We start from the raw sequence: 110,515 nt of genomic DNA on the forward strand, positions 1-110,515 counted from the left end.
GTTTTGCTGCTGCTTTTCTGGGCCTGGAGCCAAAATACAACTGCGGCCTAGATGTTATCTCTAGGGAGGTGACCTTCTGTATCTTCCTGTAAGTTTGTTCAGTTGTTTGTCTCAGTTTCCCCACTCGATTCACCAAGGAATTTTTGTAGCTTCTAACTGTACTGCCTCACAGGGAGCCCAGTATATCAAAGGAGTGAGTGCCAAGATAGGCGAGGGACAAGGTGAGGTGGGGAAAATAAAATTGGGGGGCAGCGGCAGGGTGGGGCAGCGTCCCCAGCTGGAGGCCTCAGGGACAGCACAAGTAGAGGGCATCAGGGAAGTGAGAATGACAGAGGATTGGGAGAATGAGGCGTCACCATTCTGGGAGGTCCCAAGACCCACAGAAAATTCTAGGGAGTGGACATGAGCTAGGGCTGAGGCCCAGGTTTGAGGAGGTTCCCCTGAGAGGCTCTGGTGGGAAATGCTATGTCTTATGGGTGCTGGCATCCCCCAGGGTGAGGCAGGGCCTAGAAAAGGAGGTGAACTGCAACCAGGGGCCAAGAGCCTCGGGGATGCCACCCAGGGATGTCACAGGCTGGGCGAGCAAAGGGATGGTTCAAGAGCTACAAGGCCTAGACCCAAGAAAGGGGGTGTGCCCAAGGTATGTGTAAGAACCAGCGCACCCAGCCAACAGAGCAGCTTGTGGCTTGAACCTTCTCACCTTTCAGTTCTACCTGGCACAGAGGCCTTGCCACCCTCACATCTTGCTCCCCTAACTCCCATCTCTGGGCCAGCGCTTCCATCTCTGTGAGATGAGGACAATTAAGGCTTCATAATGGGGAAAGAGTTAGCCAAGGGCCTGAACAAACTGGAGCATGACTTCGGTATTGCCATGCTTTGTAATTTTTTCATCTAGTGGGTCATGCAGGTGACTGAGGAGAGGAAGCAGGCAGAGTGGGGGCAACTGTGATTCCTGAGTGGCTGGATGCCCTCGGCTACTCCTGGAGTTGGGGAAGAAGGAGGTTACTCCTGGGCAGGGAGGGGGCTCTGAGGCAGAGAAAAAAACAAAAAACAAAAAACAAACCAGAGATGAGAAAAGGGTAATGACAGAGAGACAGACACACAGTGGCAGGGACATAGACCTAGTACACACACACACACACACACACACACACACACACACACACACACACGGATCTGACAGAGAGACAGACAGGCTGCCTGAGCCAGAGACAGGGAGACAGAGCAGGCTGGCTGGGTGCCCACAGCTCATCCCAGAAGTTACTGGGCTAGACCCAATGGTACACAATGGATGGCTGCTCTGGAAAGGCACAGGCCGCCAGGCCAGGCTGCTGGGCCATCTCTTCCACTTCCACAGTCCGCTGCAGAAAGCTCAGCCAGGTAAACCTGTTTGCCCAAAGCAGACTAAGGAATGCCCCCTGAGGACTTCCTCAAGGGAAGCAGGAGGCCTGAGGAGGGGGCTGCTTTGTAGGCATGGGCTCTTGCCTCTCACGAGCTGTGAGGGTTGGTAGCCACTGAGTTCCCTGCGATCTTCATTCCTACCTGTCAGGTGAGAACCACCACCCAACCTTCAGTGATCCTGACACTTTCACCTGCTCCTCATAGACAGGAACCTGGATGGCCGGGGGCATTGAGGACGTTTTTTAGGTCCAAAAAGAATTCGGAGGTAACAGATACCTTTTGTTCCCAGCAGCCTTTGGGGATTGTTCTAAAAATCAGGCCAAGCAGATTGGGCTGAGGGTGATGAGTGCTAAGGGCAGTTCCGATCCCAGCTCCCAGGGCTGCACGATTGATGATGATCCCACCAACTGAGGGTTCCTGCTCACCGACCCTCACACCCAAACCCCAGCACTGGCCCTTATACTGGGTGGTAAGCCGGTCACAACAAGGAAGAAAGGATACATTTCATTCCTCTGTTCTAACCATTCAAGGGATCTGCTCCAGATGGTAGCTCTCCAAAAGTGGACTGGAAGAGACCTTCCTGATCACCACGGCCACCTGCACACCAGCCTCATCCTGCCTCTCCGCCACTCACTTGTCCTTTCATTCATTTCAATTTGGAGTGCCTACAAGATCATAAAGTCTAGTAGGTGAGACAAGTAATATGTGATGATAGGGTGAGCCCAAGATGCTGGGAGAGGACATAGAGGGGTCCCATCACCCTATTCTGGCCTATCCAAATCTGTGGCCTTCAACTCCAGATTAGCTTAAATGTTTCCTCTTCCAGAAAGCTTCCCAGAACATCTACTGGGAGCGTTTTTTCTGTCTCTAAGCCTCATACCTTGGAATCTTATATAAGAGCTAGGAATGTACATGAATTATATCCCTATAGATTGTCTCCTCTTTGGAGCAGAGCCCAGGTCCCATTCATATTTGCATCCCATCAAGCCCAGCACAGTAGGAGAGCATCAGAGTTCAATGGACACATATTAGTTGTGTGTCTTTGAACTTCAAGGGAGTTTGACAGATGCATAACAGTTGTGTTTTTAAGCCTCAGTCTTTTCCGTTGTAAAGTGGGGATAATAATTTTCAATTCCCAGTAGGACCAGAGGGAGCAAATGAGATATTGCACTCGAAGTTCCCTGGCAAGCTGGAGGCTGTACAGCTTTGCTCAACTGTGGGCAGTTGCTAATAATATAGCAATCTCGAGATTGGAGCTGGACAGAGAGAGGCAGAGAGCAGGCGCCCCTCTGTCTGCAGTTTCTCCTCCTGCCTGACGGTGGTGGAGGGGCTCTCTGAGTCTGAAACAACCCAAATGTGTGCAGCCAGAAGTGAGTGCAGTGCAGTGAGAAGAGAAGCCAGTAAGAGCCCAAATCTCCAGGTTCCAAGTTTGCCTCTAACTCAGGGTAGGTGACCTTGGGCAGGTCAGCTCCTTCTCTGAGCATCAGTTTCTCTGTCTGCCAACTAGGAACAATAATCTCTGGCTGGCTGGCATCGAGATGAGGTGAGGCCCTAGTGAGAGCTGGAATACATAGGAACCGCCCCCCCCCCACCGCCCCCTTTCATGTCCAAATACTATGCAGTTGTGGGGTCACAGTGAGGTCTGCACCAACCTCTTCACAGACATTACCCCTTCCCCTCCACACCCTGACTGCGTCAGCAAGTAGCCCCTCTCCCTGGGAGACTGGGCATAATTTCTGGCCCAGAATGGTACTCAAATATTTATTGAATAAGAGAATAAATGAACAAATAAATAAATGGGGTCCCAGGGAGGGAGTGTCACTCTAAGTCTCCGGAAGCATTCCAGCCATCTTCTGTTCACTGTCTCTGCCACTTCCCCAGAATCCAAACCATCATTCTCTCTCCCTGCATTGTGGCAGGGGTCTCCAAACTGGTTTCCCTGCTCCCATCTGATTCTCCCAATAATACCTATCCCTTCTCCACAGGATTCCCAGAGTGATCTCTTAAAAATGCAGATATCATTATGCTTCTTCTGGGCTTAAGACCCTCTGTTAGCTTCCTAGTGCCCTCAGGACAATGTCAGTAATCTTTAATAAGCCTATAAGGCTCCCCTCTCTCCCCAATCCATCTTCTCCCTTGAGCCTCTGTTACAACTGATTCTTATTCGATTCCTCCAGTAAGGACAAGTTCCCTTTCCTCTCCTTAAGTTATTTTCTTCCAAAGGCTTTCCACGGACCCTCCCCAGACTGAGTCAGAGCGCCCTGCAGCCTGCCCCTGATCCGGCACTCTGTTCTTTGCCATCCCAACTTTCACCAGATTCTGATGTAACCATTGGTCTGCCTCCTACTAGATTATAAATTCTAGAAGAGCAGAGACCTGGTTTGCCCTGATGGGCCCTTTCCCCTGCCTGGCACAAGAAGGGGCTCAAATACTTGCTGAGTAGCTGAGTAAGCTGAAAAGAATAAAGACTGAAAGTAGTCTTTGAGAGTAAAATAAACTCCAGCCGACCAAGACACCTCAGGAGCAGAGGTGGGAGGGTGGGGTGCAGTGAGTGTACAGAAAGGGCCAGGGCCAGGGCCAGGGCCAGAGCCGGGGTGGGTGCGTCAGGCCTTGCCTATGAGTTTGAGACGCAAACTACTGAGATCCAGAGACCACCCTCCCCACCTTGACTACATCTCAAAGTCCCCCAGGGCCAACTCTAGAGACCACAGGGGCCACATTCTCAGTGTGACCCCACACCCCATGACTTTGCTGGGGTACCTATACGCAGCTGGTTGTTAAACTCTCAGTCTAGTGTGCATGTCAGTAACTGTCCCAGCCTGTCCCTTTCTAATTCCACTTTTATTGAAAACTGCAGTTTTAATAGGCCTCTCTCTAGATTAATTTTCCTCTCTGAAACCAAGAGTAAAGATCCCAGCGAGGCCCGAATGGAGAGGCCAAACGCTCTTTTCCAACTGTGAGTGGCCGCTTAGACGGGAAAAGATCCCCTTCACCCCTAGCTCTCGGAGGCCCTTCCCAACCCTCCCCTGTCATCCCGGTGTAGGCCTCACCAGGGCTCGGTGCCCAGGGGCGGGCCAGCCCCGCCCCACCCCTCCCCGCCCTCCCCCCTCCCCGCCCAGCGCCTAGTGGAGGAACCCTGGACTCTCCCAAAAGATCCCAGGGGCGCGCCAGGAGGGGCTGGTTCCAGGGGAGGAGAAGGCGGTTCCTATGCCTTCCGTCTCAGGCTCTCCAATCCAGAGGCTGACGCGGAGCCAGGGGTGGGGCTTCGATTTTCAGCGGAGCTGGCTTCCTACTTGCCCTCCTCTGCCATGGCCGCTCTTCCTCTCCCAGCACCGAGGCCGTGACTCAGCAGGAAGGCGCGACCCAACTGGGCCGGAAGGGCGGTCCGCATCGCATCTTCCCTCCCGGTCCACGCCGCTGGCCACTGAGCCAGCGGAGCTGGAGGGAGGTTTTGTAGGTTGAGGAGGGAGTTCCTAGACCTGGTACCCGAGCTTTCTCTGTGACCCCAAAAAACTGAAGATTCTCTGCCCTTGGTTTCCCTTCTGTACCCTGGAGATAATGACAAACACCTCCCAGGTGGTCAAAAAGTGTGGGGCTTTTTGGAGTTCGTCCGTTCAGGGTGTAAATCCCACCCCGTAGTTAGCTAGCTGTGGGGTCCTGGCCAATCCTTCAATCCTCATGTGTAAAATCAGAGAAGGTTATTTTTTAGCTACACCTCAGGTTGTGACAGTGTATACACTTGGGGAGGGAAAATAAAAGGACTTAAGTTTCCAGGTTGGCTGCGTAATTCTAATTACAATGGCTAGCTTTGACTAGCAAAACAAAAAAGACAATTTTGGAAAGCTAGTCTTGGAGGCTAAGCTATAGACAAGATATCTGGACAGTTCTGCATAAGAAATGAGCAAGAACCCAACTGAAAAATGGGCACAGTACGTGAATAGACATTTCTCCAAAGAAGGTATACAAATACACAATAAGCACTAGAAAAGATAACACACTCATCAGGGAAACCCAAACAGGGAGATAACACTAACTTGAGCCACCAGAATCAGGGAATAGTAAGAATTAGCAAGGATGTGGAGAATTGGAGCCCTTGTGCTTTGTAGGTGGGATTGTAAAATGGTGTAACCACCGTGGCAAACACTTTGGCAGTTCCTCAAAATGTTAAACATAGAATTACCATATAGCCCTGCAATTCCACTCTTAGGTGGTATATATCCAAGAGAATTTTAAACAGGTTCTCAAACAGATACCTGTACAGGAATATTCACAGCACTATTATTCATAGTAGCCAAAAGGTGGAAACAGCCCGTGTCCATCAACGGATAACTGGATAAACATAATTTGGTAAGTCCATACAAAGAAATATTATTTCACCATTAAAAGTAATGAAGTACTGATACCTGCCACAATCCAAATGAACCTTGAAAATATTATGCTAATAAAAAAATGCCAGGCACAAAAGGCTGCATATTGCATGATTCTGTGTCCAAGAATTGCCTAGAACAGGCAAATCCATAAACAGAAAGTAGATTAGTCCTTGCCAGGGGCTTGGGGGAGTGGGAGTGGAGAATGACTGCTAATGGATGTGAGAGTTTTTTTTCTGGTGGGGGTGATGAAATGTTCTGGAATTAAGATGGTGGTAGTTGCACAACACTGCAAATTTACAAAAAACTACTGAATTGTATCCTTTAAAAGAGTGAACTTTGCCCTGGCTGGGGTAGCTCAGTGGATTGAGTGTGGGCTGCAAACCAAAGGGTCACAGGTTTGATTCTCAGTCAGGGCACATGCCTGGGTTGTAGGTCAGTTCCCCAGTAGGGGGTGTACAAGAGGCAACCACACATGGATGTTTCTCTCCCTCTCTTTCTTCCTCCCTTCCCCTCTCTCTAAAAATAAATAAATAAAATCTTTAAAAAAAGAGTGAACTTTAACAATAGAACTGTACCCCTGAAACCTATATAATTTTATTTACCAATGTCACCCTGAAAAACTCAATAAAATTTTTAAAAGAATTATAAAAAGGAGTGAACTTTATAGTATGTGAATTAGATTCAATAAAGCTGTTAGTTTTAAAAAAAGCAATGAACACAATTGTGGGAGTTGGATGGCTTGCAAACAGGGGATGAGAAGAAGGATGTGGTAGGAGGGAGGGAGGGAGGGTCCCAGCACTGGGGTAGACCACTAGGGTTAGAACAGAGAAAAATCAATGAAAATTATCTGGGAGTGTGTGTGTGTGTGAATACACAAGGGCTTATTAGAAATAGGGTATCTAGCTCTGGTCAGTGTGGCTTAGTTGGCACATCATCCCATAGCCTAAAGGTTGCTGGTTCGATTCCTGGGCAGGGCACATGGCTGGGTTGTGAGTTCAATCCCTGGTCTGGGGAGCATAGGGGAGGTAACTAATTGATGCTTCTCTCTTGAATTGATGTTTCTCAAGAAAACAAACAATGAAAAAATGTCCTCAGGTGAGGATAATTTTAAAAAACAAAAATAAAAACAGGGTATCTAGCCCTGGCTGGTGTGGTTCAGTGGACTGAGCACTGGCTTGTGAACCAGAGGGTCACCAGTTCGATACCCAGTCAGGGCACATACCTGAGTTGCCGGTCAGGCCCCCAGTAGGGGATGCGTAAGAGGCAACCACACATTGATGTTTCTTTCTCTTTCTTTCTCCCTCCCTTCCTCTCTCTCTAAAAATAAATAAATAAATCTTACACACACACACAAAACAGGGTATCTAATTTTAAAATTTCAGTTGCATGTTGGGCCCTTGCTCCAAATCATCTGACATCTGGGGCATATCTATCATTCATTTTCCAATGGATTCTCATCACCCTTTCATAAAACTCCTTCCATGGCGCAGAAAGCCCTGAGTGGTCTGGTGCTTCCCAGCTTTTCTGACTCATTTCAGCATGACCCTCTTTGCTCCACACACAATGCCCTTCTCACTGGTCCTTTTGCAGGTCAGGCTAACCCCCACTGAAGGACCTGGAATGGCCAAAAGTTCATGGCCAGGTCCCTCCCACTATTGAGGCCTGGCTCAAACCTCACCTACTCAGAGGCCTTGCCTGACCACCCAATTCCTACCACAATACCCTGCTTTATGTTTTTTATAGAACTAATCAGTAGGTCCAATTCTCTTGGCTATTGATTTAATGCCTTATCATCAATCTTCTCTTGAAGGTAATCTCTGTGCTGTGCAAACTGAAACCTGGTCTACATCTCTTCTTGCTCTACAGCCCCAGAGCCCAGCATGGCACTTGGCCTACCACACAGGTGCTCCACAACTGTCTGCTTATGTCCTACTTGACAAATATTACCTGAGCACCTACTGTGTGTGAGATCCTGTGTACAAAGTTGGGCACAACAAACCCAGACCCAGCCCTCCAAGGCCCCCTGGGTTAGTGGAGGGTGCAGCCAAGTTAGCAGTCTCCTGAGACTCGGGTGAGTAGGGTCACTGGGGTGATACAGGGTGCAGTGTGGGTTCCCAGTGAGTGGTCTTAGTGGAGGCCTCTGGAAAAAATGAAAGCCAAGACATGAGGCTAAATAAGAGTTGACTGAGGGGAAGGAGGAGAGAGGGTGACGCCTATTCCAGGCAGAGAGAACAGCATGTGCAGAGGCTTGGTGGGAAGACAGCCCAGACATTAGAGGAATTGAAAGTAGTTCAACCTGGCTAGATCCTGGCAGCGGGAGTGGGGAGGGATGATGCCGAAAACACAGGCAGAGCCAGACTGTGCAGGACCTTGTAAACTGAGCTAAGGAGTTGAGGAAGAGCACCAGGGGACCATAAAAGGGGTTTGAGCAGGCGAATGGCACCATCAGATTTGTAAACATTAGCTCACTGTGGTATGAGGAATGGGCTGGGAGACAGGAAGACGACAGCGAAGAAGACAGGAAGGGGTTTGAGCAGGGGAGTGGCACCCTCAAACTGGTAAACACGAAACAACTCTCGTGATATGGGGAATGGGTTACAAGACAGGCAGGAAGACAGTGAAGAAGCTGTGGTAGTGCTGCCGGTGAAAATAGGGTCCTTTCACGGACTCACAAGAAGAGCACTCTGGGGACCCACACAGGGGAGGATGTGGTAAGATTTACCGTGGTTGAAATGCAAGGCTGCCCCAAGTTCCCAATGTCTCATAGCTGTCTGTCCCACCGTGAAAAAAGTCCAACCTTGTCTTTATCAAGCCCAGTACAAAGACCAGTGTCCAAAAATTCTGTGCCATTTGTTCAATCCATATTGTCCCTGTCCGGCTAGCATAGTCTGTTCTCCTGGCTGCCCTCCGTCGCTGAACCCACGCTTGTGCTCGGAGTCCAAAACGTGGGGATGGAGAGATGTGCATAGATTCCAGCAGGATTTGGGAAATACAGTCAATAGGTTTTAACAGTCAATTATGTTTTGCGTGGGTTGTTGGGGTTAATACCCAGGTTTCTAGATTAAGCTAACGGTGGGTAGTGATACTTACTAAACAGGGAAATCCAGATGTAGGTGTGGGTGACAAAATTCTGAGTGGGACAGGCTGAGTTTCAGGAGTTTACAGGGTATGCAAGTCATTGTTGGATTATTCCATGAGTTTCTTGAGGGGAAAAGCCCTGTCTTATTTTGCTGTGTGCTCCCAGTCCCACTAAGCCCTTGCACACAGAACACCAAAAGTGCTGAATAAAACCGTGACCAGAACCAGCCTGAGTAACTGGCTGGAGAACAGGTTTCAGGTAACCCCGGAAGGAGGTCTCAGTCAGCACGGGCTAGGTAGGTTAGGCTGCTCTGACGGACAACCCCCACTCTCGGTGGTTTACAACGGCAAAGATTTATTTCTCACTCACTCTCTATGTCCATCTTGAGTCAATGAAGACTTTGCCCCAGGTGGCACTCACTTAGGGGCACAGGTTGATGGAGCCTCCATCACCTGGAAGGTCACTGGTCACCCTGAGGACAGGAAACTTGGCAACTGTGTTTGGGTTCTTGAAGGCTTCTGCCTGGGGAGACACTTCCACTCACATTTCACTGGCCAAAGCATGTCATAGGGCCACACCTCACTTCAAGAGGACAGGAGGATGCAAAGCTACCATGTGCCAGGAAGGGGGAGAACCAGATACGTTCATGACCAATATTAGCGGGCATCAGGAATCTGAGGTTCTAGTCCTGGGTCCACTATACAAACCTGGACAAGTCATTTCTCCTCTCTGAGCCTCAGTTTTCCCTGTCAGTAAAAAGGGATGATACTACTTCCCTCACAGAGCTACTATGAGAGTCAAGTGAGAGATCATCAAGAAAAGCACTTGGTTTAGATGGGAAAGGGGAGCCAAGGGGTGGGAAGCTGTGACATTTCCGACAAAGGAGAGGCATGTTCAGACGTGGGTTTGGCTGGAGTGGCTATGACCACAAGCTAAGCAGCATCTGGGTATGCTGGGTTCAGATGCGGGTGCTGTGGGTGCCCAGAGCATCCCTGTCTGACTCCCTGAATTCTTAAGCATTTTCATTCCTTTTTTCCCTTCAGCCCTCATCTCTCCAATGACATGGTGGGTCTCAGGGAGCTCCCTAACAAATGGAGACAAAGCCATTACTGCCAAGAGCAGATGGAATTTGGAGCTGAAGTGTCTGCCTCCCTCTTGGCTGGGAGCCAGAACCCAGGTTTAGAGCCTGTGGGAGGCAAAAGAATGGCCCCTCAAAGATGTCCACATTCTGATCTCTGGAGCTCCTAAATGGGTTACTTTGCATGGCTAAAGGAATTATGCAGATGTAATTTAATTAAAGACCTTGAGATGGAGAGATTATCCTGGATTATCCAGGTGGGTCTAACATAATCACAAGAAAATGAGGATGGAAAAGGGAGGCAGAAGAATCAGGAGAGGAGGTTGAGAGGGTAGAAGCAGCAGTCAGAATGACGTAATTGCTGGCTGGAAAGAAGTCATGAGCAGGCATGGAATGCAGGCTGCTTCTAGAAGCTGGAAAAGGTAAGGAAACAGATTCTTCCCTAGAGCCTCCAGAAAGAACACTACTCTGCAGACATCTTGAACTTAGCCTATTTCAGACTGGTGAACTCAGGAACTGTGAGATAATCAATTTGTGTTGTTTTTAGCCACTAAGTTTGTGGTCCTTTGGTACAGCAGCCATAGGAAACCAATGCAGAGCCTGCAGGCTGGACCTGGAGGGCAGAGGCTTGACATTACTAGCAAGACCTCAGGGCTGAGAGAAGCTCTGGCGGCATCCCCCACTTCTCTCTGCCCCTGGAACTGCAAGTAAGGTGCCCCAAAAGCAGCCTCTGAGGAAGCCCCAATGCTGTTTTACTCTCCCTTACCTGCCTTCCTGACTGCCTCCTCTCACTTTTTTCTGTTCTAGTAACTCTATCACCTTGCTATGTGGCCTTGAGCAGACCCCTTCCTTTTGCAGGACCTAGATTTTTCTATATGTAAAAGGAAAACAGGGATGCACTAGGAAACCCTCTAGAGCCTTTCCAGGCCTGACACTGTGAGTCAGCATTTCCAGGATGTGATGGGCCTTCAGAGAACTCTCTGACGTTGTTGTTGAACCGCCCTCCAACCTCAAGGCTTCAGAGAGTCCTCACCAGAGTCTCTCCTGCTGCCACAAACAATGCACTTGTGTCCAAACACTGACCTCAGTTAAAAGACGGGGGGACAATGTTTTATTGACTTGGCACCTATGAACGGGTGGCTATAGGCCTCCACGGTTCTTTGCTTTTACAAGTGGAGGCTCTGTGGTGGAAGCAGCAAAAGTCAGAGATGCTGGTTCCAGCTGCAGGGAGGGGCCACTGTCCCGCTTTGGCCCCTCCAGTCCCCTTGTCCAGCCGAGCACCATCTGAGTCCGGGCCCTTACAGAGCAGGCTAGGGCAACGACCCAGGTTCCTCTACAGCCCCAGGCAGGCTAAGGTAAAAGCTGCAGGCCTCTCCTGCTTTCCGTCTTGGGATTCCCTGCCTTCGGGATCCCAAGATGGGTGGGGGAAGGGAGGTACCCCATTTCAGAGAGGCCGTGAACCTCATGGAGTGGGTTCCAGGAAGGCAGGATCAGGGGTGTTATAACTGGAGCCCCACCAAAGAAGAGAGTTAGAAGTCATTCCCTACCCCCAATTTTCTGTTTTGGCTGAGCAGAACATGGGAGCTTTCATTGAACTGGGCCCACAACAGTTGATAGCAGGTGAGGTCACATAATAAGCTCATGGGATAGAGCTCGGCAGCCCCGTGCAGGACCACACCTTCAGGGCAGGCTCTTACCCAGGCAAGGGGAGGGAAGGGCTGAGTGAACTGCAGTTGACACAAGAGGAAGGCTTCCTGGAGGCAGAGGGGCAGGCCACAGTAGGTTTCCAGAAAAAATGGTCTGCAGAGTGGGCTGGGTCACAATGGCCGGCACAGGACACTGGCATCCTCACTGTGGTCACAGTTGTGGGCATCCCAGCGGATATGAGAGCAGAGCAGAAGGGCACTCTCATCTCCACGGCACTTGACATTGTCCAGGAGGATAGGGCCTCGGCCTGGGCCAAAGTGGGCCTCTCCAAGAGCTGCCAGAGCCTGGCCACAGCCCAGCTGGTGGCACAGGACACCAGCTGCCCGCAGGTCCCAAGCATCATCACAAACAGTGCCCCACCGCTGTCCTAGGAAGAGCTCTACACGCCCCTCACATCGGTGGGCTCCATTGGCCAGACGTAGGTGCCCTGTAGGGGGACAAGGCTGAGATTTGGAAGGTGCTGGCCTGTGCCAGGCCACTCCTAAGCAAGGCCAGAGGAGGGGTAGAGGAAGCAAAGGGTATTGGTCTGAGACACAGCACTTCCCTGGCAGCCATCAGACCAGGGCAGACAAATGAGATTTAAATAGGGTGCACATCAGTCCAGACTCAGTCTCCACATGTAAGGATATGTATAAGCCTTTGCAGGGTGCTCTGAGCATGTTAGGTTCCATGTCTGCTCTCTCCTTAGTCCTCCCAGTACCTCAGCCCTAGGGCTACTCTCTGGAGACTGTGATTGTATCCTCTGAAGTCATCATTGCCTCCTCTCACTCCCTGGCTCCCCCAGCTAAAGAGTGAATTCTTTCATTTCTCTCCTTAGGAAAGAAATCCCTCATTTCTTTCCTAAGGGAAGCCTGATTTAGGGATAAAGGACTTCACAGGGCCCTCATTTTGATCCCATTTCTAGAAATTTCTAGATTCCTCTAGCTTAAAACCCACCTCCCTCTTTCTGGACATCATCTCTCTATTAATGAGACTTGGGACTAGCACAAAAGGACAAATGTTCCAGGACATGGTACAAATCTGCTGAGCTATATAAACCCAGGCTGTGACTTCCCCTGATTCTGGTTCTTACTATCCTGATGCCTTCACCTCCCTCTTAGGGGTTGTGGGCACCTACCGTCCCTGGGCCGAGGAGTGGGAACTCGGGTGGTCTCAGAACCATCCTGCTGGACTTGTAGACCTAGCTCCTCTGGGCCTGGATCAGCAAAGACAGAAAAAGAGGCGGCTGTAACATTGAGGAACATGTTTCGTGAGGCCAGGTCACCACCTGCCCTTGCAAGGGAAGCCTGATTTATGGATAAAGGACTTCACAGGGCCCTAAAGGATAACTGCTCCTTGGATCAGAAATGGTGATTGTGTTTCTTTCACCAAGGACCAAAGCAGAATCCTTTGTAGCCTACCCTTTGTGGCCAAGGCTACTAGGCCTGGGGCACCAAACCAGGGTGAAGATATCAATTCCTACATCAAGCATTTTAAAATGTATAACACTCTACAAACACTCCTTTCCATTTATTTTTCCTACAGTTCCCAAAAGCTGATCAACTGTCCGTTTATTAGAGCTTTTCGGGTCCTTAACTCAGCAGAGCAATAGCACCCCGGCCCCGCCCTTTATATATAGACTTTCAGAATTTATCCCTGGTCTCTGGTCTCTCAAATCATGCCCCGCCCTTCACTGCTGCAGGACGCACAACCTCCCCAGACCGGGTTCCACACCCTCAAACCGAGGGCGCTCCCTTCCTGCCCCGCCCATGCCGCGCCACGGCCGAGAGAGTTGAGGAACGGCTCCGCCTCTCTGCGGAGAGCGCATCCTCTCCGGTCCCGCCCACGTGGCAGAACCGCAGAGACCTCACGCGCAGCCCCTCCCATTACTCGACAGGTCCCACCCCGCCCATGCCGCAGTGCGTGCCTACGTGCAGCCTCGCTTATTTCTCAGATCCTGCTTTGCCCCGCCCAGAGCTTCGTAAGCAGCCTCACACGCCCACGCTGCAGCTGCAGCGGGTGCTTGCGTGCCGCCCCGCCCTTGCTGCGCTTCCTGGCCCGCTCGGTAGTTCGCCCCGTGCGTGGTCCCGCGGCGCCCTCACCTGAGCAGAGCGCTCCCGCATCCTCGTGGTGGCCACAGTTGTGCTGACCCCAACCCAGGTGGAAGCAGTCGCTCAGGCGGGCTTCCGTGCCCGTGCAGCCCACGTTGTCCAGCAGCACTGGGCCGCGGCCGTAGCCGAAGTGTCCGAGGCCCGTGGCGCCCAGCGCAGGACCGCATCCCGCTTCGCGGCAGGCCACGCGCGCATCCGCGAAATCCCAGTCATCATCGCACACGGTGCCCCAGCCCCCGGCGTACATAACCTCCACACGGCCGCGGCAAGGCCCGGGGCCGCCCACCAGCCGCAGCTGCCCGCCTGCAGGGCGCACAGGCCCGCGGACAGAGGGGCTGAGCTGGAGCCACCTGCTCCGGGGTGGTACCCCAGCCCCCTTCTTTCCCACCCACCATGGAATCCCTGCTCTGCCACTTACTTTTCTTCCCCGCGGCCCAGGAGGCAGTGGTGAACAGTGCTGTCTCTCTGGAAGGGAGGGCACCAAGTCTTGTAGCTGCGGAGACCGGGCGTCTAGATAGAGTATTTGAAGGGGAGGCCTCCTGGCCTACAGCAGGCACCAGGTCTCCTACTGAGATCTCCCAACTGTACCACACATGTACCCCATACTCGGGGCCTCAACTCTGGAGTCACCATGTTGATTGGTGGGTCCTCAGTCAGGAAATTTGCCTGGAATGAACCAAACCCTACTTCCAGGCATTGTCCTAATTTCAACCCTGATGATAGTTTCAGCCCTAATTTTAAAATATATTTCTTCATTCTGCCTTTATCTGAACCCTCGCACAATGCCTCTCAATTCCCAACCTCGGCACTAACCCAAATTTTACTTGAGAGCTTTGAAGAAACCTCTTACCACCTTTTCCCACCTTACTGAACTTTTCAAAGGTCTGGATTTCACCCTTGCTCTATCTGCTCCTCTGCTCTCTCACCCATCTCTACCATCCAGCCAAGAGCTCTGGCCTTCTAGTCAGGGTCCCCTTCCTATGGATCCAAATAGCCTTCTCAATCCCCAGCCCTTCCCACCTTGCCTCTACCATTCTAGCCTGAAGGCTAGCAGGCTGGGGCTGGGCTCCTTACCCTCTGGCTCTGTGCGCCAGGCCCAGTCCTCTCTTGTGGCTGAGGGTGGCAGTGCTGTGATAGTTGGGGGGCCTAAAACTAGAAGAGAAGAGAAGGGAGCCGGGTCAGAAGCCAAGGTTCTGGTTTCTGGTCAGCCTTGGGCTGTCAGGAAGACGGAGGGGTTTCTCTGAAGAAGACAACAGATTTCACTTCTAGAGCTGGGAGCTTAGCCCCAGCTGAGGTCCAGGAGGTCTGCCCCACTTTGACAGTGGTTGTAATTCACATGTTGTGAATTACAGGTGTTCACATCACAGTTTATACAGAACTTTCAAAGACATGCTTTCCTTTCTCTCCCATGTTCTCAGAAATCCCATGTGTGTCCAGAATAGGATGATAAGTCTTATCCACAGGGGAGGGCCAACCACAGTCCTGAAAGTCTTGCAGAACAAGACTTATTATCCCCATCCTACAGATAAAATAGGACTAGAGAGGGCGGGGGCACGCCTGAGACCATGCAGCAAGGTCAGCTGTGACTCTGACAGGGCTCACTGCGTGGCCATGGGTATGGCTCTGCCTCACTGAGCCCCAACTTGATCGTCTATAACCTGGAAATGATGGCCCCTGGTTTGCTGTGAGGCATGGGTAAGCATTTTATATCTTGTAGAGTGGAATCCACCTGTGAAGTGCCATTATTGGCCCTACTATTCGTATTTGCTCAGAAAACCTCTCAAAATGGGCAGAGGCAAGGTGGGGGAAAATAAAGAGCATCAGGAGTAAAGAGGGCTGTGCTAGCTACTTCTAGAGACATACTTGGGCTACAATGGAGTATTTCTGAGGTGATTTTAGAGTTCTATTACTCTGAAATATTCCATGAAGAGTACTTAAAACATGCTCGAGAACTCCATGCCTGCGAGAACGCAGGCATTCTTGGGGTACTGCTGTAATTCTGGAGTATTAGTAGAGCAATATTGTAGTATTATACAGCTGTGGAGCTCACCACAAAGAGCACTGGGGTTTTCTGAGGCACTTCTAGAGCAGTACTGAGACACTAAAAGTAATTTCGGGGCCTTCCTGGATTACTCCGGGAAACACCCAGGCAACCACCAATGCCCTCCCCACCCCAGCCCCACACAGGCTCCGCCTCCATCAGAACACAGCTTGGTCCCTCCCACCGGCCCCGCCCCGATTCCGGAGCCCGCACCTGCGCAAAGCACTCCAGCGTCCTCGTGGTGGCCACAGTTGTGCACACCCCAGCCCAGGCTCAGGCAGGCGGCCAGGCGGGGCTCGCCGCCTTCACAGTGCACGTTGTCTAGCATGATGTGTCCCGTGCCATAGCCGAAGAAGGCGTTAGTGGTGGCGGCCAGCGCCTCCCCGCAGCCCAACTGACGGCAGACCACGGTAGCATCTGGCAGTCCCCAGTCATCGTCGCACACGGTGCCCCACAGGCCGCTATGCAGGATCTCCACTCGGCCCTGACACGGGCCCGCGCCCCCAACCAGGCGCACACTGCCCTCACCTGGTGAGGGCGGGACAGGGGAGGGGGCAAGGAGCAAATCCCACTGGGCTCTGCCTTCCATCCTCTCCTAATCCAATGCATTTCTATAATGCCCTAGGCCCACCCCTGGCCCACTCCATACCCACATACCCACAGTGCTTGGTGCCCCAGGACCTAAAACCCTGGAGGAGCTCCTAACTAACCCCCAAGGCACTGTCTCCTCACATTCCTGATTTGGGTGGTTTGTGGGACTAGAGGACAGATTGGCTTTGACTGTCACTTCCTGCCTAAAAGCAACCCTCCCTGCCCTTGTCCACACTCTCCTAAGCGACCAGGTTGTGCTGCTTCCTCATTTAAGAATGTAGTGAAAGCTGCTCACCTTCCCAGGTGAAGAACCAAGGACTCTTCCAGCAAGCCCTGCCTGATCTGTGATGGATTGGACCCTCTTCCTCTTCTGGACTTCCTGGCCTGTTTATCTGTTCCTTTTGGGGTCACTTCTCATTTTCTTGTTCTACATTATTATCAGCATTGCTGTGCATATCTGACTTTCCCATCAGATTAAGATCCAGTGCTCACCTCTCTCACTTTCTCCAACCTGGTGCTGACTGTTTTTAATCATTCCACAGGAATGAATCCTCTTTCCCTATCCAGGTGAGCTGCTTGAGGAGGTACAAGGGGCATGGTGGGGAGGGGTGATGACCAAACTCAACCATCAGTAATCCCTCTCTTTCTGTCTTAGGGCAGATATCAGAGATTATTCTCTGGGTCCCTCTCCTGAGACCCAGGTGGGCACGGACATTGCCCTTACTTACCATTCCCATTCCTGGGAGTTGTAGGGGGCACCGTAGTGGTTAACACTTTCTTTGTTGGGCGCTGCGAGGGCAAGAACTCTGGAAAGGAAGGGAGGACAACAAATGGACCTTTCTGGTTTTCATCTTTGCACTCACAAGTATATGAGTGACAGGGCCTGGACCCCTAAGGTACCTGTGCCCAGGGTCTCTGGCCACACATAGGGTCAAAGCCAGGGGTACAAGAGGTGAAAGGGCCCTCTGCATCCAGAAAGCAGTAGTTCTAGAGGAGCTCTTTTAGTTCTTAAAGCAGCATTACATCGCTAGAGAAAGGTGAATTTTCAGGTCCCACCCCTGCAGATCTGCAGAATCAGAAACTCTGGGACAGGGCCACCATCAGAGCCATCTGGGGGATTTTCTTGAAAATTAAAACCACTGCTCTCAAGATCAAAGATTTCCTCTCCTCTCAGAGATTTCTGCTGCAACTCTATGCCAAGTGGACCTACAGCTAGTGTTGACCCCGATCATTTGGTTTTAAAAATGAGAAGGGGGCTTTGCTGGAACAGCCAGAACCCAACATGGAAGGAGTGATGCTGGGTTTTGACCAAGGTCACATAATGAGCCAGAAGCACCACTGGGGCCCAGTGCTTCTGATAGCCAGCCTGGGGCTCCTCCCCAGCACCATGCAATGCAGCCACTGGCTTGGCCTTCTACATGGAACAGTGTTACTGCTGGGAAGTCCCTTCGTTTATCTGGCCTTCAGCCCTGCTGCCTGACAGAGTCTGTCTGCCCTCCTAGGTCACAGGGGTCTGCTCACCATTGCACAGGACAGCCACATCCTCGTAGTGAAAGCAGTTGTGGACTCCCCAGCCTCGGCTGCCACACTCGCTCAGAGCAGCTTCCTGTCCCCTGCAGTCCACATTGTCCAGCAGGATGGGGCCTCGGCCCTGGCCAAAGGCAAGGGGCCGCGGCACAGGCAGCGCCAGGCCGCAGCCCAGCTGACGACATACCACATTGGCGTCTACCACGTCCCAATCGTCGTCACAGACGCTGCCCCAGGAGCCACCATGCAGGACCTCCAGGCGACCCCGGCAGCGGCTTGGACCCCCCACCAGCCTCAGTTCTGTGGAGAGGGTTGAGCTGGCACCAGGGGGGTCCCTGGGTCCAACCTCCAGGATGCCCATCTTTCCATGAAGTTATGGGAGGCTTGGGAACTGTCCCTCCTAGGTCTAATTTCTCCCTTCCTATGAAATGGGGAGACTGGCGCAATCCCTTTGGGGCATCTAAAATAATGGAGGTCTTCTTTCTGAGCACCTGAGTACCTGGGGTCAGGACAGGGGTGGGGGAAGAAGGAGCAGGGGCACCTACCTGGAAAGGGCAGTGGGGTGGGCTGTAGGGCACTGGCTGAAACAGAGTGAGGAGAGCATTGGCCCCTCTCCCCCCTCCCTTTGCTGCCTGGCGCTGGGGACACAGCCTCCCCTCCCACCAAGGTCCTAACCGTCACTCCCTCCTCTTCACTACCCCCGCTTTCCCAGTCTCCTCAGTCCCCTGAAGGTCCCAGTTAGTCTCCTTGCTTCACCCCTCTCCTATTGGTCCACAGGCCACCCCAGAGAGATCTGCCTAAGACAGAGTCTACCCCACTCCACTGCTAAATTTCTCAAAGACTCCCCACTTCTTATAGGAGTCCCAGCCCTTGAGCTTTCTCTACAAAGCCTTCTAGTATCTCCTGACCAGCTTCCCTTACTTCTTAATATACCATCAATCTTGTCTGCTGGACTTTACCATGCAGTCTCCTCTGCTTGCACAGTTCTGGCCAATCCTGCTCATCGCAGCCCGTTAGAGCCTTCAAGACCCTACGTGGAGCCCCCTCCTCCATAAAACCTTCCTGGGGAGCTCAGCTGAAAGTGCTCTCTGCTCCCTCTGAATCCTGGGCACCATACACATGCCTTTCAGGGCCGTCTGCCTGGAGACGTGGCCATGCCTACCTCACCTCGGTGTCTCCCAGAGCCCTCTGCCCAGGGCCTGTTACTCAGCAGGTGCTCAGTAGCTCTGCCTTAAGTGTGCAAACTAGTTTTGGGATTCATAATGATTTCCCAAAAGCTTTACCTAGATAAGTCCTTCTGCTTAGCTCTTATGTATGTACATGCCAGGCACTGTGCTCACTGCTTTATGTGGCCTGGTTCACTTAATCCAGGGGTGTCAAATTCATGTTCACTGGGGGCCACATCAACCTCATGGTTGCCTTCAAAGGGCCGAATGTAATTTTAAAACTGTATAAATGTAACTACTCCTTAACAATTAAGTGAGAGCTCGGCACTGCCACCGGCTAGAAACAAGGTACCAGGCCGGATAAAACAAGGTGGAAGGCCAGATTTGGCCCATGGGCCTTGTGTTTGCCACCTGTCACTTAACTGTTAGAACAACTTATAAGATAGGTAGGATTTTGCAGATGGGGAAACTTCAGGTTTAGTGAGGTTAGGCAACTTGCTCAAGGTCACACAACAAAGGGTAGAACTGGTATTCCAACTGAAATAGCCACACTCTTCTTCACCATACAATTCTGAGTATACATTGCCTGGGAGGTGGGGAGGAAACAAGGACACCGGCCCAGCACAGACAATGAAAACTCCATGATAGCCCACTTGTGCAGAGTATTGTGTAGACACTTTCACGTATATCATCTTAGAGAATCTCACAACAATTCTCTGAGACATGTACTAAGGAACCCATTTTACAGATGAAGAAACTGAGACTTGGTTTCTTCTTTTTTAAGTTAGGATAGTCCCTAGGTCATTTGATTCCATCTATTCTATTAGCTGCCTTTCCAACAGCCATAGGTGAGCCCACCTCCTTTCCCTCCTTCTCTGTTTCCAATGTCCCTTAACTGCCTGAACTCTGTGTACACTGATCCCTCATATCTAGCACTGAGCGCTCCATTTCCTCAGCTCAGATGCTTAGCTATCATCAACCCTGGACAAATGTCAGAGCTGGAAAAAATGTTGGAAACCACCTCACTTAGAAACCACCTCCCACCGTAATTTTAGAGCTGGGAAAGTAGAGCCAGAAAGGGAAATGGTTGGGGGTTAGGGGACTGGCACTCACCCAGTGGCAAGAGGAGAAGGAAGGATAGGGCTGGGGGGATGGGTGCAAGGGCCACACTCCTGTCTCCAGGCCTCCACCCCCTGCTCGGATCTGATTGGGGACCAATTCGAATTTCCACTTCCTGGTGCGTCCAGCCAGTCAGTGGCCTTTCTGATGGTTCCATCATGGAGCTGGGGGAGAAGTCACAGCAGAAACATCTGGAATGAAAAACCCAAGTCACTTCTTGCAGCTGGAAGGGCCCAGTGAGAGCTTCAGTTGGCAAAGTGACATTTCCACTTGGGTTTGGCATTCTGAGTGGAGGCAGCAGGAGCAACAGCTGGGAGATGAGAAGGAAGGGAGCGCAGATGGAAGCTAATGAGGAGTTCGGTCAGGCTGGAGCAGAGAGCCTGTGAGGGCGGATGGTGGGAGATGAGGTCGGAGAGTTGTCTGGGCCCAAACCCAGACAGGCCACGCAGCTGGGCCCAGCACTGAGTTTATCGTCTGGGAAAGCACATCCCAGAGAGTGGTGTTGGTGCCCCTGGTGCAACCCACATACATTTAGGGGGTGAAAGATGAATATTTATTGTTTTATTTTCATTGCTTTTTTTTCAATGCCTCCTATTTATGGCAAAGAATTCTGGTTTTCCATTTATTAGAAACAATATAAAGTTACTCTTTAAAGTGAATTTAAATCAGAAGAAATGAGTCAATTAAAGAAAAAACATCAAGGAAATATAGTTCCTGTGACTCACAAATATGCAAAGATGGTGAAGGTCTGGGAGAGTAAATGCCATTTGGGATGCTCTGCCTTTTGGGGATGGGAAGCCCTTGAGGATCTTGTTGTTAAATTTTGGACTGAGATATACAAATAAAAAAGTACTTAAATCTTAAGTGTAGAACTCAGTGCATATTCACACTGTGTTACCAGCACACAGAAGCATGCCCATGCCCCCTGCCCTCACAGACTAAATGGGGCAGGGGGCTTTGCTGGCATAGGGGGTGGTTCTGTTCGGGATATATTGAGATTGCAGGGACATGGTGCTCCTTGCAGCGCTCCCCACCCCATCTCTCCCTGGCTGTGCCTCAGCCCTGGCATACAAAGAGTCTGGTTGGGGAGAGGATGAAAACCTATCTGGATGTGGGCATGGGGTTTTCAATACCCCATTCATGGGGCCCAGGACAGCCCCCAGTGGAATAATCAGCTTTTGTCTTCCCTTTGCTGGGCCTGGAGACAGCTGGGAGATGGGAGTTGAGAGATGTGAGGGGGGGGAGCCAGGGTCCAATCTTTGCTGAGGGGGTCCCTAGTGATCTGGGCCTGCCCCCACTTCTCCTGGGCCACCAAAACTCTCAGGCTGCTGGGACACTGGCCTACAGGTCAGGTCAGCCCTTACTATGTGAGTATGGGGACACCAGCTTCCAGGGAACGTGGCTGGGAATCTTCAAGTCTCCCCACTGTATCTCCTGTCACCCCAGCCCAGGGGTGAGGGATAAGACCCTTGGTCCTGGTTCCTACTGACTTCAAGTCCCAGCTGACCCAAGAGACCCCAGTGTGCCTCTTGGAGCCTGCCTGCCTCCAGCTCCAAACTTGGTTCCAAGCCTGCTCCTGCTCCACTCCCTGGGAAAATTGGTCAAAGCAAGGCTTAACTGTTCCTTGCCCTCTTTGAACTTGGCTTTCAAAAACACTCCTACTCCCTCCCTGCCCTTCATTAGTGTGCCTTTTGCCCTGAACTGTCCCTTTTAGTGGGGACGGCGGGGGGGGGGGGAGGAGGCAGCAGAACACAATGGTTAGAAGCATCAGCTCCACCAACCACTAGCTGTGTAACTTACCTTGCTGCGTTAGCCTTCCCGTCCTCATCTGCAAATGGGGTTAGTGATACACTTACCTCTAACAGTTGTTGCTAGGTTAAATAAGCTAAAGTTTATAAAAAGGTTAGCCTAGTTTAGCCTACTGCCCCACTGTTAGTGTGGTAGCTATTATTACTGTCACTATCTCCCCATCTAGATTGCTTGATGGCAGGGACTGGATTTTAGTCGATAGTACCACCTGGCCTGGGTGGGTACTCAGGAAATGTTTACTGAATGACTAGATGAAGTTTAGTGCTGCAGAATCGTGGAACGAAGAGGTCCAAAGGGGCCTGGGAGATCGTCAAAGACAACCTCACATCTGACCAGTGGAAAACATAGCACACACATACACACACACCAGCAAAAGTGAAGGATTCATACCTGGGGGAATGTTCTGGGCTCTTTCTGTCCCTTCTTCAACAGTCAATCCAAGGTCAAATCACTTTTTCTGCCCCCAGAAGTTTAGGAGGGGGTAGGATCTCCCAAATGCAAATCAACACAGATCTTCCTTTTTTTCTTTCCAAAGCTGGAAGGTGAGCAGAAGCAAAATCTCTGTCCATGGAGCTGGCTGGTGGCCCCAGCCTGTCCCCACCCGACCTTAGGGGCAGAGGGATGCACAGGGAGAGTGGAGGCAGGCTGCACAGTCTGGAGCAGCCCCAGAGAAAGGGCACCCAGGCAGAGGAGGAGCTATAAGGGTAGGGGGGCCAGTTTGGACTCTCAGGGCCAAGCAGCCCCTCCTCCCCCTTCCTCCCCGCCATTCCAGGACTCAGGTTTCAGAAAGGCCTGGATAGGTCTCCACCCCTCTGCAGGGCAGCCAAGCATCCCTGATCTCCTGTGATGGCCCCAATTCAACCCCTTAGTCCTGTTGCCTGAGGAGTCCCTTTGACCATGCCCTGACCCACGTCCCACCAGGGGTTTGGAAATGTGGTCACAGGAGCCAGAGTGGTGGGCTTCGCATGTAGTTGGGGCCTCTGATTTTGCTGATGATTTTGCCTTATCGTGGCTCCTCTTGAGTCCTGGTACCTTTTGGACTTTGGTGGTTATAGGTGACAGGAAGTGGCATGAGACTTATTCTATAGTTTATAGCTTCAATAAAATTCTGTGCTGGAATTCTGCACCTTCCGGCTGGAACCACAGAGCCAGAGACCCCGTAGGGTGGTTCTCAAACCTGACCATGCATCCCATCACCCCCAGGGACACTTTAAAAAATATATATAGGTTATTGTCCCCACCACTACTGCCCCAGAGATTCTGATCCAGCAGTTCAGGGATGGGTTCCCCCTCAAAGTGCGTTTCTGAAAAGCCTCTGATGCTCAGACATGTTTGGGGGCCAGGGGTCTAGCTGAAGCTGTTTATGGTGCAGGTGGGAAGACCGAGACCAAGAGTGGAGAATGGAGACACAGCCATGCACCTCGTGGGACTTAGTTTCCTGTCTCTCACACCTCATCTTGCTTCCTGCTTTTTGGAAAGAGAAAACTCTGATGGGAGGTCTGCCATCATCCCGCCCCCCTCCCTCTTTTCCCCCTGCCTCTCCTTTCCTCCTCTGGCCTGAGGATCCACTCCCCCTCAGTCCAGACCCCATCTCCTTCTGCCTTCTCGGGGACCTCCCTCTCTCCATCTGGGTGCCTTTTCACTTCCCTAGTCAGCGGCTCTTTCCCAACTGGCCTCTTGGCTTTGAGCTTCTAAGCATACTCTGCTCTCTATCATTAAAAGTGACTAATGGAAAACCCTTTCACCCTGTGTCAGTTGGGTCTTCAGGGTAGAAATGGCCAGGTGCTGGTATCCCTGTCATGCTCTGTCACTGGCTGGGAGATGTCTGAGGAGGGTGTGGCCTTGGCCAAATGCCGCAGTACGTCAGAGGGTGCTAGACTGGAGGCTGTCAGCTGACTGAATTCCACAGAGTTCATCAACGAGTTCTTCCTCCAGGGCAGGTCTGTGCAGCGAACCTGCAAGGCCACCCCTGGACTCCACACCCCCTCCTCCTGTGAGCACCCACCTCTCTCCTCCCCATCACAGCCAAACTTCTCCGAAGAGCTCTCTGCACCTGCACCTCTGTTTCCTTACCTCCCACTCACTGCTCAGCGTGCTCCGGTCTGCCTTCTGTCCTCACCACTCAATGGAGGCAGCTCTTCCTGAGGTCACCAGTGACCTTCTTGTCACAAGGTTCAAGGAACTATTTTCATTCCTTGTTTCAGTTGGAATATGAGCTCTGATACGGTAACAGAGAGAACTTGTAGTCATCAGTTTTTGGCTGTGATACCTGCAAAACAAACAACCTCTAAATTGCAGGGGGTTAAAGCAGTGATTTTTTTTCAGCTGGTGTGCCACAAGAATTTTTAAAACATGCAATTTCTGACTAGTCAGGGGAACTGGCCTCTTTTCCTTAGATTGTCAGACTAAAAAATGACAACATCCAACACAACAATGGTTGTGTCCAGTGTGAATAAATCAGAATTATATCTATTTTTCGTCAGATTGGCAAAAAATATATTTTGGGGGTGCCACAGAATTTTAGTAACTACTTTGTGTGTGCTGTGAGATGACAAAAGTTGAAAATCACTGGCTGAAAGCAGCAATCACTTTCCTCTCATGGTTCTGCATGTTGGTTGTGATGACTCTGTCTCGGGCTGTGAGTTGGGTTCGGGTCCGCTCCATTAGCCCCTCATTCTAGGGCCCAGGAAAGGAACAGTGGTCGCTGAGGGCATGCTCTTCCTGCGGAGGAGGCAGGAACCCAGAGACCAAGCCAGGTCGCGCAAGCACACCTCAGCCTCTGCTTTGGCATGATACACATCTCTTCTGCCCTTGTTTCATTGTGTGAAGCAAGTCCCATGGCCAAGCCTGTGTTCTGTCAGTGGGGCAGGGGAAATACACCCCTTCCATAAAGGGGAGGAGGAGAGAAAATGAGTATTTGCTGAAAATTGGTATAACCTGACAGAAAATAAAGGCCTAAACGATACCCAAATTTATTTTTCTCTCTTACTTACAAATCCTGGTAGGAGATGTAGACCTCATGATTGTGAAGGATCCAAATTCCTTCTCTCTTGTTGCTCCATTCTTTTTTTTTTTTTTTTTAGATTTTATTTATTTTTAGAGAGGGAGGGGAAGGAGATAGAGAGAGAGAGAAACATCAATGTGTGGTTGTTGGGGGTCATGGCCTGCAACCCAGGCATGTACTCTGACTGGGAATTGAACCTGCAACACTTTGGTTCACAGTCTGCTCTCAATCCACTGAGCTATGCCAGCCAGGGTTGCTCTGCCATTCTTAACACAGGGCTTCCTTCGATGGTCCAAGTGGGCTGCTCAGGCCTCTGCCGTCAAGTTTGATTTTAGCCACTGCATCAGTCAGATGGGGCTGCCCCATCAAAATACCATAGGCTGTGTAGCTTAGACAACAAAAAGTCATTTTCTCACAGCTCTGGAAGCTTTACAATCCAACATGAAGGTTCTGGAAGTGTTTGGTTCCTGGTGAGGACCCTCTTCCTGGCTTATAGTCAGCCACCTCCTCACTGTGTCCTCGCATGGGGATGAGGAGGATACTCTTTGGTGTCTCTTCTTGTTTTTTAAAAAAATTTATTGATTGATTTTAGAGAGAGACAGAGGAATATTGATCTGTTTAACTTTGCATAGTTTTCAAGATTCATCCATGCTATAGCATGCATCAGCACTTTGTTCCTTTTTATAGCTCAGTAACATTCCACTGCATGTATACCACATGTATGAGTTAATATACTCCTATCGAGAATATATAAAGAACTCTCAAAAGTCAACATTAAAAAAGCAAACACTCCAGTTAGGCAACAGCCAAGCCATAAAAAGAGATTTCACCAAAGGCTGTATACAGATGGCAAATGAACACATGAAAAGATATTCAACAGCACTCTGGCCACTAGGGAGATGTAATTTAAGACCTCAATGAGATAACACCACACACCTATCAGAATGGTTAAAATAAAAATAGTGAAAGTACCAAATGCTAACAAGAATGTGGAAAATACTGGATACATTGCTTGAGGGAATGTAAAAATAGTTCAGTCACTCTGGGAAACAGTTGGGCAGTTTTTAGAAAAACTAAACATACACTTATACAACCCAGCAGATGTACTCCTGGGCATTTGTTTCAGAGAGAGAGAGGATAACTTGTGTCCACACAAAAACCTGTATAAGAATGTCGTAGCAGCTTTATGTGTAATAGTCAAAACCTGAAAACCAGCCCTGGCTGGTGTGATTCAGTGGAATGAGCATAGGCCTGCAAACCAAAGAGTTGCTGGTTCAATTCCCAGTCAGGACACATGCCTGGGTTGTGGGCCAGGTCCCCAGTAGGGGGCGCGTGAGAGGCAACCACACATTGATGTTTCTCTCCCTCTCTTTCTCCCTGTCTTTCCCTCTGTCTAAAATAAATAAATAAAATCTAAAAAAAAAAAGACCAAAACCCTGAAAACCACCTAAATACCCTACAACAGGTACATAATTACAAACTATGGTATGGCCAGTCCATGGAATAATTCTCAACAATACAAAGGAACAAACTATCGGTATAGGCAACACCTTGGATGGCTCTCAAAGTCATTACGCTGTGTAAAACAAGCTGCTTAAAAGATTCCACACTGTATGATTCTATTTATACCATATTTTCAAAATGACAGAATTATAGATATGGAAAACAGTCACGTCCAGGGTTTGGGACTGGGGAGGAGAGGCTGTAACTGTTAAGGGTTATCACAAGAGAGAGCCTCATGATGCCAGAATGGTTCCGTATCCTGATTGCCATGATGGTTACAGGAATCCACATGTATGATAACATTACAGAACCACACACACACACATTGTATACACATCCCACTGCCGGGTCTGATATTGTACTGTCATTATGTGAGATGTAACCATCCACTGGGGGACTCCAGATGGAGGGTGCATGGGACTTCCCTGTATATTTCTTTGCAACTTCCTGCAAACCTATAATCATTTCAAAATAAAACTATTTTTTTTAAAAAACCTGAGCTTATTTACAAGAACAAAACAGATTAATCGTTAAAAATATAAGCAAAAAATGTTTGCGTTTCTCTAAATCATCTGCGGAGTGAAAAAATTGATTCAGACAAGTGGTTCTTCCTAGTATGAGAAACTGCAGGTGCCCAGCGGTCAGTTCACCACTTTACCTTCTCAAAGGTGCTTTGGAAGCACCTGGGCTGGGTTGGCGTGTAAGCAAATCTGCCGTGCAGTGTGTGAGGGGATTTCACTGGGCCTCCACATTCCGGGATGCCTTTCCCAAGTGGGGTGCCTCTCCTACTCTTCAGCTTCCTGGGAGGGCAGAGACACTCAAATGCTTTGATGATTCCGTTTAGGTCATTTATGAAAAGCCCTCCTAATGCACTTCTTTTTTTGTGATTAACATGTAGAAAATTATTGATAAAAAGGCAGAGTTTTCGTGAATATACATAAGGGAGGTGTCAAGAGGGAGTGAGGATAAGTGGAAGCAAAGTTTCTTGATCTGTGATCTTGGGAAACCTAATTTTTTAAAATATAGTTTATTGATTATGCTATTACAGTTGTCCCATTTTTTTCCTCCCTTTTATTCCCCTCCACCTTGCACCACCCTCCCACCAGCATTTCCTCACCTTAGTTCATGTCCATGGGTCCTACATATAAGTTCTTTGGCTTCTACATTTCCCATACTATTCTTACCCTCCCCCTGTCTATTTGTACCCACCATTTATGCTACTTGTTCTCTGTACCTTCCCCCCATTCCCCCTGCTCACTGATAACCCTCCATGTGATCTCCATTTCTGTGATTCTGTTCCTGTTTTAGTTGTTTGCTTTGTTTTTGTTTTTCTGTTTTTTTTTTAGGTTTGGTTGTTGATAGTTGTGAGTTTGCTGTCATTTTACTCTTCATAGTTTTGATCATCTTTTTCTTAGATAAGTCCCTTTAACATTTCATATAATAATAAGGGTTTAGTGATGATGAACTCCTTTAACTTTGCCTTATCTGGGAAAAACTTTATCTTATCTCCCATTCTAAATGATAGCTTTGTTGGATAAAGTAATCTTGGATGAAGGTTCTTGCCTTTCGTGTTTTGAATACTTCTTTCCAGCCTCTTCTTGCCTGCAAAGAGAAACCTGTCTTATTTGTGGTGCCGTCTGCTTCTGGGGTCTGTGATTTTGCCCTGGAAAACTTTAGTTTAAGGTCACCTGTTGGGACTTCCTCCCAGTTGTCTTGAATGTGACCGTGATTTGGGTCTATTTTGGCATGGCTTGCATGAACCTAGCTGGATTTTTCTTCCATTTTGATGGTAGTGAGGTGGTCAGCAGCACTTCATAAGGTCCTTCCCATTCAGGTGACAGTGCATGTTTTCTTCTAGAGACCTTGACGTTCACCTGGTCTCCTGGTTAAAAGGGATGGCAAGGCTTGTCCATCTATGGGGCTGCCTCTTTCACCTTTCTTTATGACGGCTCAGTCAGATGTCCCCAGATCCCTTCGTCTGCCCCAGTCCTCGAGGGAAAGCAGTTTTCCCAGGCAGGAAAAGCAGTTTCTCAGCTAGCCAGTGAAGGCCTTTACCAGCTGTGAAGATCCTGCTCACAGCGCCAAAGCTAGGGAGGGGCCCTAATTCACTTCTAACAGCTCTCCCCATTCTCCGGAAATTTGTTGCGTTAAATCTGACCAGAGTGCGCCAATCACCATTCTTTCTAGGTGTGCCTCTCTAGGCAAGATGGCCAAGTGGAATCCAGTGAAGCTCCTGGTTGTGAAAGGCATTTGTGCTGCCACAAAATGCAGTTTCCACAGAAAAAACAAAAGTGAAATCCAGAGGATAGAAGAGATGTGCCAAATATTTCCCCTTAGAGTCATTCAAGCTTCATCCTTTGATCTTTCCACAGGCAACTGTAGGGAGCATATTTGGTGAAGCACTGGGGTTGAAGGAAAGTTTTGTATGACCAGAACCAGGGGACCATTATATTTGTCCAGCACCTTCGTTCAAAAGCAGCCTAAGGCCTAAGAGCTGCCAAAGCAGAAGCATCCCGAGGAAAAGTACTTTTGTATTGGGCAACCAATGGCCAGAGGAACCTTCTGGAAGCAGCTGCCACATTCTGAGAATCAAGCAGACCCCCTGGACCAGAAACTGCATTCATTTTTTAAAACAATACATTTTTTAAAGAATTTGTTTATTTATTTTTAGAGAGGGAGGGGAGGGAGAAAGAGAGAGAGAAACATCAATATGTGGTTGCTGGGGGCTGTGGCCTGCAACCCAGGCATGTGCCCTGACTGGGAATCAAACCTGCAATGCTTTGGTTCACAGCCCGTGCTCAATCCACTGAGCTACGCCAGCCAGGGCTAAAATAATATTTTTTAAATTTAAAATTTAATTTTTAATTGTAAAATACATATAAAATTTACCATCTTAATCATTTTTCAGTGTATAGTTGTGGTGTTAAACAGTCACATTCTTGTGCAATCTATCTCCAGAACGTTTTCATCTTGCAGAACCAAAACTCTACACCCATTCCTCCTGCAACCACCAACCTGCCCCGTCTCTATGAATCTGACCACTCCAGGTGCCTCGTGGTGGAATCACACAGTATTTGTCTGCTGTCACTGGCTTTTCTCACTTAGCCTAATGTCTTCGAGGTTTATCCATAGTGTAGCATGTGTCAGAATTTCTTTCCTTTTAAAAGCTGAATAATATTCCATTGTACATATATACCACATTTATATATCCATTGAAGTCATTTTTTATTCTTCTTTTTCTTACATTCATCAGCAAATTTTTAGCCCTACCTTCAAAATATACCCAGAGCCGCCCTGACTGGTGTGGCTCAGTAGGTAGAGCATTGTCCCACAAAGCAAGAGGGCACTGGTTCGATTCCCAGTCTGGGCCCACACGTGGGTTGCAGGCCTGGTCCGAAGCTGGGGTGCGTGGGAGAGCCAACCGACTGATGTTTCTCTCACATGTCGATATTCTTTCCCTCTCTCTCTCCCTCCCTCCCCTTCTCTCTAAAAATAAAAAATAAATAAAATCTTAAAAAAGAAATATCCCCAGAGCCAAGCTCTTTTTACCTCCTCCATGTCATTACAATATAGTAACTTATTTCTCACCTTGGGTGATTTTGCCCCCTCAGGCCCATTTGGCAACTTCTAAAACCACTTTTAGTTGACATAGCTAGGGAAGGTAGATAATTTACTTTCACAACCGAGTAAATGCTACTGAACATCCAACAATGCACAGGACAGGCCTCCATGACGAAGAATTATCTGGCCTAAAACATTAATAGCGCCGAGGTCGAGAACCTGCTCTAATGTGGGCCACTCCCATGTTGTGCCTGGATTTCTAAGGTGGCCTAATTGAGCTGGCTTCCATGCTTGCCCCTTGAAATACATGCTCTGCACAGGGACCAGGTGTCCTTTGGAAAGGCAGATCACATCCTCTGACCCTCCTGCTCTCATCCTTGAGTGGCTTCTCATTAGAATGAGATCTAGAGGCCCACAAGATCCTTCATGAATTGGTCCCTGGCCACCTCCCTAAGCTCATCTCCCACCCCTCTCTCTCTCATTCATTCTGCTTCAGCCACCCTGGCCTCCTGGCCATTCCTTGAACATACAAGCCTGCTCCTACTTCAGGGTCTGTGCACTTGCAATTCCCTTGGCTGAAGCTGTCTTTCCCCTGATATTTGCACAACTCCCTCCCTCACCTCACTCAAATGTCACTCCCTCAGAATGTCCACTCCTGTCCACCCTCTCCAGATTAGCAGTCCCCGTCCTCCTTCACACTCACAGTTCTGTTCAAACAGCGCGATGCTCCTGAACTCCAGCGCCAGCCCCCTGCCTGCAGCAGGTGAGCAGGTAGGTGGTCTAAACGCCTGTCAGTCAAGCACACACATGCAGTCTCTTGGGAGATGTTCAAGTGGCTTTTTGCTTTTAGTTCAGAAACATAGTCTGTGCAGCCTGACCCCTGAGAAAGGCACACCAGTGCCTTTCACCTAGATCTTGGTGTGTACAACATGGCCACACCCGAAGTGGCCACCCATGGCCACCCAGAGCTGGCTGAGAGTGTGCTCCACACAACAGCCTGCTGGGCAGGGAATGTAATATGCAGAACATCCCCCACTTGCTGGATCAGGGCACACATCAGGGAGAAGGAGTGTAAAGGCCAGGTGTGTGCAGGGTGGGCTCAGGGGCAGACAGGCATGTCCGTATAAGGTTGGTGGGAACAAAAATGGGTTCAGTGGTGGCATCTACGAAAAATTTAAATGTACGTACCTCTGATCTACAAATCCACTTCTAAGAATTGATCATGCAGAAATATTGTGCAAACATGGGAAGATAGATATACAAGGAAATTCTGGTTTGTTGCAGTGGAAATACGACAAATGTCTAGATGTTTAGCAAGAGGGCATTGTTTGAATAAATTGTGATACACCCATAGAATAGTATTCTATTCAGCCATCAAGAAAAAAGCAAAACCAAAAAAACATGATGTGGAGCCCTAGCCAGGTAGCTCAGTTGGTTAGAGCACAGTCCTGATACAGCAAGTTTGTGGGTTTGATATCCAGTCAGGGCATATACAAAAATCAACCAATGAATGCATAATAAATAAGTGGAAGAACAATCAAAAAATGAAGTTATTTTCAGCATGAAAGATGCCCTCACATCTTGTTATGTGAAAAGCAATTTTCATAACAGTATAGAATATGATTCCCATTTTAAAGTGTGTTTTTAAAATAAGCTTTTCTTTTGGAATAATTTTAGGTTTACAGAAAAGTTGCCAAAATGGTACAAGAGGTCCTATGTATTCTTCACCTAAGTTCCCCTAACGTTAACAAGGATCTTACATAACCACAATAAACTGACATTAATACATTAATATGAACCAAACTCCAGACTTTATTTGGATACTACCAGTTTTCCCACTGTCTTGTTTTCTGTTCCAGGATCCAATCCAGGATACCACATTGCACTTAGTAAGTATGTTTTGAAATGATTATACATGCCTAGAAGAAAATGTCTGGAAGGATTCACCACAAACTGTTAACAATGATTGGGGGTAGGTTTTAATTTTATGTTGGAAATTACTTCTTAAGGTAACTTTAAAAATATATTTTTTATTTATTTGTTTTTAGAGAGAGGGGAAGGGAGGGAGACAAAGAGGGAGAAAAACATCAGCGCGACAGACAGACATCCATCGGCTGCCTCTCCTAAGCGTCTGACTGCTGGAGACCCAACCCACAGCCCAGGCCTGTGCCCTGACTGTCAGCGAGCGACCTTCTGCTTTGCAGATGATGCCTAACCAACTGAGCAGCATTGGTCAGGGCTCTTAAGGTAGTTTTTAACACTCTATAATAAAAAGCCAAAACACTGTGCAGAACTTTGAAAAATAAGTGTTTTCCTTAGCTGCCATCAAGGTCACATAGTCGGTCCGGTGCTCTGTAAATTTTATATACTCTTTGACATTTAGCAATGGAATAGTGAAAAGTTTCCCATATTCTCCAGGGCCCCTTTCCTTTTACACCCCTAAATTTCTCTTCACCTCACCCACTGAACAAAAAAAATATCTACCAAAGCTTAGTCCAAGGGGGTCCCTCCACCAGAAGTCTGGCTACAAAACTAACAAATGGCATAGAATCGGTGGCGTGAGCATAGGTGAGTCAGGCGAATTCCTGCTGCCCCCCCAATTTGTAGCTATTCTTATTCTCTATCACATGCCAACTGTTTTGTCTTCCCAGAGTGACAGGCAGACAGGAAAGTCCTCTGTTTAAAGACCCACTGAATATCTAATATAAACTAGCTGGGGAGATGGGCATGTATACCCCAACATTTGTTTGTATTGGAGTTATTTATCTGGTGTATCTCCCCCTAAAACGCACAGTGGGTGTTTTCAACTCTACTATAAAGTGGCATCGAGACAGTAAGGTGTAGAGACAAAGGAACAGGAGCGGGAGCACAATAGACCTGAGCTGAACCTCGGTTTGTGTCCTCACTAGCTCTGGGAGCTTGGGTGCTTATTCACAAGCACCTCGTGTAAAACAAGCCCAAGGACACTTACCTGGATGGGTGTAAGGCCAAGGACACTTCCCTGGATGGGTTAAGGTACTCAGCCTAGTCCTGGCATATTGTGAGTAAATGATAAATGGTAATTATTATTATTATTATTATTATTATTATTATTATTATTATTATAGCTATATTTATCATAAATTATAAAAGTGCCCTAAAAAATCACCTTTCTTTTAATGACTTACTTTTTGCAAGGTGAGGGGGTGGGAATTGGGATCATATTTAGCAAATACACTCCATGTTACTCTGCTCTAGGAAGTTATATCTTCTTCTAAAAGTTTTAAGGTTTTGCTCATTCACAGTCAGCTCTTTATCTGGAATTCATGTTTATGTATGAAATAGAAATAAGTTTTTCCCACATGGATAATAACTGTTACAGCTTTTATTGAGTTGTCCATCTGTTCCCTTGATTGTGTATCATATTTACACATATGTAAGTGGCTGTTTTGGGTTCTGTCGCCTATTTCACTATTTTACTTTTTTAGCCAAATAGCATTCTGCTTTAATGATCATGTCTATAACATGTCTTAATATCTGCTGGGATGTGTCTCTCACATTTTTTTTTCTTCTTTCTTTTTAAAGATTTTATTATTTATTTTTAAAGAGGGGAAGGGAAGGAGAAGAGAGGGAGAGAAACATCAATGTGTGGTTGCCTCTCACGTGCCCCCTACTGGGGACGTGGCCCACAAGCCAGGCTAGTGCCCTGACTGGGAATCAAACCAGCAACTTTTTGGCTTACAGGCTGGTGCTCAGTCCACTGAGCCACACACACCAGCCAGGACCTTTTTCTTTTTCTTTCTTTTTTTTTTTTAACAGTTATACGTGTTCAGTAATCATAAATAAAAAGAAAACAAAAACAAGTATAACTATTATTATGTCTAATATAATTAGCAGGCAGGTAAAGACAAAATGGATTCTGAATTCAGCATCAATCTACAGATTTACAGGCCTTGTCAATGTCTTGGGTTAGCTGTCTGCCTCTGATTACAGCAGTTTTTCATCCTAAAGGAGTTTTTGATTTTTGCAGACAGAGTAGGTATCTATTCGCAGTTTAGTGCCTGATAAGATCCCTTCTGATGAGGTTGGAGAGTGTCTTTTATTTCATGTCATTTCCAATACACAAAATCACCAGGTGGCAGTTGAATGGTGTTTAAAGTCTTGGTTTCCTTGGGGCCAGCCACACTCACCTGACATGACATGGGGAGCTGGCGGGGCCCCACGGGCCCTTGCTTATACCTTGCACTGGGGCCGGGCCTGCAGTGCTGTCCTGGGTGTGCTTCTTCAGAATTTTGCCAGTTATGCCCAGTAAATGTCAATGCAAGAAATGCTCAACCCTGTAGAAACTTTTTGTAAGAGTTTATTTGATCTAAAGAGACTCCATATGCCAAGGAGCAAGATCTCAAATGTTCCCAGTTCTATTTTTTCAAAAGTCTTAGCTTCTTTGGCTCTTAGCCTTTCCATATAAATTTTAGAGTCAGTTTCTCAAGTTCCATACACATACACACAGATGCTCCTGTTGAAATTTTGATAGAAATTATAGATTGATTTCGAGAGAATTGATGTCTTTATGCATATGGATTCTGTGCATTCAGGTATTCTTTGTTGATTTTCAATGAATTTTCATAAGATTTTCCTCAAAGATCTGACAGATTGTTCGTTTGCTTGTTTTATGCCTAGTAACCTCATATTTTGTTTTAGTAGTTGCTTTTGAAACCTGGGTAATACCCTTCTGAAAATGGATCCCATTGTCTTCTCTTTCACTTGAATCTGACTTAAAGAGGGTTTATTTTTAATTTTGAAATTCTGTTTATCCTTTACCCAGATTCAGCAAATGTGAACATTTTGCTACATATGTGCTCTCCTTCTCTGCATCTCTTGACACTTATGTGTATACGTATGTGTGTCTATATTTATATGCATCCTTGTATGTGTGTCTATACATGTACACACATGCATGCATATGTATGTATGTGTACATATACATCTATGTGCATTTATAAACATGTTTTTTTCCCTAAACACTGGGCATCGTTCCATCACATCAGGAGGCACCTGATGTCAGTTTATCTCACTATTGGGATAGTGTTTATTCCACTAACGGTTAGTTAACTTTGACAATATGGCTAAAGTGTTGTCTGTCAGATTTATCCACTCTAAAGTAACCACTTAATCCTTTGTAATTTATAAAAAATCTTTAGGGAGAAATTTTTTGAGACTTCCATTCAAATTTCCATCAACTGGTTTTATTGTTTTTATTGTGGTGAAGCATATATACCATTAAATTTATCATCTTAACTATTTTAAGTGTACAATTCAGTGGCATTCAGTACATTCACATAGCCATGCAACCATCACCATTATCTGATATGGACTCCAGCAAGCGATATCCGTGGTCCTGTGGTGGATGCGACGAACAAATTCACATGGACTGCAGAAGTCTGGTGGAGAAAAGGGACAGCATGGCCACTCTCTGAGTGAGAGAGGGCCCCAACCCTTGCCTGGACAGGCTTTTATTGCTTTCTGGGAGCATTACACCAAGGAAAGTCCTCATTCATCATTGCCAGGAAGTAATGATCAAACAATAGATCACATACAAAGAACTATGAGGGCTTATTCTGAGTCAGAGCCAGTTAGCTAAAGGGCCATAAAACTTTGGGAAACAAACTCATTTCATGCTTGGACCCATATCAGAAAATTGAGGACATTCTTAGCAAAGCAGGTTTCACAGGATTTTGTGCATTCTTTCTTAGGCCTGATTGCCCTGGGGAACCCGCCCTTTCCAGCACAGGGCTGCACCACCCTCCGGCATTGTTTCAGGCTTAAATCAGGCAGGGAAGCAAGGCAGCCAAGAGATTAGGAGACTTCTTGCAGACAGAATGAGGACTCAGGCTATGTCAAAGCCAAGGGGCGAGGGTCGATTACCCCCTTTTTCTATAGTCCCCCAAGTCCTTCCCTGAAGGCCCCTTCGTGATCGTGTCTGTTTTAGGTCATCCCTCCCTTGAGGAATCTTGCCTGTCTTTGGCTAACCAATCATCTGCCCTGGGGCCAAGCAGGGTGAAGTAAAAGGGGACAGAGGCAGCACCCCTGCTAGAAAAATAAGCTTTGTCTCCTTAGTGGCTTATGGTCCCAAGGTCTCCTTACTCAGCCTTAGCCATGGGGGGATGGGTGTGGGTTACAGCCTCTGGAACCAGGCAGGGTGGTTCCCAATAATTATCCATCTCAGAACTTCCCCTCAGCTTTATCAGGATGTGAGGACACATAATATTATTAAGTTTAAGATGTATAGCTCATTGATTTGATACTTTTATATATTGCAAAATGATCACCACCACAGATTTAGCTAACATCTCCATCATACTGTCAACTAGTTTTTAACATGCACTGATAATTCTTGCCTGAACCTATTACTTCTATGATGGTTGCAAATGGTTATTAGCTGGCATTCTACTGTAAGGAAGATTCCCTTTCAGGGAAAAAGTTTTCCCACTTATGTGTTTTTATGTAGACATTTGTCACCAGCATAGATGCTCATGGATTCTTATTTTATCCGATGTGTAGTTGTATTGTCCTATTCTTTTTGATACACAGTTGTCTCCAATTCATCCCGTGGGATCTGTCCAATACACACACACCGACACACACCCCATTCAATTTGGTTCCTGTGTTCTTTTGACATGCCTCATCATTTTGTGAGCATTTTTTTAAAGATTTTATTTATTTATTTTTAGGGAGGGAATGGAGGGAGAGAGATAGAGAGAGAGAGAGAGGGAGGGAGGGAGAGAGAGAGAGAGAGAAACATCAATGTGCGGTTGCTGAGGGTTATGGCCTGTAACCCAGGAATGTACCCTGGCTGGGAATTGAATCTGGGACACTTTGGTTCCCAGCACACGCTCAATCCACTGAGCTACGCCAGCCAGGGTTAGCATTTTTTTTTTTAAGTGTAACAAGATGTTTCAGAATCTCCATGTATTTTTCTGGTCCTCTCCTAGAATCAGACAATTTTCCAAGGAGCCTGGGTCCTGCTTTTACAGAGGAATAGGATTTAAAAACCCACATCTGGACAATAAAGAGTTTTAGGGAAAACGCTCTGGGCTGGTGACCATGCCTTTGGTGCATTCCGGCCACCAGACAGCAGCACTTCTCAGAAAAACGCAAAAGACCCAGAATCTGGGTTGGGCTGTGCTGGCCAAGCTTCCTGATAGAGGTGTCTTTACTCCTCTTTCCAAAAAATGGGAACACAAGCCCCACCACCACATCTTACCACCACTCTAGTAACACCTCTGTCCTCAGCCAGACTCTCCCCACCAGTACATGCCTCACCCCACCCTCACTGATTTCTTCATATCTTTTTTTCTGAAGTCTCCTAAGGGAGGTGAACTCTGAAGCAGAGGGCAAGAGGGGATAGATATGAGGCTTCAGGGAGGTGCGGATCTCTCATGGCCAGCCCACCCCACTACTGCCATCACAAACCAGAAACACAGCTGTGGGTAACAAGCATGGACAGGCCCCTCCCCCAGTGCATCCCCACTCCTAAGACACAGTCTCTCAGCTAACTGTCCCTCAGGGCCACAGATGACTCCTTCTTTCTGGGCCTGGAAGTCAGGGAACCCAGAGAGGAGGATTTGTACCCAGGTGAGCTTGGAGCCTGAGCTCTGAGTTCCTACCTGCTTCTCTCTGTTGGCTGTCTCTACCCCACCCCCCATGTTGATCAGGTCAGAGGAAGTTGGGGGGGGGGCAATAATCTCTTCCCTCCATTTATTTATTTTCCCACAAGTAAACTTTTTAGAGTATTAAAAAACACACAACAATAAAACCATCAATGGGATATTTTAGCAACTTAAATTTATGGTTCAATTACTTTAGAAACATGGATTTACAAGTGAGTGCATACTTCTACCCCTAGGAATTAAGTGCCATTACTTCTCGCATTTCCCCTTCCCTCCTGAAGGAGTTTCACACAGGCCTGGAGTAGACCATCAGCAAGTGCTAATCCTGCCAGTCCTTCTCCACTCTCTCCCACCAGGACTGGTGGAGTGGTCTCCTGACTCTTGACTGCCCTCCTGACTCTGACTTCCAGGCAGAGACAGCCAGATCACTCACTTGCTTCAGCCCCCTATTGTGGTGTTTCTCAACCACAGAGCAAAATCCAGCCTCTCAGGGGGCCCTTGCATGCTCCTCCCCAACCAGCTAAACTGCCACTCATCCCTCCCACCCACCTGCATCAGAGAATCAGGCAACTCTGTGCTCCTGGGTTTTCCCCCCAAGCCCATCCACTGCCCTTTCTACACCTCTGTTGACACAGCTGCCTCTACCTAAACTGACCTCCCCTCCTACCTTCCATAGAGTTGGGCAGCAGCTCCTAAAATTCCTGGCCCCTAAGGATACCTCCTCCTGTTCTCACTTGGAATGAGCTCCCTGCCTTCTTTGATTAAATTCTCCCCACCCTTCAACCAAGGCTTTCTCTTGGCCTCCCCCATTGAGTTGGAGCAGCTCTGAGCTCCCCTGATGGGCTACCATGGTAGGGCCAGCAAAGGGTGGACACACGGGGTGGGAGTAGATAGGGATGAGAAATATGGCTGGCTAGGCTGCCAGCCTGCCCTTCTCAAACTTTAATGTAAACATGAATCACTTGGGGAGATAGCAAAAAAACAGGTTCTGACTGGGGGGGGCGCTGGGGGAGCTGAGAACTTGCATTTCTAATGAGCTCCAGATGGCACCCACGCTGCTGCACGGGGAGGCCAATTTGAGCAGCGAAGGCCTTGTGAACTGGATTGGCTGGGGAAGGGGGCAGGTGGGAGCCCAGGTGTGAGTGGCCACCATCCAGGGTATAAGACCGCAGGTGGTGGCTGCTCGGCAGTTACCAGTAGGAGTGTTTGTGGACATCATGGCGCCGAGTTGTGGGCTCTTCATCTGCTTTCTGCTCTGGGGAAGCTTGGAGCTGTGCTACCCCCAGCCCCTCTGGCAGGATAGGGTCTCCCGCCTTGTGGTGAAGTGTCTGGAGGCTCAGCTTGTGGTCACTGTCAGCAAAGACCTTTTTGGCACTGGGAAGCTCATCAAGCCTGCAGACCTCACCCTGGGCCCTGAGGGCTGTAAGCCCCTGGTCTCTCTGGACACCGATGATGTGGTCAGGTTTGAAGTTGGGTTACATGAGTGTGGCAACAACCTGCAGGTGAGGTTTGGGCTTCCTTGGCGGCCCTGGCTTTGGTGGGAGGACAGAGAGGCGGCCTGCGATGGGGAGTGTGGAGGCGAGGTGTGGGACTAGGCAGCTCCTTTCCCTTGTGGGGTGGGGGAGGAGGAGGGGGGAGGGGGAGGGGGAGGGGGGAGGGCCTGAGGCCTGAAGCTGGGCATTAGTGCTGTGGGGATGGGCTGGGAGGAGCTCCTGCCTCTAGTTGCCAAAACTAGGTAGCTGGGGGATGGAGTTCAGAGGGGCAGTGCATTTTGGGCTAGGCTGGGGAGAGGGGGCTTAATGCGGCAGGTGTGCCTGGGGGGAGAGCGGAGCAGTCTACGCCAGACAGCTTCCCTCAAGTGTGTGTGGTGGGGGCGGGGGGGGGCAGATACAGTAAGTCCTCAACATCATGAATAGGTCTTGTGACCTCCAGCGAAATGATGTACAATGAGACCAATTTTACCATAGGCTAATTGATTTAAATAAAGCAACTCATCAACATTATAACAAAACTGCTATACTCAGGCTAGGAGGGGCCTTCCAGAAAGGCATGGCTGGCCTGGGCACAGATCCCTAGCTAGTACACAATCCCCTGGACCAACTTCCTGCTGCTTCATGGAGAACCTGTGTTCCCCTCCATCATGGGGCCCCCACTTCTCCCCGCCCAGCTCTAGGCTCAAATCTGGAACCCTCCGCTGGGAGCTCTGGTTTTAGGTGGGGTTCCCAGGGTTTGCCTTGAGGATTCCTGGCCCTTTGTATGTCTGGGGAGAGGGCTGGAAGGCCAGAAGGGCACAGTAGTTAAGGAATTTTTCTAGCTTAGTAACTCTGAAACCCTGTGCATTAGACTCAGCTGTTGAGACTAAGCTGGAGCTTTAAACACTTCCATTCCCATATCCTACACTAAATCAGAACGGAGTGGAAGCCAGTCATCAGTATCTTTAAGATCCCAGAAGACTCTGACTAGCCTGACAAGTGCAGTGTTTTCTGTGATTGGTTTCCCAGTCTTGCCTGATAAGCATCACCGGGGGCCAGGGCTTCTTGGGGATGACACCTGTGCAGTCCCACAGGACCACGCTGGGTTTAATGTCCTGCTGTCCTGGAATTCTTCTGAACATTTTCCTTTTGCAGTGAGCCCTACAAGTTATGCAGCTAGTTGGTCTGGGACACTGATTATGAGAAAACTAGGATTTGCCTCGAAGACTGAGGGGTTAGGGTGGGCCAGGCAGCCATTTGGGTGCCAGGTGATTTCCAAACAAGTTGATTGGGGGATGCAAGTTGCCCCAGTAGCACCTGCCTGAGCTCTTCTGCCTCCGGCAACCACTGAACCAATTTGGCTTTCTGTGAAATGGGCTTGGGAACAAGTCAGAAGTGGGAGAGCACCATAAGTGTTAACTGCTGTGGCCATGAATTCAAGTTTCTGGGACTTTGTGGCTTCTTTGGGCCCCAGGCCTCCCCTGAAAAAGGAAACTGGGTGTATACTGGGAAAGGGGGGTGGCAGCCTGAGCAGGGGAGCACATGCCCAAGCCTCTGGTACCTGCTTGGTGCCTGACAGGGAGCTGAGCCAGACCCCTGCAATGCCATCAACACCACAGGGGCAAAAACCCTGGGGTGTGAGGGTGGAACTGTCCAGGTTCTCCCATGGGTCAGCAGCAGAGCAGGCTTCCAATCCAGGGCCTGTGTCCTCTCCACCTCCTGCTGGCTGCCCTCCCCACTCCCTTGTATAGGTTGGGCCCACTTCTGGCAGGTGAAGCTGGTGGGGTTGACCCTCCTCTTTCCTTCAGGTGTCCAAGGATTCCCTGGTGTACAGCACCTTCCTGCTCCACAACCCTCGCCCTGTTGGGAACCTGTCCATCCTGAGGACTAACCGCATGAAAGTGCCCATCGAGTGCCACTTTCCCAGGTCGGTGTGGGAGAAGCCAGTCTCTGCCCTCTGCCCCTGGTGCTGAGGCCGCTCAGCAGTCACGTCAGCCTCCTGGCCGCACCTGGTGGCATGGCTTCCCTTAGCCCTGGGTGGAGTCGGGGGCCTGCTGAGTCCGCCAAGCCTCTGAAATGCATCTGGGCCACAGCTGCCTCTTGGTGAAAAGGGCAGGGCTGCCCAGCCCAGGCCCCCTTGGGGTTCACAACACTTTTTCAGTAGTGTAGGGAGAGGTTCCAAGCTCTGACCAACATGACCTGCTGTTTCCACATGGTTTAACCCAGTACAGGTGTGTGGGTTGGGGGAAGCCCCTCCAGCCCTGCATGCTAAGCACTGCCTGTGAACTTGGGCATTGAGGTGTGAGGAGAGGGTGACTGCAGCTTCTAACACAATATGAGGCTGAGTGCAGAGTACTAGGCTTTAATCCCTGCTCTCCCCACTGGGAGAAGGTAGGGGAGGATGGGGCTGATACCATGAGGGCACAGGGATGAGCCGTGTGTCTGGAGAGGAGCGGAGGGAGGGGTTTCCAGAACAAGTTCCTGGATGGGGGCCTCGGGACAGCTGGGGCTGAGCCAGTCTAGGTAGAGCCACACACACAAACCACAGGGGAAGGCAGTGTGTCACTAACAGGGGCTGCAGCTGGGGTCCTGGGGTCTACAGCTTAATAAAGGGAGGAGGACAGATGGGTTATAAAGGCCAAGAGATGTAGTGAAGGTGTTCAGGCTAACAACGTAGCAGGCACCCCTCCCTAAGCACCAAGCAGCATGGTGCTTAGAACTGACTTTCAATCTGGAAGGTCCTCTGGTAGCTGGTGGGGGAGACAGATGGGGCTTGGTGGGACCAGCTGGGAGACTGGGATGAGATTAAGACCTGACCCATGGCAGCTGACTTGAGGTGTCTAAAGAGAGCTGGAGGAGCTTGGTGCCTGACAGTGCTGGGGGCGGGGACAGGGGCGGGGACGGGGACACGAAGGGCAGGATGCTGAGCCCACCCTATTGGCCAGAGTGAATGAAGCCTTCCTGGGATCATAGCTGTCTCTTGTGTCAAAACTGCTCCACCTGGGAGTGACCTAAGAATGTTGGCTCACCGGACCTGGTGGCTGCAGACGGTGTGGGTGGCCTGAGATACTTTATCCTAGCTCCAGTAGCTGGGGTCTGGTTCTTAGAGTAGCCTCCCAAGGCTACTTTTGTGAGACCCCCATGGGGTCAGCAGGGCAGCTGTCTGAAAACATCTGCTTCCAGGGGCCTCCTGTCCCAGTACAGGTCTAGAGTATCTTGCCAGCTTCTCAAGAACCGGAGACTTGACTGCATGTATCTCTGAAGGACTCCTTCACTAGGACTGGCCCCAAGAACCCTGAGTGGTACAGGAAGGGACTTCTGCCTCAGACCCCGAGCCTGAGCTTCCAGGGTGAACCTTAACAAGTGGCAGATGTGGGTCTAGAGAGCAAAACAACCTGGGATATATCTTCATGCTGCAGCTCAGGTGCCCTCACGGCTGGAGGGCCCACTCCCAGGCGCCCAATACAGGAGGTTAAGGGACAGGCTCAGACTTCCTGTGTCTGTTCAGCTGCTTTGACTGGCTGCCTGGCTGGGTCACAGCTGAAGGCTTCACAATGAGGTAGAAGTGAAGCCCCCCTCAATGTGGGGCCAGGTGGGGTGAGTCCCACAGCAGGTGTGGGTGGCTCCCCTTCTCTTCCCAGGCAAGGCAACGTGAGCAGCCAAGCCATCCTGCCCACCTGGGTGCCCTTCAGGACCACAGTGTTTTCGGAGGAGAAACTTGCTTTCTTTCTGTACCTGATGGAGGGTAAGCAAAGACGGCTGGCAGGGGGAGCTGGCGGGGGGAGCTGGTGGGGAGCGCTTTGCCAGGGAGGGTCTCTCACATCTACCTGTATGCCCTTCAGAGGACTGGACCTCTCAGAAGAGGTCCCCAACCTTCCAGCTGGGAGATACAGCCCACCTCCAGGCCGAAGTTCACACGGGCAGCCACGTGCCCCTGCTACTGTTCGTGGACCACTGTGTGGCTACACCAACGCTGAATCGGAGTGCTTCCCCTTCCCACACCATCGTGGACTTCCATGGGTGAGGGCTCGGCTCCCTTTCGGGGGAACCTTCATCACAGCATGGCCTGTGCCACCTTCCTCAGCCTGAAACCTCATTCTTCATTCATTCTCTTCAAAGCTGTCTCGTGGATGGCCTCTTCGAGGCTTCGTCTGCTTTCAAAGCACCCAGACCGGGGCCAGAGACTCTCCAGTTCACAGTGGACATGTTCCAGTTTGCTAATGACTCCAGAAACACGGTAATGCCTTTCAATACCCTGAACTTTAGGGGTCAGGCTGAGCGGGTTTACTCTGCTGCTTTAGCTCACTAGCTGTGCTCTCAAGCAGTAACTTGATAGCTCTGCCCCCATTCTAGTAACTCCACAACTTGCCAAGCAGACAAAGCCATGGGCTACAGAGGGATCTGTCAGGAGAAGGCATGGTGACACAACCCCTTAGTTAGGTAGAAAACCCATGGAGGATAGAGAAAGAATCAGAATCAGTGGTCCTAGAAATAGAACAAACGAGGAGAATAGGAACCCAGGTGACTTAGCTGACAGTTCTAATAAGACAAGAGCCAACAACCATGGCATTTGGTGACCAGGGCAGTGATCTTTTGTCTTGTTAAGGTCAGCAGGGCCAAAACCCAGATGACGATGGGTTGAGTGAAGGAGTTGACAAAAGCAAGCATTGGCCTCTCCAGAGGCTTTGAAGAAGGGCAGGGAAAGCGGCACGAACTTCTCACACAGGGGTAGCGTCCTGAACCTGATGAGTGGCTTTTTGAAACCTGAATGCATCGGCATCACCTGGAGAGCTTGTTGAACTCCATTGCCAGGCCCTACCTCCAGAGTCTGGTCCAGTAGGTCTGGATTGGGGCCTAGAGTCTGCATTCCTAACAAGTCTCCCGCAGCTGTTACTCCTGCTCTGGGGGCCACCTCTTCAGAATGAGGAAGCTAAAAAGCCCACAGGAAACTAAGGGGATGTAGGGGTGGGAGCTAAGATGTGGACTGCTTCTGATGCCTGAGGTATGGACAGGTGGGGCAGGAAGCACAGGTAGGACAGGCTTCTAGCTAGAAAGTGCTGGTAGATTCCTTCAAGTAAAAATCATGTAACTTTTAAACAAATTTCCCGAGAATAGGATCCAGGCGTGTCAAGTTTGGAATAGCTGGTCAGGGGAGAGAAGTGATTAAAGCAGGGGTTCTTGACTCTGGCTGTATGCTAATCACCTGAAAAGCTCATCAAACACTGCTTGTGTTTGATTATACACAAATTCTTGTGTATAATCTCATATATTTTCACTTAATTGGGGTGGGGCCTAGCAGTGCCTTTTCCCAACAGCTTATGAAAATCTTCAAACACTAAGCTGAAAGAACTTAATAGCAAACATCTATGTTCTTACCATCTAGGGTCTGCCATTAATATTTTACTATATCATCCATCCACTAGTCTATCTTGTTTTACTTAAATGCATCAGAAGCCATTTAAGCTCCCAGGTGACTCTAATAAGCAGCTAGGTTTGCAAACCACTGAAGCAGAGGCTCAGAGGCTGGGGGTGTGCCTTCACTGACAAGTATGCTGATGCTCCCTCGCCTCACCCAGCAGTTCTGTTCTGAGGACAGAAGTGCTTTGTACAGATGGTAGATAGCAGGAGGAGCGGGAATCAAAGCTGCCAGTGAGATGTCCCGACGTTTCTGGTGATGGCCCTGGGTTGAAGGGAGCTGGGGGTAAAGGAGAACAGACTCTGATAAACGGTTCTGCCCCCACCACCAGTGACTTTGTAGGTCATAGGCTAATGGACACTTTTGGAGATAGGGAGTTGATGTTGACTTCAGAGGTGGTCTAGGTGGGAGGATGGGCATGAGGTTTTATACAGGTGGCGGCCATCAGCATGGGTAGAACCCGTGCTGGGATCTGCATCTCCAGGGGCTGAGAGGGAGCTAAGAGACCAGAGGATGGTGCTGACTGGGGGAAGGTAGACTGAGCTCTGGAAAAGTTCTCCCTCAAAGGCGGGCTCAGCGACCTGGCTGACAGTGGCCACGGCGCAAGGGAGAAGGAACCCCGTATTCAAGAGCTAATAGGGAACCACCCTAGGATCTTAGGCCCCAGTTCGCATCAGAAAAATGAGGAGAATCTGAGGGTAAAAGCAGTTACCTTCCTGGGATTAGGGACTCTCAAGGACCTGGAAGCCTTTTTGGTGGGGCAGGGAGAAGGGCATCCTGGCTTGTTCACGTTTCTGGAACGGTTTGCCTGCCTGTGTATACTTGGCCACTAGGTGGTGGCCAAGGTTTGTGGCTTTGCAGAAAGCTTCAGAGAGAAGGTGATGGAATTTCCCTGTCTTGCACGGTTGGCAGAAGACTGTTGATAGGCCACCTAGAGCATAAAAGGGGACCTCTGGCTGAGGATGCCTCTGTCAAGAGGACCAGAGCTAACTGGGGCCCTGGCTTTGTCAAAATCCTGCCTACCCCTGGTGGTCTGGGGTATATTTGCCCCTTTGGGCTTGATTCCTGGCTCTGAGATTCTGACCTAATGGGTGTGGGTTGGGCCCGCTAAGTGATTGTTGAACAAGTCCGGGAAAGACTGAGGCAATGAATATGACAGGTTCCAATTTATTTATTTTGTTTGATGGGTTCCAATTTAGAATCCAATTTGCTACTTGCTCTGAAATTTTAGACAAGTTAATCTGACCTTCTGTGGCCCCATCTCTAACACCAGGCTCTTCCCCCACCCCCAAGTGTTAAGGGCTGTATAAGAACTGACTTAAAGTCACTCACGCAGCTTAGAACACCCAGTAATAGCTGCTTTTACTTCTAGGTATATATCACCTGCCATCTGAAGGTCACTTCGGCTGACCAAGCCCCAGACCAACTCAACAAAGCCTGTTCCTTCAGCAAGTCCACCAACAGGTGAGATAGGATTGGACAGGGCTGGGGCAGAACCCTAAGCAGCCACCCCTGCGTCCATTCCCCAACTCGAATGTTATCAGCAAACTGCTTCCTGCAGACGGAGCAGCCGCCTAACCCTCTCATCTTTCCCTCCCAGCTGGGTCCCGGTAGAGGGCGCTGCTGAGGTCTGCCAGTGCTGTGCGGAGGGTAACTGTGGCATTTCAGCCCGTTCCAGGAGGCTAGTGGGACAGTGGCACAAGCCTGCTTCCCGCAGTCGCAGACACGGTAGGTCTTAGGTTGGTTACAGGGCTGTTGCCCTCCCCTCGGTCTAGGATACCTGCTGTCACCTCAGGGTGACATTCTTCTCCTTTGTCCCCCATCTAAGGCTGCTTACCCCTGGGGGATGCAGTTTTGAGCTTTCTCACTGAAAATGTAGTTCAGCCCACTGAGGCAGAGTAAAACCCCTGACCGATTCCTGGGGGGGGACTAAGTGAACCTTGGATATCTTCTCTTCCAGTGACAGAAGAGGCAGACGTCACGGTGGGGCCACTGATCTTCCTGGGAAAGACTGGTAACCATGGCGTGGAGAGTTCGCCCTCTTCTCTCACCTCTGTGATGCTGGGGTTAGGCCTGGCAGTGCTGGCGTCCCTGACTCTGGCCACTGTTGTCCTGGGTCTGGCCAGGTGGCGTCAGGCTGCTTTCCACCCTGTGATGTGACCTGTGTGCTTCCTAAATAAAAAGTAGCCTCTGGGTGTAGTGCTGTGACTGTAGGGGAGGGGACAGACTGTAAACAGTGCCTCGGGTTCACATCGCACAATCTAAGTACTGTTGTGCCTCTCATGAGTCTGCCTGTCTACATAGTGAAAGGCCAGGCTGGTTTGTGAAGGCTTCTCTGCCCCTCACACCTTCATTTCATTCTCCCCACATAGGCTGCCTTCCTCCCTCAGCCCCTGGCAGGTCCCAGCAAGGGTATGGTGCCCAGGGAGCTTGTGGCTCCTCTCCAGGGTGAGGGATCAGAATCAGGCTTCCTCTGCTGAGGGCTGTGATGCCCCTCAGAGTGGGATGGCCCTCAGCTAGCTCCAACCTCATCCCAAACCTGACTCATTCTCATTGGGTGAAGGTTGCCTTCCCTACAGAATCCTAGCTTTGCTAGTTACCTGTTCCAAGTCCTGGGGTCCTCGGAAGCAAAACAGGCTGGTACCTGCTGGCTAGGGCGGTTAAACAAACTGATTAGAGCCCATAAATGCATCTTATGGCTGTTTCTATGGCCTTGGGTCTGATTGAGATCAGGGGCTCAGCTGTGTTAACATGGGCATAGAGGCAGATGTCTAAAGCACATTCAGAGCAGGGTCTTGTGATGCTAGGTCTGAGAAGTACAGGAAGGCCCTCAACCCAGGTCCTTGCCCCTCCAAGCGTGCCCTGCGAACACCATTGGCATCGCCTAGGAACTTGTGGGAAGGGCAGAGCCTTAGGTCTCACCCTAGACCTACAAATCTGCACCCTAACAAAATCCCCAGGTGACTCAGGTATGTGTCAAATTGCACAGGGTCAGGGGATTTGCTTCAGGGAAGAATCACATCCCCCAAGTAGGTAATGGTGTGCTGTGTGAGGGAGTGGAAGACTAGGGGTAGGAAGAGTGGGCTTCCTGGTGTCAGTGATCTGGAGCCAAATCCTCAAAGAACTAGCAGAATGGGGAAGATGGGTGTGGAGGGAGGAGAGAACAAGGAGAACCCGTGCCCTGGAGCAGTGGAGGGCCTCGATGTCCAGTAAGGATGGGGGAGTAGAGAGGGCGTAGGGCTGGTAAAAAGCCACTAAAGAACAGGTGGCAAACACAAGGCCTGTGGGCCGAATTCAGCCCTCTACCTTGTTTCTACCAGACGGCAGCGCCGAGCTCCTTGGCCCTAGTTGAGTAGTTACATTTACACAGTCCTAAAGTTACATTCCGCTTTTTGAAAGCAACCTCGAGGCCGATATGGCCCCCAGTGAAAATGAGTCTGACACCACTGCACTGAAGGCTTGAGTGCCATGGATGGATCATCCCTGTTAGGAAAATCAGCTGGGGCAGCAGAGTGTATGGCCTGGAGGCTGAGAAAAAGCCTGTCTCCCTACCACTGAGGGCTCAGTGGGCGGGTCACCGAACTGTAGGATGGGAATGTCTGGAGGTTGGGTGGGTAGGGAACACGGTGGGGCCCTGGCTCCTGCAGCAGGACTCTTGGGGCCAGGTGCCTAGTCTCACAGCCACTCAGCCTACCTCTGTCCAAGCCCGTTTACTCCTGCTTGGCAACATCCTGTTTCAAATGAGGAAGTCCTCCACTGCGGGGTGGTTGTGAAGATTAATGTGATACTTGGTGTCCAGCATGTATTCAGTTGAAACTGTTCTATTAGCAAAGGCTACTCTGAGTATCCTGGGGACATCGCTGCCCAAACACCCATCTGTTACTTGCCCTCATGTTCCTGGATGTTGCAACACCCTGGGAACTCATCTCATTCAACTCTGCTGTCCTCGGCAGAAAGGGGAAGTGGCTGTGACTGGTGTGGAGAGGAACTATGACTAGCAATCGACCCTGAAAATTTGCCCCAGCCAGTTCCAGATGGGCCTCAGCTCAGCCCAAAGCTGGCTCAAGAGGCAACCTCCAGCAGTAATGTCAGAGGGTCCTGCCTTCCCCCTCAAGGTGGAGCTTGGCTGGGAAAGGGAGGGAGATGGCAGAGGACTGACCGCGTCTTGATTTCCAGGGCTTACAGCCTCTTCCCGTGTAGCTTCCTGTTATATCCTGTGACACTCTGAATCAACACTTTTAGTGTGGGTTTAAAACTTTGCCTTTGCAGCCAGGAAAAAGGAGATGAGGTATGTTAGAAGGACAATAGGGGAAAAAAGTAAAATCATCATACAAATACAAAATGAAACTGTCAAAGTTCTTAACTCATTCATTGAGGGGAAACTAAGGTGTGAAAAACTGGTTCAAAAGAAAATACAAATAACCGACTCACGTAACTAATCAGAAATGTAGGAATGAATTTGATAGACGCGCAAATGGCTTCTTCCATGGGCAGAAATCAATTGCACCTCTAAAGACAAGATTATGTACGAGTGTTCACATTACTATTGATTTTTCTACAATTTACAGAATTGTAAAATACCTTAGACAGACTAGGAAAGGTCAAACTCTTTAAAAAATTTTTTTTTTAGCCTTGGCTGGTGTGGCTCAGTGGATTGAGCACTAGCCTGTGAACCGAAGTGTCACTGGTTCAATTCCCAGTCAGGGCACATGTGTGGGTTGCTGGCCAGGTCCCCAGTGAGGGGTGTGTGAGAGGCAACCACACATTGATGTTTCTCTCCCTTTCTCTCTCCCTTTCCCTCTGTCTAAATTAAAGTCTTAAAAAAATTTTTCTAATCCTCACCTGAGGACATTTTTTCATTGCTTTTAGAGGGAAAGGGAGAGAAAAACATTGATTGGCTGCCTCCCAGACCTGCCCAGACCCACCCAGACGGTACTGCAACCTAGATGTGTGCCCTAACCGGGAATTGAAGCCACAAATTTGTGGTTATGGGAGGACATTCCAGCCAGCCGACCCACAGAGGCCACAGCAAGGCCCGAACTTACAGAATCAGATAACATGAAAGGGTGCTGGAGAACACTCAGCAGTCTTTTTGCCCATTTTGAAGTCTTTCATAGTTTTTCCTCACTGGTATTAGATTTATCAGGTATTTTTAGTTATGGATTCTTTTTTTAATATATTTTATTGATTATGCTATTGTAGTTGTCCTATTTTCCTTCCCTTTATTCCCCTCTGCCCTATACCCACCCTCCCACCCACATTCCCCCAGCTTAGTTCATGTCCATGGGTCGTGCGTACAAGTTCCTTGGTTTCTCTATTTTCTATAATATTCTTAACCTCCCTCTGTCTATTTGTACTGACCATTTATGTTTCTTATTCTCCGTACCTTTTTCCCCATTCTCCCTTCCCCTCCCCACTGATAATCCTCCATGGGATCTCCTTTTCTGTGAATTTGTTCCTGTTCTAGTTGTTTGCTTAGTTTGTTTGTTTTTGTTTTTAGGTTCAGTTGTTGATAGTTGTGAGTTTTTTGTCCTTTTACTGTTCATATTTTAGATCATCTTCTTTTTCTTAGATAAGTCCCTTTAACATTTCATATAATAAGGGCTTGGTGATGATGAGCTCCTTTAACTTGACCTCATCTAGGAAGCACTATATCTGCCCTCCCATTCTAAATGATAGCTTTGCTGGATAGAGCAATCTGGGATGCAGGTCCTTGGCTGTCATGACTTTGAATATGTGGGGGAGGGGTCAGAGAGGGAATGCTGCTGCTTGCTGAGCTCTCAGCCGGTTTTCAGTTGCTTTCCCCAACTACCCACAAGCAAATTGGGCTTCTGGTATTGATTCAGGGTGGGTGGTTTTGTGTACATTCTAGGACCCTGTGGGTCTCTCCAATGAACTCTCCTGTGAGGCTGGGAGTTTATCCTGCTGCCACAACCCCCACAGGTTTTTACCACCAGGGGTTTTGGAGCTTTATTTCCCGGCACTGGAACCCTGGGTTGCACAGTCTGTCTCACTCCCCAGTTGTTCCTCCCAGTTACGTGCACGCACATGTGGGACCACCTGGTCCACCAGCTGCCGCCTTACTTGCCTGGTCTTCCAGCCACCACCTTGCTAAGCATCCTCTCCACACAAGCTGCCCATCTCCACCCCTCCTACCAGTCTGAATGAATGTTTCTTCTTTAACTCCTTGATTGTTAGACTTCCATACAGTTTGATTTTCTGGCAGTTCTGGTTATTTTTTATTTTTAAATTTGTTGTCCTTTTGGTTAAATGAGGAGGCAAAGTGTATCTACCCATGCCTCCATCTTGCCTGCAGATCCTCTAGTGATGGATTCTAAACAGCTCCTAGGGGCTAGTGGAAGTTTTCAGAGGAAGGTTGGTTACCACCAGAAAGATAAAATTGTGTCTCCCAAGAGGCCTCTCACCCTCAGCCTTTAGGCTAAGAAGCCTGGCTTGTCCATACATTATAAATTGATCCTTTCTCTTGAGCAAATCAAGATCCCAAACCAGGGTGTTAGAGTATTAATTTGTAACTGGAACACTATCTGGGGGTGGGGGTTACAGGTCAGGTGTGGTTGTTTGGTGTAAAAATGAACTTCTTGGATGAATTCACTGAGTGCACATTATTTTGGAGTTGTGGCAAGGGAACTAGCAAGGAAGAGCCCATTCAAAATGTGTTCCATGGGGCCAGGACTTACATAAGATGATACTTTTAGGGGAGACAGCTTCACTCTTCGGTGCTGCAAAGCCATCGCACCTTTGTTGGCTGTGTAGGTCACACTTGGGTCCTGGGCAGTCACCATCACCTGCAGATGCCAGGTGCTATTCATCAGAAATAATGAGCAAAGCAGCTGTGACTTTAAAAAAGTTTTTTTTTAATTTATTTTTAGAAGGGAAGGAAGGGAGAAAGAGACTTGAGAAATATCAATGTGCAAGAGATACACGCCTCTCGCATGACCCCAACTGGGGATCTGGCCCACAACCCAGGGATGTGCCCTGATCGGGAACTGAACTAACAATCCTTTGGTTTAGTAAACCAGCACTCGGTCCACTGAGCCACATCAGCCAGGCCAGCAGCTGTGACTTCTAATCAGACACTCGCTCCAGAGTGTGGGGTGGAGGACAATCAGCTGAGGCCCTGAGCAACAGAAGTCTGCCTTTCCAAACAAAGCATCAGAAAGTGCTGGAGCCCCTGCACCGTGACACTGGGTCTTAGTGCCTGGCCTTTTCCCAAGTTTACTTTGATCTGTTCTTTCTCCAGGATGAGCTGGGAGCTGGTTCCAGGACTGGAGCCTTTGAAAGCAGTAAGCCCTGACACCTGGACTGAAGTTTAAGGACTTCTTTTTTTTTAAATCTAAGTTTCTCTGGCCACCACCACTCCCCAGTCTATGGCCAACAGCCACATTCCTTCTTGGGCCACGTCATTCAATCTCAGTTGCTTGGGAAGATCTAGGCTACACAAGCCAGCCTTCAAGATATATATATATATATAAAAAGCTGCCTCTCTGGGCAGATGATTTTGGACAAAGAGCCCCTGCCAGGATGGTTTCAGTTCCCACTTACTCCTTGGCTTCACGCCTCTGTGCAAGGCAAACCAAACCCTCTGTGTTTATGTGCACCCTCACATTTTCCTAATAGAAAAAAAATAGCATGAGTACATAGTAAATAAAATAAAAATCCCCCGCTCATCCCCTACCTTCTTGGAGCATTTTAGGTTTACTCTGAGAAATTGTACACCCACAGGCCCGCAAGTGCATTAAAAACATACACACAAACAACACTTTGCCCCCCGCCTCCCGCACACACACAGGTGCAGGTTCCACCTTACCCTCTGCTCTGAAAGTTCCTTTTTTCACCTTTCTTGTCTTTTTTTTTACCTAACAATAGAACTGTGAGGCTTCCTCAGTCTTTCTGCCTAGCATTCCAAGGTTATTTAACCAGCCTCCTTCTGCTGGATAGGTGTTTCTCATCCTTTGCTATGTATATTGGTTTGAAGTTCAGCTTGCAGGTGGCCAATTCTGTTTCCCTCATTTACAGCTTCCTCGTTCTCTCCTGCCTAAAAACTAAGTCTATGCTCCCTATATTCCCTCTTGCTGCTGCCCTATTTTGCTTCTTTTCATGATCAGAACTCTTTATTTTTTCCCAAATATAGTTTTTCTTTTCAGGTTATAAAAGTGGAAACTATTCATTGAACACACTCAAATGATACAGGAAAAGTACAAAGAAAGCAAAAGTTACCCGCTATCCCGCCCCTTGGACGTTGCAATGTTGGCTAGTGTCCTTGCAGGCATACACGGCCATGGGCACCCTCATGTAAGTGGCATCATTACCCAAAAGTGGGTTTATCCTCTGCCGCCCCTCACTCCCTGCCCCACAATCTGTGGACATAAAGACTGTTTTTGGAGGAGCTGTCTATGTTCCTAGACTGCATTCCTGACCTTCATGACTGCAGATAAGTCTGCTTCAGCTCCTGCCTATCCATGGAAACACTCGTGGTTACCAATGGCCTCCGTATGGTAAAGTCAGAACTTTCTCGAAGTCAGCTGGCAGACTGAAAGATGAAAGCCCAGAACTGGAAAGCAGGAGCTCCTATCCCAGAGCTAGGCTGCCCTCCCAGGGGACCAGCCTATTGAGCCTCTCAGGAGTATCTGTCACCACTGAACGCCACCTTCATGGGTTCTCTGCCATCATACTCTCCCAGTGTCCCACCAGCCTGGCTTCCTCCTCAGACACTTCTACCTCTCATCTGTTCTTTAAAGGCCAGTGTTTCTTAGTCCTGGACTCACCTTTTCTCATCATCTGTGTCCTTTTGAAGTCTTCTTAATGTCATTACTAGTGACTCCCAAATAACTGTCTCTACCCCAGATTGCTCCAGAGCCTCACACCTTGTAATTCTCCCCTCTCCCCCCACTCACACTCAGCTCGTTGACTGCCCCCGGTTTTCTACTGTTGTCTCCTTCACGCAACCCAATCTTCCTGCTTCTGTGGAGCTTCTCTACCCCAGCCTCTCCCCTGGACCCCACATTATCCCCAGCTTGGCAGTCCCAACAAGCCCCCCCCCACCCCCACCCCAGAGCTCCATTTCCTCTCCTTTCCAGAGCCTTGGTTCCAGAACCTTTCCAGTCTACTCTCCACTGTTATTGTGTTGGAGTCTCTAGGTGTGTACGCTGTGAAGTTTTTGGCCAGTAACTGTTACTTTGCATTTCACTAAGGGAAAAGGAAGCACTTGAGAATACAACTTTTTAAAAAGTTCTCACCCAAGGATATGTTGTTATTGATTTGAGAGAAAGAGGGAGAGAGAGAGAGAAAGAGAGAGACATCAATGTGAGAGAGAAACATTGATCAGTGGCCTCCCATAAACACCCCAAGTGGGGATTGAACAGCAACCTAAGTATGTGCCCTGGCCTGGAATCAAACCTGCAATCTTTTGTTGTATGGGACAGTGTTCCAACCAACTGAGCCATCCGACCAGGGCAAGAGAATATCTTTGAATGTTAAAAGACTTTTCTAATATTTCAGACTATGTCATCTGCACTGCTCCCCTGATGGAGCCAGTCATATGGGGGTGCTCAAATCTGGAGTTAGACACTACTTCAGTTTAAAGAGGAGCTCTGTCAGTTGCCAGCTGTGTGATCTTAGACGCATGGCTTAAGCTCTGTGCCTCAAGAGTCCTCTTTACAATGGACATAACAATAGCACCTACCTCACTGAGAGGATTCAGGGAGGTGATGCATGTTAAGTGCTCGGCACATACTAGGTACTTTGGAAATGTTGTAGATAGTTATAGCTGAGAAAAGTGAGACTGGGGGAAGGGAAATGTTTCCATCCTAAGCTGTAGCCATGGTAGTCATCTACTATAAATCACAGGTAAAATGCTACCCTTCATTTCTTGATGGAAGTCTGGCTCTGGAAGTAATTGAGAGAATCTGACTTTGGTGTGCTCCCCCATCCGGACTCAAGGGCTGTGTCCTCTAAGTCAGCTCCTGGGTGGTAGAATCCTGGTTTAGGGTCTCAGAGACTTGGCCTACAGGCGCTCCTTCTCCCCCTTCACTGATTTCGAGTGGGTTACTCACCCTTTCTGGACCTTTGTTTCCTCTTGTATAAAATGAAGTTTTTAAACTGAATGATGGGGGGAGGTCTCTTCCTCCATCCCCAGTAGTCTGAATCTTCCTCAAATCCCTGATATAGTAGGAGCGACCTTAGAGTATGTACAAATAGTTAGCTAGAATCCAAGATTCAGAGACTCTGTACCCCTGACAATGTATGCAAAATGTCTGTGTGTAATGTGTGTGCACACATGTGAAAACTGACATCTGAGCATTTTTTTCTGGGAATGGCCTTCTTTAGCTTTGAAAAGCAGGTCTGAGATCCTAGATTAGTCACCGGCCTTGTTTAGGCCTCATCACCTTCAATCTGGACGACAGCAACGATCTCCAAACTGGTCTCCCCACTTCCTTCTCTTTCCCTTAGATCTGTCCTCCACCCACCACACAGCGTATCCTTCTAAAAAATGCAATGCTGACTTGGTCATTCCCCTGCTTAAGTCCTTCCATTGGCTCCAGTTGACTAAATTCCTGGCATGGCATTTAAAGTCCATCATAATCTTACCTAGCCTTCTCCTCATACTCATATCCTGCCACACCCTTATCATTTTCTCTAACCTCAACCCCTTCATGTGCCCTCTGCCCTGACCAAAGGAACATTTTGCTGCTTCCTGAATGCATCAGGCACTTTCACATCTCTCTTCCTTTGCATGGGCTTTCCTGTATTCCATCAGGCAAACTGCTGTGTGGGCTTGAAAAATCCAACTTAGGTGTCACCTGTTGGTAATGTCTTCCTGACTCCCTCCCAAAATTAGGTGTACCCTTCTATGCTCACACTTCTTTTTCATAACATTTATCCCACTATATTGAAATTGTGTGTTTTAGTGTCTGTATCCCCAAAGGATAAGAAGTTCTTCTAGGAGAGAGACCAAATTTCCAATTGACTTGTTAATCCCCAGTACCCAGCACAAGGCCTGGAAACACTATGCACCAATAAAAACTATGTAAAAACAAAACAAAACAAAACAGCAAAACAAAGCAAAACAAAGCAAAACACCAAAACTACACCCTGGCTGGTGTGGCTCAGTGGATTGAGCGCTGGCCTGAGAACCAAAGGATTGCTAGTTCAATTCCCAGTCAGGGCCATGCCTGGGTTGCAGGCCAGGTCTCTGGCTGGGGGTGAATAAGAGGCAACCAATCCAGGTTCTCTCCCTCTCTTTCTCCCTCCCTCCCAACTCTCTAAAAAATAAATAAAATCTTAAAACTGTAAAATAGTTCTGGCTGGGTAGCTCAGTTCGTTAGAGCGTCGTCCCCATGTTCACTCGTTAAGTCCCCATGCACCAAGGCTGTGGGTTCAAATGTCTGGTCAGCACATATGAGAATCAATCAATGAATGCATAAATAACAAACTGATGTTTATCTCTCCCTTCCTCTCTTTCTAAAAAAATCAATAAATAAAATTTGAAACTATGTAAAATAATCAGTAAATTAATGAAGGAGTAACTACGAGTGATCTATGAGTGAAGAGGCTGAGGAGGAACAGTGAATACAACTGAACAGGTCCCCCAGACCCCTCCCCCTCACTGAACTACATTTCCCAGAAGGCCCCGCGTCCCGGGCATGCGTGCCAGAGCGCAAGGAAGCTGCGACGCGGAGTTTCACTCTGGCAGTCTTCTCTTCAGAGTCCCAGACGCGGCCGAAGTCGTGTCCAGGCCAAGCCAGAGCTGCAGCCTCAGGGCGGCGGTGCCCTCATCCTGCCCCCTCGCCCTCCTCAGCCCGGTGAGAAGGGAATGTCAGGTCACCTGCCGGTCGTCAGAGCTAGGGTTCTAGGGCGCGGGAGAGACTAAGCTGAGCTGGGACCGGAAGGGGGCGGGTGTGGAAGTGAAGGAGGGCTGGGCTGGGCTGGGCTGGGCCGGGCCGGGCTCCAGAGGAGTCCGGGCGTGAAGTCCGGAGGGGGTTGAGAGGACGGGTCTAAAGACTGGAGGTCTCGGAGGTGAGAGCTGGCGCTGGGAACTTAGACCGGGTGCTGAGTGGGAGAGTGAACGCCGGGGTCGAAGGCAAAGCGATAGCAGGTGGAGGGCGCAGACCCTGGGAATTTGGGTGGGTCGGCGGGGTTGGGGGTTAGACCTCTCCACAGGACTAGGAGGAGGCGGTGGTGATATTGCCACCGGGCTGCCGGTTAGGGTGTGGGTTCTGCTGGGGTCTGCCTCCAGCGGAATGACTCGCTGGAGCGGGTGCTGTAATTTAGGGGACTTCGCCTCCTAACTCTGGTTCTCTATCCCAATTGGGGTCCGCCTTCCGGAAGCTCCTGTTTCCAAGGACCCTGCGTTACTTTTGCGGGGCGCCTGATGTATGCTGAAGAGGATTGAGAAGACTTTTTCTGCAGCTACCTTTTCATCCCGCCTCTCTCAGCCAGCTTGCTACTGGCTCCACTTCTCTAAGTGCCAGGAGCAGTGGAAATAGTGTGTGCACAGACGCTCGGACCCTTAACAAACTCAAAATGTTTCTGCATGCCATCCCAGCTCCTCTCAAGTTTCAGAAGGTGGACTTCCTGGTAGCCAAAATTAAGCTTTAACTTAAACCATCAGAGTAAATATAACTAGGCCCCTTGTTCATTACTGCGTGATTTTGGCCAAACTTATTACTGTTTCTGATGTTTTGATTTCCTGGATGCCTACACTGCAGATTGGTTTATAAAGTCCTTTTGGATTTTTGTATGAAAGGGAAGGTCTCAGGGTTTATTGTTGTTGTTGTTTTTGTTTTTACAATCCCCTTGATTATTTGAGTGGGCAGAGGAAGACTCCTGTACCGTCTGCTCTGCCTAGGGTGTTGGAAAATAAATCAGGTGTTTTCCAGTCCCCACTCACAGCGCATGGATCCAACATCTGTGCGTTCATTTTCACTCACTGCTGTTTCTCAATTTAAAACTTGATCATCTTCTTCCTTACTGGCAAAGGTGCCTTGGAATTCGTGTTGCTGAGTCAGCAAGCCTTTCAGATTTGCCTGGTTTTTGTTGTCTGCATTTTATATCAAGATGGGAACTCGAACAAGTCATTCCTCCTAAGGATCTGGTGTCTCCATCAAGAAGGGGCAGTTTGTGCCAGCTCTCCAGAGAGAAAAGGTGAGAGCCATGGGGACTTTACATCGCTGCCTTCTTAATCTGGTTTTCAGTAGAGGAGGTGGGAGCTGGGGAGGGTAGAATTTGAGGTCTCCAGGATGAAAGTGAGCCCTGGAAGTAGGTTGTTGATTGCCAACTCTCTCAAATAAATTCACATGGCTTCTTGCCAGTGGCTTCTCCTGTTTAACCAGTCTCAGAGGGTGCTTTCTACATGGTTTGCACTTTAAGACATGCTTTATGGGATAAAGGACATAAGTCACGATTTCTGCATTTAACTGGAAATTTTTATTCCTTTTGTTGCATGAACCTTAAGTGGGTGCCTCCTTTGTGTCAAGCCCCATGCTCAGTGCTGGGGTACAGTGAGGAGTAATAAGACCTCTGTCTTTTGGAATTTGGTTGTTTGGTAGAAGAGGCAGACAAACCATAGACAGTGACAAGGTGTTGTCAGTGGGATATGTGTTGAGGAATAGGGACTCACAGGGCAGAGCCACCACAGCTCCAGGAAGGGGTAGGAGGGAAGGTGAGAAGATCAGGAAAGCTTCTGGAAGCTGATGGCTAAAGTGAGTTGTGAAGCAGTAGGACTTAGAAAGTGGGGGCAGTAGCCAGGCAGAGGAATTGGCAAATGCAAAGTCGTGAGGCTGCCTGGCATGTCTGAGCCTCTGTAAGTAGCTCAGTGGCTAGACAAGGGGTGGGTGAGGGGTAGAAGATGCTAAAAAGATGGGCAGAAGGCCGAGTTCGGGAGGGTTTGTAGGCCCTGCCAAGGCACTGGGGAGCAGAAGGATTTTAGCAGAAGAGTGGGGGGGGGGCATTTAAAATTCTTACACTGGCTGAAAAGTGTGAATTGGATTTGATTGGATTATTCTCTTTGTGACCGTTTCCTTTCACCACGCCAGCTTCTGGTAAGGGGGAGGTGCACATGAGATTTTACCCTCAGCTCATTGATGGGCGTCAAGAGCTGTAAAGGACAGACAGAATGCCATGGAAGTTGATAAAAGGGTGTTTTCTCTCAATTGGGCACGCCAGAGCATCGTGGAAGTGCTATTTAAATGGAGCCTTGAAAGTATGGGACAGGTGAGGTTGGGTGGCCAGGTGAATGGGATTCTGTGTAGAGCTGAGGCCTGGTGGTATATGTGGTCGCAGATCTTCACTTAAATTCTTTGGGAGGGGCTGGGGAGAGGGAAGTATAGATAAAAGAGGGTTTTGAAGGGAAGCACACTGGCAAATACTGTTGATAGGGAGGGACCAGATTGTGATAGGCTTCAATGTGAATCCAAGGAACTTGAATTTTATTCCATAAATCTGGTGGAAGTGTGGAAGAGGCAGGATCAGGACTATACTGCAGGAAGCTCAGTCTTACACCTATCTCTGAGGTGGACTAAAAGGAGAGATAAGAGTTGGGGAAGCCAGTGGGAGAGAATACTTAACCAAGGTGAGAGGCATAAAGGTCCCAGCCAGATGCTGGCTGTGAGTGCTGAGGAGGGAGGGAGGGAGGGAGCCATGGCACCTGTGGGACAGTGGAGGAGGGACAAGACTCCCAGATTTTTCTCCTAACTGTCTGGGTCAGATTGGAGCCAGGGAATCCAGGAGGAAAAGCAGAATTAGGAAGAAGAATGGCGAGTTTAGCTTCAGACATATCGAAGGTATATAAGATGTCAACAGGAAGGGGACCGTGGGCCAGGGAGAAAAGTCCCTGATTCACCCTACATACACCTACTACAGAAATTATATGCCAGGGCTTGTGCTTGACACCTGGAGTACAAAGATAAGTTAAATGGTCTCTTTCATGTGTTTGTTTTACTTTTTACCTCAGGCTTTCTTATATTTATTTATTAAGTTATTTTTAAGGAATGTAGTAAGCTTCTGTATTCCAGCCACTCAAAATAGAAGCTTAGAGTGTGGTTCCATTACACTAGGTTTGCAGGTTTAATCTCTGGTCAGAGGACATGCAAGAATCAATTAATGACCCTGGCTGGTGTAGCTCAGTGGATTGAGCACGGGCTGCAAACCAAAGTGTTGCAGGTTCGATTCCCAGTCAGGGTACATGCCTGGGTTGCAGGCCATGACCCCCAGCAACCGCACATTGATGTGTCTGTCTGTCTGTCTGTCTGTCTCTCTCTCTCTCTCTCTCTCTCTCCCCCTCTCTCTCCCTCCCTCTCCCCCCTTCCATCTCTAAAAAAAAAATAAATAAATGAAAAAGAATCAATTAATGAATGCATAAATAAGTGGAACAACCCATCGATGTCTCCCTCTCTCTCAAATCAATAAATAAAAGGTGACCGGCTCCTGCCATGGGAAGCCATGGCAACTGTGGTAACCTGGAGGGTGTGTGCTAGCTAGTTGTTTCTGGACAAATAATGAATCTAGGTCAGGTCTGAAAATGTGACCAACTTTTCTGGTTTTCACTAAAATTCTGGATTTTTAAAAAATGGTGAATATTTCAATTTTTAAACATCAGCTCAGAATTTTAAAAAAATGGAAAACTGTGGAGGCAAAGAAAAACACATATGGCAGGCCGATTTGTCCAGCTTCAATTTCTCTTCTGTCTTGGTGGACTCTGGAAATAGATTTGGGCTTACTTACATCTGTATGTTCTTGGTCAAGTTGCTTATCTTCTTTTGCCTCACATTTATAAAACAGAGGTAACACTTATCCCCCAGGATTGTGAGGATTAAATGAGGACACTTATAGTCAGCCCAGCGCCTGGTGCACAGTAAGCCCTTGGTCAGTCGCCATTGTTGTCATTACTGCAGGTGGTCAGGTTGCTCCTGGCAGAGAAGCAGCAGCAGGCTCGTGGTGCTGGCAGGGGTTTCCCACCGGGGTCACTGGGACCTGTCCCTGGAGGGCTCAGGGCAGGCACCCACCAGAAGAGGAGCAGTCACTTCCCTCCCAGCAGCCCAGGGTGCGGGGAGCAAGTCAGGTGCTAGTTTCCTTTGTCTCAGAAATCGAGTAAGTTCTGGGTGGCACTGGCTTGAGCCATCTCTTTTTAGGACGATAGCCCCATCTTGCAGTGTTCTCCTGTTGCCATAGTTTAGGCACCTGGATGGTCGGTTTTATGCATTTTCTTGGGACTCAGGGATGGGGGATGTCTTTTGGCAAAGAGGTACCGTGGTACTTTGGCAAGGCCTGTTATCAGTGACACCCTACTGGGATAGTAGCAGCCATTTAAAGTAATGATGGTAAGTGATGGTGGTGGTGGTTTGGTTTATATTTATGACCTTCTAAAAGTGTTAAGGCACTTTCATTTTTTAACCCTCACCCGAGGGTATGCTTTTATTGATTTTAGAGAGCGGGGTGGGGAGTGTGGGAAGAGGGGAGAAAAACATCAATGTGAGAAAGAAACATTGATTGGTTGCCTCCTGTCCATGCCCTGACCAGGGATTGAATCCACAACCCAGGTATGTGTTCTGACTGGGAATCGAACCCACAACCATTTTTGGTGTATGGGACGATGCTTCAGCTCACTGAGCCACCTGGCCAGCACTAAAAGTGTTAGACATTTTAAAAAGATTTGTTTCTGATAACAGAAGTTACACTTTCTCACTTCAGAAAATGTGAAAAGTTCAGATATATAAGTAAAGTCGAACAGAAGGTCTCTTGTAATTTCTCTACTCAAAGGCAGCTGTTGTTAACATTTTGGTACATTTTTATTGAGTTTTCTTTATGCTTCCCTTTTGCCTAGTTAAAATAATGTTATGGTGAATATCTTTATATCGAAGTTTCTCTAAATCTTCTTAGATTTTTAAAATGGATTTGAGAGAGAGAGAGAGAGAAAGGAGAGGGAGAAAGAAAGGAGAAAAACATTGAAGTGTTATCCGCTTATTTATGCATTCATTGGTTGATTCTTGTATGTGCTCTGACCAGGGATCAAACCTGCAACCTTGGTGTATTGGGATGACACTTTAACCAACTGAGCTACCTGGCCAGGGCCCTAGGTAGATTCTTAATTATTGGGTCAAAGCAAGTAAACATTTTTTTTTTAAGATTTTATTTATTTATTTATTTATTTTTAGAGAGGGGAGGGAGGGAGGGAGAGAGAGAGAGAAACATCAATGAGAGAGAGAGAGAAACATCAATGTGCGGTCGCTGGGGGCCATGGCCTGCAACCCAGGCATGTGCTCTGACTGGGAATTGAACCTGTGATGCCTGGTTCGCAGCCCATGCTCAATCCACTGAGCTACGCCAGCCAGGGCACAAGTGAACATTTTTAAACCTCTTGATACATATTACTCAGCTGTTTTCTGGAAGAGTTTTATCCTTCCAGCAGTATGAAGTCTCAGTATACTATTGCCAGCAATGAGTTTTAAAATTAAGTTATTTTTACTACTTTGCTAGGCAAAAGGTGATATTCCATTGTTTTAAATTTGTATTACAAGCAACATTTCTACTAAAGTAGAACATTTCTTTGATGTGTTTTCATGTAGGATTCGACCTTCCCAGGTGGGAAGGCTTCCTGAGAGTGCCCAGGTGGTGGGCTGTACTGTAAGAAGTCTTTAAAGGTCATGCTCCAGTTACAGGTCATGCTCACCCTGTCAGCTGACAGGGTGTGGAGTTCCAGGCCCAGCCTCTTGAAAAGAGCCTGACATTGAGGCAGCTTAGAAAATAGGACTTGAAGTCAGCCGGTGTCGCTGGTTTCCAATCCATGCTCCTGAGAACTGTTCCGTTCTGCGGAAGAGCTTCCTGGGACTCTTGGGAAGTAGGAATGAAGTCCACCTCTGTGTCAAAAAGGGCACCCCTCATTTCTGTGTTTTACATATCAGCGAGTGGCACGTGATCACAGCTGGGGAAGGGTTCTGCTGGAAAACCCATCTGACCACCTGAGTAGTAAGTAGAGCTTGGAGAAGGGGAGGTGACTGTCTCCAGGTCGCTGAGCACATGGGAGACTGAGCAGAGCACAGTGTGCATGACCCGAGAGGAGAGGTCTGACAGGCTGTCTCCATTTCCACTCAGGACAGTAGAGGCAGGACAGACGCTGGCAGCAGTGTGGACTAACGGGTGAACTGCCAAGTTCAGACTTGGGCCAGGCTGTTACATATTTTGGTGGGCTTTGGAAGGATCAAATGGGGTCCTCCCTCACATGTTGGGAACTTGACAGTCACTCAGTCTGAGTTTAAAACCACGCGCATGGCCTTCTTCCCAGAGGCCACAGCTGCAGAGGGACCCATTTACCTGGTCCCCCCCCCACCCCAAGGCCCACAGTCAGGCAGGATGATCCTCACTCGCACTCTTGTGCCATCTCACGTCTTGTTCCAAAGCTTTTCTAACCCTCTGGGGATAGGAAGATTTTGGGACACATGCAGCGTTTTTCTTTCGTGTGAAAACACCTCTGTGGTAGAATGGCAGCGTTCCTCGGTGTCTCAGAGGCACAGCGTTTGTTGGGGACAGGAATTTGCAGCTAAACTCTGTGAGAGAATACAAGGAAAGCAGGATGGGGTTTTTTGTTTGTTTTTTGGTCAAAGTTGTTGATATTAAATTTTTGTTTTATCATAAAAAGTAATATGGCCACTGTAGGACATGTGCAAGTGCAGACACAGGTAAAAAAAATTCTATAATTCCATGACTGTTAAGTAACATTTCACATTGTTCCTTCTGGTCTTTTAAAAATTATTTTATATCAGGTAGAAAGAACATAGGTTTTATGATGTCACAGACTAGCCACCTGACCTTGGGTAAATTCTTAATTTCTTTTGGCTTCAGTTCCTTTATGTGTGAAATGGGAATAACTTCTACTTTCAGAGATGGTAGAGGATTGTGAGAACTCTGACAGAAGCACCACGCGGAGTGTGTGCCACACAGTAGGTGCTCTGTAAATGGCACGCCCACCTGCCTGAGAGCATAGCATGTGCACTCACATAGCCTATGGTTTTGATTTGTCATGGGCATTATCTTAGGTCCATAAGGTTTTTGTAAACATTTTTCAGGACTTATAGTCCATCATTAGGATAGTCCATAATTTCTTTAAGAATTCCATTGTTTTGAGCCCTGACTGGTGTGGCTCACTTGGTTGGGTATAATCCCACAAAGCAAAGGGTTGTTGGTTTGATTCCCGTTCAGGGTACATGGCTGGGTTGTGGGCTCAGTCTCCAGTTGGGGCTTGTGCAGGAGGCAGCTGATCGATGATTCTCTCCCACATTGATGTTTCTCTCCCCCCTTTTCTTCCTTCCTTCCCCTCTCTCTAAATATAAATAAGTAAAGTCTTTAAAAGAAGAATTCCATTAAGGTGTTTTTGCTTTCACATTGAAGCTTTTTTCCATGGCCAATTATAATAATAATAATTTTCATAATTAAGAACACTAAATAGCCCTGTCATTAGGAGCTAAAACAAATTAGGTTTTTGAACCACAGCTCTCCAGTAGCTGAGGTAGGAGAAAATGGGTGCGCTGACAGGGCTCCTATATGTGTGCAATTGCTGCGTTTAAGTGGAACACCAGTGGGCGTTTCTGGGCGGGGCCTCTAATGCTTGGCCTCTGGAGCAGAAGGTTTTCCTTTCTTTTGTCCTCTGGTGCATCAGGCTCTCTGGGATATAGGGCATTGAAGAGCTGCCCTCCAGCTGTGGGTCAGCCCTGACTCCGCCCGCGGGGAGTTCCCGTGCCAGTGGGAGGCAGACATTGAACCCTGGGATAAGCGGAGTGCGGGGTGAAGGTGCTGGTGAAGGCGGAGGTCAGAGGGCTCAGGGGGAGGGTGCTGTGGCTGAGTCTGGAAAGATGGGCATGTTTTTTGGGGGGCTTCTCTGGAGAGAGGGCAGGAGTCTAGACACATGCATCAGCGGGATCCATGGCTTGGAGGTGGGAAGTGGCTCTGAATGTTCTGGAACCCACTAGAATTTCATTTGGCTGGACATAAGGTGGGGGCCTTGATGTAAGTGGGGACAGCACCTAGGCACAGCGGGGCTATGTGCCATGACAGCTTCATCTCTGGGTCTCCAGTCCCTAGATGGGGCCTGGGCCATGGTGGGCCTGCAGTCTGGAGACCAAACACTTCATGAAAAGCTTTAGCTGAAGTTCTCAACAGTATTCCTCAGGCTGTTTGGCAGAGTTCTGCGAGTTGGTTGATCTGGGGATGTGTGGACACGCTGTGTGTGCTGATGTACAGGAGGCATGTGCTGCTTGAGAGTTGAGTGATGCCTGTCAGGAGTTTCCAGCAGGAAAGTCCGGGCTCAGGAGTAATTGACCCTGAGATTGGTCCTGTGGTTCGTACCTGGATGTGGTTCCAGAGACTTCTAATTGCAGGCACTGAGCTAATAAGCCAGCCAGCCAGCCCAAGGGCATCCCAGGTCCCATCCTCCAGGCGCGATGTGCGCTTCTGTTGGAGCAGTTGGCAGCTCAGTGGCAGCCCTGGCACCCACAGGTGTACTCAGTTATTGCAGGCCTGACTCATCGCCTGTGTCCTCATGCCATGCGGATCAGTGCTGCTGTAGGCTGCCACTCCTCACCCAGACTCGAGGGGTGGGAGGTTCTGGGGTTGAGAGAAGAAGGGAAAGGGTGGGAGGCCAAGATTTGCTGATAACTACTCTGTGCCTGTTTCTTTGCTGGGTGCTCTATACACATTTCTGTTTGAGAATAGATGTTGGCATCTTCATTTCCAAACGAAAGGAAAAGAAAGCAAGCTTGGAGAGTTTAGGTACCTTCAGCAGAACAATACTGGGCATCAGAGCCAGATTGATCTCGGTTTGCTCTCTGTGCTGACACTTAGCAGTATAAATGTGACCTCCAATAACAAGACTTTGACTTCTTTGAGCTGTGGTTTCCTGTCCATAAAGTGGAAGAAAAAGCACCTTGTTAGTCTGTTAGGCTTAAATGAGATAAGTACATTTGGTGTTTGCCACTAAATGTTTGTCTTGCCCCTCTCACATTCTGGGAGCTGGTGCCCTGGGGGGCGGCTGTGATTTAGTAGTACATGCACAGGCTTCTTTTCGCCTTCAAACAGCTGCGGTACAGAGGGTCATTGTCTCCTTCCATTCAGCCACATTTGAACTAACGTGCGTATAACACTATGTGACAAAGCCTGTGCTGGGGCTGGTGATTTGGCTGTGGACAGGGCAGACTCGCTGGGTTGCTGCGGGTCAAGGGAGGGGCGGGTAGAAAGACACAACGTCATCATACCTGTACATGTATGTGAGCATAGACCTCTGGGCGGTGCTCTGAAGAGGCTCGTGTGCTGGGTAGCCGGGAAAGCTCCCTGAGTAACAGGCTGGGCCTGAAGATGAATAGAGTATACAAGGGAAGGAAGATGGCTAGAGTGACTGGGAGAAGAATGTCTTAGAAGATGGGTGTAAAGTCACCGGACCTGACCACTGGTCAGTGAGGCCCAGGAACAGAGAGTGAAGTGCAGAGGGGCCAGGTTTCAGCAGCCAGGAGATCTTAATGTTTATCGAGGGCACGCTTCATGGTTAATGATGTTTCCTGGGGCAGCCTGGAGACTCAGGCGGGGGTAGGACCTGTGCTGTGAATTCCAGCTCTGCCATTGAGCCCCTGGCTGTCCTTGAGCCTCAGTGCTTTTTGAGACACAGCTGTTTCCCATCTGTGGCATGGGAAACACAAACAAACCTGCTTTGGAAACTGTGGAGTCCTCGCAGGTGTAAGGGGTCATCGTGGCCTCAGTCAGCAAGGGACTTAGGGTGACTCGTGAAAATACATATGATGAGAAAGGATACATTTAGTAGTGGGTCACAGGGAACTTACTGGTAAAAAGACAGAAACTAAGCTGATAATTAGCACATAAAATTCACTTCACTATATCTTCCTGAACATTTGTGGAGGTAGGTTGGCTTCTTGACTGACTCTGAATTCTTCCTGGCTGCCTGAGCAAAGAGGTAGGTTCAGGTACTTGATTCAAGATGCCTTATGGTATTAGGGGAAAAGGTGACTGGCGAAGCAGTTTTTCCCCTGCACTGAGGCTGACTGTGGCAGGGCCACTGTGTGCATTGGTAATTGCTGATTTGTCCTGTTTACAGGTCTGCTGGAAACACTGGGCGATGAACCAGAGACACCAGCCCAGAGTGGTCTGAGCCATTTGGGAAAGCAGAGGGAGTCCTGGGGAAGATGGCCATGGCCCCAAGCTCTTCCCTAACTCAGGCGTACACCAGCCCTGTGGTAGTGGCCGTGTGGGAATGGCAGGATGGGCTGGGCACCTGGCACCCCTACAGTGCCACTGTCTGCAACTTCATCGAGCAGCAGTTTATCCAGCAGAAGGGCCAGCGCTTTGGGCTGGGGAGCCTGGCCCACAGCATCCCCTTAGGCCAAGCTGACCCCTCGCTGGCCCCTTATATCATTGACCTCCCCAGCTGGACCCAGTTCCGCCAAGACACAGGTAAGACACGTTCTGCCCTCTGGTGTGTGTTCAAGAACCTGCTTTGGGCTGGGCACCATGCTAGGCATTGCAGCTGCAGAATTGGCTCCCAGAGTGTAGTCCTGTCCCTGAAATGCACGTGATTGGGAAGTGGGTGTCATGAACAATAGCAGGCACCACACAATGTGAGATATGCAGTAAGCCTTCACTCAGTGTTGTTGATAGGCTCTGTGACTTTAAGTGAAACGGTGTATAACAGAACCAGTTTTACCACAGGCTAATTGATATAAACAAGAGGTAAGTTCCTGCGGCATCTCATCAGCATATTAATGAGACACCGGTTAATTTGAGTCCCTGCTGCACCTCTTGGTAGTAGAGGGTGCCTTAGGAGCATAGTGCAGAGGCCCTTCCAGCCCCTTGCCCCCTTGTTTTTCAAACCAAAAATGCCTGCTTCTACCTCCAGAGATTTGAGGCTCTCACTGGCAGGTGGTGTGCTGTGCTAGTTAAGACGGCCTGGTGATGAGTTCTGGCTTCAGTGCACCACAGCTGTGTGACCTGGGCAGGTTGCTGCACTCTCCTGTGCACTCATGTTTGGTTTTATTGTGTATTTTGATCACCGGCTTCCTCCCAGAGCTTGCCCTGTCCTTGTACTCCAGTGCTTCTCAGCTAGGGGTGATTTTGTTCCCCAGGACATTTGATGATGTCTGGAGATAGTTTTGATTGTCACGACGGTGTCGGGGTCTACTGGCAGCTCGTAGGTAGAAGTCAGGGATACTGCTAAACATCCTACAGTGCACAGGGCCAGCCCCACGACAAGGAATTATTGGCCCAGAATGCCACTTGTTTCAAGACTGAAAAGCCCTGCTCTGACCCCCGTAGCAGCATTCTCAGGCAAGTGATGAGGATTCTAATCAGTTGGATGTAGATAAAAGTCCCTTCTTCATAATGTTTGCAGGAAACTGAGAAAGATAGCTAATGAGATGATGCATAAGTTGTGCGTTATGTTAGCAGTGAGTGTTAATCGGGGCATGGAAGTATAGTGTTGGCAAATGTTAAGTTGGGAAACGTTGATTTGAAGTTTGAGCTTCGGTGACACTGGCGAGGGACGGAGACAGACCTGAAGGAAAGGCAGGGGGAGGGGCAAGTTTTGCAGTGCTTTGCAGTCTCTCAAAGGGACTTCTTCTATTCTCAAAGAGGGAACCATGGAAAGATTTGGGCCGAGGAGTGACGTGATCCAATTTGGGGTTAAGAGCAGCCCCCTGGCTGGGGTGGGTGGAGGTGAGGGCTGCTGCTGTCAGGAGACCAGGAGGAAAGTGATTGCGGTGACCATCTTTTGTCAAGTGCTGTTGGAAGCGTGCATGGCCAAAATTTATTTTTTTCTTTTTCTTTTTCTCTTTAATCTTCAGGTTTGGTTTTATTAAGAATGTAAGCTAAGAGCAGGGCGTTAAGCCATTATTTTGCTGCGTGTGAAGTCAAAGGGAATGGTACATCCGTGTAAGAGAATTATGTGACAATGAGTTTTACAGAGTTTTAAAGATATATGCTCTTGGTATGGGATACAATACATGAAAATAGCAGGAAAATTTTTCAGTATGATTGTCAGCTACCTTGAATGTATGTGCCTAGAAGACTGCATGGGAAGAAATGCATTGCAATATAAATTGTGTGCTTTCCTCTTGGTAGTTGGATTATGGATGATTTAATTTTCTTTATACTTTTTTATTTTTGATTTTTAAGTGAGTCTACATAAGTTTTAACATTAGAAATATTTTTTAAAGCCTCGTTGAGTCTGAGCCTCGGCAGTTCTTTGACCTGAGCTTCCAGCATCCCGCACTCCTGCCCAGGAGCACAGACCCCCTCCTGCTGCTCAGTCCCTTTGGGCTGCAGCTTCTTTACCTGAAGAGAACTCTCTGTCCTTCACCCAAAATTTGAGAACAACCACCAATGCCAGACAAATGGTACCATGACCCTATGTACACTGTGATCATGTTTGTTTATTTTGGTGATAGACAAAATAATTTATAAATTCTTTGTTTTGGGGGTGCTAGTATATTAACCTTCTATATGTAATTACCCCTTATAAAATAGGCACCATGCGGGCTGTGCGGAGGCACCTGTTCCCCCAACATTCAGCCTTGGGCCGGGGCATCGTCTGGGAGTGGATGAACGACGATGGCTCCTGGATGGCCTATGACGCCAACGTTTGTGACTATCTGGAGCAGCAGGTGGCTAGGGGCATCCAGCTCGTGGACTTGGCGCCTCTGGGGTACAACTACGTCGTCAACTATGCCACCCACACACAAACCAACAAGACTTCAAACTTCTGCCGTAGCGTGCGGCGCCAAGCAGGGCCCCCTTACCCAGTGACCTCCATCATCGCTCCACCGGGCCACACAGGAGTCGCCTGCTCTTGCCATCAGTGCCTCAGTGGCGGCGGAACTGGCCCTGTGTCAGGTCGCTACCGCCACTCCATGACCAGCCTTCCTGCATACCCTGTCCCCCAGCCTCCCCAAAGGACTGCTGTTTTTGGTGCCCACCAGGCCTTTGCCCCATACAATAAGCCCTCACTCTCTGGAGCTAGGTCTGCACCCAGGCTGAACACCACCAACCCCTGGGGTGGTTTGCCAGCCTCCTTGGGGAACCAGCCCCTTTACTGCTCCAGCCTCTCCCACCTGGGACCTCAGCACCATCCCCCAGGATCATCCACTGCCAGTGGAGCCAGGTATCTTGTTTTATTGAGGGTCACTTTGTCTACCTGTGTACCCTGTCAGCCAGCTTAGGTTTTTGCTTTTACTTAGTTGGGAAGACTTGCCCAAAAACCTTCAGACCTGGCACCTGCTTTCTTTGTTGTTTCTGCTATGTTGTCTCCTATGTGTGTGCCACGTGGTGTCACAGCTGTCCACAGCCTTGCAGCGCACAGAGCCTACCTGACCTCTAGGACTCGAGTGCTGGTAGTTGCCACATAGGTTAGAACCCATAACTCCCTCCGTTCACTCAGGAGAGCTGAGCTGTGCAGAGCAGCCGACCACCTGTCGGATGTTCCGTGTACCGTGTCGCTGGTACTGTGTGCCCAAGAACATTTCACTGACTCCTATGTGCCGGGCACTGGGGACACAGACATGGAAGGCTCAGTCTCCTCCCTAAGTCCACAGTCTTGTCCAAGGGAAGTGTGTAAGGTCAGCTTTGATGCTTAAACATTGGTTGAGGAGAGAGCAAAATGTCGAGTAGGGGATGGTGGGGAAGTGGCAGCAGATGACATAGGCAGCTCCCGTGCTGATGAATTCCAGCCCAGTGTCTATCAGAGCTCTCTGTACATTGAGAAAGATGATGGAATAGGCCTCATCCAGACCATCTGGCGCTTTAAAGTGAAGAAAGCTCCTGGAATGGCCAGTTGGGCTGTGTTCCCGGGGTGCTAAGACACCTGTCACTGACAAGGGCCTTGTCAGTGATCATTATTGAGAGTGCTGGGTTTGGAGAGCATTTTGAGGATTCAGAGTGGTAGTTGGGATGGAAGTTGATGTCTGAGAGGGGGTGACCTAGGCCGGTGGTGACTGTACATGTGGGCCCATGGCTGCCCCATTTCCCGGGGAGCGAGCGTCATGTTGGTTTGCGTTGATGTAGGCCAGGCAGCCAGCCCATCCCTGTGCACTTGACCACAGTGAGGGCCGAAGCTTCCTAGTATGGCTGAGACCATGGCAGCTTCTTGGGCTGCCTCCAGCATTTTTTCTTTCTTTTTTTTCTTCACATTTTTTTATTGTTGTTCAGGTGTAGTTGTCTCCATCACCTACCACCCCCACCCCGCCACCACCACCACCACTCCTCTAGCATTTTTTCAGGCTAGGTTTTAGAGGGCCCTACCAGCTTCTAGAAGACACAGAGACAACTGCCATTTAGTGAGCACACATTACAGCCAGCCCCAGAGCAGGCTCTGGGAGTGATTTCATTAACTCTCATAAGGGCCACATGGTAGGTGGTGTCCTGGGCCTACAGGTGACACATTGAGGGTGGTGAGGTTGAGAGCACAGCCAGCAAGTGGCAGAGCTGGGATTAAACCCAGGCCCCAGAGCGGGCCTTGTAGGACACGTGGAGTTCTTGAAGCTTTCTTAAAGGCAGAAGGTGTCTGGAGGGATGAGTGTGGAGGAGTCAGACAAACAGGAGACGAGTGGGTCCTGGGCAGGTCAAGGCATCTTCCTGGCATTTTCTTCCTCCGAGAGTTGGGGCATGTGGATCTGAGACTTTTCCTGGAAATGGGGAGTGTATGGAGGTTTCGCTGGGCCTTCTCTGCGGACTTTCACACAGATGTAAGCAAGCAGGACTCTGCTGGCCAGACTCCCTGATGCCCTTTTGAGGCCCCTCCAATAGGTGGGTCAGTCTCTTTTAGAGAAAAGAGTGCTGTATCTGCTGTCCCAGAATGATTATCAGTAGGGGTGAGAGCCTCTACTAGGTTAACTTTGCTTACCCTCTTGGGTCTTCTTAAATTCTTACTAATTATTTTGAAGCAAACTTCTGTAATCTAGATTGTTCTAGAGCTGGGATTCTGAGGTTGAGCTAGGGGACTTAATAGACTTGATTGTTTTCTCCTAGTACAGGGTTTCCATTGGTTTTCCCTCCCCAGCCCAGGGGCCCCAGGAGACTGTTGATGCAGGCCCAACTGGTACAGGCCAGGCAAGTTACTGAAGGGAAAGTGGGTAGGCCGGATGGTCTTACCTTTGCTGCTGGGCCATGCATGTTGCTGCCTGCCCTGCATTGTAAGCCAGGAGGGAACCAGGCCAGCTGGCTCTGTTGAAACAGCCTCAAAGGGTTCTGCCTCCTTAGGTGGATGTTCATCTTTACCTCCTACAGCTTTGGGGAGCTGGGAGGGACATTCTTTACTTGCATGGGCCTGTCCCTGCTTTGAAAAACTAGGTTTACTTATATCTTATTTGTAGTGGGGCCCTCTCCAGTTAACCCTTCTCTGATGGATGTTGTAGGGCCAGAGGGGCCTTGATAAATAGCTGACGTCTTAACTAAACGGATGGGAGGATTGAAGACACTTGGCAACTTGCTCTCCCTGGGAGCTGTGGTATATATAGTTCCTGAAGCCAAATGAATGTCAGTAGCATTAGGTGAAAGTTGCCATGTGTATGTATGGAGGAGAGGACAAGGCAGCAGGGCAGGCCTCGCCATGGCTGGGGGAAGCCTGAGAATCAGGCAATGTTTACTGGTAGCCACTGCAAAGAACATGAGAGTAAAATCAAAATTTGGGGAACCCATGTGGTTTCAGATTGCTGCTTGCTCAATCTGGGTAAAACCTCGGCTGATTTCCTTATGCCCTGGGAGGCTTTCTGAGTAAGCAGTGATACATGGAGAAGGTGCATCATTTGTCACTGTGCTGCTGGATTTAAGTAAATTTCCTGGTAGCTGAAGTTTATCCCTTTAAGCACCAAAACTTGTGTTTTAATGATGTTGGATGGAAAAGTTTCCAAAGCGTGTCATGCACACTCTTCTTTAATAGAGGGTGTGCCAGTTTGTTGCGAGTTTTAATGACTTGGGGTGGTGATTATGACCAGCAGTCTGTTGTAGCTCTGGTGTGGCTAAGCTTCGGCACGCTCTGTCGCTGCACTAAATGGCCCTAGAAAATGGCTTTTCCAGTTTGCTTTCATCTGCTCTGTTCTCACTGCTATTCTCCTTTCCTCTAAAGCAGTGGTTCCCCAACCTTTATGGCAACAGGGACCAGTTTCATGGAAGACAATTTTTCCATGGACCGAGGAGGTGGGGGGTGGTTTAAGGATAATTCAGTTGTGTTACACTCAAGCTCAGCTCCTCCCTGGTACCACTCCAGGTTCGGGAGTGGTACCTGGAGGTTCGGGACCCCACTCTAACGGGTGCTCTGCTGTCGGCCAGGCTCTTCAGGCTTGTGTGACTTGGAGTCCTAGGTTCTGGGTTCCTCCTGACTCACTGCAGGCCTCTGGGCCAGCTCTGTTCCCTTTCCAGGGCTCTCTTTTCCCTTCTTAAAATTAAGGGGTTGGGCTTTTGAAGCTTCTTTTTGCTGTGATGTTGCTGTGGGCTTCAGGGTTTAGTGAGGGCCCTGTAGAACATTGCCTGGCAGCCTTTCAGCTTTTCTGTGCCTTCTTTGCCCCTCTGAGACCTGGGAAACAATGGACATTTGTATTGGGGTGCAGATCAGGCCTCACAACTGCCTTGGGGACCTTTTGGCATCATTCTCGTCTTACAGATAGAGAAATTGAAGTTCAGAAAGGGGACTTGGCATGCCCAAGGGCACACAGCTTTAAGTGGGGACAGGCACTGGAAGTGGGGTGTCCAGACTTTACATCTGATGTTCCTTGTATCGTACGTGCTGTCAGAGGTCCCCTGGCTGCTGCTGGCTTCCTGGCCTTTGGGGAGCCAGAGGGGAACCATGCATTTCCTTACCCTTCAGCCTCCTAGCGCTGCCCCTTGTCTGGGACTGTCAAACTCATGCCTTTCATTCTCAGCTCCATCTGGAAGCTCCAGAAGATGGTCCCAGAAAGTAAGGCCAGGCAGGGCCTTGTAGGTAGACCTGGAAAGCAGGGAGACAGGGAGGGTCTCCCTGAGGCCTGAGGCAGAGACTGAGGGAATTCTCAGAGAAGCGCACTTGATGGAGCAAGTGATGCCCCACAGCAGGAGCATTCTGTTGCCGGAGCCCTTTGAGGATGGTGGAAGGGCTTGGTGGCCTCCAGGGTTCTGTGTACTCCTGAGAGTCCCCATCTTGGGAACCACTGGATCCTTTTTCTGCTCCAGTTCCTCTCATCAGAGCAGGAAAACATGGGGAGGAACTGGGGTAAGTCGTAGGGGGAGTGATCACATTGGGAGACCCCTAAGCTAATGAGACCCCATGACTAATAGAACTTAGTCATGGTTCCTGGTTCCTGTTCCCAGTTCTAGGTGAGCTGCCCTCTGGAAGTCTCATTGCATGCCTGTTTTCTGCTGCAGTTCTTGGGGGTAGAACCTAAAATTAGGCCTTATCCCTCAGATTTGTGCCTCTCGGTGAAGACCCCACTTCTGGAGCACCTCTGGGCCAGTGATGCCAAGCCCACTGAGTAGCCATAATTTTGTGCAGTTATAGAGCCAAGCTTTGGCTTTCCAGCTTTCTGTCTGAGGGCTGAAGCTCAGTGCTCCCTGGAAAGTTGGCTTGGGAAATGAGAGATGCCTGGAAGGGTTGTATCTTCTCAAATTCCATTACTTATAGGACCTGAGAATTGCAGAGACCATGAGAGACTATGTACCTTCCTTTTAAAAAACAAAATGAAGGAGGAAGACCTAGCCAGGTAGTTCATTTGGTTAAGAGTGTTGTCCCGATATGCCGAAGTTGTGGGTTCGATCCCCGGTAAGGGCACCTGTAAGAAATAACCAGTGAATGCTTAAATAAGCAGGACAGCAAATCAATGTTTCCATATCTCTCTTCCTGTCCCCCTCCTTCTCCCTTTCCCTCCTCTCTCTTCCCCTCCCTGCCCTCCTCTCTCTAAAATCAATCAGTTAAAAAAAAAAGATTTTATTTATTTATTTTTAGAGAGGGGAAGGGAAGGAGAAAGAGAGGGAGAGAAACAGCATCGTGTGGTTGCCTCTCACATGCACTGTACTGGGGACGTTGCTTGCAACCTAGGCATGTGCCCTGACTGGGAATTGAACTGGTAAGCTTTTGGTCCACAGGCTGGCACTCAATCCACTGAGCCACACCATCCAGGGCAAATTTTTTTTTAATGGAGGAAGGCTCAGAAAGTGCAGTAGAGGAGAGTGAGGGTAGAGCTTGTTCTAAATTAAACATAACTTAATGGGCCAAAACCTTAACCCAGGTGCCCTGGCTGCCTGGCTGAGTTGGTTGGAATGGCAGGGCAGGCACCTGCTGCTTATAAACCAAAAGGTTTCCAGTTCGCTTACCAGTCAGGGCACATACTTAGACTGCAGGTTTAATCCCTGGTCAGGGTGTGTACAGGAGACAACTGACCTATGTTTTTCTCTATTTTCCCCCACCGCTGCCTCCTCCCTTTCTGTCTGAAAATCAAAAAACATCCTTGGATGAGGATTAAAAAAACCCTAGCCTGGGTGTCCTGAACACACATTCCTTCCATTGCATTATCAGAGCACTCCAGGCCCGGGTCCTCTGTTCCCTTGGGGTTGGGAGTAGAGGAGGAGGGCAAGAGCCCGCTATTTGAGTAGCAGGCTGCACAGGTTATTCTTTTTGGGAGAACAATCCAGAAATGAAAACAAAACAACCTCTTTATACCCTGGTCAGTGTGGTGCAGTTGGTTGGAGCATCATCCTATAGACCAAAAAGGTCGTGGGTTCAATTCCCAGCCTGGGCACATGCCTAGATTACAAGTTTGTTTCCTGGTCCAGTGTGTACGGAAGGTGGCTGATTGATATTTCTCTCTCTCATTGACGTTTCTCTCCTTCTTTCTCTCCCCGCCTGCCCCTCTCTAAAAACAGTAAGCATGTCCTTGGGTAAGGATGAAAAAACTTTATTCACTCAATTTGCTCAGACATACCAGAGCACCTGCTGTGCTAAGACTCTGTGTGAGGTCCTGGCAGCCTCAGCACCAGCTGAGTGTGAGGGTTTTCTGGTTTGGATCAGAACCAGCCAGCTCCCTGTAGTTTCTGCCGGCAGGATCTGTGACCCTTGGCTGGTGGTAGGGAAGGATCTAGGGCAGCTTGTGGGAGCATTTGCCGTAACCAGGCAGGTTGTCAGTTTGCTGGCAGCTGTAAGAGCAGCACTGGAGCCTGGGGCTGTCCGCTGTTTCCTGAGCGCCTTCCCAGTTCCTGGCTCCCGGCCAGGCCCAGTAGGAAAGAGACAACTGTGCCCAGGCCCTGTCCTTGGGGAGCGCCAGTATGTATGGAAGGGCTCCATAACTTTTCTTACTTCATCATTTTTAACATGTGCGGGGATGAGCGGGTGGACACAGGAATCAGGCTAGGGGGTACTGGCAGGTGTCTTGGGCCATCCACGCCACAGTTGTTCTCCAGTGTGGGACCGCCCCCAACCATAATGGCACGGTCTGTTAACATTTACAAGTATAATGGCTTAAAGCCAAATGAGCAACTTGAACATAGTCACTCTAAGAATCCAGCCCTCATTTAAAAGAAAAATCCCGTTATTTTGAACAATTTTAGATTTACAGAAAAGTTACAAACATAGTACAGAGAGTTTGGACATCCCCCTTACTTCTCATGTTAACATTTTCACACCACTACAGTTTTCAGAACCAGAGAATTACCACTGGTGCAGCACTACTTACTAAACTGGTTGTTCCCCACTGTTCTGATTCTGTCCCAGGGTCCTGTGGGGTCCCACTCTGTACCCAGTTGTCAGTGCCCTTCTGCCATCTGTCACTGCCCCTTGGTCTTTCTTCATCTTACATAACCCTGACACTTTTGTAGTTACTTTGTCCAATGCCCCTTAGTTTGGGCTTGTCAGATGTTTTCTCATGATTTGGGCTGCAGTTAGGCAGTCTTGGCAGGAACCACAAAAATGATGTGTCCTTGGAGCATTGCTTATATTACTGGCCATGTCAGTCTTGACCTCTTGTTGGAGTGGCTTCTGCTGGATTTTTCTTCTACAGCTACCATAGAGTGCTCTCCTTTTTTCTTTTTAAGATTCTGTTTTTTTAGAGAGAGGGCAAGAGGGAGAGAAACATCAATTGGTTGCATTCTGCATGCACCCCAACCAGGCACAAGGGCCGCAACGCAGCCATGTGCCCTGACTGGAAATCAAGCCTGCAACCCTTTGCTTTGTGGTGCGATGCCCAGCCAACTGAGCTGCACTGGTCAGGGCAAGAGCTCTCATTTTGATGAAGCTAGCCTGCTCAAAATTCTTATTTATTTATTTATTTATTTATTTATTTTTAGACAGGAAAGGGAGGGAAATAGAGAGAGAGAGAGAGAGAGAAACATCAGTGTGTGTTTGCTGGGGGTCATGGCCTGCAACCCAGGCATGTACCCTGACTGGGAATCGAACCTGCGACACTTTGGTTCGCAGCCCGCGCTTAATCCACTGAGCTACTCCAGCCAGGGCTTCAAAATTCTTTATCTTCAGAGTCTCTGGATTTCCGAGGAAAACATATTTTGACAGGTAAAGCTTCTTTGTAAAGAGACGAGACCTTACACGCCAGCAGCCCCTGCCTACCATTCCTTCCTGTCCAACACCTGGCCTGGAGTGTGATTCTTGTCACTTTGTTTTTGCAGAGGAAGTGATGGTGGACAGGGCTCTGGGCTTAACATCTTCAGGTTTGGATATTCAGATGCTATAGGTTAGTTTGGGTCTGAGCGTGGTGAAATTCAGATTTCTTTGATAATTGTTCCAGGTACTCCATCAGGAACTTTAATTTAAAAAAAAAGAAAGAAAAAAGCCACCCTGGCTGGCGTGGCTAAGTGGGTTGGAGTGTTGTCCCATAAACCAAAAGGTCATAGGTTCTATTCCTGGTCAGGGTACATGCCTAGGTTGCAGGTTCAGTCCCTGGTTGGGGCGCATGAGACAACCAGTCAATATTTCTCACATTGATGTTTCTCTCCCTCCCTCTCCCTGTCTCTAAAATTCATAAGCATGTTCTTAGGTGAAGATGAAAAAGGAAAAAAATGCAGGCCCCTCACCCAGAAGCAGCTGTGGAAAGAGAAACTGTGACGGGCCCTCGGCAGCACCACGTGTCCCTCACCTGGTGTTTCTCAGGCTTTCGTTTCTGCTAAATTGTCTCCATACACTGAGCTTTGCTCTCTCTCCTCCCACAGTGCCTCCTTCCCCAGCGGTCCTGTGAGCGGTCCTGTGAGCAACCCTGTGAGCAACCCCGGGAGCATCCCCGCCACTGTGCCCGTGCAGATGACAAAGCCCAGCAGAGTCCAGCAAGCCCTTGCAGGTAGGCATGCTGCTGTTGGGCTCTGGGGTCCAGCAGGACTGTGTCTGGCAGGACTTGGGGGCGGTGGGAGGACACTGTGGAATAAGGGTCTTGTTACCCTTTGTATTCTCATGGAAACCTAAAGGGGCTCCTTTGGGGGACAGCGTCTTTTGTCATTGATGGTGTAACACTGGTGAGTGAGCCTGGGGTACCTCTCCTTTCTCTCTCAGGGTGGGTGCCCTGGTGTGGACCTTTCCCCATCTTTTAAATTTTCATCTCACCTTGAATTATGGTTGAAGAGTCACTTCTCTGTCCTGAAATGCAGGAGGCATTTCCCTAAAGAGGCCCTATGGAAAAGTTTGGAACTATTTTGGCTGGAGTGATGTTTTGTGTCCAGCTAGATCTTTTGTTAATCATACATCTTAGAACTGTTTTTTAAGTTCTTTTTACAGGTGTTAGGGAGGCACTGAAAGTTATTTTTTAACTTATGAGAAACATGAAGTGTCACAGAAAGGTAGACTGAATGTAGTTAAGCTCCGTCGTTTAGAGAGCAAAGCAGGAGAGTAAGGTGAGCAGAGTGAGTGTGTTCGGTGAGTCACTGTGGTGGCACGTGGCATTGGAAGAGACAGTCCTGGAGGCAGGGAGACCCTTGTGGAGCCCGACTTCATGCCTCAGGTAAGCCAGCCGAGGCCTGACGAAGGCCATGGCAGTGGGATGGAGGTGAGACCTTCTGACTTGGTGGTGGGCCAGGCTGTGAGCGAGGAGAGCTAGAAGGAGTCCTGGGGTACTGCTGCGGATGGAAGTGCTGTGATAAATGGTTAGTGAGGATTAACGAGGAGCTTTGTAGGTGTGTTGATTCACTTCATCCAAGTCCCAGCTCTGTGAGGTGGGAACTTTTATTATTTTATGCTCTCGGGAACTGAGGCTCAAAGAATTCCAAAACTTCCCCAGGTCAGCCAGCCTGCCCCTGGGGAGCTGGGCTACAGCCCCAAGCCTTCTGTGCACTTAGCGACTGCACTGTGCCGCTCCCGAGTTGGTGGGAACGTTGGGTGGGGGTGGGGGGGTGGGAATAACTGTGTATAGACAGGCAGAACTGGCTTGAAGGCAGGGTGTGCAACTCAGACAAACAGGCTGGGGTGCAGTGGGGTGGCCTCTGCCCGCCCCCCCCCCGGGAGTGTGTGAGCTCATAGAGACCATGGGTAGGACACTGGGAAGAGAGCCCTTGAAGGAAATGGAAGGACCAGTCAAGGAGGTGATAGAAGGTGGGAGAGTGGGGCTGGCAAGGTCCCAGAAGGGGAGAGGCCCTCCACCACCTGCTTCAGTTGCTTAGGTATTAACCCCCTGCTGGAGCTGAGAGGACCATGAGCAAAGGTGGTGACTAGAAATTTCCCGTTCAGTTTAGGTTTTCATGTGGCACCAGATGCCATAGACGAGTCAGACGTGTGTGTGCATGTGTGCAAGTGGGTGCGTGTGTGTGGCAGTGGTCTGGTTGGAGAAAGGTTGTGGGTGAACAGGCCTGCCTCGCCCATGACACAGCTCTGTTCCACTCTGTAAGCACTGAGGCTTTAACACCTGTTATAAGCACCTCCAGAAGTGGTCTGGGTATTGAGTAGCTCTGGCTCCCCTTCTGCTCTTGAGACTGAGGACCCTCTCTGGCCTAGGTCCCAGATTGTTCTCTATTGTGGCCGGTATTTTTGCCACAGCATCTTTGCTGCCTACGCTGAACACAAGGCTCTGGCTCGTACCTGTTGGTGGGATCGTTGTCCAGGGCACCAGAGAACAAGAGATCCCAGGCCAGCCCTCAAGAAGCGAGGCCCGGAGAATGTTCTCTCGGCCTGGGCTGTGTGTATGGATTTGGGAATGTGGACTCAGGGGCGGCCGCAGTGATGTGGGCACATGGACACAGGGCTTTGCAGGTAGGTTTACAAACTAGCGGCCATGCTGCTGGACTGTGCACCCCCTCTGCACTGGTGGAGGAAGTCCACAGGGGAGCCACCTCCGGGTCAGGTCGGAAGTGCCTCAGGTGGCAGCTTCACTGGCTGCGGCATGGCCCAGACCTCTGTTTCGGGGAGTTGTGGAATGGGCCCCCGATGCCAGGGCTGGGTTCCTACCCTGTGAGGGACGAGGAGTACCTGCATTTTATGTGGCTGCCACCTGCCCAAGATCAGTCAGCCTGGGGGAGCAGTGCTGGGCTTGGTCCCTGCTTGGCGGGGCAGAGCTAGGGGAGGGTGAGCTTGGACCCGAGCCCTGGTCACCAGACAAAAGGCCGAGCCTTGGTGTCAGGAAGGGGTGGATACACATCTGCCCGTGTACAAGACTGTGCTCTCCGAGGGCTGTGACAGGTCAGACGAGCGGAGGAAAAGCTGTGGCTCTCTGAGCTGTTACAGTCATACAGGGATGTTAGGGCTTTGGGCGGCTGTCCTGAGCCCATGCTACTGGGGAGGGTGTGATGGTCCACTCTTGGTGTCCTTGACCACCCTGTCCACTGGACGCTTCTGTGAAGTGTTCGGTGTGGCGTGAGTTGGACACTCTCTCACCAGAAGGCTGACCTCTGCAGGCTTCTGAGTAGAGACCTGTGTCTGTGACTCGAATTCAGGGGACTGGGTCCCGCACTGAAAAGGGCAGGAGCGTTGTTCACGCTGGGGACCGGTGATGGTGGCCCAGGGGTGTCTTTGTCCTCCAGTAGAGAGGCGCTGTGCACGTCCTGTGACCTGGCCCTTCCTCGGTGCTCGGTCTAGGGGAAGGCAGTCACAAAAACAGGTAACGCATCCCCTCAGGTGGTAAGAATGCTGAACAGAGTGAAAGAGGCAGGGTTGGAGGGGGACGTGGCCGTTGTGGATGGGGTGGTCAGGAAGGGCCGTCTGCTGAGACGACACTGGAGGAGACGTCTGGCTGAACTGAGGGAGCTAGTTGATGTTGTGGAGAGAGGTCATGGTCAGTAGAGGCCCAAGGTTCTGCTAAGGAATTGCTCCTGTTCTCCATCTTTTTGCCCCATGTCTGCTTGTCAGTCCACCTGACATTTAGTTCCTGAGGGAATCCACACTGGAGCCCATGAGCGAACCTTGGGACACTGGTGGCATCGCATTACCTGGTGAGCAGGCGCCCAGGGTCCAACTCTGATCCTTTAATGTGTACTTTGGAGTCTCCTGCTAAGCGGCCACCACAACATCCCCTGCCTGCTTTGGCTGTGCCACCCAGGCTGCCGGCTGGTGCCTGCTTCTGTCCTGGACTGGCACATTTGCCACTTCAGGAGCCTTTGTTCTGGTCAGTGCCACAATGGCTGGCCTGATGGATCCCAGGGCCAGGTGTCTCCTCATCTCTCTGAATTGCCTCTGGAGTGGCAGCTTAGTTTGCCCAGCCTGGGCGGGGAATGGGACGCAGTAGGGCCACGACCTCCACTTCCTACCATAGACTGTGCCCAGTCCCCTAGTCAGATTCCGAGTGCCCAGAATGCCACACTCAGGCAGCTCCCTTCCTCCTCGGGAGATGACTTTGAGCCAGACTGAGGACAGGAGGGATTAGGGAAGTGGTGCTGTGGGCAGCAGGGTAGGCTGAGGAAGTGGCAGGAGTAGGGACTCCAAGAGGAGGACATGCTGTGTTCCAGAAAGCGTCTGGTCCTCAGGGATTGTGAAGAGAGCAGTGTGGGGTGAGGGTCAGTTAGGACTTGAGGAGTGCCGGGCTGAGGAGTGAGGCTGTCCCCTGCAAACATCAGGAGTACGACAAAAACAGACAGTCCATCTCAGCAGAGCTGCCTGCTGTGGCTCCCTCCCCCTGTGGGCATGCACCCAGAGCAGAGGGGCTGTTTAAGCCCCAGCTGCGGGCCCAGAGAAGGAAGCCATGGCCTGGGACTTGCGCTGCTGCAGAAGAACAGTCACATGGGCCGTGGGGAATGCCTCAGTTGGAGAGCAGGCTCAGGGGTCAGCCTTTCTGCTCGCCCACCCTGGCAATGGCACCGAAGCCATCTAGACAGCCCAGATGGGACATGGGAAGTGACAGTATCCCACTGGAGGCCGTGACTGAAGCCAAGGGGGTGTGCAGGGGGAACGTGGGGAGCACTGAGCTTGAGAGCCCATCCGTGTTACCGTAGCTTGGCCGCACCCTCCCATGTCTCCCTTCCTCTCTATGTCCCTGTGCCTGGCATGGGGAGACGACACCCGGAACTGCTCAGGAGGCTTCCTGGGCGGCAGCCTGCCTGTGTCCCCCTGAGGCAAATGGCTTCACCACCCCCTGCGTGCTGTGGGCGCAGGCTGATTGGTTGCTTGTGTGGACCCCTGTGGAACTTGGCGCCGGGGCTCCGATGACTTGGCCGTCTCACTGGTCCCTTGCCTGGAGCGCAGTCCTGCCGGTTGGGGTAGGCCCTGGCAGCCTTGAGCTGCCAGATTCCCCAGGGAGGCCAGTGGGTCCTGATGGCCATTCACAGCGCCACCTGGACTGAGCTAGGGTTTGCGGACGTCACGTGCCAAATGATTCTTCCTAACGTTTCTCCCCTCTGCATGTCTGATCTCGCACCTTGTGTAGGCATGACGAGTGTTCTGATGTCAGCCATCGGACTCCCTGTGTGTCTTAGCCGCGCACCTCAGCCCGCCAGCCCTCCCGCCTCCTGTCTGGCCTCTAAAAGTCACAGCTCAGTTAAGAGATTGAGGAAAATGTCCATGAAAGGTAGTTTCTGCTCACAAATACTCTTTGGCCTCTGCTCAGCCGCCTCCGAGTCTTGCTGCCTCTGACTCTCCTGCATCAGTCGCTCTTCTCCGACTCCCACGGCCCTTCTCCGCGTCTCTCGCCTGCCAGGGCACGGGCTGCTTGCCCTCCCCCTGCCCTCAGCAGCAGCAGTGGCCTCTTGCGAATCTCCTTTGCCCTGCAGTCCCAGAGTTTGGGTCCCGTCTCCGTGGAACAGCTGGAGTGCGACTGGCCTGTGTTTGAGGATGCTGTGACTTTGTGAACACGGGTGTGGGTTGAGGCCTGATTCAGGGTGAGGGACAGCTCTGTCCCTTCCACGGGGCCAGTGTTTATCTCAGGAAAGGCCCCCAGCCCTGTCTGATACCCCAGGTCGGTCTGCTTCACAGGGGTCTCGCAATGACCACTGCTCTGCCCGTCACCCGTCTGAGGAAGTGGGAATTTAGAACCACAGCAGGTTCCGTGGGTTTTAACAAGACCTGTGTGGAGGGGCCTGTGATGGGTAATACATTCTAAACCCGTCATTTCTAAAGCCGATTGTGCTCTGGGTCCATCATGGGGCCAAGAGAAGCATGGACTGCTGAAAGTGACCTTCAGGATGGTGTGGTGAGCAGGGAGCACAGCCCTAGCTCAGGCATTCCTACGTTCTTGTCTCCAGTGCTTACTAGCGTTGTGATCTCACTCAAGTGTCTCCTCCGTCCGTGGGCTGGTGCCTCCTACTTAGCACATGGGATGTGGGAGGAATAGAAAGTACACATGTGAAGCACCGGGCACATATTAAGGGCAGCTGCTGGTCACCTGATCATGTCCACTGCCTGTCTGATCTGCACCCCTCAGGGCAGACGAAAGGCCCAGGGAGGGGCAGCGCTTTCCTGACCCCACCCCAGCCCACTCCCACCCTTACCCCCAGCAATTGGGCAGGCTCCGAGCTCCTGACCCCGTTCCAGTTCTTACTCTGCCTGGAAAGAACACAGGCTCCTGCCCTCACTGGTGCGGCTCAGTGGGCTGAGCATCGTCCTGCAAAGTGAAAGGTCACCTGCTTGATTCCTGTTCAGGGCACATGCCTGGGTTGTGGGCTCCGTCCCTGGTTGGGGCACATAGGAGAGGCAACCGATCGATGTTTCTCTCTCACATCGACATTTCTCTTCCTCTTTTCCTCTCTCCTTTCTCCTCTGTCTAAAAATAAGTAAAATCTTTTTTTTTTTTAAAGAGCACGGGCTCTCGGCAAACCTCCTGGCCTTCCTGGGCTCAGTTGGCCCTTTCACGGGGTTGGTGGTCACCTGGCTGGCTCCCCTGGGGAATTGTGGCCCCACCCTGGGCCAGGGTGGGTAGGGGAATGGGTTGCTGAGCTGAGTCTCACCGGAAGGGGGCCAGTGGCTCATCCTGGTGGCTGGGGTGCCGAGCTCATCTGCAGACTGCCCCGTAGCTGCCAGACTTTTCTGAGTCTCCTCTCCAAGTCTGAGCAGAGTCCCCGATTCCAGGATGGCCACTCGGTGCTGGTGGTGTTGCGCTTTGGCCTGGCTTTCTCACCACACTGACCAGAGTCAGGTCCTAGGAGAGAGAGAGAGAGAGAGAGAGAGAGAGAGAGAGAGGTGTGTGTGTGTGTGGAGTGGAGGGTGTTTATGTATGAGTGTGTGTGGCGGGGGTGTAGAGAGTGGTATTCTTTTGCCTGTATATGCCTTTCAGGTAATAGCAGCTAGTTCCTCTATAGCAATCAGCTTTGGTTGGTGTTAGGTCTCCTCTTTTTAGACGAGGTAACTGAGACTCAGAGGTAACATGACTTGGTCCCGGCACAAGAGCCAGAATCAAACCCGATGTTGTCCCGTCCCAGCCTCTGCACTCCCCTCGTAACATTACCTGGCCTCTGGTCTAGAGGGAGCTCAGTGTGTGAAGCCGCAGGCCGACGGCCATGAGCTTGGGTGGAAACCAGAGCCCCTTAGTCTCGGAGGCTAGCATCTCCCCAATTACCTTGAGGCAGGATGCGGAGCCCTGGATGGTTGCTTTCCCAGGTTGCTCTGGTCTCCCTGGCCCCTCCTTTCTGCACTCGCATAGGCTTTGCCACCACCCTCTCTCTGATTCTGCTGCTGCCTGTGTCTGGACAAGCCCACCCCCACCCCCACCCCGCCCTCGGCTCTGCGGGTTCCCTCTTGCTGGCTGGGGAGTGCCTTGTCCTCGGGTGAGGCCTGTCAGTGTTTATGTGGGTGCAGGGCTCCCCTCCCAGCTTCTTGCACGTGTGCACAGAAGAGTGGCAGGTTTGAGAGGGGCAGGCGGCCAGGGCACCTCCCTGCTGCATACCTCGGCTGCTGCTGAGTCGCTTGCCTTAGGAACCGAGTAGGTATGTCACTAAGAAGCCACAGCCCAGAGACAGTCTGGAGAAGACTTTGCCTCTTATTGTGACAGTGTCAGTGTGGCCATCGGCTGCAGTCAGAGTACATGAAAGATGCCCACACTGGGTAGGCGCCCGTGATACATTTGCCTCATAAAACTTTTTTCACTGAGACTTTCTTACAAGAATGATGAGAGGAGTGAAGTACCACCAGTATATGCTCTGGAGTAGTTTGTTTTAGAAACTGCTGTCCGGCTCTTCTGCATGTCGTCCGAGGAGCCTGGGTCTAATTTCCTGACCGAACGTGCACAGGGACCTAAAGGCTGTGGCCGGCTACGGTTTCTGCCCCTGTTCCTCTGCCTCTAGCGCTTCTGGGGCTGGGGCTCCGCCAGGCAAGCGTGTTCTGCTTGGCTCCAGGTCTCTCCCCTCTGCATGCCAGCCTTCCTGTCTCAGCCCCACTAACATCCCTGCTGGCAGCTTGGACCTCTCCCTTGTCCTTCTTTCTCTCTGGTTTCTGCACCTCCAGTTTGATACTCACTGGGACCCTGCTGATGTTGTCCTCTCTTCCAGGAGGGCCTCCAAAGCCAGAGCCAGAGCAGGTGATAAGAAACTATACTGAAGAGCTAAAAACAGCCCCGGATGAGGTAGGTGTCGCAGAGGCCACGCTGCGTTCAGTTTTGTCTGGAAACAAGGGGCAGCTGCAGACGAGGACACCGATCTAGTCTCTCCTGGAAGGGCAGCTCTGGACGCCGGCATCGTGCTTGGGCGCTTGGGTTTAACCTCCTGCCTCCTGTAGGAGGCAGGTCTTGCTAGGATGAGGCGGTTGTAGCTTTTGAAACTTGGATTCCAGTCTTAGCTTTGCTCCAAACAGGTGTGATCCTCAGTGAAGCTCCTCTCTCGCACAGGTCTCTGTGTGCCCCGTGCCACCTGGCGGGGCAGAAGGCTCAGAGATGAGGGGTGGGAGAGACTGCCCCACCCCCTGAGGGTGCTGCTGGTGTAGAAGGGCTGTGGTCTTGTCCGGATAGCGGTCCTGCCCCTCTGGCTGCTGGGAGGGCAGGTCAGGTTCCCATAAGTAACAGGACCTGCCAGGCTCCCATAATAGCTTCGGTAGGACACAAACGTCTCTCTGTGGAGCCACATTTTGGGGGCTACAAGTGCCACTTTCCTCTGATTTGAATGGAGAGTCCTGGGGCATCTGGAGGAGGTAGGCGAAATGTCAGTCCTGCCCGTACAGAACCGCGGACTCCTCACCGGCTGCTGCTCCAGCAAGTCCAGCGCATGAGAGATGCCTGGTTGAGAAAGCCTTGGTCTGAAAGGCATCCTGCCTCTCCCACTGTCCCTTCAGCCCCCCGCTCCCATTTCGCAGCACTCAGTCTTTCTCTGCCCGTGTGCTCATCGGGCACAGCTGGCTTCTCTGACCCCAGCCGCTGCCTCTCCAAACTGCAGTCTCCGCAGCCGGCACCCAGCCGCGATCATGGTAGTGCCCCCACCCCCTTGCTTAAAACCCCCCAGTGCGGCCCTGAGGTGTACAACAGAGCCCCGACTCCTGCACTCGATCGGAAGCTTCCAGGATCTGGCCCCCTCCCCATCTTGTCTCATCCCCCACCTCGTTCACCCCGCCTCCTGCAGGAGCTACCCCCCCACCCCCCTACACACACACACGATATGCTGGTTCATGCTTCGGATCATTCCCTTGTCTGGAATGTCCATTCCCGTGCTCGTCCATCTGACAAGTTCCCCTTTTCCTCACACACCCAGCGTGGAGGGTCTCTCCTGCTTTCTCTTCTCTGGCTGTTCCTGCTGCTGTACTGGCCTCTGCTTCTGATAACTCGCTGGCCCCCAGGCTCACACTGCAGTTGCCCCTCCTACTGTGGTGAGCCCCTGGGGCCCAGGTCCCAGTGACCCATCTGTGTTCTCAGCCTCTGCGACAAATGACTGTTGAATTGGCTTTGACTGTAACGCTGACATTTCAGCAGATGAAGGTCTTTTCCTTCGAGTCTCCTCTTTCCATGCAGTGTCTCCTTTGGTGAGTGTCCCCTGTGTTTGGTCCCTTCCAGGACTGCATCATCTGCATGGAGAAACTGTCTGTGGCGTCCGGGTACAGTGATGTGACCAACAACAAGACCGTCGGGCCCATGGCCGTGGGCCGCCTCACCAAGTGCAGTCACCCCTTCCACCTGCTCTGCCTGCTGGCCATGTACTGCAACGGGAACAAGGTGCCAGCGTGCCGGCCCAGGGTGGGGCCAGGGGTGGCCTGTCCCAGTCACACAGCCTCTGAGCAGGCGGCTGTGACTGCTCTGGGAAGGACATGGGTGTGCTCGGAAGCAGCCTCTGCCCTGCGACAGGATGGGGGGTGTGTGGGGGCGGCAGGGGACGCCTGGCTGCGCTTCCTTTGGTGGGGTGTAGCCGAGTGGACGGGGTGGGGAGGGCGGAGGAACCAAGCCCGTGGCGGACCTGCAGGCTTGCCTGGCCTTCCTCCGCGGCACCCCGTGCCGGCCGGGTGCCGGCACCAACAGCTGGCCCGCCATAGGGGTGCATAGGGGTAACCACATTTTGATTCAAAATGTGGTTAGACTGTGGGAACTTTTGCTCGCAAACTTGGTTTTTCTACCTGATGCCAGTCTCTTGGTACTTTGTACCCTTGAATGTAAATTATATAATGAGTTTCTGGTGCAAAACTTACCTTCCTGAGGAAGCTGTTGGAATCAAGTTTCTGTGCAGGGAGGCTGCCTGGGAGCTGGGCCGTCTGCCCAGAACCTGCTGTGTGGCGCAGCCGACCGGTCCCCCCACAGGCCTCCTTCCCATGTCGAGGGTGGCGGCTGTGCCTCCGTGCTCCCTCAGGGCTGCCAGCTCAGCGTGTGGTGTTCTGCCTCGTCTAGGATGGAAGTTTACAGTGTCCTTCCTGCAAAACCATCTATGGGGAGAAAACCGGGACCCAGCCTCGGGGGAAGATGGAAGTGTTCAGCTTCCAGGTGTCCCTCCCTGGCCATGAGGACTGCGGGACGATACTCATAGTTTACAACATTCCTCACGGCATTCAGGTAAGGGTGCCGGCGCAAGAGGCGTCTCCTCGGATCTCTCTGCAGTCGGTCCTTCTCCCTGCAGTCTGCCCCCGGTCACTGCAGGATGCCCAGGTTGCTCAGCTTAGGCTGCCAGGAATCGGGAGGGGCTCGCCTGGGGTGCAGCGAGCTCTTAGGGCCGCGGAAGCACAGGGATGGCCCTCACCCCTTTCCTGAGATAGGGAAGGCTTCCTGGAGGCAGAGACATCGTAACTGGACTTGCCCAGGGCAGAAGACCAAGTATATAAGCAGAGGGAACACGTATTGAAGGGCAGGAGCCATCTGGTGGGGGCTGGGGAGGTGCCAACAGTGAAGATGGATGGAGAGACTGGCTGTGTGGCCAGGGCAGGCCTGGGCTGGGAGCAGCAGGGTTGGGCCTGGACGTCAGGAACAGCAGGACGGGAACCCTAGCACAAGGTCCCAGGGTCCCAGGGTTCCGGAAAGGAACACTCACCCCTTAGACCTCCTTCCTTGGGCCAGGGTTGATCTCAGAGCCTGGGATGGTTTGGGAAGATACAGGGCAGTGGGGACCAGGAGCCTGAAGGTCATGTGCTTTTCCCTGATTTCCTTCTGCTTGTCTTTGGCTCAGAGTGAAATACTAATGTATTGTGGGCAGGGTTGGAGCCACGGGGCCAGAGGGGAGCTTGGAGCTGTCGGGGTGCACACTCCTGTCTAGACCACTGCCGCTGTCTCAGGGCCCTGCTGCAGCTGCGTCTCGAGCACAGGCGGCAAACCCAGGGCCGCGGGCTGCACCCAGCCCAGCACCTTGTTCCTACCCGGCGGCCGTGCTGCTGAGCTCTCGCTTAGCTGTTAAGGAGCAGTTCCATTTATACAGCCCTAAAATGACATTCAGCCCTTTGAAGGCAACCGTGAGGCTGACGTGGCCCCTGGTGAAAGTGAGTCTGACACCCCTGCCCCTGAGTGACGAGCGGAGGGGCCTGTGTGTGGGAGTGAGGGCAGCCCGAAGGCGGGCGGCCCTGCCACGCAGCCCGGGGAGCCTGGGGCCTGGAGGGCTGCTGAAGAAGCAGAGCCTCCATCCCAGCCTCCGGAGGGTCTGGTCTCATCGGGGAGTAGAGCGTTGGTGGCAGCGCCTGGTTCCAGGGGCAGCGGCACACACTCGGGGAGCCATTGTTCACACCGGGTCTCCGGGGGGCAGGACTGGAGAGAGGCAGAGATGTATTTGATCACTTGAGCTCAGGAGTGGCTCCACCCAGGGGGGCAGGGGGCGAGGCGGGGCCTCGGTGTCCTGCGAGCTCCTGTATCCGGTGAGCACTCCCACGTCCGTGTCTTCCCTCTGCAGGGCCCTGAGCACCCCAACCCTGGGAAGCCATTCACCGCCAGAGGGTTTCCCCGCCAGTGCTACCTTCCGGACAATGCCCAGGGCCGCAAGGTAAAGGCCGCTCCCCCCCCCGCCACTGCCACCCTTGGGGACGGCTGCCCCCCCATGCTCACAGTGGGAGGCCTGTGCAAGCTGCTGGCTCCGGAACGGGAGAGAGCAGGGAGGCCTAGACTCACTGATGGTGGGGGAGCTCATCCTAGATGTACCTGAAAGAGGGAATAACCCAGGTGTTTGGGGGCCGAGTAGGTGGCAGCACTGTCTCAGCTGTGGGGTGGGGCCAAGGCAAGTCATGGAGCTGCCCGGTGCAAGGTCCCACTGGACAGTCAGCTCAGCAGTTGGCATTCCACGGGGGTCAGGGCTGGGCTGGAGGCTGGGGACCCCACAGATGGGGCCTCACACCCTGGACTACAGATGACATTACTTACGCAGTGGCGGGAGGGAATGGGGAGGAAAAAGGGCCGGCTCTCAGGGCCCTGTCGCTGGTTAACTGTGCATGTTAAATGGACTAGGGCCTAGCACATGGCACCCCGCCACCCACAGCTGACATGGGTGGGTGGGTGGTGCCGCTGTCCTCATCTTTATCACTGGGGCAGGTCAGTGGGGGCGGCCGATGGATGCTCCCACCCTGTCGCCTGGCCACCCCTGCCCAGGGTGAAAAACCTTGTGGAGAGACAGGCCAGTGCTTACTCACCATCCTCCCTCCCATCTCCTTCCACTTCCTCCGGGGGCAGGTCCTAGAGCTACTGAAGGTGGCCTGGAAAAGGCGGCTTATCTTCACAGTGGGCACGTCCAGCACCACAGGCGAGACTGACACGGTGGTGTGGAACGAGATCCACCACAAGACCGAGATGGACCGCAACGTGACGGGCCACGGCTACCCCGACCCCAACTACCTGCAGAACGTGCTGGCTGAGCTGGCTGCTCAGGGGGTGACTGAGGACTGCCTGGAGCAGCAGTGACCCGCCAGCCTGGCAGCCAGTGCCCCGTCCCCGCTGCCAGCCGGGCTGCCCTGGGATGGACAGGCAGGAAGGTGCCTTTCCTCGGAGGCTGAAATGTTTGTTGGGGAGGGTGGGCATTTTCCACCGGAGCTGGGGCTTCTCCCGTTTGCCTTTCCTCCTTCCTCTCCCCTTCCAGGCCTGGATCTGCATGGGAATTGGGCAAGCCTGGGGAGTTGTTCTTGTGGGGGCTTACGACGCAGCTACCTCAGTGCTGGGGGCCTGGCGTGGGCTGAGGGGAGATGGCCCCAGCCCCAGTCGGGGGCCGGCATGGGTCTGGGTCAGCTTCTCATACCTCAGATGTTCTGTTTGCAATAAATGCCTAATAGCCAAAGTCAGCAGTTCCTGGCGTGTTTGTCAGCGTGCGTGATGCCTGCCCACGTGTGTCCTGCTGTGTCAGCTCCCATTTCCTGCGTGCAGACTGAGGCCGGCCCTGGCCAGGCACCTCAGTGGTTAGAGCACTGTCCTGGGCCACTGAGGCTGCAGGTGAGATCCCCGGTCAGCACGCACAAGAATCAGCCGATGGTTGCACAAATCAGTGGAACAACACATTGATCTCTCTCTCTCTTTCTTTCTCTCTCTGTCTCTCTCTGTCTGTCTCTCTCTGTCTCTCTCTCTGTCTTCCTTTCTCTCTCAAATCAACTTAAAAAATTCAAAACCAAACAAAAAAACAGGCTGCAGGGAGGGCTGGAGAGCCCACGGCACTAACCTGCGCTGTTCCCCAGCCCCCACTCCAGTTCTCGTGGTGTAAAGTCCAGCGACTCAGGGCCCGCCCTCCTGTACTCCCCAGGTTCTGGGGACACTGCTCACAGGGGGCAGGTGCTGCTGTCTCCATTTCACAGGTGGGGAAACAGGCTCAGGGGCGTGACTAGCCCAAGGTCCCAGCTAGTGGTGGACCCAGAGCTGAAATCTGGACCAGGATTGGTTTGATACCATCTTCAAAGTTCTAATTCTTCGGCATCCTCTCAGAGGGAGGATCAAATACTCCGTCACTTGCCGTCTGCCGGCGGGGTGGGGGCGGGGAGTGCGTGAGGCCTGAGACCGGAGGCACACACAGGGCCGTGTTTTGAGTGGGTCTGGGGCACTTTCGCCTTTGCAAGTCCATTTCTCCATAAGAATGAAAAGTTCAATTCTGGGTCTTACAATGTGACTGTGCAAAGATGAACATACGTTAGAGCATTTTCTCCCATCTGAAAGTTCACTTTTTTCCTTCTGATTTTAAAAGAAATCAATCAAGACTTTTCCCGGGCTCCTAAAGGTATCGCGGGCCCTGCACACTGCTCGCTGAGCCTCCTGGAGGAGCTGGTCCTGGGGTGGGCGGGGCCTGGCGGTTCCACGGCACTGGGTTCCACGATGAGACTTGCTCCCCGGCTGCCAGAGCACAGATGTCAGTGGGCGCCCGATGCAGGTGCCCGATGCCGCTGCCCTCTGGACTCCCACATTAAAGTGTAATGGGGGTCGGAGTGGAGAAAATGCAGAATCTACCTGATAAGGGTCTAGTGTCCAGACTGTGTAAGGAACTCAACAACTCAGTAATAAAAAGACAAATACCCAATGTTTTTAAAACAAAGTCCTGGCAGGTGTGACTCCTGCAAACTGAAAACTGTGGCTTCGATCCCCAGCCAGGGCACATGCCTGGGTTGCGGGTTCAGTCCCTGATCGGGGTGCATACAAGAGGCCACCGACTGATGTTTCTCACGTCAATATTTCTCTCCCTCTCCCTCCTTTCCCTCTCTCAAATCAATGAGCATGTCCTTGGATGAGGATTTTTTTAAAAAGCAAGCAAAGGGCATTTCTCCAAAGAAGACACACAGACAGATGACAGGCACGTGATAAGTGCTCCACGTCATCGGGGAAACAGAGATCACAGCCTCGAAGTGACACCTCTTCGTAGCCACGAGAGTGGTTATCATCAATAAATAAAAGGAAAATGACAATGTTGATGCAGATGTGGAGAGTCAGAGCTCTTGTCTGCTGCTGGTCGGAGTGTGAATACAGCTGCTTAGGAGAACAGCTAGGCAGTTTCTCAAGAAGCGATCACCATGTGACCAAGCAGTTCCACTCCTAGGTTCTTATCCAGGAACTGGAAACATGTCCACACCAAAACAGGAATGTTCATACCAATATTATTCATGATAGCCCAAAACTGGAAAACCCCAAGTATCCCCCAGCTGACGAGTGGATAAACCAAATGGTCTATCCATACAGTGCAGCACACTCAGCCCTAAAATCGAAGCGCTTCCCCGGCCGGTGGCTCGGTTGGCGGGAGCATCGTTCCAAGCACCGGAACCTCGTGGGCTCGCTCTGGTCAGGGCGCATGCCTAGGTGGCGTGTTCCATCTCTGATCAGGGCACTGTGGTACGGGAGGCAACCAACGGGTGTTTCTCACATCGATGTTTCTCTCCCTTTCTCTTAAAATCAATAAAAGTATGTCCTCAGGTGAGGATTTAAAAAAAATGTACTGCCATACACAGCACAGATGAACCTTGAAAACATCATGCCAAGTGAAAGAAGCCAGACATGACACGGGAGGCCACGCACCGCGTGATCCCCCTGATGTGAAATGTCTGGAACAGGCAAATCCACGCAGGCAGAAAGGCGAGGGGTTCCCAGAGGGAGGAGGGGAGGGGAAGTGGCCTTTCATGGGTGCTGTGTTTTCTCTCGGGATGATGAAAAGTCTCTGGGATTGGGGTTGATGGCACGGCCCTGCGAATGTGCTAAAAACCAGTGAACTGTACACTGAAGGGTGAATTGTATGATATATGAATTATATCAGTAAATATATATATATATATATATATACTCACAAAGAGAGGCAAAAGTATGTTCGTATGGAAAATATACAAAAATAGAAAATAATATAAGAATAAACTTTCACTTACAACTGTAAACCCACTTTTGCCCACCCACATATACAGTGAGAACTGAAGGGAATAATTGATGCAAGTGGAGGCTCGCCAGCTGTCAAGGGCCCTACAGACCTTTCTCTAAGTTCTTCCCTTGGAGGAGGGAACTGAGGAGCGAGGGAAGGTGTGGCTTCGAGGAGGGAGGGCAGGGCACCAGACGGCGGCAGAGCCAAGTGCCTGTAAGGGCTGGATCAGACAGGTTGTGAGGGGGTCATGATGGGGGTGGGACTGGACTAGTTGGAGCTGCCCCCGGCTTGCTGCTGGGTGGGGATGGAAGGCTAGAGGGAGTCTCCTGGCACATGGGGTGCAGGAATCTCAGGCATGTGGCTCTGGGCCCAAGGTTCCAGATATTTGGTCTCCCCAGGGATGGGAGAATGGGAGGCTGGGTGGGGCCTAAACTGAGACAGGGGATTCTGGGCTCCAGCGGCCTCCCCCTCAGCCCTGGCCAGCCCCACCCTAGAGCCCTGCCCAGTCCCCTCCCTGTGGGGGGCTGGGCTGAGGGGAGGAGTTGGGGTTCGTTCACATTTTCAGGTCTTTCCAGCCCCTGGCCAGCCTGGCAGCCGGACAAACCAGCTCCTCCAGGCCCAAGGCGTTGGGGGAGGGGTGCGGCAGAGGGGCAGTGGGAGCAGCCCCAGGCTGCGGGTGTGGTGGAAGGCGGCCATCATGGGGTTCTCCCAGAGGCAGCCTCGCCCGTGGCTGCTGCTCCTGTTGGAGGCGCTGGTCTGGCACCAGCCCTGCATGAACCTGGGTGAGTGGGGGTCCAGGGATTGGACACACCTGTGGGGCACCTGCTGGAGTGATGGGACCCCGGGAGCCCACGTCCTGTGATCGGGAGGGGCAGCCCCCGGACCCTCACGCCTATCTCCATGGCCGCAGAGCTGATCCCCTACACGCCGCAGATAACAGCCTGGGACCTGGAAGGGAAGGTGACGGCCACCACGTTTTCCTTGGAGCAGCCGCGCTGTGTGCTGGACAGTCACGCCAGTGCTGCCAGCACTGTCTGGCTGGTGGTGGCCTTCAGCAATGGTGTGTCACAGCGTAGGTGTGGGGCCTGGGGTGGGGGGCTGCAGGAGCTGCAGGTTCTGGGGGCCCCTCCATCCCTGTGACCTTCCACAGCCGGGTGTGGGTTAGGAGTTGGGCTTTACAGAGAGGGTGCTCTGAGAGGGCGACAAAGCCCATTTTGGGCCGTAGGGGCCCTCTGGGTGCTGAGGCACGGAGGGCCAGGGCTGGGGTCCTCGGCCCCAGACAGGGGTCGTGGCAAAGGAGACCTGGCTGTTCCTGCCACCAGCCCCGTCTGTCTGTCTGTCTCTGCCTCCTGCAGCCTCCAGGGACTTCCAGAACCCAACGACGCTGGCTGCGATCCCAGCCTCTCCTCAGCTGCTGACCACTGATGGCCACTACATGACGCTGCCCTTGTCCCTGGAGCAGCTGCCCTGCAAGGAGGATCCCGTGGGTGACAGCAGCATCCCCGTGTTGCGGGTGGGCAATGACCCCGACTGCCTGGCTGGCCTCCACCAGCCAGCCTACTGCAATGCCCCCCTCCCGGGCCCCGGACCGTACAGGTGGGTCACTCTGCCTGGAGCCTGGGACCCAAGGGTTGCCCTCCCTGGCCTTTCCCCAGCCCCATCCTGGCTGCAGGGGAAACAGGCCCTTCCCATTTGTAAGCCTTGGCTGCTTCCTCTGGGGTCGGGGGAGGGGATTGGGTGGAGGTGGGGCAAAGGAACCGAGGCACAGAAGCTGCAAGTGACTTGTCGAGGTCAGGGAAGTGCAGGGTGGGAAAGCAGGGCTGTCCAGACCGGGCTGTGCAGGGCACAGGATGAGGCCGGGTGCCCTCAGGGAGACCAAGGCCAGCTGGGAGAACCAGCGGGGGGCACAGAGTAGGCAGTGTGGTGGGGGCGGGGCCCACACCTCCACACTGCCTCCCTCTGCCCTCTCACCCAGCCTTGCCAGGTCTACTTCCCCTCAGCCCCAGGCCCACTCCCGGGCTTGACCTCCACCCCCAGCAGCCACCAGAGCCAGCTTCCCTCAGTGCCAGCCTGCCTGGGGCTCTCAATGCTCAGAAACCTTCCAGAGCTCCCCAGCCCCTGCAAAGATACAACCTGAGCTCCTCTGCACGGCCCTTGGTGCCCTCAGTGCCAGTCCCCCCACCATGACCCTGGGCTCTGAGTGCACCCTGAATACACCGCTCCCTCCCTAGGCCTTTACCTGGGGTGCTTACCTTTACTGGGGGGCTTCCATGGCTTCAGAGACTCCACAGGGCCAGAGGTTCTCCTCTGTGGGGCCCGGTGCCCCCAGCCCATACACCTGCTGAGCCAACGCTCAGAGCCTGGCCCAGAAGAGTGGCCTGGAGCCTGGCTGTGGCCGTTGCCCTGCCTGGGGCGGTTGGGCTCTGAGCCTCATCCCTCCTCCACTTCCCAGGGTGAAGTTCCTCCTGATGGACGCCAGGGGCTCACCCCAGGCCGAAACCAGATGGTCGGACCCCATCACTCTCCACCAAGGTAGCACTGGGGAGGGGGCTTTCTGGCTCCAGGCTGTCCCTTGGAGACTCATCACCCTGGGCGAAATGGTCATGTCCAGCTGCCCCCCTCCCGTCGCTGCTATGGGATGGGGGCTGGTGGCAGTATTCAAGTCCAGCTGACCCTCCACACAGAACCTTGTGCTGGGGGGCGGGGCACGCGGCAGGGGCACGGGCTCTGTCCATCTCCAAATGCTTGCCAGGTCTCTGTCCATCTCCAAATGGTTGCCAGCTCTCGGTAGCCCAGACCCCAGCCCAGTTGAGGGCAGAAACAGCCCTCCCTCTTACAGGGAGGCAGCCCGGGGCCCAGCACTGCCTCAGGGAGGAGGGTCAGGGCAAGAAGGAGGCCAGAGTCAGCCAGGGCTACAGGTTCTGGGAGGCTTCCCTCAGCAGGGCCCCGAGAAGCCAGCATGAATGAGTCACCAGGCCAAAGAAACTGCACTGTGAAGGCCAGAATGTCCGGTGTCTGGACGCCTGGGAGACGGGCTGCCGAAGCTGGGGGTGGCAGTGGCGGCTTGTTGTCTGAAGGCCTTGCATGCCAGGCCCCAGGGAGCAGGGCAGCCTCGTGGCCAGTCCCGAGGTCTGCTGCCACTGCTCTGCCCACCATGGAGCCACGGGTGGGCATGTTGGTGGGAATAGCCTAGAAGGTGAGACGAGGGTGGGGGTTGGAGCCATGGGCGGTGCAGGCTACCAGGCACCAGTGCCCATCTGAGATGGGTGGGCTCAGGAGGCTGTGGACGAGAGGGAGCCAGGCCTCCGGGGCGAGCACGGGTGGAGGGTGACTGCCCTGGGGTCCCAGGGCAGCCTCTGAGCAGCCACTGTGTGTGCAGGGAAATCCCCAGGCTCCATCGACACGTGGCCAGGGCGGCGACATGGTGACATGATTGTCATCACCTCCATCCTCTCCTCTCTGGCCGGCCTGCTGCTCCTGGCCTTCCTGGCAGCCTCCACTGTGCGCTTGTGAGTGGTGACACGCCCAGGGCCCTCTGCCCACCTGGAACCCCCTGGAAGGCCTCCCTGACCCTGTGGTTTTGAGCTGGGCAGTGTCCCTGGAAGGGCTGTGTGGGGAATTTCCACCCGGGGCAGCTCCTCCAACCACAGGTTCAGAGGAGGGGCCACCTGCCTCTGCTCCTCTCCGCCAGTGTGGGGAGAGGCCACAGTGTGGCCTTTGCTTCAGCCTAGTCCTCCTGGGCCGCATTTCTTTCCACAAGCCCTCTGTCATTTCAGTGAATTGACATCTGTGTATTCAGGGTGGCCACCTGGAGGAGGCAGGCCTCCAGCTTGTTCTAGAAGGGAGGAAAGGGAGATGGAGGCTGCGGGAAGAGGAGCGTGGGAGTGGGGACCAGATCCTGCCCAGGCAGCCAGCTCCACCCAGCAGGGCCATAGCTCCTCCTCCTCTCCCATTCTAGCTCCAGCCTGTGGTGGCCTGAGGAAGCCCCTGAGCAGCTTCGGATTGGCTCCTTCAGGGGCAAGCGCTACATGACCCACCACATCCCGCCCAGTGAAGCTGCCACCCTGCCGGTGGGCTGCGAGCTGGGCCTGGACCCCTTCCCCAGCCTCAGCCCTTAGCCTGGCCTGTGTGCCTGGCGCTGGGGCAGGGAAGGGAGGGGAGGGAGAGACATGGGCAGAGTGCTCCTCCTCAGCCCTTGCGCCCACGCGCCCTCCCCTGTCACACTTCCCCCTGCCTGAAATCCCTCCGCCGGCAGCCCTGACTGGCTTTCCCATTTCCCGCTCTCTCAGGCAACTGAAGCTGCATGCAGGGGAGTTTGGGTGAGGGCCACAGTCAGGCTGGGCCTCCAGCCCCCACCGCCCTCCCTACCTCTGTTCTGCACATCCTCCTGTGAGTCAGGATGGAAAGGCCACCCTGACTGGAAGCTTCCAGGCCCCGGGGGAGGCCTAGAGCAGACCTAGGAAGCTGGACTGGGACCACCATGGGAGTGTGGGGCCTGAGCCTCCCCGGTCTCCGTCCCGCCGGCCAGTGGCTGGGGCTGCAGTGAAGCCGTCAGGGGCATCTTCCCTGTCCCTGGGCACAGGCCCTTCTTGAGCGTGGCTAGAAGGTCAGAGTGTAGATGCACCTTATGACCGTGTGGCCACTGATTTGGGCCACCACTTCCAACTCCCCTGCACACACAGAGGGCCCTCGCACTTACCTACTCACTGTCACTCCACAAACTTGTTGAGTGCCTACTGCATGCCAAGCACACTGTTAGACATGTGGCCTCAGGCAGGTCTTGGGGAGCTCACTCACTGCTCTGGACCTCAAACGGCAATATGTCCAGATGTGACCTGTTACCGTTGAGAGGCTGTCGCGCCCTCAGATTGTCACATACACTGGGCCTCACACTCCCTCAGACAATCACCCCAATGGGCTCTCTTGGGTCCACAATCACCCCCCACCTGCAGTCACTGGAGGACAGGTTTCATTCCCCCAGCGTCTGTCTGCCCATAAGGCTGGTGTTACCCTCTGTGGCCACACGAGGGCGACCAGTGCACCGCAGATCTTGCCGAACAGTCCAGCATGAGCACTCCCATTCGCGGACCTGCAGGGCGCCGCTCCCACCCGGTAACCCGACGGTCAAAGAGCAGCACCACTCAGCAGGGTCTCTGGAGGTCAGGGCTCCAGGCCCCACTTCGATCACGCCAGAGGGATAAGCAGTTGCGCTCCTCTTGTCCAATCCACGCAGCCTCACCGTTTTCTAGATGGAGAAACAAGCTCAGTGACTTGCCCACTGCGCTGTCCACTGCTACCCCACACGCTGGCCCCTGGCCCCTGACCCCTCTAGCCTGACTGCAGTGCCTGCGGGCCGGTGGCGGGGGGCAGAGGGGTAGGTAAATAAATGCTGTCTGCCTTTTCTGCCTTTTCAGCAGTTCTTGTGCTGGTTTTGGAAGAGGAGTATTTACACACGGGGCTCAGCCTGGCCTTGCTCTGCCCAGCCCTGCCCGCCACCAGGTCCAGGGGTGCCCTGAGCCTGCCCCCTTGATTGCTAGTCCTAACTGTGTTTCGGGGGTGCCCTCATGTCCTGTCGGGCCCTGGGGAAACCCACCCACGTACTGCAGGGCCAGGAAGCCAGCTACTGAGCATTTCTGGGCATTTAGTCATGCTCCATTCCAGGCAAACTCTTCAGGGGAGTCTTTGCTTTCAAATCCAATGCACACCTGGGCCCTGGTGGCCTTCCCCTTATCCTGCCTGCACCTCCACCAGCTGCAAGACCCCCTCCAGGTGCAGACAGAAGCAGAGTCAAACGCACCCAGGAGGTCAGGCCCTGGTGTCCTGGGTAACATCTGGCCATGGGAGCCAGCCCCTTTGGGCAGCCACCTTTGAAACGCTAATGCTTTGGAGCCCAGGTCCTTCTTGACCTCTTGGAATTGCAGGAGGGTTAAAAGCTCCCCAACCTCACCCTCCCCGGCTGCCCCCAGCAGACCCCGTCTCACACTGTCCTGTTCAGACCTGGTTCCAACACCAGATGACAGGCCCTCCAGGTCCAGGATGTGCAGCTTGGGGCCTGCCCGGGAGGGTGCTCTGGGGGGTGGCGGGGGGGGCGTTGCTGGCGTCTGCTGAGTGAAAGTGTGAACACACCCCACAGAGCAGGAGGGTGAGCCGGGAGGAGAGGTCACTCCAGGCTCTTCCATGTCCCAGGGCCTCTGCTGGCTTGTTCTCAGTGCCAGAATCTGACCCCAGGCACAGCCCCAGTGACACGCTGGGCATGCCTGGGGTGCCCCTTGTTTCTGAGCAGACCCCCACCCAGCCCTCTGACGAGCTGCTCTCCCATCTGGCCTCCCAGGCTCGACCAGGCTCTAAACAGGCATCACAACCTATGGGTGAGGACCAAGAAGGGGCTGGAGAGCCCGGGGGAGGCAGCTGACCCCACGAGAGGGTCAAGGGGGCTTCCTAGTGGCAATTTCTGAGTCGAGTCTTGAGAGGCAAAGGGAAGTTAGTCAAGTAGAGAGGAAAGGAGGGAGGAAGGAGATGAGACCATCTTGCCCCGTGGTGGCTCAGATGGTGCCTGGGTCGGTGGGGGCGGGGGGGAGGCACGGACTGGGGGCTGCGAGGCCAATGAAAGAGGCTGTCCTGGCCTTCCAAGCAGATGAAACGAGCCCTGAACCAGGGCAGACAAAGGGGCTTGGAGAGGAAGAGGTGGATTCTAGAAACATTCAAGAGGTGGCAGGAGGAACTGGGGGCTTCTTAGATGTGGGAGGTGAGGCAGGAGGAGAAGGCTCTGTCGGGGGTTTTGATGTGACGGTGGGTGTGAATGTGAAACGGAGGCCCTCACGCTCTGAGAGTGGCTACATCAGCCCAGCTCACTCCAGCAGATCCCCAGAAAAGGAAGGACTGGGGCCCTCATCTTAGCAGCTGGGTTAGTCCACAAGCAAATCAACAGATTGTTAATATTTTACAACGATGGAGGCCGCCCCCTGGCAGCAGGAGCCCGCCCTGCCAGCCTGTGTGACTGTGGCCCCAGAGCTGAGCTGGCAAGCACGCCAGAGTGTCACTGAATCCACAACGCCAGGGTCGGCGGGATCGGTCATCCCCGCCGCAGGATCGGTCATCCCCGCCGCAGGAGCGGTCACGCCGGGCCCCAGGCGGCTGTGCCAGGGCATTCTGCCCCAGTCACGCTCCAGAGAGGGGGCCATCAGCTGACCCCAGTGCTTCGTGGGCCAGCTCATGGCAGCCCTGAGCAGAGCACCTAGTGACAGCTGTGTTGTGGAGAATCTTTTATTCAATGGAGTTTTAGAGACTCTTTTATTAAATGGCATTTAAAATTTTCCCCAGGGCTGTATTTGGGGAAGCATCTCCAAATCCATTGGCCCATAACATAATGGCTCAGCGATGAAAAACAAGTTCACTGTTGAAGAGGAAAAAAAAACCAGTGATGACTGCGGGGGTGATGACTCGCAGGTGACTCATCAGACCTAAAATCAAAGGAACCAGAATGACAGCAGGTGGAAACCAGGCAGCCAGGTCTCTTGCTGGGATGTCAGTGGCCGCCTGTTGCTGGTCTCCCCACCGCCACCCTGCTGCCAGCACCCAGAGGGACCCGATCACAAACCCGGTGGTGTCACACCGCTGCTCACAGCTCTCAGAGACTTCCTACCGTAAGAACAGGGTCTGGATTCACCATTTCAGTCACGGGGCCCCATGGTCCACCCCCTCCCCCTGAGCTCCAGCCACACGGGCCGCAGGGCCTTTGCACTCGCTTCTCTCTCCGACTGGAGCCCTTCCGCCCCACTCCCCGCCCCCGCTCGCTCCCTTCTTCAGGGGAGCCCTCCCCCACCACTCAGCTCTCCTAAGCTGTGTTCTTCTCCTCCTCTGCACATTTTCCATTTTGCAATTAGACATTCAAAATGGTGAGCTTTTGCATCTCCCCCACCAAACTGTGACCTTAGCGGGGCAGAAACTGACCGCATCTGGTTTGCTCACCAGGGCGCTCCCAGAGCCAGCACAGTGCCCAGCCCTCAGGGGAGCTTAATAAACAATTGTTGACTGAATGCTTTATAAAAGGCACTTTGCACTTTTTTAATATCAGTTTTATGGAGATATAATTCAATAGACCTATTTAAAGTGTGCAATTCAACGGTTTTTAGTGTTCAGAATCGTACCACTACCAACTTCAGAACCATTTAAGCCCTGCACCCACTAACTGGCCACTCCCCATCCCTCTCTGGCCTCCCTTGGTCCCTGGCAACCAACCCCTCACCTACTTTCCAGACATTTCACAGTCGTGGAATCACACAATATGTGATCCTTAGTGACTGGCTCGTTTTCCATGGAGTGCAGTTTGGGGGGAGAGGGAGGGAACAGGAGCCCCGGCACTGCCTGTCGTGGGCGGTTCCTCTCACTCGGCTGAATCGTCCGCCACCCTTTCCGACTGGGCAGAACCGCAGTCTGGTGTCCAGTCTCCGGGGAAAGCAGGGTCTCTTTCGCCCAGGGTGTACAGGACATGTATCAGGGGGGCTCAGGGGCCCAAGCCCCACCCACCTCCCCCTCCTGCCACCACCCGCTGTATGTATTCTCAGCTGCACACAGCAAGAACCAGCCTTGGAGGGCTGGGTGGGATAGGACTATTTGGGAGGAGATCAGGGAGCTCCTGGAGGCCACATCACCTCAGCAATCCTGGCGCAAAAGAATGCTGCCTTTCCTGGACCTGCCACACGAGTTTCTGGGACCTGGCCATGGTGGCCACGGCCCTGGCCACAACGGACTGGCCACGGCACCCTATTCCTTGTCTGGTGTGGGTGCATGCCTGGTGGGCACCCGCTCTGGCAGCTGCAGCGAGGGATGGGCCGTGCACAGGGGGCTCAGGCGTGGTGAAGGGCCAAGTCCACCTGGAGAAGGGACGCCCTGTTGCGACTCCCTCAAAGACATCAGACGGGTAGTGCTGGCTCTGGGGACACGCGGCAGGAAGGCAGTGTCCACGCAGGAGGAGCGTGTGGCAGGAGCTGAGTGGTCAGAAAGAATGGCGACTGTCCCCATGCCTGGAGGCATGAGGAGTTCATGCTGGTCGGCAAGTTCCACTATAATGAAAGGATTTTCATCAAATGCTGGGTGTTCTTCAGAGTTCTGCTGGGGTTCGTGACTGTCTGCCTTCTGGGAAGTCCCCACTGCCAGTGTCGGGGAGAGGGAGGGCCCCAAAGATCAGCCCTGGGGCATGTCACACCCCACCCTCCAGCCTCAGTGTTCACGTCTGCATGGTGGGCACAGTGACCGTTGGCGCCCACGGCTGCTGTGAGCGGCCCCAATAGGAGGGGTTGGCAGGGCTGACGTGCAGATGCTCAGTTAATGAGTTTGTATACCTTCCTTTGAGATGTTTTTTTGTTATTTCAGAGGAAGATGAAGCTGTCACTTTGACCATTGGTGGCTGTCACCTCAGGGCTTCCCATCCCCTCCCCAGCATGGTGACATGAGGACCCCTCTGCGGAGCTAGAAGGAGGCCGGGGCACAGAAAGACCTCTCCACTCCTGCCCAGCCCACTGCCTCCCGGGGCGCCTGGAGCCCCCTACCGCACTGGGCCTGTGGTGGAGAGTGGGGCGGGTTCCGCCTTCTCAGGAGGGACCAGAATGGAACCGGAGCAGAGGGACACAGCCGCCCCTCACTGCTCACTCTGCAGCCTGCCCGGCCCACGCCCCTCCCCAGCGGTGGGGGAGGGGGAGGAATGGGGTGGCGTCGGGGGAGGGGGCACGCCCTACCGGGCAGGACAACAGTCCTGGAGACCTGGCCCAGAGACCCCACAGGCCGTGCTGAAGCCCGACCCCGGTCCTCAGGAACTGTCCTGCTCTCCAGGGACGCACACCCACTGTTACCAAATCCGGTTCCTCCCAATTCACGTGTGGAAATCGTAATCCCCGGTGCCTCAGGATGTGCCTTGGAGAGAGGGCCTTTAAAGAGATAACTAAGGCCTTCGGGGTGGGCCCTAATCCAATGACCACATCTCTATAAGGAAGAATCAGGACACAGAGACATGAGAAAGAAATTCCTGTTGTTTAGGCTGCCAGGTCTGTGGCGAGATGCTATGGCAGTTCAATCAGACCAATCACCCACCAGCTCGGTGTTCTGGGCATGTACGTTAATGGGGGTAGGGTGCGCAGAGCAGGTGGTCAGCGGTCAGCGCTGAGACCACGTCTCCCTGAGAGCCCACAGGCAGGCAGCAGGAGCTGCTTGCACAGAGGCTTGGAGGTGAGAAAGGGTCTGAGCAGCTTACGGCCTTCAGAGTGGACTTGGATGAGTGCAGGGGGAGCCAGCCCGCTCTCTGGCCCTGGCCCTGAGCGGCTCACCCTGGACCCTTGGCCCAGCCTTCTGGGCCACCTTCTCTCTGCCCTGTAACCAGAGAAGCCAGGAGCTGCTGCAGCCATGTGCTGGCCCGCCCCTTCTCTCCCACACACTGGTCCCTGCAGGGGTGTCCCTGACCCCTGGAGACAGCCCCAGGACTGAGACAGGAGCCCGGGGTTCCCCCTTTATGCCTCATTTGCTGTGTGGGAGCCCTGCCCACCTCCCCAGCCTCAGTTTTCCCTGAAAAAATGAGAGAAGCTCTCCAGGCTCCTTTGGCTGAGACACTCCAGTCCCGGCTCCCTGAAACCCCACTCCCTGCGGGTGACGCAGGCTAGAGTTATCCACAGGAAAGAATGTGTTGCTCTTGACAACCATTCTTCTCCTTGACTTCTCCCTCTAAGGGACAGAGAGGAATGTTCCATTAATCATCCTGGCCTCTCCCTTCCCACCTCCAGGCCCTTCCCTCTGCTCCCCCGTGGAGGGGGCCCAAAGCCCACAGGAGAAGTTCATGAAAACACCAGGCTCAGCGTTGCCTGCTCAGCCCCGCGCACGAAGCCCTGTCCTTGTCAGAGCCCTAACTCCGTGGGACCAGGGCAGTGGGATGGGGGTGGGGGCTGAGGGTGGGAGGACGGGCGGGGAAGGCAGGAGCTGAGAGTGGGCTCAGGTCATCGGACAGCTGTGGGCGCCTCTTCCACACGGGGTCCTCTGCTGAGCACAGTGGGGGTGCAGGTAGAACCGTGCACAGAAAGTACAGTACAGAGGGAGGGGACCTGTGGTGGGGACAGCAAGGCAGGTTTAGGATTAGGGTTAGGGGGAGCCCAGAGGAGGCATCTGACCCAGCTTGGGGGGAATGCTGGGGTCGGGGGAGGACACCAGGGGGACTTCCTGAAGGAGGTGATGTCTGAGCACAGCAGTTTTGTTGAGGGGCTCAGGTGGCTGGGATGAAGGAGTCAAAAGTGGGGAGACATGGCTTGGTGCAAGGCATGTAAGTCCCTGAATACCACCTGGAGGAGGTGAGCAATGCAGGGGACGTCCAAGAGAGGAGGGGCAGACTGGGCTTTCAGGAGGTCTTTGATGGCCGGGCTGGAGTGAGCGGCAGGGAGAGGTGAGCAGGGTAGGGAAGTGGCCTAAGCCGGGCCTTGGGGGACAGGGTCTCTTATGAAACCCCCCAGCTTCTCCCAGGGTGAGCATGGGGGTCCTGGGGGTGCCCGATAGGACTGGGTTCCACCTTCCACTCCCAGACAGGACCACTGCAGGCAACGTCCAGCACTGGGTGGCCCGAGCCACCTGGACGCTAATGCAGGGGGCGTCTGAGCTTCAGGGGGTCTCCTGTGCATGTTGGGGTGGAAAGCAAATTTAGAGAGGCTCTCCTTGTTGCCGCCGTGCTTGTCCCTCCCCTGGATGACTCTAGTGGCCTCCTCACTGGCACCCCAAAGCCCTTGCCCCCTGTATTGGGTTGAAGAGTGTCCCCTAAACTCGTGTCCATCTGGAACCTATGGATGTGACCTTGTTTGGAAACAGGCTCTTTGCAGTTAAGATGAGACCGTGCTGAGATTTGGGTGGGCCCTAAACCCGATGTGGCTGGTGCCTCTAGAGGAAGAGGGACACTTGATGACAGAGACGGACACACAGCGGAGAACGGCGTGTGAAGCAGAGCCAGAGATTAGGGCGCTGCCAAGGAGCCCCAAGGACGGCCTCAGCTGCCAGAAAAAAGAAGAGGCAAGGGAGGGCTCTTCCCCAAGCCCGCAGAGGGAATGGCCCTGTGACACCTTGGCTGTGGACCTCCGGCCTCCACATTGTGAGAGGATACATTTCTCTTTCTCTGAGCCGCTCAGCGGGTGGTCCTGGGTTACCTCAGCCCCGAGACAAAGACCCCGCCCCGCCAGCCCCAGTCTGCTCTCTCCGCAGCAGCCAGGGCGATCCTGGCCACACCCTTCTTCCGCTCCAACCCCACCTTGGCTCTCGTCTCTCCCAGGGTCAAAGCCAAAGTCCTGACAGGAACTTGCGTGGCCCCACGCCACCTGTGCTACCCCTTGACCTCACTGACCGTTCTCCTACCCTTTTTCTCGCTCCCTAATTAATCCCGCAGCACGCTGGCTCCTGCAAACCCACCAGCACTGAGATGCTCCGTGCTCGGGCCCACAGGCGACCCTGGCGTTTCCCCCACCCCTGTGTGGGTGCTGCACGTCCCTCCAAGTGGCATGCCCCACCCTTCCCCTTGAGAGGGCTGGCCTGCGGCTCGCTCTGGCCGTGCAGCTCCCAGGCCTAGACCTTGAGAGGCCTGCCAGTTTCCATTTGTGCCCTCTTGGGGTTCTTGCTGCCATGTAAAGAAGCTTGGGCTGGACCACTGAATGCTGAGCAACCTCACGGAGGGAGAAAGAGTAAGGGAGAGACAGGGGAGGGGCGGGGAGAAAAGATGATGTCCAGCCAGCCCTCAGTTGTTCCAGCCCCTCCAGACACGTGAGTGAAGCGTAGCTCCCAGGTGGACATAGCCTCTCGAGCAAGCCCAGCTGATGCCCTGCAGAGTGGAAGAACCACCCTGCTGAGCCCAGCCCTCCTGCAGAATTGTTAGTAATGATTAAATGGCTATTTTAACCCTCAGAGCTTTGGGACATTTGTTACACAGAAAGAGGCAACCGGCCCCAGGGCCTTTGCTCCTGATGACCCTGCTGCCAGCACAGCACTCTCTCAGGGGGGTCCCATGGTGCGCCCTCTCCTGGTTCGTTCAGGTTATGTTTGTACCTCACCTTGTCGGCGGTCCATTACCTCCTTGCCCAAACAGCGCCCCCTTTATAACTAACCTCCTGGCTCTTGCTTCCTTGAGGTCCCTATCACTACCAGACATTCTGTTATACCTGTATTTGTCTATTTACTCTCTGTCCCTCCCAACCAGGATGTCAGACTTGGCTTATTTTCCCCAAGATACCCTGGAGCCTGGCACAGTGCCTGGCCCGGACAGGGGCTCCACGGTGGCCACTGGGGGGGCGAGTGGATAAAATGGGCTGAGGCCCTGTGGCCCGTCCTCTTCCCAGCCCCGACTTCTCCTCTAGAGCTTCCGCCTGCAGCCCACGCCCACGGCGGTCCTGTACGGAGCAGAGGCTCACCAAACAGTGCGTCAGTTGCACTGATCATGACGTGTCCGTGTGGAGCGATGCAGGCCCAGAGCAGGAAGGACCCGTCCCCCAGGCTCAGCGGATCATGGAGGAGCCAGGGCCTCGAAATTCTGAGATTTCACTGAGAAGAGGCATTCACCTGCTCAGAGAGTTTCTGGTTTATGATTCCATGTGTATGAGGTTTTAACTAGACGGGGCAGGGAGTGAGCTGCCTGTCGTGAGGGGTGCACACACAGACTGGGAAGGGGCCAAGCCATCGGACAGTAGAAAAATTCAGGCCCAGAGCAGGGTTGATGAAGTGTGGGGTTTCTCCCCCTTGACGGTAGCAAGAGATGGTAGCAAAGACGAGAGATGGGTCTCTGCTGGGGTCTGGTGGGTGGCCCCAAGGACACTGGGTGGCCCGCAGTTCCCCTCTCTGCCCAGACAAAGTCCCAGGCCACGGATCCAGGGCCTCTCTTCGCTGGGGAAGGGTGGCGGAGGGCACTTCTGTGTCTCCCTGTGCACCTCCCAGGGACAGGGTGTGATGGTTGCTAAGGAGCCAAGACCTTGTTTGGTGACACAGGGCTGGGTGGGCCGTAGGGAGGCTGCCCTACATGAGGGGGTGAGTGGGAGCCCCACCCTGTCCCATGAGTCACCCTAAAGGTACACAGGAAGGTAGGTCCTCAGGAGTAGACTGTGTTGCCCGGGGCTCGGCATGGCCTCCCTCCCCGGCACCTTGGCCCACTCCCTGCACCTGGGACTCACTGGGGCTGGGGACATCTGGACCAAGCAGAGGGGACACAGTAGGGAAGCTGGCCTCTGCCCAGAAGCCATGACATTCTGGTCATCAGCCTGATGCTGTAGAGCAAGATCACGTCCACGGGCCGCCTGTCCAGACACACAGAGCAGGAAGGGGTCCACATGAGCAGGCAAAACAGTATGAGCACAGCTGCTGTGCCGGACCCTGGGCGCGGCGCCGGGGACGGAGCGGGGGCTAAACAGACCTGACGCCTGCCCTCAGGGAGTCACACGGAGAGAAGCGGCCTTCACCGAACGACGAGAGAGCGGGCTGGCGGCCCAGGACTGTGAGGGACCCTTTATCCTGTGGGAGCGTGAACCCCAGCGTCAGGGTGCAACGGCCGAAATGGCCCGGTTCTGGTTCACGGAGAGACGGCAGATCCGAGGGGGGAACCAGAGTCTGGAAACTGACCTGAACGTGCGCGCACGCACACACACACCCACACACCCACACACACACACCCGGCACGAATGTCTTCCAGCCCCTGGGTCTGTTTCCTAAATCGGAGCAACTCTGGTTTCCGGTGTCTGCGCCCCCAGGACAGGGACGGCAACTGTCGCTTGTCACGGCTTCTGTCCCCTCCGAGCACGTGCCAGAGCCCAGGGCTGGCCGGGGCTAGGAAAGAGGCCGTGGGTGGAGGTGGGATCTTAGGCCTGGGGTCTGCCCTGGTCCCCTTGTCACTGTTGTCATTTCTGCCACACAGTGGCACTGCTGCGAGCGGCTTTTGCTCTGGAGACGTTGTTATCCCCAGTGGAGTCCAGACCCCTGGCCGGCTGGCCAGGCCCTTGTCCGGGACTGCGGGAGGGAGCGTCCCCCAGCCTGCCCACTGCCTGGCTCCCCTGTTGTCACCCCAGCGGCCCCAGGATCAACGCAACTCCAGGGAGGACTCCCGGAGCCCTGGGGTCTGGGAAGAAGCTCTCACACCGGTACCTGAGGGGAGGAACGGAGCCAGCCGGTGCCCTAGCAGGCCATGGGTGTGAGCACCCCGATACCGATGGGCAAGGGGGCATGGAGGGTCGCCCACACTGTGGCGTATGACAAAAATGGCATTTAAAATCAATAGGGAAAGGACCAATTTTTCAGTATTTTAGTTTTTTTCAGTATTTATGATTTTTATGGGGGCCTCACGAAACCATTGACCCTTGGTGATTATTTCAACCTCCAGGCCCTCTCCCCTCCCTGGAGACAGGGGTCAGGGGCGGAAAGTTCCCTCTGCAAGCAGCCCCCATCCTGTGCTCCTCTGGGCGCTTTCCAAACGTCACCTCTTCACAGTGTGTGTGTGGGGGGCTTGTTATGAAAAACAAAAAGCACACATTAGGCCCTGACCAGGTAGCTCAGTTGGTCAAACTATCATCCCAATGCACCAAGGTTTTAATGCCTGGTCAGAGCACATATAAGAATCAACCAATGAGACCCTGGCTGGTGTGACTCAGTGGATTGAGTGCCAACCTCTGAACCAAAGGGTCGCTGGTTCGATTCCCAGTCAGGGCACATGCCTGGATTGCGGGCCGGGTCCCCAGTAGGGAGTATGCAAGTGGCAACCACACAGTGATGTTTCTCTCTCTTTCTCGCTCCCTTCCCCTCTGTCTAAAAATAAATAAATAAATATATTTTTTAAAAAAGAATCAACCAATGAACACAAAAATAAGTGGAACAAGTCCATGTTCCTCTCTCTCTAAAACCAATTTTTTAAGACTATATTTTCAGGGATCACTTCTATAGTTCATTAAAATTATTTTTTTAAAACACCCATTCCACCTTCGTCACTCTAGGGCCATTTCAGGCAACACAAGCGGCCCCTGTGGGAGCTCCGGGCCAGGCATCACAGACAAAGGCCTCTCACCACTGCCCCCATGACTGACTGACACGGTCTGCACAGCAAACTGAGGAGGGGCAAGAGTGGGTGAGCGGCTCGCGGGAAGAGGAAAAAACACCAGAATAAAAGCCGTGCTCGTGCAGGGCAGCGGCGAAGCCTGTCACTGTCTGAGAAGGACGCTGGGTCGCTTGCCACACGGGCGCCGAGTCCCAGAGCCTGAGTCCCAGAGCCTGATCTCAGAAGCCCTGCAGTGGGCTTCCAGCCATGCTGCTGCCCGCATAGGAAGTTCCTGTCTGCGTGGAGGCCTGGTTCTCTCATCTGCATAATGAGATTAATAGGAATGCTTGCCCTGCCCACCTCTGGGGACCTGGGGAGAGGCTGAGTCAATGAGGAAGAGCATACTTTCAAAAGGATGGAGCAAGCCCTTCCCAGTTTATGATGTCTGCTTTCAACCACTTTTCAAAAGGGGGAGAGAGAGAGGGAATATATATATATATATATATATATATATAAATATGTTATAGACAACATGTAATATATAAAAACCTATTGCATAAGCATATTATATGTGTGTGTTTGTGTGTGTGTGTGTGTGTGTGTGTGTAGATGTGTTAGTGGTGAAATGGCACCAGGTGTTACCTTGGTCCTTGAGTTTTGGCTAAGAAAGAATTCAGAGCCTAGACTGAAATACAAGCAAAAGTTGATTTAGAAAGTCACAGGGGGAGAAGTGAGCCAGCTGGGCTGTATGGGCTCTGGAAGCAAGTTACAGAGGGAAAAGAAGGGCCTTCGGAAGTTAGGAGAAAGAAAAGAAAAAAAAACAACCCACAAAAACTTGCTTTGGAAAAAGAGTGGGGAAAGGCAAGGGTTATCGAGAGAGAGAGAGAGAGAGAGAGAGAAAGAGAGAGAGAGAGAGAGAGCCTCGCCGAGACCTTTGTCTGGAGGGTCCGTATCTGCAGGTCTCACCGGGAGGGTCTCAGTAGAGTATTCATCAGCTTTCCAGGTGTGTCTCCTCAGGGTCACGGTCCCCACTGACTGGCCCGTGCCGGGGAGATGGGTAGTCCTTGCAGCAGGTCCTGATGTCAGGCATGGCGTCACCCCGCCTGGCCTTGCTGCCTTTCTGGGCCTGGAGCTGAAACACTACTGAGGCCTGGACGTTAGCTCTAGTTTGACCAAAACCCTGTCTCTGGTCAGCAGACCCGAGGCTCTCCTCCCAGCATCCTTCGATACTGATCAGAAGCTCATTGTCCTGAGGGTTTGATGCTCAAGGAAGTGGCCGTGCAAGGAAGCCGCATAAGGCCAACCTTCACCGCCGAGTTCCTCCTCTCAGAGGGCCTACCGAGTGACTGGCGACATGCCAGC

The 110,515-nt window shown here is 51.8% G+C and overlaps 4 protein-coding genes across 7 annotated transcripts; 3 read left to right on the forward strand and 1 right to left on the reverse strand.

Moving 5' to 3' along the window:
* Positions 1-11,033: 11,033 nt before the first annotated feature.
* On the reverse strand, positions 11,034-24,149 carry SSC4D (scavenger receptor cysteine rich family member with 4 domains). Its single transcript, XM_045819562.1, has 12 exons — positions 24,052-24,149; positions 22,369-22,513; positions 20,164-20,360; positions 18,430-18,465; positions 17,879-18,184; positions 17,086-17,163; positions 15,980-16,294; positions 14,800-14,877; positions 14,144-14,218; positions 13,717-14,028; positions 12,753-12,830; positions 11,034-12,062 (listed from the first exon to the last, which is right to left on the reverse strand). The coding sequence occupies exons 3-12, from the start codon at positions 20,327-20,329 to the stop codon at positions 11,746-11,748; spliced, it is 1,761 nt and encodes a 586-aa protein (XP_045675518.1). The 5' UTR covers positions 20,330-20,360; positions 22,369-22,513; positions 24,052-24,149; the 3' UTR covers positions 11,034-11,745.
* A 14,763-nt stretch (positions 24,150-38,912) lies between these two features.
* Positions 38,913-46,750, forward strand: ZP3 (zona pellucida glycoprotein 3). The gene is made up of 8 exons (XM_045819599.1): positions 38,913-39,197; positions 40,976-41,094; positions 42,809-42,912; positions 43,010-43,187; positions 43,287-43,404; positions 45,956-46,047; positions 46,184-46,311; positions 46,544-46,750. Exons 1-8 carry the CDS (start codon positions 38,913-38,915, stop codon positions 46,741-46,743), a joined length of 1,224 nt encoding a protein of 407 aa, XP_045675555.1. The 3' UTR covers positions 46,744-46,750.
* Positions 46,751-56,537: 9,787 nt separating this feature from the next.
* Positions 56,538-90,597, forward strand: DTX2 (deltex E3 ubiquitin ligase 2). 2 transcript variants are annotated; one of them, XM_045819604.1, is made up of 11 exons: positions 56,538-56,619; positions 57,583-57,747; positions 66,695-67,050; positions 69,118-69,751; positions 77,767-77,891; positions 82,389-82,529; positions 85,441-85,514; positions 86,928-87,086; positions 87,750-87,911; positions 89,230-89,319; positions 90,000-90,597. In XM_045819604.1, exons 3-11 carry the CDS (start codon positions 66,783-66,785, stop codon positions 90,225-90,227), a joined length of 1,881 nt encoding a protein of 626 aa, XP_045675560.1. In that variant the 5' UTR covers positions 56,538-56,619; positions 57,583-57,747; positions 66,695-66,782; the 3' UTR covers positions 90,228-90,597. The 2 variants fall into 2 exon arrangements, with proteins under 2 accessions (XP_045675560.1, XP_045675561.1); XM_045819605.1 differs by lacking the exon at positions 82,389-82,529.
* Positions 90,598-93,463: 2,866 nt separating this feature from the next.
* UPK3B (uroplakin 3B) lies at positions 93,464-98,536 on the forward strand. Of its 3 annotated transcripts, none has more exons than XM_045819708.1 (6): positions 93,464-93,917; positions 94,046-94,207; positions 94,491-94,731; positions 95,588-95,667; positions 96,515-96,644; positions 97,094-98,536. In XM_045819708.1, exons 1-6 carry the CDS (start codon positions 93,833-93,835, stop codon positions 97,251-97,253), a joined length of 858 nt encoding a protein of 285 aa, XP_045675664.1. In that variant the 5' UTR covers positions 93,464-93,832; the 3' UTR covers positions 97,254-98,536. The 3 variants fall into 3 exon arrangements, with proteins under 3 accessions (XP_045675664.1, XP_045675666.1, XP_045675665.1); XM_045819709.1 differs by having other exon boundaries at positions 93,470-93,917; positions 94,046-94,195; XM_045819710.1 differs by lacking the exon at positions 94,046-94,207 and having other exon boundaries at positions 93,468-93,917.
* Positions 98,537-110,515: the final 11,979 nt, after the last annotated feature.

This window comes from Phyllostomus hastatus, unplaced genomic scaffold (genome assembly GCF_019186645.2).
Source record: "Phyllostomus hastatus isolate PE091 unplaced genomic scaffold, TTU_PhHast_1.1 phas_scaffold_385, whole genome shotgun sequence".
Taxonomy (NCBI): domain Eukaryota; kingdom Metazoa; phylum Chordata; class Mammalia; order Chiroptera; family Phyllostomidae; genus Phyllostomus; species Phyllostomus hastatus.

Bases quoted from the DNA above. Each gene is read 5' to 3' on its own strand.
- SSC4D (XM_045819562.1), bottom strand. From the start codon at position 20,329: ATGATGGAACCATCAGAAAGGCCACTGACTGGCTGGACGCACCAGGAA. The intron at 17,164-17,878 runs GTGAGCAGACCC...CTTCCTTTCCAG, and splicing joins TGTGGCTGTCCTGTGCAATG to AGTTCTTGCCCTCGCAGCGC. The intron at 14,219-14,799 runs GTAAGGAGCCCA...CGGTCTCCGCAG, and splicing joins CTGGCGCACAGAGCCAGAGG to CTACAAGACTTGGTGCCCTC.
- ZP3 (XM_045819599.1), top strand. From the start codon at position 38,913: ATGGCGCCGAGTTGTGGGCTCTTCATCTGCTTTCTGCTCTGGGGAAGC. The intron at 43,405-45,955 runs GTAATGCCTTTC...TTTTACTTCTAG, and splicing joins CTAATGACTCCAGAAACACG to GTATATATCACCTGCCATCT. The intron at 46,312-46,543 runs GTAGGTCTTAGG...CTTCTCTTCCAG, and splicing joins TTCCCGCAGTCGCAGACACG to TGACAGAAGAGGCAGACGTC.
- DTX2 (XM_045819604.1), top strand. From the start codon at position 66,783: ATGGCCATGGCCCCAAGCTCTTCCCTAACTCAGGCGTACACCAGCCCT. The intron at 87,912-89,229 runs GTAAGGGTGCCG...TTCCCTCTGCAG, and splicing joins ACATTCCTCACGGCATTCAG to GGCCCTGAGCACCCCAACCC. The intron at 89,320-89,999 runs GTAAAGGCCGCT...CTCCGGGGGCAG, and splicing joins ACAATGCCCAGGGCCGCAAG to GTCCTAGAGCTACTGAAGGT.
- UPK3B (XM_045819708.1), top strand. From the start codon at position 93,833: ATGGGGTTCTCCCAGAGGCAGCCTCGCCCGTGGCTGCTGCTCCTGTTG. The intron at 93,918-94,045 runs GTGAGTGGGGGT...CCATGGCCGCAG, and splicing joins CCAGCCCTGCATGAACCTGG to AGCTGATCCCCTACACGCCG. The intron at 95,668-96,514 runs GTAGCACTGGGG...CTGTGTGTGCAG, and splicing joins CCCCATCACTCTCCACCAAG to GGAAATCCCCAGGCTCCATC.